Below are 137551 nucleotides of genomic sequence, written 5' to 3' on the forward strand. Positions count from 1 at the left end.
GCCCGAAACCAGATCAGTGGTTGCCAGGGGTTAGGGGTGGAGGGTTGATGACACACAGGGCGCTGGCAAGAGTATTGTTCTGTCTCTTGATTTTGGTGGTGGTTATATAACTCTTGGCAAAACTCACAGAACTGTACACAAAAAAGTGCAATTGGCTGTCTGTAAAATTTTAAATGCATTAAAATATAATATGTGTTCTTAACAATGTTTCCTGTTAGTCAATCTCTCAACATCCTTAAACCCCAATCTCTCTCTCCTACATGTTGTGTTATCATCAGCAAATATTCTATTTCTACTTTGTTCATTTATCCCTACAGATTAGTTATTTATTATTTTGAGATTTGCTTAGTTTTACCCCAATGTTTACCAGTTAATTCACTCACCGTTTCTTCTTGCATTTCCTCATTCCCGTGGAACACATTTCCTGTGTATTTTCCTTGCATTTCCTTAGCCCGTGTGTCTCCACTGTGATGTCCTCATCACTGTGTCCATCTCACATGGGCATCTGTCTCATTCCTGATCTGGGACTGTTATGAACACTGCCTCGACGGCCATTCACGAACTCAGGTGGCGTGATGCATGTTTACGTGAATCACCCAGGCCCTTGTACTCAGGAGTGGAATTGCTAGATGGCCACAAGAAACATGTAAGTTCACTTTTCCCAGATAACGTCGAACTGGTTCTCAGGTGTCATACTAGTTTCCGTGGGAACAGCACAGCAGGAGGGCTCTGATCTGCATCCCCGACAAAGCTCGGTTCAGTCAGGCATCTAAATGCTTCCCTCTCTGGGATGCTGTAAGGGCAAGTCAGTGTGATTTTCTAACACAACTTTATCGAGGTATAATCCACATACCATACAATGTGCACTTCAGTGGTGCTTAATATGTTGACAGAGTTGGGTGACTGTCATGGCTAGGTACGTCCAGAATGTTGTCATCCCCCAAATCCCTTAGCTGTGACCCCCGTACCCCATCCTGCAGCCCCTGCCAACCACTAATTTTGGACGCTATACATTGACCTATTCTGGACATTTCACATAAATGGAATCACACAAGACAAAGTCCTTGGTGACTGGTTCCTTTCACTGAGCGTGATGTTTCCAAGGTACATCCATGTTGTTGTGTGTGGCAGTACTTAGTTATTTTGGTTACCATTGTCGGGATACGACACGTCTTGTTTATACATTCATCAGTTGGTGGACACTTAGGTTGTTTTCACCCTGTGGTTATTATGAGTTACACCTGCTATGAACACTCGTGTGCACTTTTTGTATGTGGACGCACATTTTCATGTCTTGGGAATAGACCTAGGAGTAGAATTACTGGGTCATAAGGTCATTCTATGCTTAACCTTTTGAGGAATATTCCCACCAGCAGCCCACGAAGATCCCAATTTCTTCACAGCCTCGCTAACACTTGTTATTGTCTGACTTTTTGATTCTAGGCATCCCGTAGGTGTGATGTCATGTCTCCCTGTGGTTTTGGTTTGTGTTTGCCTGATGGCGATGGGGTTGAGCATCTTTTCATGTGCTTGTTGACCATGTGTATGTCTTTTCTGGAGAACTGTCTACCCATCCCTGCAGTTTTAATTTTCATTCCTTGGTTATATACGAGGTAGAATATCTTTTTCATGCGTTTACTGGCCATTTGAATGTCCACGCTGGTGAAACGGCTGTTTAAATATTTTGCCAATTTTTCTATTGCATCGTCTGTTTTATTTTCTCAGTGATTTGCAGGCATGGATCATTTATTCTGTATACAACACCTTTGTATTTTATATGTCTTCCAAACGTATTGTCCCAGTTTGTGACTTTTCTTGAACTTTTTATGGTGTCTTTTGATGAACAGAACTTAGAGAGTTAACTATTGAACACATTTAAATGTAGTCAAATATGTTGATTCTATTTTCCTTTCAGATATGGTTTAAGACGTCTTTTCCTACCTTAGGTCATGAGAATATTCTCCTAGTGTTTCTTCTAAATGTCTTAGGATTGGTCCACATAACTAACGTTGTGTGTTTCTTTTCATCCACACGGGTGCCCTGTTGCTCCAGCATCGAATTCTAAGGGACTGTCCTTTGGTGCCAGTATTGCCACGTGCCAGTGGTCCAGACCCATCCGGATTGCTCCCTGGGGTTTGCATTCCATTCTATTCTTACTAGTTATCACTTAGCACACGTGTGAATACCATCCTCTCTCAATTGTTACAGTTCTGTGCTGCCCTGATCGCTGGTTGGGGAGCTCTCCTGACTTCTTATTCTTCCAGAGTGTCTTACTCTTCTTGGCCCTTTGCATTTTTGTCACAGATGTTAGTGTCAGTTTATCAATTTCCACAAAACACCAGTGAGAATTTTGATCAAGATTGCATTTAATCTGTAGACCATTTGGGGGATGATGGACATCTTTAGAATATTAAGGATGTAAAACAAATAGAGGTACCTTCATTCAATCATTCATTTATTATTGTGAAATATGCAGAAGAATGCATAAAGCACACATGTACAGTTTAATAAATTACTGTAAAGCAAACATCCACGTAACCCCTATGCAGGTCAAGAAACAGAATATTATTCCCTCTCCAGAGAGCTCTCACGTGTCCCTACTCAATCATAATCTCTCCTGCTCACCTAGGAACCACTAGCTATTGATGTGTATCAGTTTTGATGTCATTCCAACACTGTATTTGCCAAAATCTTGGTAAACATCCAAGTATCCCTCAGTAGTAAAATGGATAAATAAATGTGGATATTCGTACGATGAATACAACATGGCAATGAAAATGAATGGATTACAGATGCAGACAGCATTATGGAGGATGTAAACAGGCATACGTGGGCGCAGGGTGTGTGATTTGTGTAGATGATATATGTACATGCACACACGTATGCATATGTGCGCACATGACGTGTGCACGTGCATGCACACGGTTATCTATTCATTGTAACATGGATCCAGATGTTCATGTGCACATATAGGCATTCATGTATTTTGTATGCATGCATGTGCATGTACACACGGGTGTATGTGTGTATACCTGTGCATGCAGAGGTACATGTGTCTTGTGTGCCTGCACGCACATGTATGAATGTGTGCGTGTACACATGTGCATCCATGTGTGTACATGTGTGTATGGATATGTGTGTATGTGTGCATGTGCACTGCATTGTGTGTGTATCTCGATTGATAGACATGTATGTTTGTGTGAATGTACATGCATGTATACATGTATGTATGCATTTGTGTGCCTAATGTATATCTATGCATGCATAGTGTATAGGTAGTGTATGCATGTGTGTATGTGTAGTATACATGTATGTACACACACATAAATGCACGTATATATGAAATAATCAATATTTGACAAAACCTGATGTAGACAGATGGTAATTTTTTTAAAAAAATTATTTGCCCTCAGCCTCCACCTTCTGCGATTCCAATTACACATATTTTTTTAAAAAATATTTATTTATTTATTTTGGCTGCTCCGGCTCTTAGTTTTGGCATGTGGGATCTAGTTCCCCGACCAGGGATCGAAGTTGGGCCCCCTGCATTGGGAGCGTGGAGTCTTACCCAATGGACCGCCAGGGAAGTCCCCCCACAGATGGTAATTTAACAATGCCACCCAGCTTTCCCAAGTGGATGCACAAATTAACACACTTCCAGCCACGTGTGAGCATTTCTGAGGTTCCACATCCTTCCCAACACGTGGCATTTTCAGACTTAAGTGATTGCCAATCTGATGAGTGTGTAATAATTTATTACTGTAGTTGACATTTGCGTTTCCCCCACTGTCAATGAGCACCTTTTCATGTGTTTTTTGGGAATCTGGATGTGCTATTTTGTGAAGTACCTGTCCCGGGTTTATGCCAATTTCCAGTAGAATTTTCTGCCACTTCCTCGTTGATTTTCAACAGTCTTTTTCAGTTACACGTGTGGAAAATATCTTCCCCACCTCCATGCATTCTTTTTTCAGTGTTTATGGGAAATTATTGTATCAACTTTATTGAGATAGAATTAAAGACAATAAAATGAACACATTTTAAGTGTACAGTACAATTAGTTTTAGAAATGTATACACTCGTTGAGCTCTGACTGCATTAGGACATAAAACATTCCCATTTCTCTGTAAAATTCTTCATCTGTTCATCTGTTGATGGACACCAAGGTTGCTTCTACGTCTTGGCTATTGTGCTTAATGCTGCTGTCAACATGGGGTGCAGACGGCTTTCTGATATCCCATTTTCATTTCCTTTGGATATATACTCAGAAGCGGACTTGCTAGGTCATATGGCAGTTCTATTTTTAATTTTTGGAGGAACATCCATACTGTTTTTCCTAGTGGCTGCATCAATTTACATTCCCATATAAATTGGGAATGTATAAAGCTCTTATGTTCCTTTCTTTTAAATATTTTATCTTCCATTTTACTATTTCTCTTTTAAGCTGTGCCTAATGTATATTGCATCCATCTAACGACCACTGAGGTCTTTGTATTTCTAATTCTAGAATTTCCATTCCATGCTTTTTTGCAATTTTTCTGCCAAATTCCTCTACCTGGTTGTTTAATTTCTTAAAAATCATAATCAAGTTTCTATTAAAGAGATGCCTGACAATTCCAGCATCTGAATCTTCTGTTGGTCTGTCCCTCTTGTTTATTTTTCTCCCTGTTTTGGTTCTCATGTTTTTCTATGCTTGCTTGTTTCTGATTTAGGACCAGACCTGTTATATAAAAATCCCAGGAGATGATCAGAAGCTCTGGACGATGTTATCACCCTCCAGAGAGGGTTTCCTTCATAATCTATCAGGTGATGGGGGTAAGAGGATGGTTGTAATTCACTCTAGAATAGAGTTGACCCAAAGTGGGTTTCAGTCTTTACGAGGCAGGTGGCTTTCGGCTCCCCTTTCCCCATGAGTGTGGCGCTCCGGGGGTCCCAGCTCGGACCCTCGTGGTGCACTCAATCCCTCCAGCCCTGGGAGACACAAAACTCCCCTCAGTTCCTCCAACTTTCAGCTGCTGAAATTGCTTTAGGAACGTGCAATCTCCCGAAGATTCTGCCCCCAGCACTCTTATCTTCTCTCTGAATCTTAGACAAATAAATCCCCGAAGCCCTGTTAAACCCCCATTGTCTTCAAAAACTCTTTTTTGTTCTTTTGATGTTTCCTCTGGTTGTTCTGATCAGGAGAGGTCAAACAGTTTAATCTGTCATTCCCAGAAGCCGGATTCCTCCTCCCTTTTTTATTATCTGGGAACTACCATTATTTTCTAGAAAGCTCAGCACACTGTTTTAAAGGCTCATTGTTGAGCACGTCTGGCTGCTTTTATGGGGGAGATAGTGAAGCTTTCCATTCTCCATGTTGCTGTAAATTAGGTCCCCGCTTACTTTCTTAATTGCTTCCTGGAAGAATGTAGAAAAGATGTTTACACAGTGCCAGATCCTTTCAGGAAAAGAGCAATCACGGAGACGTGCTGTCTTGAGGGGTGTGGGTCTGTCTCGGGGAAGGACGGCATGTGTGCCAGGTGCCCCTGGGGCCACTAAAGTTCTCCCTTTTCACGTTCACCAGACTGAGTCTGAACACAGCCCCGCCCTCTGCATTGGGTCTCCGAGGACACGTGTCCCCCACCTGGGGACCTTCTCCAGCCTGGAGACTGGGGGACACGAGCCCGCCGGCTGTGAGTGGCACCAGAGTAGGAGGGGCAGGGGTCCTGCTTGCGGAGTGAGGAGTCCTCACAGCTGAGCCCAGGGTCCTGCAGACCCTGTGATGCTGAAGGGTCAGCTAAGTGCAAACACACGACGTGGAGCTCGTGGGAAGCATCAGTGGGGACTCACAAGGCAGGTTCCCGGGACTGAGGAGCGAGGCCGTGCTGTGCTGCCTGCAGCCCAGAGCCACGTGCCTTCGGAGCAACAGCTCCTGCACGTCCCTGGGCCCCGCCTGCCATTCCTGCCCACGACGAGCTCAGTTCTGTGCATAGTAACTTGGAGATGGTGCTCCGAGACCAAGCCCAAGCAAGACCAAGGTGCACACATACGGTACGTGACCAGCTAGTCCGGAACCCCGAGTCCCTGGCCACAGGGGGGTACTGTGGCTGGGGACTCCCCCAGCCACGCCTATGGCCACAGGAGGGTCCCTTGGGACCAGGTGAGGGGAAGGAAGAAGCCTGCGCTTAGTGGCCCGACAGGCTGCCCCACACGCAGGTGCGAGGCAAGAAGGACGGTGGCTGTATTGCGCCCAGTCTCAGGTGGCCTTGAAAGATGCTGGAGAAGGAAAGTCACCCTGATGGGTGGGGCTGAGAGCCACGCACCTGACTGCCCACCTGTGTGGAAGGGGAAGTGGCCCAAGCTGAGAAAATACTGACTTCCGGGCAGGGGCCGGTGGCGGGGCTCTCTGGTCGGGGGCCTGAGGGAAAAGCGCTGAAGGTGGGAGACGGGGAGTGTCATGTGGCAGAGCATCCAGCCGGGGACCCCCCGGGGAGGATGCGGGGCAGGGCCCGTGAGCACGGGGTCCCCTGGTCGTGTCACACACCACGCCACGTGCAGCACGGGGATGGTCCTCTAGCGGCATCACGGGAGCACCACTTGGAGACAACGTGACGGAGGAAAGGGGTGACATCCTTCGGCATTAATTACGTGTCCCCAGTCCGTCTCTACACTGCTCCCCCTGAAGAAGGACGCTTGGGTCCAGGAGAAAGGGTGGGAGTGTGGCTTAGTCAGGGGCCTCTAGAGAAACAGAGTCAATCGGTTATAGGGAGACCCGAGGCGATTTATTATAGGCATCGACTCAGGCCACCGTGGAGACCCACGTGCAGGCTGGGGAGCTAGGGGAGCTGGTGCTGTCGTTCGGTCCACGTCCGAAGGCCTGAGAAGGAGGGGGGCCAGTGTCCCAGGGCAGAAGAAGACGGATGCTCCCACTTAAGCAAGGAGCACGTTCCCTTGTCCTGTTCAGGCTCTCCGTGGGTTGGATGATGCCCTCCTGCATCGAGAAGGGCGTGTACTTTCCTGAGGCCCCCCGTCAAACGCTAATCCCTTCCGGGAACACCCTCACAGACACCCGGAAACCGTGTGTCACCAGCCATCTGGGCCTCCCTTGGCCAGTCGAGCTGACATGTGAAGTTGACTGTCACCGAGCAGGGGTAGCCACTGGCCATCGCTCCCCAGGACACCCTGGGGGACCGTGTGCTTCCTGGCCCCACTGCCCTGGGCTCAGCACAGACGGAGGTTCTGGGGACCTTTGGGGAAAGGAGGCACACTCTTTCCCGGACACATCATTTGACCTTGGTGTATGACCTTCCTGTGATGCCTGCCACGCCCAGCCCCGCCTCCCACCCTCTGCAGCTGATGTGGTAAGGTGACTGAGTTCTGGCCAGTGGTTGCAAGCCCGTGTCCAGCAGCTTCTGGAACCTTCCCTGAGAGACAGCAGTTGTTTGGCTTTTGCCCTCTTCTTCATTCCTCCATTCACCTGATGCTCCCTTCATCTGGAGCATGACAACGGGCATCCTTGCCCACGATGTGAGGGCCACGGGCTGGGCACGATGGAGTGGTGAGCTGGGCGGATGCTGCCGTGTCTTAAGGAGAAACTCGCTCCTAGTGCCAGCGGAGAGCCGCCCACCCGCACCTGACCCTAACCTGTATCTGTGCCCTGGACTCAGATGGGTGCCAGAGCCTGCCAGAGGCCCAGTGACAGCAGCCAATGGAGCCCGTATCCTGCCTAAATGCTTTCACGCGTGCGTTAGTGAACTCAGGTGGCCAGAACAAAGTCCCACAGCCTGAAGCTTTAACCACATTCATTGTCACCCAGTCCTGGAGCAAAACTTCCTCTTCTTACAAGGACCCCAGTCACACTAGGTTAGGACCCCACCCTAGTGACCTCATTTTACCTTAATAACCTCTTTAAAGGCCCGGCTCCAAATAGTCACATTCTGGGATGCTGGGGGTCAGGACTGCAGCGTATGACTATGGGGGACACAGATCAGCCCATCACGTGACTGCACAGCACACATGCAGGGGCTGCAGAGGTGAGGGATTCCGGCGTCCTCTACGACCCAGGGCACATGCAGAAGGACGCAGTGGGAAAGCTCGGCCAGGCCGGCCTACCGGAGGGCTGCAGACGGCAGGAGGACGTCAGGGAGTGGTCCGGGTCTAAGCCTCGGGGCAGCCCCCCCCGCCCCTGTCCACCCCCCGGCACTGGCCCGGCTGCAGGAAGAGGAGACCACAAAGCAAAAAAGGTGCTGGTGTTGAGTGCTGAGTGGACCCAGGGAGGCGTGGAGGTGGCCCCCGGGTGGCAACCATGCGAGGTGGCCAGGGGAGCCTCTGGGCGCCTGCACTAGCCCCCCTGCCCCAGCTTCTGGGGACAGAGACCTCCTTTCCCTGCAAGAAACAACCCCTCCTCCTCCGCTGGAGTCATCTCGGTGGGCCTGCGAAGCTCCCCTTACACGGGTCTTGAAGGAAGGATGGCAGGAAGGCCCCGGAGGGAGTGTCCACTTGTCCCCCAGCCAGGAATCCGGGTCCCCCGTCCAGCCTGGGCCTGGTCCTTTGGCTCCTTCTTGGGTTCTGCCCGCTGCCCCTCCTCCTCCCCTGAAGACTCCTTTCCTTTTTTTCGGCCCGCGGTGGCTGGGGACCGTCTGTTATTTGTTACTGGAGAACCTCACCCGATGCCCGGGTCCTGCGATGATTACGCTGGAATTTCCTGAGGGCAGTGGGGCAGGGAGGCGCTGACGCCTGGGGCTGCGGGCCAGTGGCCAGGCTGGGAGGCGTGGGTGCAGGTGGCCTGGGCCTCAGCGAGCCCTGTCACCTCCTGGCCGGCCAGCGCTCGGGGCAGCCCAGGACAGCCTTCCTCGTCGTGGGCGGTGCGGTGCCGGGTCCCAGGAGAGAGGTCCAAACCCCACCGCGTGCGCTGCCTTCGCCGGGAAGGGCCCTGCAGTCCGCAGCAGGGTCTGCATCCGCGAGCGGATCCGGAGTGTGTGCTATCCGGGCGCACTGAGGACCCGGGGCCTTGCAGAGGCTGCCCGAGCCGTGAGCGCGTTACTCCGTTATCCCTGACCTTTGTGTCACGCGGGCTTCGTCCCCCTGGGTGGGGATCGGCCGCTGATCTCCGGGTCCGGGCACTGAAAGGGAGCAGCCGCAGAGCCGCGTGGGTGCTTCCAGGACAGAGCCGCCCAGATGGGAGCTTCAGGTGGCAGCGGAGGACACCCCCAAACTGCCCGGACACGTACAAGGTGGTGTGTGTTAGCCCACGCTCGACGCACTCCCCGTGGGAGCAGGAAACTGGAGGTGCCCCACGGGTCCCCAAGTGGGGTCTGGTGGGACAAACCCTGGGGTGGCCGCTGGATGGTACGGGGCCCTGCGCAGGGGAGGAGGGGGCCCACAGGGCGAGGCTGGTCCCCAGGGCCGGAGTCGGGGGAAATGCGGGGGCAGACGGGGTGAGGACCGGGGGTCGATTTTTTCAGAAAGGGTCTGGACGTGAGTAAAGACATTTTAAACAGGTGGGAGAGTAAATCAAAGCTAACAAAAAAGATAAGCCAAGGGCACAGAGGAGACCGCCCTGCAGAGCCTCCCGTGCGCTACAGCTGGGACTTCAAAATCACAGAAATGAGCAATGGAGTGTGAAACCCAGTGGGGTCAAAATGAAGAAACCAGCCCCAAAGGGGAGAAGATGAAACAGAACTGGCTGCACGCGGAGTCGGTGACTTAACCACTCGGAAGGACTTTATTTCAATCCACTTTAAAGCACAGTAATTTGAAGACAACTGTCAAGTGTGGTGGATTGTGTGTGTGTGTGTTTACATTTATATGCTGTGTGTGTGTGTGTGTATGTGTGTAATTGTGTAAAATGCCATTAGGAAACAAATTTTCAAGTTGGCAGATATAAATATACAATTGAAGGAGTCAAGAAAAAGACTTGAAATTCTGCACTGGAATTGGAAATATCGGTCAGGATATTCTTTATTTTTTAAAATTCCCATTTCCTAAGTCAGACACAGAAGGACAAATCCTGCACAGTTTCACTTGAATAAGGTTCCTAGTGTAGTTCAATCCATAGAGACAGACAGTAACAGACAGTAGGATGGTGGGGCCTGGAGCTGGGGAGGGGGATGGGGGTGAGTGTTTAATGGGGGACAGAGTGTCAGTTTGGGAAATGGAAAGTTCTGGAAGTGGATGGTGTGATGGTTGCACAACAGTGGGAATGTACTTAATGCCACTGAACTGCATACTTAAGGATGGCTAAGACTCTGAATTTTCTATGTATTTTATTACAATAAAAATAATTGAAAACATATGAATGTCCTAATTCTGTCCACTGAAAAGGCCTGGAGGCAATGACCACACCAGCCGCAATGAGCACCCCAGAACCCAAAGTGGGTCCCTGAATACCCACTAAAGTCCCTCCAGGAAGGAGCCCAGGGTTCCTGGAGAAAAGGCTGGCACGGGGGCTTATATAAGGTGAATGGAGAACCTCGGGTCCTGCCTGAATGCATGGAAACTATCAAATCCTGCCGCATCATTGCAAAATGACACACTGGCGAACTTGGTCCAAGATTTGACCACTTGGTCACTGGTCGGGATGATTAAATACGATGAGGTGAAATGCATCTCAGCCCCCCCACCTGGTATGACCCCCATAAGTCCCGCCGTGACACAACCAACTCCCTCCCCTCCATGTGGGTGGGGGTCTGTGACTAGCTTCTGACCTGCAGGCGAGGGCAAAGGTGCAGGGTTTTCAGAGGTGAAGGTCCTTTGAGTTAGTCAAGGGACGCTCCTCCTGGTGGGCCTGACCTGATCAGGAAGGCCCTTTCTAAGAAGGTTGGGGCCTTCCCTGGAGTTAGAGGCTCAAGGACGCAGACGTGGGAGTGAACCCTGCCACGACCTGAGAGGGGCCTTCTCCAGCCTAGCCTCTGGATGAGAGCACCGCCCAGCATGCACCTTGGCCCGGTGAGGCCCCGGGCAGAGGACCTGGCCCAGTCACGAGTTACGCCAGGACTGCTGACCCACCGAAATGCGAGATCATGACGGTGTGTGATTTTAAACCTTTAAGCTTGTGGTGATCGTCACTCAGCAATAAAAACTGCTACATGCATGAAATATATTTAAATATGTTCAAATTCATGAGTTCGTAAGATATATATGCATGTATGTATATATATATATGTGTATGTATATATATAATAATCAGTATCTCTGGACCTTTTCTGCCTTCCTTGTTTCAAATATGTGATGTGGGGAAATGTGTCTTTATAGAAGAATTCTTACAAATAAATGCTGAAGAAACGCTAGGTTTAGAAAACTGCCATTTTGCAGCCCCTGATGAAATAATGGATCCAGGCCTTTGATACTCAGGCTGGGGTGATTTTATCCCTCAGAGCACAGTTGGCAGTGCCTGGAGACATTTTTGATCGAGATGGAGGGGGTACCACTGGCATTTGGGGGGGCGGGAGTACTGATGGACGTCAAGGGAACAGCAATGATACGTCTGTGGTGGGCTGACCCTTCCTGCCCCTGCCCCCTGTTGTTCATGCCTTCATGCAACCCCACCGCCTCACCTGAAGGGGACCCGTGCTGCCTTCTTACAGAGAGTGGCTAAGGGGCGGGGTGTTACTCCTGGGACCGGGCCTCACCACTGAAGATGCTGGGGTCACTCCCTCCTGCTGGCCTTGCAGAAGCACCATGTGGGAACAGCCTGTGGGGGGGCCCATGTGACGGGGACCCTGGGTGCCCAGAGGAGGTGAGGACCTCCTTCTGGAACCACGGAGACGTGAACTCTGCTCGCCTGAGCGAGCTTGGAAGTGGACCCTCCCCAGTCGAATCTTCAGATGAGAGTGCGGAACCCACAGCCAGGTCGAGCTGAACCACAGCACGCATGAGAGAATAACAACTGCGTGTTCTTTTAAGTCTGGGGTGATTTGTTTCAGCACAGAAAATGCACACACTGGCCCCAAATGCCAATACTGCCAAGGCTGAGTGACTGATCTCAGGCAATTATTTTTTTCTGTAAAGGGCCAGGTAGTAAATATTTTTGGCTTTTCTATCATCACACAACAAATGACTACGGACTTAGCAGCCGAAACAATACCCATCGACCAGCTCGCGGTTCTGAAGGACTGAGGTCCGGTTGGGTTCTGCCAGGTTCTCTGCTTAGGGCCTCATAGGCTGAGATCAAGGAGGGCTCCTTCCTGCGGGCTGTGGGGGCGAATCCACCTCAGGGCCCATCCCAGTGGTTGGCAGAGTTGTTCCTTATGGCTGCAGGACTGAGGTCCCGTTTTCTGACCGAGTGTCAGCCAGGGGCCCTTTCAGCTCCTTCCACGGGGCCCGCTCTGTCTCAGCCGTGGAGAAACCTCCTTCCTATCAACCTCTTGCTTTGACTTTCTCCGAATTCCCCTCTGATACCAGCTGACACACACGGGATTAAATTAGGCCCACCTGGGTCATCTCTCTATTTTAAAGTCAAATGATAAGCACCCTTAATTACATCCTCAAAAATCCTTTTTGCTAGTAACATGACACAAGCACAAGAGGGATCTCTTATGTTATTCGCAGTTCCGGGAACTAGGGCAGAAAATCCGGCCAGGAGTGGGATTTCTTAGAATCTAGCCCACCATAGCCAGCGTAACGTGAAAGAAGCCGTGGATAATCTGTGAACAAAGGGTCGCGGCTGTGTTTCAGTAAAACTTTATTTACAAAAACAGATGGCAGATTGGATTTCACCTGTGGCTACTGTTGTTTGCCAACCCTAGTCTAGCAAAGGTCACCAGTGGCTGCTAAGACCATGGGAACAGCTGATGGGGAGCTTGACGGAGCTCTGGCTGACCACACGCCGCCCACCGATCAGTTTCACAGAGGAGACACGCCGGCCGCCGCACGCCTCCAGCCCCGGTGCAACAGGATGTGTCATTTCTACTTTCGAAGTGGCCTTGCCCGAAGATCTGACCTCAAACGGATCAGGGCTAACAAGAAATACAGAGCATGGAAAAACACTACGGCGTGATCCATGAAATCCAGGATATTGGAAATTCCCTAAAACAAGTGGCCTTGCTCCTTCGCAAATAACTGCCAGAATTAAGGAGGGGATACTTCTGGATAAAAGGGGGGCTTTGGAGACATGGCAATAATGCCTGTGTGAGTTCTGTGTGGATTTTGACTTGAAGAAATCACCTGTAAAATCCATTTATGAGACTATTGGGAAAATTTGGACTTGTCCACAGATTTGATGATATGAAAGAGTTATTGATGTATTTTTTTTTTTTTTTAAAGTTTTTACTTGATTTTATTTATTTATTTATTTTATTTTTGGCTGTGTTGGGTCTTCGGTTCGTGCGAGGGCTTTCTCCAGTTGCGGCAAGCGGGGGCCACTCTTCATCGCGGTGCGGGGACCGCTCTTCATCGCGGTGCGCGGGCCTTTCTCTATCGCGGCCCCTCCCGTCGCGGGGCACAGGCTCCAGACGCGCAGGCTCAGCAATTGTGGCTCACGGGCCCAGCTGCTCCGTGGCATGTGGGATCTTCCCAGACCAGGGCTCGAACCCGTGTCCCCTGCATTAGCAGGCAGATTCTCAACCACTGCGCCACCAGGGAAGCCCTATTGATGTATTTTTAAGTGTGATGATGGTATGGGGCCTTTTTAAAAAAAGAGTTCTTACCTTTCAGAGACATGAGAAGGGATAGGGGCCCACAGACATTGAAGAATGAAGTGTTTATGGATAAAATAATATGGTGTCTGAGGTTTGCTTAAAAGTGTCTGGAGAGTGAGGTAGGTGGGCGTCAAAGACACAAGACTAGCCGTTGGTGGTCATTGTCAGATCCGGGTAAGAGTTATAATGTTCTCTGTGCTTTCGTACGTGTGTGGAATTCTCCCAACAAAGGCTTCTGATTGCAGCACAAGGTTTCCTGAAGGACAGGCTGGTGGGTGGTGGGGAGCTCCTCGGAACTGTGGGGGAGCTGGGACCCCTCTTGTCGAGGGACCCCAGGGGAAGGGGCCTTGCTGCGGGGGTCAAGGGACCCCAAGGACTTGCTGCGGGGGCCAGGAGCCAGGCGGCGGCCAGAGCTCCCCAGACACTTGCGGTGTGGCTGAATGTTTATGAGTGTTCGTGAGCTTGTGTCTCGGGACCGTCGGTAGCCGTGAGATCCTTCCCCTCCGTGTGACCCCGAGGGGCACTGTCCATGTTCCCAGAGGCCCAGTGGGCCCTGAAGCTTGCCAGTTACCCCGGGACACGGGGGCTCAGAGCAGGGGTGAGAGCGAGACCCATGCCTACACCAGGGGCAGCTCGAGGGAATAAGAGCAGACCGGGCAAGCCAGGACAAGAATTGGTGACCAGTGCTTACCATGCGGGCCTGTGGTCAGTGTCTACCTCCCTCACTGGCCTCCACCCGAGTACCATGTAGCAGGAGCTGCCTCTGCTTCCTGGTGGGGTCAGAGGCGGGGTCGCCCACCGACCACATCCCGCGTTGCAGGTGGCTCTGGCATCCTCCGCTCTCCCAGGGGCTTGCCCGGACACTCAGAGATCTTGTCACCTCCCAGCTGTGTCCCCTCTGGTGCAGAGCCCTCGCCCAGCTCAGGTTGAGAGCCTGGACTGTGGGCAGAGCTGCCGTGGCCCGTAGATGCCAAGCCCCACGTCCCCTGTCTCATGCTGTCCCCTCCAGGGATGGGGGCTTGGTATTTCCTCTACCTTGTCCCTTGCTGAGCAGGCCAGGGTCTCAGGCTGGTCAGTGGTGCTCCCAAACCTCCTGGCTGGACCCCCATCCTGCATTCCCAGCCCTCCACACTCTCTGGAGACTCTGCCTGCTCCAGCCTCAGTCCTCTAGAGGGTCTTGGTGAGTCCTGCAGCTGGCTAGGCTGACCTCCGTGTGTCCCCAGTGTTGGACACCTTCAGCTGATGAGGCCCAGATATCTTTACCCAACAAAGTTGTGAGGGATCTGGGGCTTGAGGGGCCCCATTCCAGGTGTTGGAAGGCTTCTGGGAGAATTGCTTGTCAATGGTTACTTACATGTGGACACCTCCGCCCCAGACCATCAGAATCCTTGTGCACAAGCTCCCATGCCCCACCCCCAGATGGACTCAGCAAGAAGGAAGGAGGGAGGGAAGGAGGAAAGGAGGAAAGGAGGAAAGGAGGAAAGGGAAGAATGGCAAAATGGATGGATGGATGGAGGATGGATGGATGGATGGGTGATGGATAGAGGATGGATGGATGGAGGATGGATGGATGGAGGATGGATGGATGGATGGATGGATGGAGGATGGATGGATGATGGATGGATGGATGGAGGATGGATGGAGGATGGATAGAGGATGGATGGATGGATGGATGGATGATGGATGGAGGATGGATGGAGGATGGATGGATGGATGGATGATGGATGGAGGATGGATGGATGGATGGATGGATGTGTGGATGATGGATGGATGGAGGAATGGGTGAATGCATGGATGGATGGGTGAATGGCGGGATGGGTCAGTGGATGGATGAATAGATAGATGGGAAGGTGGGTAGGTGGGTGGGTGGGTGGATGGATGGAAGATGGATGGAGGGATAGATACACACATGCATACAGAGAGTGTGGGGTGGGTGACTGATTGTTAAGGGCCGACAGAGGATGGAGGAGATGACAGACATGAATGCACAGGCAGACACAGCCCAGGGGTGTGGTGAATACGCACCGGTAGGAAGAGCCACTAAAGCTCCCACCACCATTCTCAGTTCTTCCCACGTGGTGACTTGTTTAATTCCCAGCAGCCCTCAGGGAGGGGGGGCCACTGCTATTCTTCCCAGTTACAGAGGAGGAAAGCGGGATGTGGAATGGCTACCCAGCTGGCTCAGGGTCACAGGCTACGGGGTGAGGAACCCGTACCAAGTGTTTCCAGGCACCGAGCTGAGACCCACGGAAACACAGGGGTTACGCAGGCCCCCAGAGGTCAGATGGAGCCCCAGACACGGGGATGAGGTCAGCCTGGGAGAGACCCACAGTACACAGAAGTAGCCCAACACACATGGGAGCAGTGGGGAGCCCAGGAGCCTGGCAGACCCACAGAGGGGCCCTCAAAGTCAGGGCCCCCGGTGGGGGGCCCACACACGCAGACCATAGACCCCAGGTAGGTCTGTTCCCAGGATCCCAGGGCAGTGACTGAGCGGGTCTGCAGAGGTGCTTAGTGGGGAACCTTTCCGGCCCCACGCCCCTTGCCGTCTAGCTCTGCCCACACCTAGGCCAGTGGGAGGTGGCCGAGAATGACCAGGGCTTCCGGCCCCCAAGAGCCGACTGAGCTGACCAGCAGCAGGTAACAAGTCTCACCTGAAGAAACCTCTGAAGCTAGCAGCCCCCAGCCCCCACTCCCACCCTCCCAGGTCTGGGAGCCACAGACCTGGGCCCCTGCAGGGCAGGCGGGGTCTGAGGTCGGCCCCAACCCCTCTCCAAGGGCCGGGCCTGAGCCCTCGGGGTGGGGGGTGGTGCGCCTGTGTTCCTGTATTTAGAGACCCTGTTGCCCAAACCTGCAGCCTCACCAGGAAGCAGCCCTGCTTTAGCTAATGCTACACCACTCCGTCCGGGGGCCACAGCCCTGCTGGATTTGCACTTCCTGCCTCTGTGCGGAGCCTGTGAGGGTCCTTCTGCCAGGAATGCACACCCGCCTCCCTACGATGCGCACCGACTCCACCCCCAACTCCTTCCCCCCAGCACAGGGTAGGCCTTTCCTCCCTCCCGTGGGCAGTCGGCACCCCCAGCCCAGCGCCCCGACCCCACCTCTGTCTGCAACCCCAGGAGAGGCCAGGCTGCCCTGTGGGGTGGGCCTGCTTAGATCCTGGGAGGCCCTTTCCCCAAGGTCAGGGTCAGCGTGGAGGCCCTTTTCCCTGTCTGGGTCCAGCCCAGGAGAGGGCCGCGAGGAGGGAGAGCCCCAAGGGGTGGGCATGGAAGGCTGCCCTGGAGGGGGCAGCACCCCTCCCCAGGCCGGGGGCGCTCCAGGCCCTCAGCCCTCAGTGCAGTGGGCACAGGCCCTGTGGTCAGAGGCAGAGAGCTGGGCCGCTGGGCCGGGTGGGGCTGGGCAGAGGGTGCCTGGAGGAACGTGCCCAGCCTCTCCCCCGGGCGGCTGGACAAGGCTGGCTCCGGACCACGTGCTGGCCGCGTCGGACCCCGTGTGCTCTGCTTGGGGCCCAGGGCCGTGGCCCAGTGGTCGGTTAAGAGCAGAGAGGGAGGCAGCCAGCCCCCAGCCCCCAGCCCCCAGCCTGAGCCCTGCAGGAAAATGCTGGGCAGCCCGGCCAGCGTCCACTCCACTCGTGCCCAGGGCTGGGGCAGCGCCTGCAGAGGACCCTGTGTGTGACTGCCCAGCAGGGCAGCGAGCGTGCTTGGGAGCTGGCGGCCACCGTGGAACCAAGGCTCCCTCCTCCCCTGGCAGGCGTGGCTGAGGCAGTGCGGGGGCAGAGGGACTCGCTGCCCCGGGAGTGCGGGACCCCCGGGGGTGCTGACGTGGCCTCCTGAGAGTCAGCTCCCGCCGAGAGGGAGCACACATGTGTGTGCATGCGCGTGTCACGTGCGTGCGCGTGTACGTGTGTACATGCATGTGTGTGTGCGCCGGCGCGTGCGCTCGCCCACGCCCGCAGGTGCGGGAGTCACCCGCACAGCCTGGGAGGAAGCCGCAGGCTCCGAGGCCCCCCGGTCGGGTGCGTGGCAGCAGCTTCGTGACCGGGGGAAGGGGGGCCGTTCGCCCCCTCCAGGCCCGGTCCACAGGCGGCCCAAGGCCCACACTCCCCTCCCAGCCGGCCCCCCAGTTGCCCACGCGCCCACCTCTCTGCCTTCGCCCCCACCCTGCACCTTTGTCCTCGCAGCTCCTCCAGCCCCACCCATTGCTCCAGCTGGGCCCCAGCCCCAGCCCCGCGTCCCCAGGGCTGTGGGCTGATGGCCTTTGTACCCCGTTGGATGGTCCTGGATGGTCCCCAGTCTGTCCTTGGGTCCAGGTGCTGGGGGATGTCCCTGTGCATCCCTGGGTCCCTTCTCCTCTGTCCCAGCCACACAGTGACTCCACTGGTGGCCTTTGATGCCTTGGTGTGACCCTCTGAGTGAGCGTCTGGGGGACGATCTGAGATCAGGGAGCTAAAGCTCTTTCCCAGGTGATTGTGGGTCTCCCGGGGTCCCGGGAAGCCCTGGCCAGAGCTTGTCTGGGGAGGCGGGTGTCCCAGGGTGGAGGGCTGCTCACAACGGGCCTCAGTTCGGGGGCTTCTGCGCAGACCAGGCCCCCAGGGTGGGGGGCCTTTTATCCAGGAAGAGGGTCGCATCCCGGCGATTCTGTGGGGAGGGGCCCAGGATGGAGAGCCTTGAACAGTCGGGGTCCCAGGGCTGGCCTCTGGGAGAAGGGGGGTCAGACCTTGGGCCGCACGTGGAGGGGGCCCAACACGAGGCCTGTGTACGGAAGGGGGCGCCCAAACGCCTGTCAGGGCGGCTGGCAAGGGCCGGGCAGGAGGGAGGCGGGTGGAGCCAGGCCGGCCGGCGGGAGGGAGCCCGGGGTCGGTGGGAGCAGGAGGTCAGGCCTCCTCCAGGAGCGGCCAGCGGACGGCAGGGGGAGCTTGGAACCCGGCTGATCTTGGCTCTGCCCGGACCACCCGGCCACCTCGGCCCGGGCCTGCCACTCTGGCCTCCCAGGCAAAGTCGCTGATGGGCTGTTCAGTCCTCTCGGGCCACTCGTGGCCCCGGGGGTGACCGCCTAGAAGGCCGAGAAAGGGCCACGAGAGGGCACCTGCAGGAACGGATCATAGGCGGTCCAGTGCTTAACTCAGTCACCTGTAGACAGAGCAGGGGGCCTGGTCAGGGCCCTGCAGAGACCAGCTGCCCTTGGGAAGAGAGGCCAGGGACCTCACAGCAGCCTCACGGGCCCCGCAAACCCAAGTGGGGACGGGAGGGACGTGCGGCAGGCTTCCGGGTGGCCATGAGCCCCCAGACCCGGATCGGATGCCCTCTCTGGAGCTGTGGGGGGACTGGGATGGGAGCAGGGGACCGGTGGGCGGCCCAGCTGTGCCCTAATTCTCTCTTGTGAGTCATCATGACGTAGTGGGGTCCCCACAAACAGAGAGATGTCCAGTCACCGCAGGCTCGGGGGCCCCTAGCCGCTGTGCCCATGTGGCAGGTGTATCCCAGCAGCCCAGGGACCCGAGAGGTGACCAAGAAGAGGGCCACCGGCTACAGAGCTGTCCCTGGAAGTGACGCACCCGCACACCCTCCTGGGCCCCATCTGCACTCACAGACCACGGCCCGGGCCCTGGTGTCTGGGCCTGTGGTGCCCACCAGGCTGGGTTCAGTGTGGCCCACCCGCCAGCCAACATGCAGGAAAGCCTCGGATGCCCCCACCAACCCCCCAGGCCTGCTTGAAAGGGGCTCCCGTGCATCTTGCCAGAAAGCCCGGCGGGCCCCCGGCAGCCCTGGGGAGCCTGGGAAGGGGCGGGGCTGGAGGGCCAGCAGCCGGTCCCTGAGCTGCGACTGAGGAGCCCCAGGGAGAGCAGGACTGGCCTGGACGGCAGTGGCCGGGGCAGCCAGGGGCCCTTCGACCCGGGGGGACAGCCGGACCTCTGGATCCTGAGAGAGGGGACCCTGCCCGGCAGGCCCGCCCAGAGACTACACCAGCCCCCCACCTGGAGAGCCCAGACAGCCCCCCTCACAGGCGGAGAGCCTGCACAGCCCTTCATCCCACCCTCGAGAGCCTGGACTGGGCCCCTCACACGGGGCCCTAGAGGGTGAGGCTCAGGTCCTGGCACCCACAGGGACTTCTGGGAAGCTGGGACGCTCCCTGACCCCCAGGAACCCCCTGGGCAAGAAGTGGTCACGTTCGCACACCCTCACATCCTGATACGAGGTGGGGGACAGTGGAGCCAGCCCCAAGCAGAGTCTGATGGGGAAGGGGCGCCGGAGCCAGGGGCCCTTCCCCCGGGGGCTTTCATGGAACCGAGGTGGGGCGGTAGCCAGCCAGCCCCTGGCCAGGGTCATGGCCGGGGGGTCTGCAGCCACCAGAGGCGGCATTCCCCTCCGCCCGCCTCTGCTCCCCACCCTGGCCTGGGACCCTGGGACCCTGCCCCGAGCCGATGTGGACTGTCTCGCAGCCAGGATGCCCCCAGCCTTCCTGGCCAGGCAGCCGGCGGGTGGGCTGCAGGGCAGCCCTGGCAGCATCCGTCAGGCGCGGCGGAGGGGTCTGGAATGCGCACTCAGCTGCTGGCAGCCCGTCCAGGACACGCACCGTGGAGGGAAGGCTTTGATCGCCTGCTCCCAAACCGAGGGTCCCCAGGCTCCCCTCTGCATCTGCGACCCCGCCCGGGTCACCCCCCGGCCCTGCCCCCACTCGCCGCTAGTGCCAGCAACCCCGGGGTTTGCGTTGGCTTTCAGCCAAATCCCGGAATGTGCCTGCTGGCTGCACGGCAGCTGTTCCTGGAACTGGGGTGACAAAGCACAGACTGTCTTGGAGACGTGGGCGGACAGGGTTCAGGCTGCCCAGAGCCACGCATGAATAGGGCACAGAGACGCCGGGCCAAGGATGAATGGGCTCACAGAGGCCCAGACACCCGTGAATGGGCACCCGGCGTCCAAAGACGCAGTGGAACTTGGAACTGGCCACGGGGGGCGCGAGACCTGGGACGTGGGCCTACGTGAGGTGTGGGATGTAAACCACTAAGGGTCCCTACCGCTAAAATCCCTAATGAATGGAGAACAGAGTACCCCAAAACTCAGACTCAAGGGCACACGTGACTCAGGCACTCAGGAGTGGGGTGCAGGCTGCAGGGCCCAGAAAACCAGGTGAGCACTGGACATTCACAGTCAAAGGGCATCCCGGGGACTTGGAAGCGGGGGGTAGGTGGCATCGGCTATTCATCGTCACAGGGTGTGCAAGGACCCAGAGCCTTCCATGAACGGGGTTCACACCCCTCAGATGCTCCATGGATCGTGGAGACTTCAGACCCCCAAGGAAGGGGTACAGGACCCTTGGACGCTTGGATGGCAAGGAGCAGCCTGCCTGGAGTCACACATGAGCCCAGTGGAGACGCCGAGGCGAGGATGGATAGACTCACAGAGGCCCAGACACCCATGAATGGGCACCGGGCGTCCAAAGATGCAGTGGAACTTGGAACCAGCCACCAGGGGCCCGAGACCTGGGATGTGGGCCTGCGTGAGAGGCAGGCGGTGGGGTTTAGGCTGCTCAGGACCCTGATGAATGGGATTCAGGCAACTAGAGAAGAGAATGCGGGGACTGGAGGGTGCCCATTGCCCAACGCTCTGAAGGGTGGGGTACGCCGACACCTGGAGGATGGGGGGTGGACCGCACAGAGGCCCTGGAAACTGGGGGGCAGGGTACCCGTCAGGTTCACAGCTGGAGTCCTTGTTACCGTGGTGATCAGAGGAGTGGGGTACAGGCTGCCCAGATACTCAGAAAACCGTGGGCCAGGACCTTACAATGGAGCCATGGGTTCCTGGGGCCCGAGGCTTCACGGGGAAAGGGTACAGACTGCAGCTAGACCCAGAGGGTGGGGGGCGAGCGGCCTGGACTCAGAACAGAGGAAAGCGGGGAATCCAGAACTGAGGGTGATGGGTGCCTGGCCCCATCTATTCAGATGAATGAGGTTAGATTCGTCGGCCTCAGGTGAGCTGGGTGCAGAGACAGGGAGTTACCAGACCCCCTGAGGATTTGCATACACAGAATTGGGGGGTGGGGTGTGAGCGGCACCAGCTGAGATTCCGAGACTGGGCACCCAGCCCCTCAGGTGGAGGAGTGGGAGTCAGCTCGTCTCACGGGGCTGGGCTGTCTCGGCCAGAGTTCCGGTGCCTGGGACCCCTGGCACCCCTGGCACCCAGAAACTCAGATGCTGTGTCCACGTTGCCCTGATGCCCAGACAAGTGGGGGGCCAGGTCCCCAGTTTCTCAGTCAGATGGGCATAGATCATCAGGGTGACAGAAGGCAGAGAAGACTGGATGACGAGGAAGCCACCCTCATTCTCCAGGGAATGGGGTACACGCCCCAGGGCCCCACGAACAGAGCCTGCAAGGACTCAGTCACTGAGGTGCCCCTAGGCATCTTAAGGGGATGTGGACTGGGCAGTTCAGCTCCCGAGCAGAGTGGGGTACAGGGCCTCAGACACTCCAAATATTGGGGTCCAGGATCCAGACACTCCAACTATTGGGGTACTGGACCCAGGCACTTAGACTAATGGGGGTACAGGACACAGACAGTCCAATTATTGGGGTATAGGACCCAGACACTTAGACTAATGGGGGGTATAGGACCTAGACACACTAATGGGTACAGGAACCAGACACTCCAATTAATGGGGTACAGGGCTCAGACACTCCAATTATTGGGGTACAGGACCCAGACACTCAAACTACTGGGGTACAGGATCCAGACATTCCGACTACTGGGGTACGGGATCCAGACACTCTGACTATTGGGGTACGGGACCCAGACACTCCAACTATTGGGGTACAGGAACCAGACACTCAAACTACTGGGGTACAGGATCCAGACATTCCGACTACTGGGGTACGGGATCCAGACCCTCCGACTATTGGGGTATAGGACCCAGACACTCACACTAACGGGTACAGGGCCCAGATACTCCAACAATTGGGGTACGGGACCCAGACACTCCAACTATTGGGGTACAGGATCCAGGCACTCCGACTATTGGGGTATAGGACCCAGACACTCCACTAGTGGAGTACAGGACCCACACACCCAGACTCATGGGGTAGGACCCAGACATGTCTTGGGTAGGGGTCCAGCTCTTGGGAAGCATAGGTACAGCCCCAGACACCTGGCCGTAGGGCAGGCAGGTACCCAGCTTGGGAATGAATAGCACATAGAGCCAGAGACAAGGATGAATGGGACACACAACGGGGGGGTGGGGGGCGGGGAGGGGTGGATGGGGCACAGGACATCCAAAATCACAGGAGCGAGGCTGCGGGCCCTGATCTGGCACTCAGGCCTATGTGAGACGTGTCAGGGGGCATTCAGCACCCAGGGGCCCCACAAATGTGTACAGACTCTCCAGGAACCAGGTGACCACAGAACAGAGTCCTGGTGTCCTGACTAGTGGGGAGCATGCCCCCGGCACCTTGGGTACGAGGCGAGAGGCTGCCGGAAGTTCAGATGGTCAGGTGTGCCTCCAGGCGTCCGCAGGAGTGGGGAAAGGATGCTCTGACAGCAGGGGTGCCCCGATGAACAGATACCCCAAGAGAAGGTGAATGGGGTCCCAAAGATGCAGAGGAACCAGGTCCCGGCCGGTGGGGTCCCAGAGGCCCTTGGGAGACGCAGTCAGTGCGGGGAGGGTGCAAGCGGCCCCAGGAGGGAGGGACCCTGATGCCTGGGTCACAGAGAACCCCAGGTCTCTGACGTGAGTGCTGGTGAGTGGATTACACACTACACGTGCAGTCAGACGATGGGGTATTGTTCCCTCAATCTCCAGGCGAATGGGGTATAATTCACGCAGATACTCCAAGAAGCGGGATTTGCATCCCATGGAGATCCAGACTCACAGCCACCAGGCAGACCTTTGGAAGATGGAGAGAAGCTCAAGGAGCCAGCAGCACGATGCCGACACTCGGTGGGGGCGGGGGGGGGGGGGGGTGCTCGCTCGGGTGACAGGGCGCAGGCCCCTCGGAAGCTCACATGACGTGTACAGGTCCCCTAACACTCCAGTGGCGGGGCGCAGGCACTCGGATGAAGAGGGCGCGGTTAGCCTGAATCAAGGATGACTGGGGCACAAACAGGCTGGGACCCAGTGAATGGGCGTGGGGTACCCCAATCCTCGGAGACTGTGGCGAGCCGAGCGCCCGCTCCCATCCTCAGCCCGGGCCCCGCTACGTAGGGCGCCCCAGCTGAGCGGGATGTGGCGGCCGGGTCAGCGCGGGCAGGGTGCATGCGTGCCGTCCCAGCACGTCTCACGGTGCCTTGCCAGCAGCTCCCGGCTCCCCCAAGCCGGTGACTGCCATGAGTTCCAACCTCAAACATTCCCCACGCAACCTCAAAGGAAGCATCCCCGTCCAGGAGCCCCGCCAGGGTCTCCATGTGGCTCTTGGCTGCCAAGCCGCCGTCTCGGGGGCCGCAGGGCTGGCCTGGGGCTGCCAGCTCTGTTTGGTTTTCCCCTTCCTGCCCTGGAACCTCAGACGCCCGTCTCGCCACGGAGGCGCCCAGATCCGGGGAAAGGCACAAAGGCCCTACACAGTCAGGCTGGGGAGAGTCGCATGCAGGTCAAATGCGCTGCGGGCTGGATCCCGCCGCCCGTGCGCCCCCATCACGCCCACCCACGCACCTCGTTCCCGCAGCACGGGAGCCTGCATGCCCGCTGCCCTGCAACAGGCCTCCTCTGCGCCCCAGAACTGTTTAGCTGCCTCTTCTAAAGCCCCATCTCTGGGTGGGATGAGCAGAGGGGCCCAGGCCTTTTTTAGGGGAACACGTGCCCCAAGAGACATGCACGCCCCCACATGCCACGTGCCCCTAGAGCCATGCGTGACCAGCAGGGGCACCCATGTGTGCATGCATGCGCACACGTCCCACCTGTCATGTCCCCAGAGCAGCCTCAACCTGGGCTGAGTCTCCCGGAAGTCCTGCCCGGAGAGTCCTGCGGGCTGGCTAAGCACTAACCCACTCCACGTCTGGCCGCCCGTTGATCACGGGTTTGGAGAGACACCCTGACCGGGTGGGCCACTCAGAGCGGGGCCCAGGGGAGAGACCAGACCTGGAGTGACTGGACCAGATAAACTGGCCAGAGCAGAACAGAGCTCAGATTACAGGCCCTGCTGGGCCTGCTGAAGCAAGACGTGCTGAGGGTGGGCCAGAGCAGGACTTCCACCCACTGGCTCCACCGGCTGGGGGGCAAAGACGTGGGCAGAGTGACGTCCAGAAGGCTCTCTGGGCTCCAGGAGTCTGCGGCAGCAGGCCACGCAGGCCTGGGGAGCTGCCCAGCGAGAGCGAGCGCCCAGCCCCGCACGCCACAGCTCTCCCTCCCGAGGGCCAGTCCTCCTTGGGCTTGGCTCCAGGGGCCCCAGAAAGCTGCTCCCCTCCAAACCCAGACGTCCCTGTGACTCGGAACACCCCCCTTGGGGTGTAGAACCTTCACCAACCGAGTCCAGCCCGACCTCCCTCCCGCTGCTTCACCCAAAGGTCAGCTCAGATGGGCCAGCACCTCCTCTGCTAAGGCCTCTAGGAGGGCTCGAGGTGCCCCAGTCCCAGGGGACCCCTGCAGGGAGGCCCCGGGCCGAGACGCCGGGTGCCTCGGTCTCGGGAGGGGCCCTCCTCCCAAGGGAGATCCCCAACTCCTGAGGGCCAGCAGTTCCGGCCCTGGGGTGGGGCTCCCCGAAGCCCTGCCCCCCCCACCCCCCACCAAGGAGAGTTTCCCTGGTCACTAGAGACCAAGCAAAGCCACAGGCTCCGAGCACGGGATCCAGCACCCAGGGTCCGAGAGGAAGGCCTGGAGGCTGGGGCGGGGGCACAGGAATTGCAGGCATCAGGTGAGAGTGTGTGACACCTGTGGGGGGGGGGCTGCCACCCCCAACACTTGAGGGAATCTTGCTCTTTCAGAGGGAGGCCCGCAGAAACTTGGTCCCATCAAAGCATAAAAAATTCCAGTTAGACCAAAGGGGGAAGGGGTCAGTCAGCACAGCTTTGATAGGTGCCCAGCTGACAGGGAAGGCCCTCCCCCTGGGAGAGCTGGCATTCCTGACTCGGGGAGGGTGCAGGGTGGAATCCAGCATAACTCCGGCAGGTCCGAGGGCCAGGGCCGGGAGTGACCAGGGAGGGCTTCCTGGAGAGGTGGAGCTCACTCAGGTCTCCAAGGCCAAGTAGGATGGGCAGGGGGAGGGGGTGGGCAGGTCCTGGAGCAGCCGGAGCGAAGCCTGGCAGCTGGGGTGGGAGTTGGGTGAGGAGGAGGCCGCCCGGCCCGGAAGCAGAGAGCAGAGCAGCTGGGAGGGAGCCCCGGCGGAGGTGGCTGGGGGCTGGGACTCCATTTAGGAAGGATGCCTGTTCCCCCTTTCCTGGGAAAAGCAGCCTTAGCACCTGGAGGTTTTCCCCCAGCTGGACCACAGAAAGCAGACCCCAGGAGGGACTTCCTGCCTTCTGAGGGGTGGGCACAGGAGGTCCCGCCCAGGGGTGGCCCAGGCCAGGAGGGCTTCCAGAGGCATGGCACGGGGACAGGGAGAACCGGGCCGCGCTCACAGGACCCGGAGGGCTGCCCCTGGGGCACCTGCCTGCCGGAGGGGGGGGCTCCTGCAAGTTTCCCCCAGGAGCCGGGGCCTGGAGGCTGGACAGTGGCGTAGCTGGGGCCAGTGGAGCAGACGGCGCCACCTGGTGGCTCTGCGCCAGCCGGACCCCTCACCACCACGGGGACCGGGCAGTCCTGAGGGACCCCCCACCTCCCCAGGCTTCAGGGCCCCCCATTGCTTGTGGCTGGTGTGCCCGGGGATCCAGGGTCCTCTCGGGTCAGCTCCCAGGCACCCCCTGTGTTTCTGGGGCTCAACCTTCACCAGGCTGGCCTGGGAATCCTGCCAAGCCAGCAGCACCAAATTCCTGTGACTCGATGCCCACCGCACCCCAGCCAAGCCAAGAACAGGACACTAACCGAGCAGGGGTGCGGGGAGAGGCACACACATGCCCACACACGTACACACACACACACACACATGCAGAGGCGTGCACACGCAGCCACACGCAGGTACAGGTGTGCACACGTGCATGCGCGCACAGATGGAAATTCTGTGACGACAAATGACAACTGACCCCCACATTCTCAACCGTAAGGATCTCGATTGAAGCTATTTTAATTCCAGAGCACACCTTGACTCTGACATTTCAACAAATGAAGATGGGCTTTAAATCCCACAAGGGCAGCCGGGCCTCTCTGCCTTGACCACTGGGCTGCTCCAGGGACCCCTGCGGACCGGCGGCTCTCAGGCCAGCCCACGCCACCAGCCGCCACCAGGGGCGCTCTACCAGCTGAGCTGGGAGTGTCCTTGGGAGGAGGGCGGGCAGTGGCCAGAGGGGCGGCCGAGACCTGTGAGTCCCCTGAGTGCACCCCACTGCACCACAGGGGCCTCGCCCGGTGGCCCCCCAGCCACAACCCGCTCCATAATTTGTGGGGCCCAGGCAGGAAACGTACAGCCTCTAGTTCCAAAGGGTTAGAACTTTAAGTCGGCTGCAGCAGGCAGTAAAGCAAGCCGGGCCCTCCTTCTGAGTCGGGGCGGGTACACAGGCCGCCTCGACATCCCTTCCTTGCGTGTGTGGACCCCCCCGGCCTGGCCTCTGCCCTGCTGCGAGCCTCAGATGGCTTATCCTCCAAAGACCTCACGGGGACAAGACACGCGCGTTTGCGGGGGAAGCGGAGGCCGAGCTGGGGCCTGGGCACCCCGCTTTGAGCTGTGGCCCCTCCTGCAAACAGGATGGCTTGGTGCTGGCAGTGGGGCATTTATGCCGTGTGCATGGGGGGTGGGGGGGTCTCTGAGATCACGGTGGGGCTGCTTCGGTCCCTCCCCAGGCTGGCACGCGGCTGGGCAGGGAGCGCGGAGGGGCAGGGATCCGGCTCTGATGCCTGGTTATTCCTGGAGTGGGGCCTGGGCTTGGTCCTGGGGACTTGGCTGCCACTGGCCCTGGGAGGAAGGGCAGCCGGGAGAGGCTGAGCCAGAGAGACTAGCCGTGGGCCTGGGGTCCCAGCGTGCAGGCTGAGCCGGTCCTTGCCAGGCGCGCTCCTTCTCGGGCCCCAGGCGCCCAACCGAGCCGGGCCCACCCTCCTTCCCACCCCTGAGCAAGCAGGCGGAGCTCTGAAGGGCAGCAGGGCAGGTAGTAGGCAGGAATGTTCTGGCTGCTCCCAGCTACACTCGCCCCTGCCTGCCCCCACCTCACCCTCCTCCCCAGGTGCCAGGAATGCACCTTCAGCCCAGACTTGCTCACACGGAGCTCCCGCAGGCAGCCGACCCCCACTCCTCGCCCCTCCCGTCCCCCATGACCCTAGCAGAGCCCCTACCCCTCAGGGCCTCCATCCCCAGGCTCCCAGTTGCTCCAGGGCCGGGGACCCACACGTAAACGCTCTCCACCTATGTCAGTGGCAAACCACGGTGGGCCCGAGGTCGGGGGTGGGGGCCAGGATGGGACCCCAGCAGCGACCACCAGGAGGGCCCAGGGCCCAGGGAGAGAGGTCAGGTGGGAGGGGGCTTCCTGGAGGGAGAGGCCCTGCGGTGAGGAGAGGGAGGGCTCCTCGGCGAGGACCAGTGAGGCCAGGGCCCGGGCTGCGCAGGCCTGGCCCTCTTGGCTGGGCTGGGGGCTGGGGGAGGTGGTAGGAGGCCAGGCCTGTGGCAGCTAAGCCCACACCTCGGCCAAGGCCCAGCGCCCCGCTCCTGTCAGTGCCATTCGGAACCCTCGCCCCGGCCGCCCTGGGCTGCCTCCTTGCCCAGGCAGACGGAGCTGGCTGCTGCTGGGCAGATGGGACGGTAGGCAGGGCCCCAAGGGGCCACCCTCACAAGTGACCTGGCTTCCCCGGCCGTTTGCTCCAGGCCAGCAGGGTGGGGAGGTGGGGCGCCCCCCGGGCCCCGGCGGGCTCCACGGCTGTACCCGGGCCCATTCCGGACCTGGTCGCCCGGATCCCCTGTGAGTTTCGGGACCTCTGGGAGGGGCGTGGGGATGGCCCGGCCGGGCGGGTGGCAGCCGCTGTCCGTGGATGCATCTCAGGCCCATCTCTGTGTCCCCCCCGCCCCGCCGCCAGGGCTCCGCTGGGCGCTCACAGCCACTGCGGTCGTGGCTGGCGTCCTCGTTGTTTCCTGCCTGCTCTGTGCCATCTGCGGCCGCGGCCGCCACAGGAAAAAGCCCAGAGACGAGCAGGCCGTGGGCCTGGGCAGCGCCTGCAGCACCACCAACACCCACCTGGTGAGAAGCGGGCACCCGGCTGGGTCAGTGCCGGGAGGCAGCTCAGGGTCCAGGCTCGGGGACGAGCTCAGCCCCCAGCATGGTCTGGTCTGCCCGGAGCGGAGGCGGGGGGGCCGCCTGGCCGGCGAGGCGATGAACACGGTGAGCGAGGGCGTGGCCGCAGGAGCCGCAGTTCTGGAGGAGGGCAGTGGCTGAGAGGTGGACTTGGGGCAGTTACGGCCGGTCCCGCGGAGCTGAGCTGGGGTGTGAGCCCTTCTGGTGGCCTGGCCTGGAGGTTTGACCCATCATGGACCCGCTGCCTGGAACGCCGGGGCTCTGATGGGGGCACGGTCCCAGCAGCACCTGTCGCCAGCCCCTGTGATACCACCCAGGTGCAGCCAGGTGTGGATAACGTGGAGCCTGGCCCTGGGGGGCCCCAGCAGTGGGAGCGCCTGCAGCCGTCCGTGGAGTACGACGTTGGAAGCCAGGCGGTGCGGGGCCCCAGGGACATGCAGGATTTTGGAGGGACGATGGGGGAAGGGTGGGCACTGGGTGCTGGGTGGTGAAGGGCTGACCAGGAAGGGGGCCCTGGCTGAAACACCCCCTGGCTCCTAGATCAAGGTGGGCCTCAAGCAGGCTGCACGGCGGACCCCTACGCCCGCGTCAGCCTCTCCCCTGAGGCCGGGTGCAGGCACGAGATGAAGGTGCACCGTGGTACCCTCTGCCCCACGTTTGAGGAGACCCGCTCCTTCCACGTGAGTCGGGGCTGGATGGCCAGGGGCCTGGGCCGGGCGGCGGGGGACGCTCACACCCCTCCCCACAGGTCCCCCCCGTGGAGCTGCCCCGGACCACCCCGCGGGTGCAGGTGCCCCTCCCAGCACGAGCCTCTGGGCGTGCTCAGCCTGCCGCTGGGCACCGTGGATCTGCAGCCCACGAGTCCTGGAGCTCTGGCACCCTCTGGGCCCCCCCAGCGCTGCCGAGGTGTGCCTGCTGACCACTGGGCTCCAGTCCCGCCCTGCCCGGTGTGCCCGGCGGGGAAGCTGAGGCCCTTCTTGCTGCCCGCAGCCTGAGCAGTTGGGGGAGGTGTGCTTCTTGCTCTAGTATGTGCCCGGCTCGGGCTGGCTGACCGTGGTCGTGCTGGAGGCCCAAGGCCTGAGCCCGGTTCTGGCAGGTGAGAGCCGGACCTGCCCCGCCACGTGGACGGAGGGAGCCCTGTGCTCAGCCCTCAGACCTGGGACGCCCTATGATCCCTTTCACTTGCCCAGAGCCCTACGTGAAGGTCCAGCTTGTGCTGAACCAGAGGAAGTGGAAGAAGAGAAAGACATCTGCCAGGAAGGGCACGGCCACCCCTTACATCAACGAGGCCTTCACCTTCCTTGTGCCTTTCAGCCAGATCCAGGTGGGCTGCCTGGAGGAGGGGGCTGATGGAACCTCGCTCAGGGCCAAACTGACAGCTGTCTTTCTTCCCCTCCCACCGCACCTCGGCCTGTCTCTACCCAGAGTGTGGCTCTGGTGCTGGCCGTCTGGGCCCGGGGTCCACAGTTCCGGGCCAAGCCCGTGAGCAAGGTTCTGCTGGGCGCCCGGGCCTCTGGTCAACCCCTACAGCACTGGGCAGACATGCTGGCCCATGCCCGGCGGCCCATTGCCCAGTGGCACCGCCTGCAGCCGGCCAGGGAGGTGGACAGGGCCCTGGCCTTGCAGCCCCGCCTGCGCCTGCCCTTGCCTGGCTCCTGAAAGCAGCCCCAGCCCTCGGTCTCCCTGGGCTGGGCCACGGGCCCCGTGCAGGCTGCCCTGGGGACCCACCATAATAAACGCCTTCTCCCCCATGGCTGTGCATCCTTCCTGAGCCCCATGGACACAGCAGGGCCAGGGGCTCCACCGACATCGCCATGGCCCCCTCCCAAGGACAAGGAGAGGGTCTCCTCTCTGGGCTCAGCCAGCCCTGAGGGCTCTGACCCATGCCTGACCCCTGAGTGAGGATGAAGGGGCCCTTCCAGGCCCAAGGGGGATGATACTGGGAGATGGGAAGCCCTCCCTGTCGGTAGCAGTTGGAGAGTCAGGGATGGGCCCCTGGGGACACAGTGGGCAAGTGGGAGATATTTGGGGGATGGTGACAGTGGACAGAGGGGAACCCAATCCCAGGGACCGCCCCAGCCCCCGAGGGGCCCCCAAACCCTCCGGATGGTGACTGCAGGGTGTCCCCTTCACGAGCAGCAGGGGGCAGTAGATGCCTTCGGAAGCCGCCCCGGGCCTTTGGGGGCTCAGCCTGGCCCGGAAAGCAGCTCTAATCCCCGCACATCTGGACGGCTTTAGCTCTCCCTGACCCTCCCCATGGCCCGAGAAGCCGGCAGGGCTGGGGCCATGCACCCCCAGCTCAGAGGGTGCCAAGTCATGGTTATCCGGATGCCTCTGCTGGGTGGGGGCCCGGGCGGGGGGCGCAGGCCTGGACCGGGGTGAGAAGGGCAGTGCCGGGCCTGCCTGGGGCAGCCAGGCGGGCCCCAGGTCCCCTCGGGTCAGGGAGAGGTTCCCAGGTGGGTGGCGCCGAAATCCTGGGTTTGAAGGATGTGTTCCGAGCTGTGCAGGGAGCCGGCCCGCGGGCAGGGCGGTCCAGGCAAGGCTGCATGTCCGTCCAGGCGCCCCCCCCATCCTGCTCCCGGGTGGGAAGCTGGGATCACGCCCGTGGAGGGCAGCCCTGCCCCAGAGACCCTGGCTACTGCCGCAGGCCCCAGAGGCCGTGTTTGGGGGTCCGGCCTTGCCCCAGGCCAGCTTGGGGACGGGAGGACATGGCCAGCTCATGCCCGAGACGCCCGCTGGGTTGGAGGGGGCAATAAGAAGCAGAGTGCGAGGCAGCTGCTGTTCCCCAGGGGGCCTGGAGCCCTGGGGAAGCCGAGGAAAGCAGTGTGGACCCTGACTCAGAACAAGTGGGGTCGGGTCGGAGTGACCCCTTGGCTGACCCCTAAGCTGTGCGCCACGGCTGCCGAGGCCGTCGTCCTGTCCTCAGGCTCCTTGTAAGATACAAGGGAGGCATCTTAAGTCGTCACTGAGCCCTAAATAGACCAACCCAACCTCAGCACCACCACCCCCCCCCCCCCCACAACCAAGACTTCTTGGCCTGGATGGCAGCACGAGGCTGGGCCGGGCCAGGCAGCCTGGGCAGGTGGGGAGGTCCCTGTGCCCCCATTGGTCTGAGGAGGGCTCCATGCCCTTTCTGAGCAGGGGCCCAGCCTGGGGGAGGCCATTTATACCCCTCCCCCTGGGCCCACCAGCCCAACTCGCCGCTGCCGGCCTGACCCCGCTTCCCAGCGCTGCTGCCCAGACGTGAGGTGAGGCCGGCCCGGAGGCCGGGACAGGCCCTGCTCGAGCTCGCTTGCAGGAAGACTTCCCGGGGCGGGGGCCTGGGGGCCAGGGCCACCGCCAGCAGCCTCTCTGGGGGTCTTCCATGGGGCAGGGGGCGAGAGGGGGATGCATCCGGAGGCAGGCTGGGGTGGCGAAGGGGCCCCGAGCGGCACCCCGACGGCCAGGCCTCACCACTGGGACACAGGAAGGGGGTTTTACGGATTGAGGGACCCCAGGCCCAACTGGCGGGCCGTTTCTTATATGCACTTGGGGCAGAAGCTCAAAGAGCAGAGCTAAAAATAACTGGTCGCTCCGGCGGCACCTGCGATGGCCGGACCCCCCCCCCCTCCCTCGGGGACAGCTGCAGCGACTCCAGGCCCGCCTGGGACATTTTGGGAACACTTTCTCCTCTTACTCCTCCCCTCCCCTGGGGAATTCCAAGAAGTGTCCCCCAAGGAGGTGGGGGGTTGGGTGGGGCTGCGGGAGGTTAGTGTGTGAGGTGAGGTGCTGCACCGCCAGAGCTGGGGTCCTGGGCCGTGGCCCTAACACCCCTCCCCTTTCCCTCCCACAGGCTCTAAGGCCAGGACTTCAAGATGGGCGAGTAAGTGTAGCCCCGCAAGCCCGGTGTCCCTACTGCCCACCCCACTCCCCACTGGGCGAGGGTCTCCCCATCTCCCAGCCAGGCCACCTCCCGCCCGCCCCATCACACAGCCCCGTGGCAGGGCCCTAACCTCTCTTCTCTCTCCCCACCCCCGCCACCTGCCCCCCTGGGACAGTAAGGAGGTGAGTACCTGCTTGGGGGTGAAACACGGAGGGGGTGGGACCCCCAACTCAGGAGAGGTCAGAGGTCGGAGTTCCAAGGCCCAGGGAGGCCGCCCAGCCCTCCCCCCTCTGTGAAAATGCCTCACTCGCACCCCCCCCCCACCCCCAGCCCACGGAGACACTGACAAACAGAGGAAGTGGCTGCCGGGTGCCCCAGTGCTCCCGAGCAGGGGAAGTGCGGCTGCGGCCTGCTCACTGGGGACCCGCTTCTTCTTTCTGATGGCTGCATCCCCTCCCCCGCCTCCTGGGCCCCGCCAGCATCCCCCTGCCTCAGAAGCACAGCCCCTTCCCCCGACCCCAGTCCTCCCAACCTGAAGGGCCACCCGGGCAGAGGGTCACCGTGCAGTGCCGTGTCCTGGGCCCAGCCTCCCCCACCAGGCCCAGGCCCAGCCGCCCCTCGGGCAGGACCCCCTGGCTGGGCGGGCGAGCCCCGCCGACCCTGACTCTCCCTCCTGCATCTTCTCCCTGCCCTGCAGAAGCACGACAGGGCCATCACGGCCCGCAGACAGCACCTGAAGGTAGGTGCGGGCCTGGGGAGGGCCGCCCGGGTGTCTGCAGGCTGGCGTGCTGCAGCCCCTCACCACCGCCTACCCCTCGCCCCCCCCCAACCCCCCAGAGCATCATGCTTCAGATCGCAGCCACGGAGCTGCAGAAGGAGGAGAGCCGCCGGGAGACGGAGAAGGAGAGCTACCTGGCCGAGCACTGCCCGCCGCTGCACATTCCCAGCTCCATGGCTGAGGTGCAGGTACCCAGGCCCGCCCGCCCGCCCACGCAGCCCCTGCCCACCGCCCCGTCTCCCCCTCGGCCCAGAGGGCAAGCAGGGTGGTCAGGGCGGGTGGAGGCCGAGTGTGGGGATGGCCACCCACCCATGGCCCCCGCCCCCAGGAGCTCTGCCAACAGCTGCACACCAAGATCAACGCGGCCGAGGAGGAGAAGTACGACATGGAGGTGAAGGTCCAGAAGAGCTCCAAGGAGGTGAGGGGAGGGGGAGGGGGAGGGGGACACGGTGGGGGGGGGTGCCCCGACCGTGAGGCCCTGGCCCCCGCCACCTCCTGCCCAGCCTTGCTGCCCACCCCGCAGCTGGAAGACCTGAGCCAGAAGCTGTTTGACCTGAGAGGCAAGTTCAAGAGGCCCCCACTGAGAAGGGTGCGCATGTCGGCCGATGCCATGCTCAAGGCGCTGCTGGGCTCCAAGCACAAGGTGTGCATGGACCTGAGGAGCAACCTCAAGCAGGTCAAGAAGGAGGACACCGAGAAGGTAGGGTCCCCACCTCTCGCACCCCTCCTGCCGGGCCGGCTCAGACGCCGGACTGGTCTGCCGGGATGGGATTTGGAGGGGAAGTGAGGCTGGAGGTGGTGGGCCTGAGCCCTCTCCCGGCCCGCCCGCAGGAGCGGGACCTGCGCGACGTGGGTGACTGGAGGAAGAACATCGAGGAGAAGTCGGGCATGGAGGGCCGCAAGAAGATGTTCGAGTCCGAGTCCTAGGCCGCCCGCCGCCCGTTCCCGCCCGAGGCCCTCCAAGTCCTGCTCAGCTCCCGTCAATAAAGGATTCCAATCCCCACGACTGCTCTGCTCTGCCCTGGTCCGGCCCTGCCCCAGCCTGTCTGCCCACAGGCCGCCGTGAGAAGGCCTCTGAGACCGGGGACCCTAGGCTGGGGGTGGAGGAGTCACACAGGGGCTTCGGGGGACTTCGGCTGGGCTGGGACCCCACCCACCCGCCTGCCGCCTGGGGCTGCTTGGTGATGTTGGTGTCAGACCCTGTAGGCTTGGACACAGGTGCCCGGGCCGTGTCAGAGCCACTTCCCTAGATGACCATTGGTCCATTGTCACTGTCACCATGAAGGTCCCCACAGGGCCCAGAGACCCTGTCCCTGTGGCACAAGTCCAGGCAGGGGCCTCGTGGGCCTGTGTCCCGTGCCCTGTGGGCAGCCCCTTCCTCCCAGGCTGCTCCTCCCCAGACCACCCCCCACCACCACCACCAGGGGGCACGCGGGGCAGTCCTGGATCAGCTGGCCCTCCGGGGAGTCTTGAGCGCGTGGGGCAGGGGCACGCCGGGCTGGGGTCCGTGCTCCCACTGGAGGCTGATGACAGGCCCAGCGGGCCTGACACCGGGCCCGGTGAGAGGGCTAGCTTCTCCCTTCTGCACAGCCCCTGGCCCTGGCCCATGCCACACATCAAGGGACGATGTCCCCGACAGGCCCCGACACAAATGTCACGGCAAGGCCGCTGCCAGCCTCCTCTGTGAGGGGTGACGCCGCGGTCCGCCAAGGTCCTGCGCTCAGATCTTTGGCGGGGAGCCCGGGGAGGCCAGGCTGCCGTCCCTGGTGCCCTGATGGAGCGGCTGTCCGCCCTGCCCTTGCCCCCCGGAGGCCCCTGCGATTGATGTGCTGGGGCCGGAGCCTTGAGCCTCAAGGGACAGACGTCAGCCCGCCCCGCCGGCCTTGGCCAGTACTGCTCCCCGCCCCCGCGGCAGCCCAGGGATCGGCTCCCTCCTGCGAGCAGCTCCCCACAGGCCCTGGCTGGTCTTGTCAGGCCCTCGGGCCCGGGCCTGGTGCCTGGGCTGCCTTTCCTGCTCACGGATGCAGGGTAGAGGGACCCCTCGACGTCCCTGGCTGAGGCTCAGCCCGTGCGGAGTCCAGAGCAGGCAGGGCAGGCAGTGAATTCAAGGAGTGAGTGGGTTTTGGCAGTGAGAGCTGCCAGTGATAGAGGCAGTACCTGCCTCGGACCCGGCAAAGTGAACCGGGCAGCTGTGCAGGGGCCGTGCCCGCCGGCAAAGGGAGCGCGAACCTATGCCCAGGGCCACGGCGGGTGCAGGGACCCCAGGGATGTGGTTCCCATAGGCAGGACCCAACTCTGTCAGATGTGGAAAATGGTCTTCTTTTCAAAAGGCAAGGAAATGTCAAACACAGAATTCCAGGCAGTGATTCCCCGGGGTGGGGGACCAAGCCGGGGACAGGTGGGGTGGAAACACGGAAGCAGAAGCAGGTTTGGGGGGTGATGACGTAATTCTTGGGCAGAACAGTGGATTTATGGGTGCTTGTTACATTTTCCAATGAATGAGTGAATTGAAAGAGAACCATGCAAACCGAACCAAGCCAGCAAACATCTGGCCAGCGCCACCCGGCCTGGCTCCACGCCCCTCTGCGACCCTCTGCCACTGCCCTTGCTGGGTGACCTCAGTGTTCCTGCAGCCGTGTGGACGTGGGGCTGAATGGGGCAATTCTGGGGAAGTGCATAGTCCAGCACCTTCTAGAAAGATCTCTGCAGGGTGGAGAACGGTGGAGGCTGGAGGTGGGAGAGGGGAGAGGGGCCACTGTCACCTCCTGGGGTGGAGGGCGGTGGTGGATGGAGAGAGATTCAAGAGGCGGGGCCCCCAGGACTTGGTGGATGAGGGAGAAAGGGCACCCAGGCCTGTGCTGAGGGGGAGAGGGCGGAGGGGTGTTCTCCAGGGCAGGAGCCTGGGGCAGGTGAGGGGCTGGCTTTGGGCTGATATTTGGGGGGCTGGGGAACGTGGCAGTTCCCAGGCACAGACAGCTGGGTGCAGTGGTCCGGGCTGGAGATGGGGTCTGGGCGTCCTCAGACGTGAGCACTGGGCGATGTCCCTGACAATGGACGGAGCGAGACAGCAACCCCTGGAGGGCCCGAGCTGGACGCAGGGCAGCAGGAGGAGGGCAGCAAAGGTGCAGGGGACATGGCCCACTCCGTGGGTGATGCTGGAGGTCAGGGAGGGAACGCAGCCACAGGAAGCCCTGGGGGACATGGCTCGGCTGGACTGCGGTGGCAGGCGAGGCTGGCGGGCACGCTCCTGCGCGGTGCAGGGCGTATGCGGGATTGTGCCCGCAGCTCTCTCCCCAGCCTGCCCCTGCGAGTGCGCCCGGGCCCCCGGGCCTTGGTCCCTACCCTGTCCTCCAGGAAGGGACCAGGGCTCCGGGAGGAATGGCTGACCACAGGGACAGCCAGTGCACAGAGAGCCTGGACCCTCTCGGTGAGCCAGAAGGGAAGTGGGTAGAACAAACAAAAAACAAAGTCACCGAGGGGAGCCGGTCACAAGGACACAGACTGGCCGGTGAGATGACTGTGGTGTTTCACGCCCGCTAGACCGAGGTTGGTGTCTGCACTGTGGTCAGGGGAGAGGGCAGCTCCAGTTTTAGGAAACAGGCCATGAGGGCCTTAGGAGTAGAGGAGGGGAGAGACAGAGAGGCAGCGACAGCAGGTGACGGAGTTAAAGATGCTCTTTGTGTTAATCTTGAAACTTTTCTGTCAGTTTGAAATCATTTACCCCAATTAAACTTTCCTTTAAATGTCAAAACAAGAACACTCTTTTTTTTTAAATTAATTAATTAATTAATTAATTTTTGGCTGCATTGGGTCTTCATTGCTGCGCACGGGCTTTCTCCAGTTGTGGCAAGCGGGGGCTACTCTTCATTGCGGTGCGCGGGCTTCTCATTGTGGTGGCTTCTCGTGTTGCAGAGCATGGGCTCTAGGCGCACGGGCTTCAGTAGTTGTGGCGCAGGGGCTCAGTAGTTGTGGCTCGCGGGCTCTAGAGCGCAGGCTCAGTAGTTGTGGCACACGGGCTTAGTTGCTCTGCGGCATGTGGGATCTTCCTAGACCAGGGCTCGCACCCGTGTCCCCTGCATTGGCAGGCGGATTCTTAACCACTGCGCCACCAGGGAAGCCCCTAAACAAGAACACTCTTAAGCAACCACAAAACAGATGAAGCAAAATCAACAAAGATGAATCGCCCAGACTTCTGAAGATGGAGATGTGGGCAGAAGAGCCCAGAGCGCTCGGGAGACAGGGCGGGAGACGGGGCGGGGCCAGCAGGCTGTTGACAGGGCGGCGGGCTTGATGGAGGTGGGGCACCCAGACAGGGGTCTCGGGAGGGCTCCAGATGCGTCCTTCTTCAGCGGGTTGGGTGAGTGCGGTGGGCCAGAGAGACGGGGCAGGGCGGCCGGTGCCAGCCTCGGGGGATGGGGCGGAGCCGGGGCTCCACTTGGAAGTGGGCGGAGCCGTGAGGACTAGTATGGGTTGCCGTCCCCCTGGGTTCCCTGCACCTGTGGGACAGGCCTCCCCTCCCCCTCCACCTGTACCCCCACCTAGCCAGGGGGAAGCCAGCGTGGCCCGGAGGGCACAGAGCTTCTCCGTGAGCCTCCACCTGCAGGGCTTCACGGTGCCTCACCCTCTCTCCAGCTTCGCCCATGACCACCTGCCCACACCTGTCCCCTCTGGTCCCCAAGCACCAGCTCCATCCAGGCCCAGACCTGCTCCCCCTGCCCCTTAACCAACAAGCCACAGGCCTCCCTGTCACCCTCCTCCTCACAGTGGCTGGACCTCGGTTTACCCGACTACAAAATGGGTGTGCAGGTGAGTATACCCGGCTCACAGGATGGACAGGTGAGGAGGGAGCTCTGGCCCCTCTGGGAGTCCTCCAGCTCCCCCCAACCTCTCTTCCATGCCACACCCGCCTCAGCGCCAGGTCTGGAAGCGTCCCCTGGGCTCTTCCTCGGCTGCCCCCTCCCCACCTCCTCAAAGAAGCCTTCTGTGAGCCCTCAGCCCCGAGAGCCTGGCACATGGTCCAGGCCACGGTAACCCTGTGTAGAGGGCAGGAGTTTGCGTGCCCACTGTCCACGTTGGGCCCCCAGGGCTCCTCTCACATCTGACTCCACCTCCTGACCACCCCCATCACCAAAGTCCTTGCTGGACTTCCAGCTTTCATCTTCTGTCGTCCTTGAGGGGGGTGGTGCCCGTAGGAAGACCCTCTGGACAGCTTCTCCCTGCTGTGCCCACGGGGGTCATCGTGGACCCTCCACCTGGGCCCCCTCCTCATGGCTTCTGCTGCTTCCGGAGCCCACTCCCTGACTCCCTGGGGAATTTCTGGCAACTCCAGGCTCACTACAGCTGCCCCCTTCCAGGGAGACCTGGCCCGTGTGGAGGGTGTCAGCTGCACCCCTCTGCCTGACCCCCAGACCCCATCAGGGGACACGTGTGTGCACAGACACCCTTATCTGCTCCCCTGTCCCTTCCGCTGTCCCCTGTCCCCCGGTGGCTCCTCTGACCCACCTGCTGCCCCGGACTGTCACCTTACCTTGTCTCTCAGTGAATCTGCTCAGCATGGCCACGCCCTGTCTGCCTGTCATCGCCCTCCCTGGCCTCCCTCCGACCTGTCCGTCCCCCGCCCACCCCGCAGACTCCCTGCCCTGCCCCTGTCTGTCCCCAGGCACCTCCGGCTCCGGGACCCAGCTTGCCTGATGGGCAGCGTGGAGGGAGCTACACCAGCAAACCCTGCAGTTCCCCCCAGGGCAAAGCTGGCCGGCATGTGTGCACACCGGCACCGGCGGAGTGATCGGCCTGGGAGGCCTGAGCTCAGGAATGAGGCTCAAGCCCCAGCGGGAGACCCTGGGCATCCCTCCAGCCTGCTGACCCGCTCACCATCTCCCTCCCCGCGTCTCTGCTCTCTGCCCACATCCACACAAACAGCCCTGGCCGCCTCTGCTTGGGTTTCCACAGCACCTCAGCCCCGGGCGTCCACGTCCAGATCCTCTCGTGCCCCTGACCTTCTTCTGCTTCGTACCTGTGCTTGCTGACGGCACCCCTGGACCCCTAGCACACCTGGGCACCCCATCTTCTCGCTCCCTGGCCTCTGTACCTCGTGGTGGCAGGAGCTGGCTGCCTGCCCACCACACTGCCCACCTTTTCCTACTGGGCACACACCTTGAGGACAGGTGAGGCCATAGACCCACCCCCCCAGCCTCCCCCATGGTCTCCCCGCCCCTCCCCTGACAGCTGGGACTCTGAGGTCCTCGGAGGGAGGAGCCTGGGGTCCCAGAACGAATGTGGACCCCCTTCCCGCCCACCTTGGCCTGGACTGGGCTGAGAATGAAGCTTTCTTGGTGCTAAGCCCCCGAGGTGTAGGGTTGTTTGTTATAGCAGCTTCTTCCTTCCCTGACTAGTACATCCCTGTATCAGTGCCCGGGGCACCCATAAAAAAGCACCACAGCCGGGGCGGCTCAAACAGCAGCATTTACTGTCCCCAGTCCTGGAGGCTGGAATCCCAGACCCAGGTGTGGGCAGGGCTGGTTCCTCCTGAGGCCTCTCTCCTTGGCGTGTAGACGGCCGTCTTCTCCCTGTGTCCTCACAGGGTCGTCCCTCTGTGTGTGTCCGTGTCCTGACCTCCTCTTCTTTTAAGGACCCCAGTCCTATGGGATTAGGGCCCCACCCTGGTGACCTCGTGTAACCTGATCATCTGCAAATACCTTATTTTGTAATAAGCTCACAGGTCCTGGGGGTCAGGACCGGAACGTGTGAAATTTTAGGGGCCACAATTCAGTTCATAGACCTCCCAGGCCCCCCTCTCTCTCCAGCCACACACCGCCCCCCAACCCCGTTGTCTTCAGAGCCTCAACATTTCTCTCCTGGATCGAGACGCCCTCCTCCTCATCCATCCTGCTTCTCCCACTGGCCCCCCTCTAACCCACGGAGCCCCCAGTGGGCTCCTAAATTGCGCTCCTGTGGCCTCTGCCACCCCTCGGCCCTGGAAGGCCGCTTTCCGACCCTCGGCGACCTGCCCTCCCCACACTGGCAGCCGGCCTCAGACCCGTGCTGGTCGACTCGTGCCCTCAGCGCTCCAGATAGACCAGACAGGCATCACTCTCTTCTGCCTTGACCTGCCCCTGTGCTGACCACTTCCCCGTTCTTGACCCCTCCTCCTTGCTCACTCCGCCCGCTCTCTCCCCTCCCCTCCCCAGCATCTAGTCACCCGGTGTCACTTTGTCACTTGAGCTTGTGGTCCTGACAGTGGTCTCCCTGGGGACTCGTCCCACCTGGGCCTTGGAGGCCACCTGGTCCATGGACCCAGCCGCCCCTGGACGTTCCTCCTCGATGCCCCACAGGCAGGGCGGAGTCAGTGCGTCGCGTGTCTCTCTGCCCCCGTCTGCCTCGCCCAGACCTCCTCGGGGCCTGCACCCTTGGCTCAGCGTCTCCGGGGCCAGAAGCCTGCCTGGCACCCACCCCGCCCTCCTGCAGAGCCTGTTGCATCCGGGCTTCGGACTCGCTCGTTGTTTGCCTCGGTCACTCACTGTGTCGCTGGACACTGCACCGGGTTTGGGAGTGAGAGGGGGGACGAGAAGTGGTCTCTGCCCTCCCAACAGCCCCTCTAGTTTGAGTGAACGATGCCAGTTGAACAGATGATGGCGTGTCTGCTTCTTGGGTGGACTCTTAGTTCTTCCGAGGAAGTCCGGCTCTGCTTAACCTGCCAGCAGGGCACAAAGGCCCTCAAACCTGGACACTGGGTCCCCAGGGATGCCTTTCACTGGCCTTGGAAGGAGGTGTGAGAAGGGCAGGTCCAGGGCGCTTTTGTTTGAAGATGTGAGAGCTTCTAGCACACACACACACACACACACAGATGGGATCAGTGGGGGAGCAGAGGCTGGAGGGAAGGGAAGAGGCCCTGGGGTCTGGGGACAAGCTGAGTGCTGGGGAGAGCAGGGTCGCAGAGCAGGAGCTGGAGCTGGAGAGGGGAGGGGGACGGGGGCCAGATGGCAAGATAGGAGATGAGGACCCGGAGGGGAGGCCTGGGGTGACCATGGAGGGCGCTGCATCTGGGCCCACAGCACCCTGTGGGCCCCCAGATCCCCGGAGCATTCCCGGGCACGGCCGCCATGCGCTCCCACCTCCCACGCGTGGAGAACGGGGCGTCTCCCGCTCTTCGGCCCCAGGAAGTGTCAGATGGGGCGGTTCCAACGTCTCCCAGTCTTGGAGGCCAGAAGTCCGAGGCCCAGGTATCACGGGGGCTCCTCCTGGGCTCTGAGGAAGAACCTGTTCTGGGCCCCTCCCCCAGCCTCTGGTGGTTTCCTGGGGACCTTTGGTTTGTAGACGCACCACCCCCATCTCGCTTTCGTCTTCACATGGCGTCTCCTGGCGGGCAAGTCTGCCTCCAAATTTCCCCTTTTTATAAGGACGCCAGTCATGCTGGATGAGGACCCACCCTAATGATCTCATCTTAACTGATTATATCTGCAATGACCCTATTTCCAAATAAAGTCCCATTCTGAGGTGCTGGCCATTAGGACTCCAACCTATGAATTCGGGGAACACAGTTCAGCCCTTAACAGGAGGGATCAGTCGTTTCTGGGCCTTTGAGGGTGGGGATGGGCAGAGGGGAGAGAGGGCATGCTTTGGAGGGCCCCGGGGTCTGGTGAACGCTTGGCGGGTGAGGGCCAGTTCTGAGCCCCCTGAGCACAGGAGGTGGCAGAGTCCAGGGGCAGCAGAGAGACTGGGGACCCCAATAGTTCAGGAAAGTAAAGAAAACTGTAAGGGAAGACGTGGGGCCTGCAGACAGGGCAGCTCGTGCCGGGCCCCAGAAATCGCCTGGAGAGCACAGACCAGTGAGGGGTGAGCCAGGCGATGGCCCGAGGCTCGGGGATTAGACTGTCCGAGCTCTGGGCACGCATCCAGAACATCTCCCTCCAGAGAGGTCACCATGCTTAACGTGGAGGCTCAGGGACCAGGACGGCGCCCTGTGCTCGGGGACACCAGCCACGCACAGGTGGGCTTCGAGGCCAGGGCTGCAGGGGCCCCAGGGGGAGCATGGGCGGCTCACGGGTGTCCCAGCCCCTGCACCCACCTCTGCCTCCACACGGTCCCTCTCTGCCCTCCAGGCCCCTGCAACTTGCTTAACGTTTCCTGATGGCTGTTTTTTTTTTTTTTTCTCTCTCCTCTTGCAGCAACAGATTAAAAAACAACACCCCAACCCAAGCCCCGATATGTTCCAAACCTCAACCTGCTGCCGGAAGGGGGAAGTGAAACCCGGCTGGGGGTGAGGGGAGGCTCGGGGCAGCCGCCCCAGGAAGCGCTGAGAGCTGCAGCACACACACACAGCAGGGACCAGCCCGATGGCGGCAGCTCCCAGCCACCCCGGCTCTGAGGAGCACCAGGAACCGCTGGTGGAAGAAGGCACAGGGTAAGGCCCGGGGCCGGGCCGCGCGAGCGCTGTGGTCCCAAGAAACCTCTGCATTGACACGTTGTCGGTGGGGGGGACGCTCAACTCGGAGGTCGGTGGCACCCTTGGGGCTCAGGGGAGGCACACAGCCTGCAGGGCACCTTCCTGGGACCCCGTCTCACCCCGGGCAGGTAGACGCCTCTTCCGTCTGCCTCTGCAGCTGGGCCTCACTGGGAGAGTCCGGGTTCCCCACCAGCTAGCGGGATGCTGACCCAGCACCGGGAAGCCTGGACGCCGGGTACGGGTCCAGGATGCGGCCTGGACACCTGGGGAAGAAGCCAGGCCTTGGGCAGGCAGTGCCGAAGCTGTGAGGGCAGGAGGTGGGGAGGGCCCCAGGCCAGGAAGCCTGGCCAAGAGGGGATGTTCTGCCTCGGGGTCCTCAAAGCCTGTGCTTGAGGCCTGGCCGGGCCCCCTCCCCCAGGCCGCCCCCTCCCGGTGCTGATGGAGGCTGAGGTTGCCGCAGCTTCTGAGTGCCAGGCAGGCGCTGTTGGTTGGCGGTGGGATGTGAGGGGGCACAAGCCGAGGCTGTGAGGCTTGCCGGCGAAAAGGACCAGCCGTGTGGCCACAGCCAGAGCTGGGCAGAGAAACTGTGTGACCCAGGCTTCCTCAGGAGGCAGCTGTTCTCCATGGGGCGCTCCCCGCGCTGCCCCGAACCCCCGCCCCCGCCCCCGGCCTGTGCAGGGGCAGAGGAGGGGGGTCCCTGGCTGGGGGAGGGCTGCCGAGGGCAGGCATCTAAGCTGAACCACACCGTAGGGGTCCGACTGCCCCAGGGTGCAGGTGCCAGAGAGATGGGAGTGGTCAGGGCTTGGGGAGGGACACGTGTTCTGACAGTCAGGGGTGGGAGCTGTGTGGAGAGAGACCACCAGCCCAGGAGGAAGACAGCAGGGGCTGCCGGCTTCTGCCCAGGCGAGCGGAAGGGAAGGAGCAGGGGCTCCAGACTGGGGGAGGCGAGATGCTTGCAGCCACAGGGCTGGGATGGAGCTGCCCAGGGCTGACTCCCACTTGCCCCAGAGCTGCTGCTGGGGGAGGGGGTGAAGGGAGAGGAGGGGAGGGGAAGGGGGCCCACTAGGACCCCCGCTGAGCCCCCGAAGGCAGGGCTCCCCACAGCCTCAGGGTTGACTCGCAAAGTGGATTCCAACCCCAGCTCTTCTGCTGGAGGCTGGTGGCAGCGGTACCTGATTCTGTGATGATGCTTCTATTGATAATGAGAGGAGGACAGAAATGTCTGCAGGGCATGTGCGTGTGTGCGTGCGTGTGTGCGTGCGTGTGCGAGTGTGTGGTGTGTGTGCGTGTGTGCGTGCGTGTGTGCATGAGTGTGCGAGTGTGTGGTGTGGGTGTGTGCATGCACGCGCGTGTGCGTGTGCGTGTGTGTATGTGTGTGAGGGAGGAGGAAGGTCGTCTTCTCCATGCCGAATCCCACGGGGACCTGGTGCGGGGGCTTCGGGGGGCCGAGCCCTGGGGGAGTGGGGAGGCTGGGCAGCTGGGATCCGGCCGGGGGCTGTTGTTGTGGGCGAAGGGCGTGCTGGATGGGACCCGTTGCTCGCTCGCCGCCAAGGAGGGGAGGGGGGCACGGCCCAGGCTCTGTGCCCTGAAGAGACAGCCCCGTCCTTCCAGGGAGGCAGGTCGCTCCACACACAGCAGGTGACTGGGGAACAGCTGTGTCCCCGCTCAGAAAGGGCTCCTCACGTCAGCGCTGTCCGGCCCTGGGCTCCTCCGGCCACCTCATGCCCATAGAAGGGCACGGCTTGAGTGGCCTGGCAGGGCCTGCCCGCTCCTTGGCCCCCTCCTTGACCCCCTTCCCAGCTGTCGTGCATGCCGAGGAGACGGAGGAGGCGGTGGAGGGCATGGCCGCCAGCCCAGGTCCAGGCGGCTCGCTGGTGCCTGTCCCCGGGCCTCGGGCTGCACCTGTGCGGGGTCCGTCGGGGGCTCGGTTGAAGAACCGGCTGGATGCACCCCCGGCCCCTGGAGCCTGGGCGCCCGGCGACGTCACCCCCACGGGGGGTATGTGACGCTGACATTTCAGAGTGAAACTGAGACCCAGGGTGGGTGGGGTTCTCGTTTCACAAGGTGACTAAGGGAAGCGGGGATTTTCCTGTCCAGGGTGAGGGAGAAAGTCCCTGACGCCTAGGCAGGGGACTGAGGCTAGGAAGCCCCGCCCAGGGGCCCCCAGGACAGCCAGGGTCTGCTGGGGTCAGCGCCGAGCAGGTGAGACCTGCCCCCCTGCCCCCGCTGCCCCCCATGTGCTGCCCAGGGGCGCTTTCAGGTCTGTGGATCCAGGGCAGGCCGTGCCCCTCCAACTAGCCAAGTTGGGCCATCCCCTCGGACTGCCCCAGACCCCTCGGAGGCCCCATGTGCACCCCAACCCTCCCCGAGGCCGGACGGAACCACGCTGGGCCCTTCCCCTGTCTGCACCCATGCAGGACTCCTGCTGCCATCTGGAGATAGGCTTGCCGGCCCCCTGGGCCTCCCGCTGCTGCAGCCCAGCCCCTCCCTGGTTGGCCAGGATGACAGGGTGGTCTCCAAACCCCTGCCCCTGCCACGTGCTCTTTCTCTGAAAAGCCATCAGGCCACGTCTTCCCATGCGTGGAAGCATTCACCATGGAGCGGTGAAAATCCATGCCCCAGGGCGGCCACTGCAGCCTGCCCTGGCCACCCTGACCTCACTTCCCCCCGCCATCTGGCCTTCCCAGCTCTTCCCAGTTCTGGAAGGTGCCGGAATCATCGCAGACTTTGCACAGGCCCTTCCTCAACCTACCTGGCCGCCCCACCCCCTCTGCAGGCTTCCCTCCCCTCCCCCGGGGCGGTCGCTACCCCAGGCTCCCTTGGCATCTGCCACTGCCCGTGGTGGGGGCCGGCATGGAGCGTGGTCTGTCCTCTCCAGCACCCGCCCCGGGTGGGCTGGGCTGCTCTGGCCCTGGATGACCCTGACTCGGGGGAGGGGGGATGGGGTGAGCAGGTGTCTCCCTGCCCCCCCAGGCCTCTGATCACCACTGCCCACCAGGCAGGGCGTGGCCCCTGTGCGCAGGGGACGCTGCCTCAATCACTCCTCCGTGTGCTGAGCTAAGGGGGCAGGCAGGGTGGGGACAACTTGCAGGGCCACCCTGGGCAGGATCCCTTTCCCAGCCATCAGTCCCTGCAGACCCTCTCGGCCTTGCCCTCTGGGCTGCAGGGTCTTCAGGAGAGAGGCCGCAGGTCCCCACGGGGCTGCGGGCAGCTGGCAGCTGGAGGGAGGGGCTGAGCCAGCCGGGAGGCCTTGGACGCCTCCGTCCCCCTGAGGGAGCCTGTGGCATGTGAGGGGCGGAAACCCACCGGTGGGAACCGCCCACTCAGCCAGGTACCTGGTGGCCCTCCCACCTGCTTGCCCTCTCAGCAGGACCGGCACCGCCTGGTACAGCGGGGCACACGGCCCTGGAGCAGCGGGCAGTGCCAAAGGCCACTCAGGAGGACGGGTGGAGCCGGGCGGCATGAGACCCCGGCCCCGGCAGCGGGCTGATGGGGTGGAGGGATTGGGGGCCGCACGCTAGGGCTCCTTCCCCAGACCTGCCCGGGGTCCAGACCCAGAGGCAGCAGTCAGAGCTGGGTCAGGCCTTGGGACCCCCAGGTGGACCTTGTCTCCTCCTCCCCACGTCAGGGGTCTCGGGCGCCTGGAAATTTCCCAGGGGAGGGGGGAGGTCTAGCTCAGCCCAGATGATGGATGCCTTCCTCCTGTGCCTCCTCCCGCCTCCATCTGGACACTTCCCATTCCCTCCTCGGGTGGGGAAGAGGGAGAGGACCTTGACACGCACTTGGGGAAGTCGCTGCACGGCCCACCCTGCTGATTTGGGAAGCCGGAAACCCTTCCCTGCATGCCCGCCCCCTTCCTGGTCCCCATTTGTCTCCTCATAAACAACCCTGGAGCCACCGGGGCAGAGCCAGGAGGGTCTCCGGGCCAGAACGGGCGGGCCCCCCAGGGTGGCACTGTGGGTTTGTGCGGTGCTGCCCTCCCCCCACGACCCCCCCCCCCCCGCCTGCCTCTGCCTCAGCATCCCTCAGAGGGTGCCAGAGCGATGGGCCAGCCCTCAGTGGGGAAGAGGAAGGTCCTGGCAGCAGCAAGAGGCCCCTGGAGCTGGCAGGGGTGGGGCCGTGAGTGTTGCCTTTGCTCTCCTGGGCTCTGAGTTCCAGGTGCAGGGGGGAGGAGGCGGGTGGGCACAGAGCCCCAGGGCACACGGCACCGGCTGCTGCACCTGGCCTAGTACTTTCTGGAGCGACTGAGCCTTGCCCCTGAGGCCTCAGTTTCCCCATGTACACAGTCAGAGTTGTAGGTACTCAGCACTCACTCAGCCACGCCAGCCTCGCCAAGCTCTGCAAGCCAAGGTTCTCACTGTACAGCCAGTGAGGCAGGCGCTAGGGCCTCCCTTTCCAGGGGCAGAAGCTGAGGCTTAAGGGCTGAACCTGCTGCTAGAATGTGTTTCCTAACGCTGCTTCCCTGCAGGGGCTCTTTGGGGAGCCCAGGCCCCCTGCGACCCAGCTAGGACTCAGGGTGACCCAGGGGTGGGATTTGGGGAAGAGATGGGATTTGGGGAAGGGGTGGGATTTGGGGAAGCCCCTCGCAGGCGCTCAATAACCCCACCACTGCTGCTCCCAAGGTTCCCATGAAGACGAGGGCCACCCCGAATAGGGCACAGCTCAGAAGACACCCCTAGGGACCTCCTCCAAAGCAGAAATGGGACTTGGCATGGCCATAATGAGCTGGTCCTCTCCAGAGCCACCTGGAAAGGAGCCCTCAGCTTCTCTCTCAGGCCCCAGCCCCCAGCCCTTTGCATCTGGGGATCCTCTTTCTAGGAGGGCCCTGGGCCATAAGACAACCAGTGAGGGGAGTTCCCAAAGCTCCCCAAACCCTGAGTGCGGCCGAGGCAGACAGTCAGACCCTCTCTGCTGATGATGAATTGAGACTTAGAGGGGAAAGCACAGGCTGGGGGTGCAGGGCCAGGGGATGCTTGGCCAAATGGGAATCCAGGCCCATGGTTGGGAAGCCAGCCCAGCCCCTGCCCCTTCCCCCATACCCATGAGCCTGAAGGGAGGGGGTTGGGGCCTGTGCGGGTGTGGAGTTTATAGGAGATAAGAGGATTGAGGAAATCAGGCCTCCTAACACTGCCCAGCCAGCACAGCCCTGCAGTGCCAGACACAGACAGATAAGAGGTGTGGGGGGTGGGGGGGGGCGGTGTTGGTGGCGGGAGAGGAAAGCCCCGGCCCTTTCCTGGGGTCAGGCCAGCCTGTCCAAACTCCGTCAGCTAACTGCCTCCAAGCTGGGAAGGTGGGAGTTGGTGGGTTCGCGGGGGGAGCATTGTCTGGTCTCACTGGCTGGCAGGGAGGGGCTGTCTGGGAACCTAGGAACTGAGTCCACCTCACCCCGTAGCAGTGGGAGGGCCTCGGGGCTCTGGCCTCAGAGCCTGGAGCAGGGCCAGCTCTGGGGGTGGGCGTTTGCAGAGGTCAGCAGGGACAGCCGGCAGAGGGTGGGGGTGACAGTAACTGGGGGGTAGTAGCGGTGGGTACAGCCTCGGCTTCCCCACTATCCCATGAGCTGTTGGTGAGGACCGGCAGAGGGTCACTGCCCTGCTCTATGCCTGGCAGGTGGGATCTCAGAAGCTGCTCCTTCTTGCTCCCAGGGAAAAACACAAGCCCCTCACTCTGAAGGTGTCTGTACCCCTTCCTCCCTGGGGAGAGGAAACTGCTTTGTTGATGGTTTCCCTTCTGAGGTCCCAAGGCTGCCAGCTCACCCTCTCCTCCTCTCTCAGTTGCCTCCCTTCGAAAGATAAATGGGACTTGGGACAGATGCAGCTAGCTAGTTGATTCTAGAGGAATCTGGAAAGAAGCCTTCAGCCTTTCTCCTGGTCCCAGCCCTTCCCCAAATCCCAGCTTCATCTCTATACCCACCACTGCACCACCCTGGCTCCTCTCCCTTTGCTGGACCCAGGCACATATAAGACAGATGAGTACTCGGAAACACTGCTCTACTTGGAGTCACCCAGGAGCCACTGAAACCAACAGCCCTGACCTCTCTTCTGCACCCCACTCCCCATGAGCTCTCACTGCTTAATGCACCTTTCGTTGGGATACAGCTCTATAAGCGTGGACTCGTGTGTGTGTGTGTGTTGAGAACATCTGAACAAGAGGGCAGATCCCTCCCTCTCCAGCCCCTATTTAAGTTCTATTGTGGTACTCAGCCTACTGCGGAGAGGGTATGCTCTCTTATGTTCTTCAGCCACAAGCTTATGAACCATGTCTTAGTCACAGAAGAAAGAAAAAAGGAAAACAAAAGTCTCAACAAGAGAGAAAAGTGTGAATGAAAGGAAAGGTAGATGAAGAAAGGTAGGAAGCAGGAACAACTGGATGATGGATGGAGGGATGAATGGATGGATAATAGGTGGATGGAGGGATGGATGGATGGGGGGATGGATGAGTGAGTAGATGGATGGATGATGGGTAGAGGGACAGATGGGTGGATGAATGGGTGGACGGATGGATGGGTGGATGGATGAGTGGGTGGATGGATGAGTGAATGGATGGATAGATGGAAGAGTGAATAGATGCATGGAAGGATGAAGGGTAGAGGGATAGGTGGATGGACAGAGAGGTGGATGTGTGGATGAATGGATGAGTGGATGGATGGAAGGATGAAGGGTGGATGAATGGGTGGATGGATAGGTAGATGGATGGATGGAGGGATTGATGGATGAGTGAATGGATGAATGAGTGAATGGATGGAGGGATGGATGGGTGAGTGAATGGGTGAGTGAATGGATGGGTAGATGGATGGATGAATGACTGGTGGGAAGATGGATGCATGGGTGGGTGGGTGGATGGGTGAATGGATGGGTGGATGGATGGATAGGTGGATGGATGAGTAGATGGATGGATGGAAGGATAGATAGATGAGTGAATGGATGGTTGGATTGAGGGATGGATGGATGGATGAATGGTGGGCAAATGGATGAATAGATGGGTGGATAGATGAGTGGATGGATGGATAGGTGGATGGATGAGTGGATGGATGGACAGAGGGATGAGTGAATGGATGGATGGATGGGTGATTGGACAGATGAGTGGTGGGTAGAGGGATGGGTGGATGAATGGATATAGGTTGGTGGAGAGATGGATGGATGATGGACGGATGGATAGGTAGATGGGTGGATGGATGAGTGTTCATGGATGGAAGGATGAAGGGTGGATGAATAGATGGATGATGGGTAGATGGTTGGATGAATGAATGGATGGATGGAAGGATGGACAGATGGACGGATGGATGGATGGATGAGTGAATGAACGGGTGAATGGATGGGTGGGTGGATGAGTGGATAGATGAATGTTGGGTAGAATAATGGGTACAGAATGAAGGGATGGGTGGATGGATAGATGATGGGTGGATGGATGGGTAGATAGGTGAATGGATGGATGAATGAATGGGTGGATGGATAGATGAGTGGATGAATAGATGTATGGATGGGTGGATGGTTGGGTGAATGGATGAGTGGATGAATGGATGAATGGTGGGTAGATGAATGGGTACAGAATGGTGGGATGGTTGGATGGATGGGTGGGTGAATGGATAGATGGAGGGATGAGTGAATAGATGGATTGATGAATGATGGGTGGATGAATGGGTGGATGGATGAGTGGATGGATGACTGTATGGGTGGGTGGATGGATGAATGAGTGAATAAAGGAATGAATGGATGGTTGGATGGGTGGATGAATGGATGAGTGAATGGTTGGAGGGATGGATGGGTGGATGGATGGGTGGATGGATAGGTGGATGGATGGGTGGATGGATGGATGTGAGGATGGATGGGTGGATGGATGGATGTGTGGATGGATGGGTGGATGGTTGGGTGGATGGACGGGTGATTGAATGGATGAATTTTGGGTAAATGGATGGGTGGATGGATAGGTGAATGGATGGATGGATGTATAATGGGCAGATGGATGGATAGATGGATGGGTGATGTATGTGTGTATGTATGTATGGATGAGTGAATGAAAGGATTGATAAATGTATGAATGGAGAGATGTTTGGATGGATAATGTGTGAATTGATTGGTGGATGAGTGGATGGATGGATGGATGGATAATGGGTGGATGGATGGGTAGATGGATGGATGAATGTGTAATGGATGGATGGATGGATGGACGGATGGGTGGATGAATGAATGGATGGAGAATGGGTGGATGGAGAATTATGGGTGGATGGATGGGTGGATGAGTGGATAGATGGATGGACGAGTGAATGGTTGGATGTGTGGATGGATGGATAGATGGAGGGATGAGTGAATAGATGGACTGATGAATGATGGGTGGATGAATGGGTGGATGGATGAGTGGATGGATGACTGTATGAGTGGGTGGATGGATGAATGAGTGAATAAAAGAATGAATGGATGGATGGATGGATTATGGATGAATGGATGTGTGGATGGGTGGGTGAATATATGGATGATGGATGGATGGATGGATGGCTGATGGGTGGATGAGTGGATAGATGGATGGACGAGTGAATGGTTGGATGTGTGGATGGATGAATAGATGGAGGGATGAGTGAATAGATGGACTGATGAATGATGGGTGGATGAATGGGTGGATGGATGAGTGGATGGATGACTGTATGGGTGGGTGGATGGATGAATGAGTGAATAAAGGAATGAATGGATGGTTGGATGGGTGGATGAATGGATGAGTGAATGGTTGGAGGGATGGATGGGTGGATGGATGGGTGGATGGATAGGTGGATGGATGGGTGGATGGATGGATGTGAGGATGGATGGGTGGATGGATGGATGTGTGGATGGGTGGGTGGATGGTTGGGTGGATGGACGGGTGATTGGATAGATGAATTTTGGGTAAATGGATGGGTGGATGGATAGGTGAATGGATGGATGGATGTATAATGGGCAGATGGATGGATAGATGGATGGGTGATGTATGTGTGTATGTATGTATGGATGAGTGAATGAAAGGATTGATAAATGTATGAATGGAGAGATGTTTGGATGGATAATGTGTGAATTGATTGGTGGATGAGTGGATGGATGGATGGATGGATAATGGGTGGATGGATGGGTAGATGGATGGATGAATGTGTAATGGATGGATGGATGGATGGACGGATGGGTGGATGAATGAATGGATGGAGAATGGGTGGATGGAGAATTATGGGTGGATGGATGGGTGGATGAGTGGATAGATGGATGGACGAGTGAATGGTTGGATGTGTGGATGGATGAATAGATGGAGGGATGAGTGAATAGATGGACTGATGAATGATGGGTGGATGAATGGGTGGATCGATGAGTGGATGGATGACTGTATGGGTAGGTGGATGGATGAATGAGTGAATGAAGGAATGAATGGATGGATGGATGGATGGATGAATGGATGTGTGGATGGATGGGTGAATATATGGATGATGGATGGATGAGTGGATGGCTGCATGGGTGGATTGATGGATGTGTGGATGGGTGGATGGATGGTTGGGTGGATGGATGGGTGATTGGATAGATGAACTTTGGGTAAATGGGTGGGTGGATGGATAGGTGAATGGATGGATGGATGGATAATGGGCAGATGGATGGATAGATAGATGGGTGATGTATGTGTGTACGTATGTATGGATGAGTGAATGAATGGATTGATAAATGTATGAATGGAGAGATGTTTGGATGGATAATGTGTGAATTGATTGGTGGATAGGTGGATGGATGGATGATGGATTAGTGGTTGGATGGATGGATGGATGAGTGAATGGATGGATGGATGGATGGCTAATGGGTGGATAGATGGGTAGATATGTAATGGGTGGATGGATGGATGGGTGGATGGATGGATGAATGAATAGTTGGATAGATGGAGGTTGAGTGAATGAACAGGTGGATGATGGGTGGATAAATGGGTAGATATATGGGTAGATGAGTGAATGGATGGATAGATGGATGGATAGATGAATGATGGGTGGATGAATGGGTGGATTGATGCGTGAATGAATGAACAGGTAGATGGATAGATGGATGATGGATGGATGGATGAATTGGTGTATGGACACACGGAGTGGAATTATGAATTGGTGGATGGGTAGATAAATGGAATGTTATAGATAAACGACTGGACAGATGAATATAGATGTAATTGGGTAATGGGTAGAGTTTTAGATGAACAGATGGGCAAATATAGAAAGAGACAGAAGAATAGGAAGACAGATACTGAGTAAATAGATGTATGGCTTGGTGCTGGATGAACTATTGAAGAGATAAATTGGTGAAGAGTCAGACCTAAATCAGGGATTTTTCACTCACTGTTCTCTTTTCCTAGAACACTTTCTTCCATCGATGTATGGAGCTATTGTACTCAAGTCTCTTTACAAATAAGGAAAGGCTTATTCCTCCCCATGAGGTTTTCTTTGACTCTCATATATAAAATATCAACCCCTTCCATAACTCCATATCCTCTTACCCTGAATTCCATCTTCTATAGCATTTACCATCATCTGATATATTGCAATATATACTTCCTTGTTTATTTTTTTTATTCCCACTAAATGTCATTTTGTGAGAACAGGAACTTTGCTAATTCTAAACTCCAGCACCTAAAAAGTGAATACAGTCAGCATTCAATAAGTTTGTGAAAAATATATGGATAAGTGGAAAAATATATAAAGATAAATTTAGAGATGAATGACTAGGTGGTTGTTTGGATGAGATATGGATGAATGAATAGATGAATGAAAATAACAGTAACTAACATTTATTGACAATTTACTGTTCCAACAACTGTTTTAAGTATTAACTCATTTGGATGGCCTTATGGGCAAAATAATGGACAACTATGTATATGGCAGGACAAACATATATGTATTCATGCACAATTGGATGTCTGACTAGCTAGGTGGGAAGATGGTTAGACATATGGATGGATGAATAGGCAGATATATGAATGGATCTATGAATGGGAAGGATAAATAGTAAAATATTTAGATGAATGTGAGGACAGTAGAATATTTGGAGAGATAGAAGAATGTATTATAGAATGAACAAATAGTTCACCAGTTGTACATATGGGCAAATAGATATACAAATTGATGAATACATAGATAATAGTGATTAACATATTGAGTAGATATTATGCTCAGGATAGGTGGATGACTAGCTAAATGCTTCTTTTAAGTGTTTTACATGTATTAAGGCATTTAAATAAATGGATGGATGGATGGGTATGTACATGGATGGATGAATGGAGGGATAGAGGAGTGGGTGGGTGGGTGGACACTTGCTCAATGAAGAAATGTAAAGAGATAGGGATGGACATGGGTATATACGTATTGAATGGATTGAATGAATTGACGGAAGAATATATTGTTTACATGGACAATTGAATGGATAGATAGATTGAGAAATTGATGGATTCATAGATGATACATGGAAAAACAGATAGCTGTATAGAGAGGACAGATGGAGTGCATGGATGGATGGAGGGTGGATGGATGGATGGAGGATGGATGGACTGATGGAGGATGGATTGATGATGGATGGAGGATGGATGGAGGATGGATGGATGGGTGGATGGATGGATGGATGGATGGACTTACGGAGTATGGATGGATGGATGATGGATGGATGGATAGAGGATGGATCGATAGATGATGGGTGGAGGATGGGTGGATGGAGGATGGATGGAGGATGGGTGGATGGTGGATAAATGGATGGATGGATGGACAAATAATGGTACAGTTGACATCAAATACTCTGCCCTATTGTTCCTGTTGGGACATGCCCTAATTGCAAAACTGAATCCTGACCACTGCATTTAAAGATCTATTCTTGCTACCTCCCACCCATCAGTCTGATAAGTAATCGTGCAACTCTATTTAAGTTCTAGTGACAGGAAACTCCTGCCACCCCAAGGCAGCCCTCTACCCCGTGGAAATATTTTTCCTTCTTTTGAACCAGAATATACTTTGGCACATTTCGTGCCTGGCTGGCTGTGACTGGGATTCCGGAACCAAGAGCAGCAGGCAAGGAGGAGATGGGCAGGTTGAGATGGAAATGAAACACAAGCTTACTTTCCCTGGGCGATCTGGCTCAGCTTGAGGCCTGGCCCCGTCGCCCTCCCTCCTCCCTCCTCCTCCTCCCACCAGAATCCTGAGGTCTCCGCAGCTCTGGCTGGAGGCTGGGGACGGGCAGTGGGCACAGCTGTTCTCGGCGGCACCCCCCACATTCTCTGGCTCCTCTGGGTTGTGCGGGGGGAGGGGCAGGCTGTGGGCCACGGGACACAGCCTGTTACGTGGGGGGGCGTCTGAGCCGGACGTCCCGACCCCCGCAAAGTCTTCACCAGCCAGCCACCACCTGAGCCACTGGGACCTCTGGGCCACGTGGAATTTTTCTGACGCTGCTGCCCCCTCCAGCACACAGGGATTCACCCACGTGTCCACCTGCTTGCTGGTCTGAGCCTAACCTGACCCTCTGTCCACTCACACATCCGCAGGTGCTCACTGGCCCTGACTGCCTGGCACAGCCAGCGGTCGGACTAGCTGGGGAAGCAAGAGGGCCATTCCTCTGCGGCCGTGGGATGGAGGGAGGTGGCCGGGCCAGTGCTGTGGTGGCCAGCTGTTGGCAGCTGGGCTTGGTCCCGGCTGTGCTGGGCCCCTGCTCTCCGACCTCGGGTACTAGTCTGAGCCTCGGTTTCCCCGTCTGGGACACAGGTACGGTGGCGTCTGCCTCTCAGGGTGGTTGTGGGCGTTGGCGAGCCCCGTGAGCTCCTGGACGTGAGAAAGCTCGCTCGGCAAGGAGCTGGCCCTCGGCGAGTGTCAGCGAGCGAGCCCGAGTCTGGTCCCTCCCTGGTCCGGCCACTCGCCTCGCGTGTTCTCCAGTGAGTCACGGCGACTCAGCCCAACCGGAGAAACAGTGGGCTGGGCTGCTCCTCCTGGGGCCTTGGCCAGAGCCCGGGGGCAAGGGGGGCCGCTGGCCAGGCCACCGCACCGACCTCGTGCCACTGGCCACTTCTGGGGAGCATGGCTCTCCCATCCCGACGGGAGAGGCTGTGTTGGCCTCTGCCTTGCGGGGCGTCGCTGCTCCGACCTTCCAGTGCCGTCTGGCAGGGGACGGGGGAGGGCAGCAGCCTCCCCACTGGGGAGCAGACAGGATTCCTGGGGTGCCCTGGCCTCCCCCGTGAGGTGATAACAGGAGCAGAGGGCTGGAAAGAAACAAAGGGAAAATGGAGAACGGGAGGGAGGGGAGAGGAGGGAGGGGGAGGAGGGAGAAGAGGAAGGGAGGGGAGAGGAAGGGAGGGGGAGGGAAGGAGGGAGACAGAGATAGAGACAGAGAGACACCAGAGGGGAAAAGAGAGGAGAGAGGGGCCGAGTGTGGGACCAGGGAGGCCGAGGGGCAACGGAGGAAGGAGCAAGGGCCCCGGGCCGGGCTGGGCAGGGCAGGGGAGAGGGCCAGAGAGCAGCTGGGCCAGGGCTGGGCAAGGGGAGAGGCGGGCAGGGATGGGGACGCAGATGTGGGGGACCAGGCACCAGTGAGCGGATGGAGATGGGATGCAGGAGGGAGGAGCGTGTAAGGCAGGGAGCGGCCGCCAAGGTGGCCAGGGCAGGGGAGGGGGGAGGCGGCAGAGGAGGAGGGAGGGAGGCTGCCGCCTGCCCATCACAGGCCTCTGAGGTCCTGCTAAGCCCCCAGGCTGCTGGGCTGCGAGGGTTTTCTCTCTGACATTTTTACTAGTCTCAGAAGGAGGGGGAGGTGGAGGTGGAGGAGACCGAGGGGGGCGGAGAAGGGGGCTGGGGGGAACCAACGGGAAGCAGCTGCTAGGCGTCCTGGAGCAGGAGAGGGGCTGAGAGACCCAGAGTCCGCGAGGCCGCAGAGGCAGGGACAGAGGGGCACTCGGACAGCCCAGGGGCAGCCAGTGGGGAGCTGGCCCAGGAGACCCCCAGGGGCCAGAGGGGCCAGGACAGACAGACGGAGGGTCACAGACCAGCAGACAGAGAGAGGAGACAGGGGAGGGGGTATCAGAGCCAGAGACCAGCCAGCCAGACAGAGGGAGAGACAGAGCAAGAAGGAGGGAAAGGGGGAAGGAGAGGAAGAGGAGGGGAGAGGGTCCCAGTGGCAGGAGGAGCGGAGGGAACAGGGCAGCCGCTGAGGGCCGCAGGCGGGAGCCTTTGAAGAAGCAGCAGCAGCGTCCAGTCCCCAGGGCTGGGGTCAGGCCAGGTCGCCGGCCAGGCGGGCGGCCGCCAGCGTCATGAGCAGCTCTGCGCTCCTGAGAAGGAATTCTAGCAAACAGGGCCTGGAGAGCCTCCTGAGGTAGGTCCCTCCGCCCAGGCTGGGGCGCGGAGGGCAGGGCAGGGTGCCCGCGCTGCTGCCACCCACGGAGGACTGGCACCGCGGAGCCTGGGCTGCCTGGGCGTGGGCCTCCCCAGCCTCCCCCAGGAGCCTGGCCCCAGCCCGGCAGCTCTGCGGCCCCCGTGCCGCGGGCAGGGTGTGGGGCGCACCAGGCTGTGGGCCTGGCGTGTGCACGTGCGTGTGGGCGCGTGCACGAGGGCCCGTCCCTTCCTCTGCGCCCCCAAGATCGCGTCCTCCTCTCCCACCTGCACCGCCGGGCCTCAGGCAGTGGCCACTCTCTGCTCGAAGACCCTTCCCCGGGCCCTGGGTCTCTGCCCAGGCTCAGCGCTCCCGGGATGAAGAGCGTGGCCCCACCACGGCGTCCGAGGCCTCCTCTGGTCCAGCAGGCCCTCGGGGACTGTCCAGTCACCCCATACTTTACAGATGATGAAACTGGACTTAGTACCACATTCACCACCCCGGCCCTGAGGGCACCAGCCCAGCGTGGAAGGGGCCGCGGGCCACGTGAGTGCTTGGGCCTCAGAGCCGGATCTTCCCGAGCTGGAATCCTGGCTCCTGCATCCTTGGGCCACGGGCCAGTGCCCGGTGCTCTCTGGGCCTGTTCCCTCCTCTGTAAAGTCGGGGTGTGGTGGCACCTGCCTCACAGAGTCCTGGAAAGAGAGCAGAAGCAAAGTGCCACAGGCGGGCTCAGAGCCGCTGCGCACTGTGGGCGTCTCCCCGCCTCCCTCTGAGCCGCCTGCAATGCCCTTCCTCCTCCTCCGCCCTTCCAGGCATCTAAGGCCCAGCGGAAACGCTGCCTCCTGCATGCAGCCCACCTCGGCTTCTCCTGAGCTTGGAGGACTGCCCTCTTCTGCCAGGCCTGCGGGCCTGCTCCCTGCCCCCTTGGACGGCATGGCACGTGCTGGGCAGACTGCCAGCTCCTGGAGGGGGACGGGCGTCCCTCAGCATCCCCACTCCACCCTAGCTCTGACTCTGGGGGGAGGGGGGGCAAGGTGTGCAGGTGGGCTTAGCAGCCTCTGAGGGGAGCTGAGAGCAGCCCAGGGCCCCTTCAGCAGGGTCTCTGCAGTCACCGAGGGACGGCTCTCTCCCTGCCCCACCCTGGCCTGGCCTTAGGGCTGCGACCCCACGGTGGTGACCAGAGAGAGGGTTTGAGGGGGCCCTGCTCTGCCCGTGGAGAAGGCAGACCCCTCTGGGTCTCCTGGGCTTCACACCTGCCCAATCCACGTGTCTCAGGTGGGACCTCTCGTTCCTGTCAGTTGGGATGTGCCTTCCCAGGAGTCACCGCTGTCCCCCCGTCCCCAGCCTGTGGTCCAGGAACAGAGGAATGCCTGCTGGGTCAGTCCCCGGGGCTCCCCAGCGCCACGTAACAAATGGGGAAACTGAAGCCATGGGGGCGCGTTGCCCAGCCCACTGCGGGGTGGTGCAGGGAGAGCCCCAGGGCCTGGCTGTGCGCACAAGCATCCGTTGTCACAAGCATCCGTCCAGTTATGGCTTTGGCTCAGTTCCCAGACCTGGTGCCAGGTTGCTGACTTGGGTGAGCCGGGGGCGAGCTGGAGGCGTCAGCGGGGCTCAGAGGGTGCAGCTGGACTGAGGGTGGGGGCAGGCTCGGGCGCGAGCCCCGAGGACCTGGACAGGGGCAGGAGGGCCTGCAGGTGGCCGGCCGGGGCAGGGACAGGAGGCAGCCGCCCTCTGAACTCCCTGGGAACTCCCGCTGTGGAGGGCGGGGCAGGGCGGGGCGAGGCGCACGTGAGGGTCCCTCGTGAAGAGTCGCGGAGCGCGTCGGGCCGTCCGGCCACGCTGAGCAAAGCCCCCTGCACGTGCTGATGCTTCCGACGACGCGCACGGACCCACACGCGCTCCAGGCCCCTGACCCAGCGGCCGGCGGGGCTACACGCTCACGTACCACACACAGACGCGACTTCCTGCCACCCTCTCTCCCGAATCTAATGGGTCTGCCGGCCGACGGGCCCCTTGTCCCCGGTTGGCAACAGAAAACAAGACTCAGAGAGGCTATGAGTCGCCCCAGGTCCCCTTGGGCTTGGGGAACCCGCCCCCCCCCGCCCCCTGCCTCACCCCAGTCCCTCACCTCGGACGCCTGGGCGCAGGGGAAGGGGGCCGGCAGAGGGGGCGCCGTCCCCTCCGTGACAAGCGCCGCAAGGGTTTGCTGGCACCAGCAGTGGCTGGGGTGTAGACTGAATCCAGTTTAAGCAGATTAAAAGCGACCCTATGGGCCAGTAGGGAACTCGTCCTCCCGCCCCGCCCGTATCCCTCATCTAAGTCTGGCTCGCTCTGGGCTGCGGCCGTGCGGCCACCTGGATGCCCAGCAGGAGGCGTTAGGCTGGCAGGGCCGGACCCCAGGGCTGACCGCCTCCCCAGCCACCGTGCCCGCATGCCAACCTCTGACCCTTCCCAGGTGGCTGGGCGTTACTCCCGGACCCCTCCAGCCACCCTGGGGGATTCAAGCCTCTCCCCAGGCCCCCCTTGGGCCCGGCCAGTGTTAGGGGCCGTCGGAGGGCAGCGAGGGGACCCTGGGTCCATTCACTTCCAGAGGGCACTGGACTCGGGGCCACCTGCCAGGGTCACACAGTCCTCAAGGGCCTGGCTTTGTAAGGTAGGGGCTGAGCTGGCACAGTGCAAGGGGCTCCCGGTCCCCCAGGGGAAGCTCTGGGGGCCAGAGGAGCCCCCCGCCCCCTGCTCCCAGCACACATCCACCTCGGACACATTGGTGATCTCCATGCCTGGCTCTCCCACCCTGGCCAGCCTGTCCCAGGAGGCCTCTAGGGAGCCCGGAGTGGCAAGAGGGCAAGGGATGGGGCCGGCTGTGTGCTGGGCTGGCCCAAGGGGACTGGGGGAAGCCAGGCCTGAAACTACAGTGTCGGAGGGGCGTGGCTGCTTTGGGCCCACCCAAGGGCCCGCATCCGGGGGTGGGGTGGCCCCCGCCCTGGCAAGGCTGGGCGCCTGGTGGGCGGTGCTGCCACGGGTCCGGGTGGTCTGTCGTTCAGAGCGGGTACTGCCCTGGGAGCCCGGGCGAGCCAGCAGCAGGGGGTACAGGGACCAAGTGGCCCAGCCCCTTGGGCAGGGTGTCAGGGCCGGAGCCCAGAGCGCTGAGGTTCAGGCCAGGCTCCAGCCCCGGCCCGCAAACCAGAGTGGGACAGAGCAGCAAGCGAGCGGCGGCCAGCGTGCACCGGGCACCTGGGGATTGGCGCCCCTGTCCCCGCCAGAGCCTCGAGAGGGTGCCCCATGGCTCCTGGACCCTGAGGGATGGCTGGACAGGGTGTGGGCCCCAGGAACACCTCATTGGGCTCAGAGCGGCTCAGCACAGGTTGGTGGCCAGGGGCTGACCCACTGCAGATGGGCGCTGGGTGGCACCAGACCCCGGCCCACCCCGGAAGGCAAGGGTGCTGGGTCCGTGAGGGACGGTTGCTGCCCATGACGGGCAGGGAGGTCCTAAGGCTTGTGGAGGTGAGGCTGCGGCTGGGGTGTGCCCTGTGGACCCTGAGGCTCTCCCGCCGGGCTGTGTCCTTCCCGGTGGTGGGTGGAGGAAGTGGGGGGAAGACAGGGTGGAGAGGGCAAGGGGCAGTGGGGCCCCTGTGAAGACAGAAAGGGGACGTGTGGGGACAGGACGGGATGAGGGCAGGGGACAGGACAGTGGTCCAAAGGAGGGAGAGGCAGCAAAGGAGGGGCTGGACGAGGCAGGAGGTGGGGATGCTCAAGGGGTCCTGGGAACCCCAGGCTGCAGATGAAGGAAGGGGCCCCCGGGGGCCACGTGGAGTGGGCACCGAGTACGGGGGGTGAGGGCAGCACTGGCGACCGCCTGCGGCGATCCTCCCGGGAAGGTGCAGGAGGGCAGGCAGGTAAGAGAAGGGAGGGAAGAAGGGGAGAAAAGGGAAGAGAAGGAGAGGAAAACCCAGTGAGGAGAGGGAAGGAGGCAGGGGGACCCCGAGGCGGCATCCCATTCCTGGGCTGGGCCCTCCTGCATGGTGACCCAGGGGCTGCGGGGTTGGGACCCTGGCTGTGCCTCCTTGGGGTGGGGGGCCCCCAATGAGACGCTGTGTCTCTGAGCCTCAGTTTCCTTGCCTGTGGAGGGGTCACTTTGTCCCTTTAATGGGGTTGTTCCGGCCGAGCCCCTAGCTCTTGACCAAGACTTTGGGGACAGAGGACCAGGGTCTGGTGGGACATCCAGAAGCATAGTGCCCCACAGAACCGCTGAGGCTGACTCCATGCCCCCATCTGTGTGGGCAGGGAGGCTGAGACTCGGGGAGGGTGGGGTGTTGCCCCCGCCCTGGGGGACAGGCAACAGGGTCTGCAGAATCAGAAGACACACAGCCAGGGGTGGCATGACAAAGAGTGAATTAGGGCCGGTCCAACGGCAAAGCCCCTGCACCCCCAGAATGATCAATCCCAAGGGGTCAGGGATGAAGGAGCACCTCAAAGGGGGGGCTGGGGGCTGGGTGTTGGGGGCTCCGGTGGCAGAAACGGTGTGGAGGCCTCAGGGGGAGGGTCCCGCTGCTCCGTGCACCTGGGGGCCCAGGGATCTCTGGGAGGGCGGAGCCACGAGCAGACGGACAGGTGGTCAGGTGCCAGGCTACACCTCCTGCCCAGGTGGGCAGACAGGTCTGGACGATGTGCAGACCCCGGGACTCGGCTGAGGAGGAGACCCCCTTGGGTGCCGACCGTGGGGAGAGCCTTGTGTGGGGCCTTGGGGAGTGGGAGGTGGACCTGGGGCTCCGCACAGGAGGAGGGGGCGGGGGTGGCAGAGGCTCCAGCCGGTGCCAGCCACCGGTCGCGTGTCCTGGAGCGTGCCAGGGCCTGGCCTCGTGAGCGCTCCGAGGGCTGTGCCAGGCAGTCCCAGCTGGGCTCGGCAGCGTCCGGCTCTCCTGCAGGGCCGTCCGGCGCCAGGAGGAGACTGGGCCGGGCCCGGGGATGCGGCTGGAGCTGGTGCTGTGCGGTCAGCCCCCGGGTCCCGTCCCCCGGAGGTCGGCCCGGGTGATGCAGTGTGTAGGCGTAGGGGTGGGCAGGGCGACTCACTGATGTGAAGGATGGGGCGGGGGCGCCTAGGGAGGTCTCCTGGGCTGCCGCGGCATTTGGCCCAGGCCCCTGCGGCGCTGCGGTCAGTGACTCGGAGGGGAAAGGAAAGACCCGTGTGCGCGGGGCACAGGGCAGAGGGAGGAGCGGCGAGGGCAGGGCCAGCGCTGGCCACAGGCCTGCGGCCACCCCAAGCCCAGATGGGCAGGCTGGTCTGAGCAAATGGGGGCAGAGATGTAGAAGAGCCAAGGCAAGGAGGCCGACCACGGAGCCCATCACAAGAGGTAGGCCATCCAGCCAGAGGGAGGTGACAGGCCGGGCAGCGGGACATTCAGCTCCGCTCTGGACCCCACTCTGGGGACCCAGCCTTGAGGACCCAGGGGAAGCCTGAGGTAGAGGGGTTCAGGGGCCACGTGCCCACTTCCCCGGCTCGGCGGGGTCTTCGGGGCCCAAGGCGTGAGGCTCTGTAGGGCCGAGCAGTGAGAGGGGGTAAAGCCCCACGAAGAGGGTCACAGACTCCTTAGGCAGGGCCGTTTGCCAGTGCGTGGGCGCCTGGGTGGCAGTGAACTCCGGCTGGGCACCTTTCCCGTCTGGCTGTTTGGGGGGGTGCGGGGGGGTCCACCCGACCAGCCTGGATGGCTTTGGGGCCAGTGGTGTGACGGGCAGGCCTGCCCTGCTGTCGCCCCCACCAGCATCAGAGTCTGGTCCCCCGGGGGCTGCGTGGGTCCCGAGGCGGCCGCTGCGTCCCAGGTCTGGGGAGAAGGACGCAGCAAGAACCCAAGGGTCAGGCACTGCACGGTGGGCAGCAGCTACTGAAGGAGGGATGGGGTCCCATCCAGAGGGCAGGGTGGGGTCTTGCACGGGGTGTGCAGCGGGCGGGCAGCACCGGGGAATGGGGAAGCCGCTCCAGATGAGGGAGTTGGAACAGGTCTGGGACTGGGCAGGTCTGGAGCAGGATGTGGGGCCGGAATCCATGGGAACAGAGGCCCCTCCCACACCACTCTCTCCTGCAGGTGGGGAGGCAGGAGACGGGTGCACCTGTCTGGGAGGTACCGGGACGGTGGGTCACACAGTAGAGGGTGGGCTTCACCTCTGGACCCCGGGGGGAGGATGGGGAGAGAGAGGCGGGGCTGTGGTGGGGGTCCCGGCTCTGTCTGCTGTGCCCCGTCCGTCTCCGCCTCCCTTGGCCACGATCCCCTTCATCGTGTCTTCTAGTGGCCACCTTCCTCTCTCCGAGGACCTCCTCCCACCGTGGCCCCTTGTCCCTCCAGGCTGGGTGCAGGCACAGGCGCCCCTCACCTGAGAGGACCTCTTGCCAGTGACTCCCCCCAAAATAAAGCTTGGAATAGGGGTCCTCTTCTGGGGCCCTCGAGCCACACTGTGGGGTCAGCACTGGTTTTCCTGGCAGCCTCTAAGATCTGTAAGGGCAGAGGAAATGTCACCCATCTCTGGGTCCCTAGCACCTGGCAAAACAAAGTGCTGGCAAAGAAAGGGAGGGGGAGGGAAGGGGGGGAGAGGGAAGGGCATGGGGAGCCAGAGGCCCTGGGGATGGAGGAACGGGAGGACAGAGGTCATCCCAGGCAGGCTGAGGGGAGCTGGCTGCGCTGGCTGGGGGGCTGTGGAGCAGGTGGCAGATGTCGGGGTGTCGTCCGGGGTAGCCCGGCCCGGGGAGGGAGGCCGGAGCGGTGACGGGGTGGCTGTGGTCCCCCGTCTGCCCTTCCCAGGGGAGACCCCAGGCCCTGCAGCATCACCCCCCGCCTTCTCGTCAGCTCTAAAGTGGGGTGCTGAGCCGGCCGAGAACCGGGCCGTGGAACCGCCCCAGCTGAGCGGGGTCTGGAGCCGGCAGACGTGGCCCCCAGGGGCCAGTGGGGTGAAGGCCCAGAGGAGACGGGGATGGGGACTTGGCCCGAGGGTCCCTGGTGGCTGGAGGGCTGAGTCAGAGGCAGCCTCCCCAGTTTGCCCCGGGGCTGGCTGGAAAGTCGTGCAGGAGGGAGTCGTTGCCTTTGGGGGCTCTGGGCAGGGCAGCTAGGGGTTCCCCCGAACGAGAGGCCCCCCAAGAACTGCCCCACTGGGAGAAGACGAAGGGGTGTTGGGCACGGAGGCCAGGGGCAGGAGGCAGTGCCGGCGGGCTGGGGTCTGGGCTGACGCACTCTTGATGAACAGGCCCCACCCACAGGCTGCTCTGGCCTCGGCCCTGGGCCGCCTGCCGGCCCAGGTCCCAGAGCCCTCCCCTCCCTCGGGGCTGGGGAGCAGCTGCGGTCCTGGCGCGGGCGGGGATGCTCTGCCCTTCATCTCTGGGCCGCCCTAGGGTGCTGCAGCCTCGGGGCGCACGAACCCCTGCAGGGCTGGCCTCTCCCCTGCTCGCTTCGGGCTCCCAGAGGCTGCGGCTTCGCCCCCTCCCCCCGGCTCCGGGCCCGGTGCCCTGGAGACACAGCCGCCCTGGCCCGCGCCCTCTGGGGTGCCGTCCTCTCTGTGGCTGTGGGGAAAGCCAGCTTTGCAGGTAGCTGTCCCCTCGTGCAGGGAGGCTTCCCGCATGTGACCTGCTCACAGGGCCAAGAGGGACACGGGGCGGGGTGTGGGCCGGGCCTGCCCCTGCTGGGACTGCGGCCTCCTCCTTGGGGACACAGGTCTGCGGGCAGTGCCAGTCGTGGGGAAGCGGGAGCTGGGCCCGCCTCGGGGGTCGTCTCAGTTCTCACCCTGCCCAGTGGGTCAGCACCCCTTTTAATGGCTGGGGAGCTTGAGGGGGGGCCTCAGGTCTCACTCTGGGGAGGAGGGTCAGGGAGACAGGGCAGAGCCACAGCCTGGCACGCCTGGCCTCTCCTCCCTGGAGTGCCTGGACTGCTTCCCAGGCCCAGCAGCTGCCCCTCCCCGGGCAGCCTGGGCCCTCCCTCCTGCCGGGGTGACTGACAGCCGTCCCTCCCGCCCCTCCACGCCCGGTCCCTGCGGGCCTCATCGGCTCACCCCGAGGATGGCAACGGGCTCCCCACCTCTGGTCCCCTCCAATCACCCTCCTCCTCCCTGCTCGGAACCTTCGGTCTCCCCCAGACCCGCAGCTTAGCCTCTGCACCCAATCTTCCCGGGTCCTTCTCTGCCCCTGAGTCCTGCCCCACGGTGCTGGGGGTGACAGCTGGGGGAAGGGCTGGGAAGAGCTGGCACTCCCGCACCCCCAGCAGAGGGGGACCCCGAGGCCCCCAGTGGAGGCTGACCGTGCAGCCTGGGCCTCAGCCATAAACCCTGTGCCCCCTCCCCTGGACGGCAGTCCCTGGAGGCGCCCTGCAGGGCGGGGAGGAGCCGGAGGGAGGGAAACCGGCCTAGTCTCTGGCCTAGAGCCCCTGGGGGCTTGGTGCCCCCCAGCCTTTCCCTCTCGGGGTCCCCATGGCTCCCTTAGAGGTTATTCATCCCCAGGTGAGCCGGGGCCCCTCCCCACCTGCCATTCCTTCCTACTGACTATCTCCCCGAGGTCCCCACGCACCCCGCACGTCCAAGCTCAACTCAGTGACCCCCCCCACCACACCCCCCAGGCTGACCCCTCCCAGGTTCCCACCTCTCCGCTCCTGGGGAGTTCTGGAGGCCTGTCCCTTTGCCCCTGCAGCACCCAGGCTGCAGCTTCCCCCTCCTAACTGCCCCCCCACCCAGCTGGCATCTCCCCCTTCTCCGTGTCCCAGCTGGGCCTCCTTCCCAAATGCTGATCTGACAGCACCTGTGCTGGCATGGGCTCGCCCGGGGACACCCCACAGGGGAGGCGGGGCACCACCCCAGAGCCACCGCTCCCTGGCCCCGGCCACTCAGAGCTCTCCCGCCCCCTGGCCCCGCCTCTGCTCTTGCCCGCAGCCTCTGGGGTCTGACCCACAGACCCCTGCTCATCTTTCAGACTCAAGTTCAAGTTCGATTCCTGAGCTTCCCTGGACAGTGGGGTGGGGCTTGCCCTGTGGGGTGTCTCCCTGGCATAGGACACCCAGTGGGGTACAGACACACCCAGGAAGGCACTGCTGAAGGGGGGTGGGCCGGGAGGGGGGCTGGACCAGTGCCAGGGCAGTCGGGAGGGCAGGGGGGTGGTGGCCAGGTTCCCAGCAGCTGCGGCTCCCGTGCCCACACCCTCTGCCACCCCACCCACCTCCCACCTGCTCGCTCGGGGCTATCTCTGTGCCTGGCTCGCCCCTCACAGCTGCCTCACTGCACGGATGAGTGAGAGCCAGCATCCTGGTGCCCGCCGTGGACCCTCCCCCGGGCTGCCTGGGCGGGACCCACGTTGCACACCAGTGAGGGGCACCCCTTGAGTTGTGGGGTGCGGGTGCTGCCCAGGCACCGCTGCCCTCTCCTGAGCTCCCGGCGGGGCCCAGTCTCTGCGCTCGGGGGCTGCTCTAAGACGAGGTGGCTGCGGGTGCGTGCTGTCCCCCAGCCCCGGAAGCCAGGCCGAGTGGCCTCTCTGGGGCTCGGGTCCCCCCACACTCTGTCCCTTCACTCGCGGGCTCTGCGGTCACTTGAGGCGCCGGTTGCTCTGCAGATGTCCACCTTGGCGTACGAGACCCCAGGGCGTGGGGCACGGGAGGGGACTGGACACCTTGATGGTAACAGGGAGACAGGGGCCCCCTGCTCCGGCTGGGTGATCGGCCCAGCTCCCCAGGCCTCCCAGCCAGCTCCTGCCCGTGGTGTCCAGGGGACAATGGCCAGGAGGCTGCCCTGCAGGTCTAAAGGGGAAGTTCCCCACTTCTGGCCTGGCCCGGCCTGGCCGTCCTCCCTTGGGCCCCGGCCCCTCAGCTGAGCCCCGAAGCTCTTTCCAGAACTCTGAAAAGCTTTAGGCGCCGAGAAGCAGGTGGGGCGGCCGTGAGCTGCCTGCAGGGGGCAGAGTTGAGACGGGACCGAGGCTTGCTGCCCCCTCTGGAGCCGCCGCAGGGCAGGGGAGGAAGGAGGTTGGGAGAGCGGGGAGGGCCGGACCAGGCCCAGGACTGGTACCACGGAAGCCGTGGCGGAGGCCGGGGGGCTGCGGAGGAAGGAGGGGAGGGGCCCGGTAGGCGGTGGACGTGGCCAGCAGCGGTAGCCCCTGAACTTGGGGAGCCCCACTGAGGACAGGGAGCCATAGCCGGCCCGCTGGGGTCTGCGCACACGCGTGTACCTGGTGGGGCGAGGCGCCACGCTGGAGCGTGACACGGGGGGCGGGTGTGCAGAGCCCTTTCAGCAGCCCCTGGGGCTGAACCCTGGGCGCGCCCGGAGCCAGAGCAGACGCAGGAAAGAGATAATTGCATTTGTGCAGGAACACCAAATCCCTCGCAGCTGCGCACGGGCTGAGCCAGGGCCACGGGCGGGCCGGCCAGCCGACGCCAGCATCCTGACAGCTCCGCCGAGCGTGCCAAGGGGTCTGGGCCGCCGGCCGGGGGCGCCTTTCCCAGGCCAGAGGCCCCCACCCCACCCCAGGAGAGCCGCCCCCCTCTCAGTTCCCAGAACGAAACCCAGCTGTGGAACAGTGAGGGGGTGAGGTCATGGGAGGGGCCAGGAGGGGCCGCATTACTCACATCCTGGGGCAGGCGGGCGGGAAGGGAGGAGGCCCGGAGGAAAGGGGCTGAGCCGGCTCCGTCCTTGGGCCGCTGGGTCAGGGGCTGGGGGCCAGCGCGGCCTCTCCCAGTGTGGGGCTTTGGCGAGACCGCTGGGGACCCCTACCCTGCTACCCGGCTCTGCCCCCCCCCCGAGCTCCCTGCCCCTGAAGGCTCGGGGGTCACATGCAGATGGCAGGGAGCAGGGGTGACCCTTGGAGGGGCCAGCTCCTCAGGAGTAATGTTCTCAGAAAACATGCCTTGGCCTCTGGCCAGGCGCGTTGTCGGGACGACCGCAGGAAAACACTAAACAGTGTACTGGGGCCCCCTGGACGGGCCTGGGGGCCTGGGCCTGCCACCTTGCCCTCACCTTGTTCCCTTGCCCGAGTCTGTCAGCACATGGACGTCCGTGTGCACACGTGTGTGCACGAGTGTGCCTGGTGGGGGGCGCTGGGACCCATGCGTGGAGTGTGGGTGTGTGCGCCCACGTGGGCCTGAGTGTTGGGCTCAGGAGAAAGTGTGTACGTACACGTGTGCATTCCTGCCACGTGTGCGTGTGTGTGTGTGTTGGTGTGTGTGTGTGTGTGTGTGTGTGTGTGTGTGCCAGGGAGGCCCGCTGTGCATTGCGCGGTTGAGTGCAGGCCTGCGTGGGGCTTTGCTGGCCGGGACACATCGCCCTACCGGTGGGCTGACCAGACCCTGTGGCCTCTGCACTCAGCTGTGCCAATGAAGGGTCCCCGGGGCTTGGGGGAGGGGTCTGGGGAGCAGGAGCTATCGTCCTGAGAGAGGCCCCACCTGGCCCACCCACACATCCCACCGGGGCCCATGCACACACACCCAGCACCACACATTGGCCAAAAAATCCCAAACGCCCAACACACCCATAGGCGTGTGCAGCTCGGACGTGGCAGTGAAGGAGATGCAGTGCCGGTCTCACCCCTCCGAGGAATCCCCCCAGGCGCCCCCAGGCTGCCCCAGGAGAGGGCTGTGGGCACCTTCTCTCCCCCCACTGCCCTGCTAGGCTTCTGCCCTCCATCTGAAGGGGCTGTTGGTGCTCATGGCGGGGAGGAGCCCCGGACCCTAGGTCCCCAACATCCCCGAGATCACCCCAGGCTCTTCCTCCCCAGACAGGACGTGGCCCCCAGCCCCCAGCCGAGGGCCTGGAGCAGGAGGCTGATGGGAGCCAGGTGTGGGGGATTAAGTGGCTCCCTGGGGCCCGGGTGGGGAGGGGGTGGGAGTCAAAGTCGCTTCTGAGGAGCGGCACGGGGGTGGGGGGCGGACTGGGGGTGCCGAGGGCTGAGCAGGCGGCTTGGTTTGCGTGGCTGGGGTCCCGTGTGGCTGCCGCGGGGGGAGCGGGCCTCGAGCTGGGGCTACGGAGGGGCCTGGCTTTTGTCTGGGAGGCTCCGAGGAGACCTAGGAGAGATTAGATCATGTGCTGGCACGGCTGCCGAGACCACAGAGCCGGCCCACCCTGGCCAGGGGACGGGGGCCCTGAAGGAGCGGGCTGTGGGGTCAGGCGGGGGACACGGCAGGAAGGGGCTGAGACCCCGGCTCGGAACAGTGAGCGCTGTAGAACGGAGACCCAGGACCCCTCTCTCGGGCTCTGGGGGAGCTGGGGCAGGCAGGCCGTGCCAGCTGGCCGAGGCCTGCGGTGCCCACCGGATGCCAACAGCCTGAGATCTGCTGGACCAGGGCCAGGGTGGTCCGGCCCCGGACCTCCCGGTCTCAGGCCGACCTTGCGTAGACCTGAGGGAGGAACCCCAGGAAGTGTGGGAGTGAGCTCCCCCGCACCCGGCTCTGCGTGGGCCTCAGTTTCCCCATTGACGGCACAGCCCGGAGAGACTCCGCACGGGGGCCGGGGGCGGGCGTGGTGTTGGGTGAGCTGAGAGGTCAGGTCGCGGCTGAAGGCGGGCCCTTTTCGGGTCCTCTAGCGGGGCCGCAGTCTGCTCCTATGGGGCAGGAAGGGTCGCGCCTGCTGGGATGGTCGCGTTAGGGGCGCGGCTGCCTAGCTGGGCCGCCTCTGGCCTGACCTCAGCCCAGGCCACCAGCGCCCGAGCGGCCGAGGCTACAGTCACTTGACTCAGGTAGAATGAACGAGTGAGCCCAGCTGCCCGGCGGCCGCAGCTGGCTCTCCGCACCTCAGCCGGCTATTCCCGTACCCTCCGGGCCCTGCCTGGGGCCAAAGCTACCCTAGCCAGTGTCCTGGCTCCCAGGAGGTCCAGGGATCCAGCCTGCCGGAAGAGGATGGAGGGTCTGGTCCCATCCTTGGGGTTTCCCCAAGCCTGTCTGACACTGGGGCCCCCACATCACCAGGAGGCACGTGGACGTCCAGAGACCAACAGAGCCCTGGGTCCTCCTCCAACCCGAGGACACCTTCCCGACCACCTCTCAAGATCTCTGCTGTAAAGATGGGGAAACTGAGGCCTAGAGAGGCCTTGCTGGGGCCTGCTTGGACGGGGGAAGCGGGGTACAGGCCCCGGTGTTGACTCTTTCTCCGTGTCCCTCAGGCTCGCCACTCAGTGGAGCGTGGAAGAGGAGGAGGATGGCGCCCGGGGGCGGCGCAGGCAGGAGAGGGGCTGGCAGCTTCCGGCCCAGGACGAGGGCGAAGGAGGCCAGTCCCCGGTGCAGCTGGAGCAGGAGAAGCTGTGAGCCGACGCTGCCAGCTCGCTTGTCCTGCACCCCGGGGCAGAGGGGTCCTCTGGGGGTCAGGCCCTGGGCTGGAGGCCCCAGAGCAGATGAGACGAGGAGGGAGGGGCCCAGCCCTGGAACCCGGGCGGGGTGGGGTGGGGGTGTCCTTAGGGTGAGGGTCGTCGCAGCCCCAGGTGCCAGCGGAGTCTGCCGGACACCTGGCTGGAGACGTGTGGAGCTACCCCCTACCGGCCAGCCTCCCGGGGTCCTGCCTCAGGCCCTGGTCACCCTGCACGGTCCCCCTTGCTTGGACTGACTCTGAGCGCAGCTGTGGGGCCCTGGCCCCCGAGCCCCTTGCCCTAGTCCTTGCTGTCTGTGACTCACTGAGGCCACATCCAACTTGGCGGGCCGAGGGCCGGCTTGTTCCCTGCCGGGGCCCAGGAGGCCGCTGTAGCTGGGCTGGGCTGTTTTTCCAATAATGCTTCCCCTCCTCCCGGCCCTGTTTTGTTCCATTTTCTCCGAGTCAGCAGCTCTGGGTGGAGTGGGGTGCTGCAGCGGTCAAGGCCCCTCGGGCCAGGTCCCTAGCCTAGCAGGCAGGGGCTGGGGGCAGGCAGGGACCACTGGACCACAGGCCTGCCGTGGGGGACAGGGTTCAGGGCTCAGCCGGGAGGGCAGAGGGAAACTCGGCACCCACCCGCGGGGACTGTAGGTAGCGGGGGAGAGACATAGCCCAGCATTGGGGGAGCCCCAGGCTGAGCGGGGAGACGTAGCCCTGTTCTTGGGGAGCCCTGGCTTAATAGGGTGTGGCCCAATCTTGGCCTCAGGTAGCTCCAGTCTGTGGGGGAGACACAATCCTGCCCTCAGGGATTCTCTGACAATGGGGGGGGCCTCGGCCCAGCCGTGGGGTGCTGCCCCTGGGGCAGATGGGGTCTCCCGCACTTGGAACCCAGGGTCTGAGAGAGGGAGGCGGCGTGGACGGGGATGTCGGCCCCCTGCCCCGCATCTGGCCCAGTCCTAAGAACATGCCTGCTCTTTCAGCCTCAGCCCGAAGCCCTCGGAGGCCCCTGAACTGGACGAGGATGAGGGTTTCGGCGACTGGTCCCAGAAGCCAGAGCAGCGGCGGCAGCATTGGGGGGCTGGGGAGACCACGGACGGTGGGGCCCCCCCTCGGGGTGCGAGCCCGGAGGGGGAGCAGGAGGAGGACAGGCAAGTGGGGGTCAAAGTGTGGCGGTGGGGGGCTCTGTCCAAGCCCCCTAACCTGTGTCCGAGCCACTCCCTCTGCTCCCGCCCCCCCAGCAGCCCCCCAAAATGCCCCCGTGGTCGTAGCGGGAGAAGGAGGAAGAGAACGAGACAGGAGGGCGGCGGCGGGGGTGCTGGTGCTGCGGGTGGGACAGGAGGAATCTCGTTCCTGGGCTCCCCAGGGCCCCCGGGCCCCATCCAGACCAGCTGCGGCCGGCCGGGCTGTTGCTCCATCAGCACATCTGCAGCCCACTGACGTCAGGGAGGCCCTGCGCCCCCGCCGCCGCCCCTTCCTCCCCCGGGGCAGCGAGCTCCATTCCCACGGAGGGGAGCAGGTATTTCCAGATGTGCGGCCGCCAGTCGGCCTGGGGGGACAAGCTTTCCAGATGTGCAGCCGCTCTGAACCAGGGCCGGCAGGGGGAGGGGCCCCGGGCTGGGGTCTGCTCCGGACCCTCACCCGCCCCCACCCCAGGGGTCTGAGCCGCTCTCAGCACCCCACAGGCCGGGGGCAGGGGCCCAGCTCTGCTCGGGAGCTCCAGGCTCGGGGCCCTGTGGCCTCGAGGGTCGCCGGAGCCCCTCTGGGCCACCTCCCGTCCCCTCCAAGGCCCCTGAAGCAGCCCCGAGCTCTCCCTGAGACCCCTCCCGTCACTCCACCACCCCTTCCCATCCACGCCCAGAGCCAGCTGCCCGGCCGGGGCCCTGCTCCTGGCGTGGCCCTCTGCCCACGGCCGCCCTCCAGGCCTCGGTTTCCCTCATCTGTCTCTGGGGGTCAGAGCACACTCTGCGTTTCTGAGCTGGGGGCGGGGGCAGCAGGGTGGCCCGTCCACCGGTGCTGGGGCGGCTGCAGCCCTGCCGGCCCTGTTCGCTTTGTCCCCGACTGGCCGCCCAACAGCAGGGGGCACTATAGCTCTTCTGTGGACCCGCCTGCTCTCGCCAGGCCGCCCTGCCCCCCGCACCTGCCTGGCCTCCTGTAGCCCAGCTGAATGGGCCCTCTGTGAGCCTGCCGCTGGCTCGGACCCCGGCCCACCTTGGGTGGTGGTCTGGGTCTTGGCTGGCACGAACACCAAGGGGCCTGAAATCATGGAAAATGCGAGAATTTCCCATCTTCTTCTCCAGGTTCAGTCCCGCTCCAATACAGAGTCGCGCAGGCTGCCAGCGGCTGGCCTCCCCGCCGCCCCCCACAGCCAGCCTGGTCAGCCCTGCTTCTCAGGGCTGCGGTCCTCGCTGTGACCCCAGCCCTTGCCTCGTCCCTCAGTTGACCAGCCCCCAAACAACCCTCAGACCCCACCTAGCTCCCACCTGCCGCCCAGGCCCGCTCGCCCCAACACGGAGCAGGGCAGGAGCAGGGGGCCCAGGCAGCCCCAGCCCCAGGAGGCCAGCCCGCAGGCTGGACACCAACAAGCAAGACACGGGCCGGGGCTGGTCCTGAGGGCCTGGAGCCCGGGGCTAGCTTCAGTGTGCAGGGATGGGGCAGTGGGCACTGGTCACATGGCCCCGGGGACAGAGGGCAGGCTCTGAGGTCCTTGGGCTTACTTCTCCAAAGAGGCTGGGGTCTAGAGATTCCTGGGCGCTTAACTGGTCTGACTGCCCATCTTACAGATGGGGAAACTGAGGCTTGGAAACGGGAAGGGACTCGAAGTGATCAAAAGACCTTCGATCTATTGGATTGCCTCCTCCTCCCCTCCACAGGCCCCTCCAGTACACCTTTGGGAGCCAGGGTGGCGACGAGCTGACCCCAGCTGGGGTCTGTCTGGAGGAGCTGCATCTGAGCCCCGACTCAGATCCCCAGGAGGGGCCGGGAACAGAGGACACAGAGCCCAAAGGCCCCGAGGGACCCGTCCAGGGCAGCCCAGGGCTGGCAGAGACCAAGGAGGCAGATGAACAGGTGCCGGCGTCTCCCCAGAGGGTCTGGGCACACCCCGGCCCCCAGGCTGCGTCTGTCTCTGCTACCTGCACGCTCTGCGGGCCTTGTGGGACGGGCCCAGAGGGAGCCAGCACCCACCCCCGCAGTCTCAGAGGGTGGTGGGGTTGGTCACCCTGCCTGATGGAACAACGCTTTCCCGGACTCACCAGCTCCTGCTGTAGAGAATTCCAGAACCAGGGAATGGCAGGGTGGGAAACGACCTGAGGCCCAGGGAGGGGAAAGTGTTTCCTTCAACCAGTCCCGGGTGGGGCAGGAGGGGTGCAAAGGGGGCGATCATTCAGACCCCGTAACCTCAGACGTTCTGTTCCCAGCACCAGAGATGCCAGCAACGCAGGGCACCCAGCCCCTTGGTCTTGGAGGAGACAGAACCGGGCTCGCCTCCCCTGAGCCCGAGCACCAAAGTAGGTTAAGCCCCAAAGCCTAGCCCTCTGTCCCGGACTCATGACCAATGACAGTCCCAGAGAGGCGGCCACAGGGCAGCTCCAGGACAGGAGCACAGCCTTCTCTGCAGGGCTGGCTCTCAGCAGAGCCTTGTGAAACGCATACACTGGGCAATGGGACTGGTGGGTGGAAGCAGCTGCGGTGGGGGGGGGGGGGGGCTGGGGGCCTTGCTCTGGCTTCAGAGGCTCAGTCTCCGCCCGCCCTCCGCAGCTCAGCGACAGAACTGAGTCCCTGAACCGCTCCATTCAGAAGAGGTATGTCTGGTTGCTTCCCAGGCAGGACTCGGGGTTCTCCAAGGGAGGGTTGAAGAGGGGACCCAGTAGGTGGAGATGTGGGGGCCCGAGAAAGCTCTGGTAGGAGCTCAGGGTGGGCGTAGAAGCTGAGTGAGGGGGCCTGGGCCATGACCCTTCTCCTCTCCTCCAGTAACAGTGTGAAGAAGTCCCAGCCAGCCCTGCCCGTCTCCACGATTGACGAGCGGCTGGAGCAGTACACCCAGGCCATCGAGGTGTGTACGGGTCCCCTCCACTTCTGCAGGGTCCCTCCTCCATTCATGCACCCATTCCTCTATCCAACCAATGTCTCTCCATCCAACCAACTCCTGTCCTTTCACCTACACTCTTCCATCCAACCAACACCCCTTTATCAACCAACCCACTCCATCCAACCAAGGTCCCTCCATTGATCCTACACACACCCCCATCCAACTAACTAACACCCTTTTATTCAACTAACACTCTTCCATCCAATCTACACCCCTCCATCCAATCAACGCTACTCCATCCAACCAACACCTTTCCATCCAACCCACATCCCTCTATCCAACCAACACCCCTCCATCCTATCAATGTCTTTCCATTCAGCCAATGTCCTTTCATCCAACCGATATTTTTTGTTTGACCAATGTTCCTCTACACAACCAACACCACTCCCTCCAACCAACACCCCTCCATCCAACCAATGCCCTTTCATCCCATTAACTCCCCTCCATCCAACCATCATTCCATCCAACCAACACTCTTCCATTCAACCCCTCCTCCTCCAAGCCTGTGCCAGGAGCAGCACGAGGACAGCCCCACATTTGTCTCGTATCTCACCCATCACCTGTGCTCTGCAGAGCAAGGGGGGTGTTTCACAAGTACACCGAGGGGAGGAAGGCACATTTTTCCAGAGTGCCTTCTTCCAGCCCTGCGTTGGAAAAGCAGTCCTGGGGGAATGCAACCACACAGGACGTCAGCTGTGTGCTGAAGCGGCTCACACAGGCCTCTCTGATGTGTTCCACGTGGCTGTCCAGTAAAGCGGTCCTGGGCTCTGTGTCCCCTGCAGACCTCTGGCCGGACCCCGAAGCTAGCCCGCCAGCCATCCATCGAGCTGCCCAGCATGGCCGTGGCAAGCACCAAGAGCCGCTGGGAGACGGGAGAGGTGCAGGCTCAATCCTCCGCCAAGTCCCCCTCCTGCAAGGTGGGCTCCCATCCTGGGGCCCGGCTGGGCTCCCTCTGGAAGGCTAGCGTGAGACAGTCCAGGCTGAAGTGTGGGCGGGGGGCACTGTGGTGCATGGGGGACGGGGTCGCCAGGCTGGCCCCTGTGGAGGGCTGGGCGGGAAGGCTGCTGGGCCAGGTGAGGATGGACGGTGTCACCTTCCCTTCCCGGCCTCTTCCCCTGGGCTCTCACCCGAGGAGGCAGGTGTGCGGGCCCCGGGGCCCTGGCCCTGCGAGGCCAGGCAGGAGAAATGACCAGGGCTCCAAGCCCCCAAGTCAGGGCTCTGCCCCTGAGACGTGGCCGCCTTCTGTCCCCAGGATATTGTAGCTGGAGACATGAGTAAGAGGAGCCTCTGGGAGCAGAAGGGAGGCCCCAAGGCTTCGGCGGCGCTTAAGGTAGAGTCGGAATGTGATTGATGCGGGGGGGGGGGGGGGTGGTGGGGCGGGTCCAGTGGGTGAGAGGGAAGGGGAGCTGCCCTCAGCGCACCTGGGGGGCTTCCAGGAGGCGGCGCCATCTCCCTCTGCGTCTCTCACCTTTGGTCTCCACCTCCTTCCCCGACAGAGCACCCCGTCTGCGAAGAGGTACAAGTTTGTGGCCACTGGACACGGGAAGTACGAGAAAGTGCTCGTGGACGAGGGCTCGGCGCCCTAGGCCGTCCTTCTTGGTGAGTCGGGGGCAGCGGCCAGAGCGTGATGTGTCGTGGGTGAAATTTGCCGCTCTGGGTGTGTGGTGGCAGGGACTGCAAGGTGACGTGTGAGGGCCGAATGCCCAGCCTCAGAGCTGGCCAGAGCCCGCCTCTGTGGGTCCTCAGCCCACAGACGTGAGCCCCCTCCCAGCCCCGCCCTTCCCCGGTTCCTGCCCTGCTCCTGTTCCCCACAGGGCAGCTCAGGCTCCCTCCCGGGAGGAGGCCGGATGCCCCAGCTGGGCTCCTCGGGCAGGTGAGCCCGTCCCGGCCACCGCGGGGCGAGCGTGGCAGGAGGGGGATGACCGGAGCCCCGGGAGTGCGGGTCCCCGCCCGGCACTGGGCCGAGGGTTTCCAAGGAGCCAGAACCTTGCCCTTGCCCTCGCCCTCCTGCCGCAGTGGGGAGTTGCTCCCGTTTCCCCCACCCACCCCGTCACCTGGTGAAGAGTCAGAAGGGTGACCCGCTGCCATGGTCACGCACACTTTTATTAGTGGCCTGGGTCCCAGGATCCATTTACAGCATCCATCACGTCCCCCTACTGACGGCTTCCTCCGCTTCTGAGTCCTGCTCCCAGGGCTGCGGCTGGAGCTTCCCCCCAGCACCTCCGTGTTCCTCCCGCATCACGGCTGCCCTGTCTGAGCCCCAGTGCTTGTCCCGAGTCAGACCCCAGCTGAGTGCAGACTGGGGGTCCCCAAAGCTGCCTGAGGCCTGGGGTCCCTGTCGCTGCCCCCTCCGGGCCACAGCCCCCCCTCACCCACTTGGCCAGGCTGACTTCCGACCTCTCTCCTTATCCAGCATCTAGGCTGAGACCCCACCCCTCTGTCCCCCATCAGCGAGTCCCCCTCGAGCTCTGCACCCAGGCGGGGGAAGCAGAGGTGGCAGTGAAGGGGCAGGGGTGTGGGGCCAGCCCCTACCCGGGCCTGCACCAGGGTCCCAGCACCTGTCAGGCCTCCGTCCTTGGGAGGCATGGCTGTCAAGCCACCGATGCAGCTCTCGGAGCCCACAGTGCCCGCGACTGAGTCATCCCGACCGCTCCCACTCCGCACGGCAACATAACTCATCCCCCCAACCTTTCTCGGCAGAAGGGCGGGGGCCCCAGAACCCTGCTTACCCCGTCAAGCATCAGGGCTCGTCACCCAGAGCATCTGGGGCTCAGCTGGGCCCTGATCCCCGCCTGCAGCTTCCCTGGACCCAGGCAGGCCCTCCCAGGTCTCGCTGGTGACCACCTCCTGCACGCCCTGCCCCAAGCTCCGTGCGGACACTCAGGCTGGCCCTGCCCCGCAGGGTCACGCATGCAGCCCCAGCCTCAGAGCAGACTCGTATACGGTCTGTCTCCCCAAAAGCTCACCCCAGAAGTCCCCACACTCTACCCCGATGCAGACCCCTCCCTGCCCCTCTGCACCATCCAAACCCACCACCTCCTTAATCCCAGCCGCTCCCGGCCGCGTCCCACCTCCCACCACGGTCCTTTGTGCTCCCGTCCACCCCACCTCCCCTCCTGACCCCCCAGCCCCTCCACGCTCCCCTCTTCAGTGGCTGCGGCTTCCCAGCTGGACCCTCAGCCCCTCTTCTGTCCACCCCACGGTCCTGGGGTCCCCCCAGCCATTCACTGGAGCCTCCAGCCAGCTGCCGAACGATTGAAGTTCTTGGGCTGGGGGCTCAGGACCAGGACGGGGTGGCTCACGGGAGGGGGCCGGGCGGCCACCTCCTGCAGCTTCCGGGCGTTGAAGCGAGGCCAGCAAAGGAAGGGCAGGCGGCTGAGGCCGGGCAGGGTGTGCACCCCATCCCGGGGCCCCATCTGGCCGCCACGGGCCTCGGCCACTGACATGCGGTGCAGCACTGCGTCCCACATCCTGGAGGACCGGGAAGCGGGGGCCGGCCGGGGCGCCGAGACAGTGGGGGCTGTCCCTCCCCGCTCCGCGTGCCCCGGGCTCGGCTCTGGCCCCGGGAAGGGGGCCTCTTCCAGCAGCTGCTTCTTGAGGCGCGTCCAGCCGCTGAGCCGGGGCTTGGGTGCGACTTTGGGGACATGGCAGGGGTGGGGGCCTGACGGTGGTGCAGGGAATGAGGCCTCGCGGGGGCTGGAGACCTGCTGAGGCTCAGCGGCAGGGCCGGCCGGGGGGGGCTCCTCCCGGTGCCCAGCTTTGGGGGCCACAGAGGCCAACGTGTAAGGCGAGGGTCCCGGTGAACGGTAGGTGGGGGCAATGGACACCACCACCCGGCCTCTGGCCTCTCTGGGCACCGAGGCGCTTAACGCCGAGGGCTCGTCGTGCTGAGGGCCGGCAGCCCGGGCCCTGGCGGGCAGTGAGTGGGTGTGGACCGCAGGGATCAGGGGCTGAGCCCCGGGAGGGCACATGGCTGTGTCCTGGTCCTGGTCGCCAGGCCCACCATCCGGGGCCGTCGGGGAGGGCTCAGGGGTCCCGGCCTGCGGGGATGGTGCCCGCCGGAAGTGCACCTGGCTGATGGGGGTGCCCATCACTGTGGGGCCCGAGACCTGGGCAAGGCCGCAGGGGGACTGGACAGGTTCTGGGGCTGGGGCTGCGAGCCGGGGCCCCGTGGGCTTGAAGTGTGAAGCCAGGCTCCTGTGCTGGGTGAGGCTGAAGGAGAACGTGGACCTCTGCAGGGGGGATGCCCCGTGGTGGGTGACGCGGGTGTGGGGGGAGTAGGGCAGGGTGGCCACCGCCCGTGGCGCCTCCGCGGGGCTCGGGGCCAGGGTCTCCTGGTCGTGGCTGGCCTCGCTCACGGGGGATAAGGAGGTGCGGAAAGCCCCGGGCGGGGCAGGCGGCCCGCCGCTGCTCGTCCTCTTCCGGGCTGCCTGCCTCAGGAGCTTCTGCAGACGCACGTTGTCCTTCCCGGGCTTGGGCAGCAGTGGTGGTGGGGATCCCGGGGGCCCCGGGGGGCACCGGCCAGCCGGCTCAGGGGCCAGGGAGGCGGCCGAGGTGAGCATCGCTGCACCCTAGGGCGGGCGGGAGGGACAGCCGTGAGGCCAGCGCTCCTCCGCACAGGCCGCCGCCCTGGGGGAGGGCCCACGGCCCCCAGTCACGCAGCAGGACCCAGGCCCAGAGGGCCCGCAGCCTGACCATCAGAAGCTGTGCTCCCTGAGCGCGTGGCCCCCGCCCGCCCAGGCGCGCTCTCGGCATGAACGTTTGCATCGGGTGACTCTATGGGGCGGCCCCACCATCATCCCGGTTTAGAAACGAGCCCACGGAGGCCCGAGGTGCACCGTGGGTGATGGAGGAGGGGTGGGACCTGGCTCCGGGTGCCGCCCGTGTGCACAGCGGGGGCCGGGAGACCCACAGGCGGGCGCCAAGCCGGAGGCACGTGCTGGGCCGGCCGCCTGCGAGGGCGGGAAGAGTGCCCGCCCGCAAGCGTGAGGGCCGCCTTGCTGTCGCCGGCCTGACCACAGGCGCGTCCGCTGCGAGCCAGCGGAGAGGTGGCGGCCAGAGGCTCGGGAAAGCTGCGGCCGCGTCATCAGAGGTAGACGGGGTGGGAGGTGGGAGCAGTTTTCGCTGAGCTACGCTAAATGGGATGTTCCCGCAGACGTCCCGGCGGGGTGGTCCCGGCCAAGCCGCCCGCCCTGGTTTCTGGGCACCACGTGCTCCCGAGGACGTTGACAAATGGCGGCTGGGCCGAGCCAGGGCCGCCGGCCTGGGGGAGGAGGGAGGCCTGGGGGCTGCTGCCACGAGGCCGGCTCTGTCAGGCAGGAGTGCGTCGTCTGCTGGGGAGGGGCCCGAGGGGTCTGCTGGGGCTCGCTCTGGGCTGCTGCCCGCCTCGGTGAGGGGGGGCCGGGACCCCAGGTTTAGCCTGGGGGGCTGTCAGGCCAGCTGGCAGAAAGGCAGTAGGCAGCATCCCTCCACCCTGAATCCCGAGCAGGGCCCAGGGCACCAGAGCGCAGTGTCAGGAAGCAAGCTTCCAGGCCGGAGGTGGACGCAGGGTTTCGGGGGCTGCCGCAGGGAGGCTGCTCCTGGGGTGGGGGGAGCGGGGTGGGATGGCCGGGGACAGGCCGGGGGCCACCCGAGAGAGGCTGCAGGCCTGGACAGGCAGAGCCACGGCCCCTCCTCGGGCTGCAGCCTGATGCTTCCCCGACCTGTGTTTCAGCTTTCCCAAGACTGCAGCACCCGCCGGCGGCACCTCCTGGCTCCCGACCCACGTGCCCGGGGGAGAGGCCGGCCAGATGAACGCCCCCCCGCCCCCCACTGGCCCTGCCGAAGAAGCTGCTTCTCATGGTCTGCCTGGCCCGCATGCACCCCCGACATCCGCCACCTCTTGCTCCTGGACCCTCCAGCCTCTCCCTCTGACCCCCAGCTCTGCCCCTCACAGTTCCGGGAGGAAAGGAACTCTGGCTGTTGGTTGGCAAAAGCACCACCTCCAGAGAAGCTGCAAGCTCCCAGGGAAGGCGCAGCCGGTGCAGAGAAAGGCCACGTGCCGGGGCCTCCGTGTCAAGAGCCACCAACACCCGCAACGGCACTGGCTCCCCCCAACTCCCCACCCCCCCCCCCGCCCCACTTGCAGCCCTCCACTTTGTGCAGTAAACTCCCTCTGGTGTCTCCACGTGCTGGCTCTCTGGGGCTCACTGACGGGGGAGGGGCAGGGAGCAGGGCCCGTCGGAAAGGCCATCCGCCCTGCACAGTGGCAGGGCCCAGCCTCTGGCCTTCAGATTTGGACACTCTGTCCTGTCCAGTGGCCTTCTGTGTGTTAGGCTCTGGGGTCTCTGAGGGTAGTCAGGGTGAATGTGATGGGTGGGGGCTCAGTCGTCCTCTTCCACTGTGGTACTTGCCCCTTGACTGGCCCCTTATAAACTCTACAGCCCCTGAAACAGTGTGCACTTCTGGTCTGTGCCCCTAGACTGTGCACCCTTTGAGTACAAGATCCACCTTGGGGTCATCCCATCCCAGCACCCAGGAGGTGCTCAGTGAAGATTTGGTGGATGGATGGATGAGTGGATGATGGATGATGGATGGATGCAGGGATGGAGGGAAGGATGGATAGGTAGGTGATTGGATGGATGGATGGATGGGTGGATGGTTAGGTGGTTGGATGGATGGATGGAAAGATGGATGGATGAATGGATGGAGGGTTGGATGGATGGATGGATGGATGGATGGGTGGATGGTTAGGTGGTTGGATGGATGGATGGAAAGATGGATGGATGGATGGGTGGATGGGTGGATGGAGGGATGGGTGGAAGGATGGATTGGTGTATAAATAGAAAGAGAGGTGTTGAATCCTTGGGTGATGGGTGGATAGAGAAAGAACAGGTGGATGGGTGGGTCTGCGGAAGGGATGAGAGGTCAATGGGCAGAAAAGTAGTTGTGCAGAGAGTAGACAGGAGAAGAGATGGAGAGGCAATCAGATCAATGCCTGCTTCACGGAATGGTGGGTGGATGGCTGGTGGGTGGGTGGACACATGGGTGGGTGGATGGATGGGCGATGGAAGGGGGGAAGGCAGGAGGGAAGGAGGGAGGGAGGGAAACAGACAGTGATGGTGAGGATGTACCTGTGAAAATGGATGTGCAGTGGGCGGATGGACACGCGTGTGGAGGCAGGGAGAGGGTGGGGCTGTCCTCCCGAGCCCACCCCCCACCCCCGGCCTGTGCACACGTCTAACATGAGGCCCTGCTGCCCTCGGAGTCAGAGGAGCCCCTTCGAAGAGCAGGCCCCCTGGACCTTTGACATTCGAGGCCTGGGTCTGCTCAGAACCTGTTTTCCAAAGTCTTCGTGGTCAAAATCTTGCTGCCTCCCAAGGGGAGCGTGAACACGGGCAGCTCGGAGGTGCTAGAAATCAGCTATGTCACACCTTTGTCGCCCGTGGCCCACTTCTGAGGGTGCATCAGGGCTGTGCTCTGCCAGCTGGGGAGCTTCTCCCAGGGGACGCGCCACTCCTGTCCACCTGGGCGGGACGTTAGCCGAGGGCAGCAGGCAGAGGCAGCCGCACGGCCCACTGGACGGCCAGAGGGGACCAGAGTGGACGGCGCTGAGGGGCGAGTGGCGGGTAGGGTGGGCAGTGCCAGGAAAGCAGCCAGCCACTCAGCCCTGATCCAGCCCAGCCCCTCTCGGGCTCCTTAGCACTTGGCCCGGCCTCGGGGACAAGGACCCAGGGTCTGTCTCCTCTGCTGTGGTGACAACCAGCCCCTGCCTTGCAGAACCTGGGGGTCAGGGCCTGCCCACCGCAGAGGTGGAGAGGCTCAGAGGAGCCATTGCCTGGGTGCTGGCCCTCTGCCATCCGTTCTGACTGCCTGAGAGGCCCCACCCGTCACCCTCCTGCTCCCCTGCTCCGGGCACTGAATGCCAGCCCCGCACAGAGCAAACCTATTACAGATCCCGCAGAAGCCCCCAGGGCGTGTGGGGCGGCAGCTACGCAAGTTGCGAAAGGCTCATCCCCGGAGTGCTGTGTCAGCAGCCTCTATCTGGGGCATGGCAGAGCCCGAGCCCGTGGGCTGGGCTGACCGGGAGCTCGGCTGGCACTGGCGCGGGCACCCAGGGCAGCTCAGGGCTACCAGGCGAGGTTCGAGGTTCAAGGTCCCTGGGCCTCGCCACCCTCAACCGTGCACACCGAGGGCCAGGACCAAGATTGAGGGACCCCTGCCCTTCCCCACCGCCCTGAGGGTCACCCCTGCAGAAACCTAGAGCCAAATCTTTGGGGGGACTGGGCCCCCACGGCCTCCTCACTGCTCCCTGGCTCAGCTCAGCTTTGCAGACTTGAGAAGCCCACCCCTGCTCCTATTGTCCCCGGGTGGAGGCCCTGCCCCATCAGCCCTCAAGTTCTTCCTGGGGTTGAGATCAGTCCCCCACCCAACCCGGGCTGGGCCACCCCGTCCCGTGCCTCCACCCCAGGTCTCCAGCCCCCCTCCAGCCCCCAGGGGGGGCGCTGCCCTGCCCTGCCCCCCTCTCCTCCCACCCCAGCCCGGCCTGGCCAGGTGGACCAGGGTGTGGATTACCTGTCTCAGGCCCTCGGCGGCCGGCAGCCCGTCCAGCGGTGTCTGCTCAATGCCGTCCTGCTGCACCGCGGGCCTGGCACCCCGAGGGGCAGGCTGCCGATACCCAAAATAAAACCTGCCCCATCCCACTGACCTCAGCGCCCTCTCTCTGGCTCAGCCCGCTCACGGGAGAGCACCTGCCAGAGCCCGAGGCTCCTGGGCAGGCAGCCACCTTCCTCTGCTGGCCGAGCGGGGCCACTGCAGGCTCGTGGAGCGCCCACCTGTGGGTGCAGCCCCCAAGAACAGCCCGGGCCTGTGCGAGGTGTGGCCGGCCGTTCCCAGGAGCAAGACACCCACAGTCGGTGGGGCTGGGTGCACACGGGGCTTCCCGGACTCAGGGCTCCCTGCTGTGCTTTCCCCACGTGTGCACCTGCGAATGCGGGGGCGGGGGGTGGTGTGGGCCTCTAAGCAGAGTGAGAGGACCCAGCCTGAGAAGGGCTGTCAGCTCCCACCGCGAGGAGCAGCTGGGCCAGGGCGGCCCCAGCAGTCGCTCAGGGGCCTTTTTCGGAAGTGGCTCTACAGCTGACCCCACTGGACAGAAAGTTGGTCAGAGTTATCCAAGGGTCGGGCACGCGCGTGGCCCGTCAAACACTCTCCCATCCGAGGACCTGGACGGGAGGAGGAATTCAGAGTTCTGACAAGGGAGGCGGGAACGGCCCCAGCAGCTCTGGCCTTGGGGGGCTTCCCGCCCCTAGGAGCTCTGGGGAGGGGCTCTGTCCTGCCCACTGCGGGCCCAGGGCTCTGGCTCCCCTTGCTGTGGACGGTGGGCCCACCCTGCCTATCTCGGGTCCCCGTAGCCTTGTCTCCAACGTGTAGAAATTGGATCAGGTGCTGAGAGAAACCTTCCAGAAGGCTCTGGGGACCCAGAGTGGGGCGCAGAGCCAGGGGAAGCCAGGCCTGGGATGTGTGAGCCAGTCGTCCTGACGCCCCTAAGGCTCCAGAGGGCAGGGGCTTCATCTGAGTCTCCTTGGGACCAACCCCTGTCCTGCGCTCCAGCCCAAGAGCCATTGCTCTGGATCCGGCCAGCATCCATGGAGAACCCATGGAGGATCCTCGGCCCCCGCCATCTGTGATCGACCAGCCCCTCGCCTGGAGCCTTCCACGTCTGGAGGGAGGCCTGGGGCTGCTCTTTCCTACTCTGTGTCTCGGTTTCCCCGATTCGAGGGGCGGGGCCGTAGGAGCTCGTGGCCTCACTGGCCGGCGTGGGGACCACGGAAAGCCCTGGGCGAGGTGTCTGCCGGTTGGATGGTACCACCTGGAGTCCCGAGCAAAGAAAGACGGGGCTCCACGGGCGAACGGTGGGGCCCGCTGTGGACAGCACACTGAGCCTGGCCCGTGGCGCGAGAGAGGCCTGCGGGGTCAGGACCCCCAGGCGGGGAGCTCCCGGGCAGACCTCAGAGGTGTGGCCCCTGGCGTTGGGAGGCACCAGCCACTGGGGAGATGCCGGACCCCCCAGTTAGACTTTGGGTAGTATTTCTCTTGCCCGTTTATGCTGTATGTCCTAACGCCATCACGCAGAGAACCACTCAGTGGGGCTCGGACCTGCTGAGGGCCTGGCCGAAGACTCACAGGGTCTTCCATTCCTTGGGGGTCACAGGGACCTCGGGCCGCTGCCTCTGATGGGGAGGCGGGGCGGCCCTGGGGGCCTGCGTAATGCAGCCTGGCCGGGCAGACCCCTTTCCTGGGCAGACACCTCGGAGGGAGGGACAGCTCCCCCGGGGAAGATGGGGCCCCAGCTCTGGGGACCCCATACCAGCCTGGCCCAAGGAGAGCCCTCAGCTTCCTCCCTAGGGCCACCCAATGCCCTCCTTCACCCTCCTCCGCCCATGAAGAATGTGCCCACTGTCAGGAGAGTAAAAATAGAAGCTGACACTTCCTGGGGGAGGAGGGCGGCCCTCGTCTTCTTTCCCCCCATCCTCGCCTCCTTGGGCGCCCCGCTCTGTTCTTCCTATACTTGGTAAGGGGCCTCAAGGCACAGCCCCTTCCCGCCCGTCCCACGCACCCGGCCACCCAGCCCCTGGCCAATGGGCTGCCGGGAAAGATCGAATGTCACTATAACATGAGAGCGTGTGGCCGAACGGGCAGTGCCTGAGCTGGTCCTGTCCACAGGGAGCTCCTGCCCATCTCTCCAGACCCAGCCGCAGGTCAGTACATCTGAGAGCAGCCCCGGGACCGGGCCGGCCTGCTGTGTGCTGGCGGGCCTGGGTGCGTCCTGGGGTCCCGGGTGCAGGAGGCTGTGCCTCCCAGCCTTTTGCCACTTTAAGCATGGCGTCCTGGAGACCCAGGAAGCCACCGCAGGATCCCAACGGTCTGGGGTGCCGGCATCGCGGGGTGACGTTCTCTGAACATCAGATGCAGAGGAAGCCCTTCCAGACCAGAGTACAGGGGCAGGGGAGGCCCAAGAAGGAGGAAGGAGGGGGTTCCCTGGAAGGTCCAGGGGTGAGCGGGGTGGTCCCAAGGCAGACGGCTAGAGAACGGTGACGATCTGAGGTGAAGAAGCCGGGAAGGGGCGCTGCCCAGGGCTTCGAGGCTACCTGCTGCGGTGCGGCCGCCCTCCCCCCCGGCCTTTCCACGGGGCTCGGCTAAGCTGAGGGGCGCCTCGGCCAGCTTCTCCCAGGAGGCTGGGGCCCTCGGCCCAGCGGCCACCGCCTCTAACGCTGCCGTTTGTAAAGATGACAACTACGAGGTGGCTGGTGGGATTCACCGCAGGAGTGGGTCTGTGGGGAGGGGTGGCGGGGACCCCAGCAGCCCGGGGGCAGTGTCCAGAGGCCAAGGCCTGGAGTGGACAGGGCCTGGGCTGGAGCAGGGCAGAGGGAGGAGTGGGGAGCTGGGCGTCTGTCCTGTCTGCCCAAGGAAGACGTGTCCCACCTCAGCCTGGACGGGAGGAGCACGAGCTCCCAGGAGGCCCCGCCTGAGCTCCTGGCCCCCACGCCCCTCCTGCCCTTCCTGTGCCCCCTCGAACCAGGGCTCAGCTGACCCTCCTGACGTCACGGGACGGGGCGCCTTCACCGGGCAGCAACCTCCCTGGTGCCCTCAATCATTCTGGGAGGAGACGGGCGAGGAGCAACTGCCAGATGGGACGGTGGGGGCCCGAGGGTCAGGGAACAGGGTCAGGGCCCACAGCAAGTGAGCGGCAGGGCCTCCTGCCTCCCCGCCCCCATCTTGTCACTTGGGAAGGAAGGAAGGAGAGGGTGTCCCCAAGGAGCGGTGACCTCAGAGGCTGTTTTCACAATGGCCCCTCTGAGGGCAGGACATTAAATGGACAACTGGTTTCCTTCTCAGCTGTCGAAATGCCACCCTGCCCCCAAGCACACCCCACCCTGGGCCCCTCTCAGGGGGAGGGCGGGTGGGACAGAGCAGCCCGTGGTATCACCCCCAGGGCTTTGCTGGGAAGAGGAACAGGAGCCCAGAGGGGCCTCAGTTTCCCTCTTTAGAGGGTATGGTACCCTGCCTGGGTATGTGGGAGCCCGCCTGCCTGCCCCCTGGGACTCTGGCCCAGAAGACAAGAGGGCCGACCCCGGAGCCCGGCTGGGGGTCAGTGGGGGAGGGGATGCAGGCCAAGACCTGAGCCGGGGCTGCCTTCCCAGCCCCCCTCCCATCGTCTTGGGTTTCTGGGCAGAGGTGTCTTGGTTAATTTGGGTGCCTATTTCTGGACGTCTCAGCTGCCACTGGCTCCTTAAAAATAACCCACCCCTGGACTCAGGCCATGACCACCCCTTTTCAAGGCGGCTGACAGGTGTCTGGCCCTGCCAGGGGGAGAGGTGGGCACAGCACGGCGAGGGCAGTGGCCTGGGTGGGGCGGGGGCCCGACACCCAGGGGCAGGGCCCACCAGGAGGGTTTGGGCCAAGGGACCGTGAGACCCCAGCTATAGACAAAGCAGGAGGCTGTAACTTGAGGGGGCAGCAGAGCCCCGGGAAGAGACTTCAGGATGCGAAAAAGCTGCTCAGCTTCCTGGAGGGGTTAGCAGAGACCCATCCGTTGGTTAATTTTGCATGGAGCTTAAATTGCTCTGGGAAAATTAACATTCTTGACAGAGGCTTTGGAAAACTGTTCCCACCTTAGCAATGCGATGTAAACGCATTTTTAGATGATGAACTTGTGTTTTTCTTATACAAACCTCCCGGGGCGGGGGGCCATAACTATTGTCTTCAAGTAAGCTGTAGCAAGTTGTCATGAACTCTGTTTTTCGAAACCCGGGGCCAACATTCTGATGCAGCTGCTCTGAGCGTTCCCAGGCCCGGCTGCCTCAGGTCTGTGCGGTGGCCAGCTCACGGATCGACGGTCCCCGCGTGCGCTGGCCCGGTGCCGGCCACACCTGGACACATGCAGCCAGGCCCGGGTGCAGGCTTCCCCGCAGACGTTGACACATTCAAGGGCATCCACAGGGCCTGGGAAAGCAGGCTGAGGGAGGGACGGGGCCGTCCACTCAGTTCTTGGAGGACATGTGCGCCTGGCATGGGCACCAGGCTGGGGGGCCCACACAGAGAAACAGCCCAGACCCCGTCCTCACGAGCCGGGGTTCAGTCTGCTGTCTGCTGGGGCAAGGCGGAGACGGGGGGGTGAGGGGGAACAGAATGTCTCGTGCACTCTTGTGATTCTGGAAGAGGGCTCTGCAGAGGGCCATGGGAGAGACCAGGGGACCCCTGGGCACCCCCATAAGAGGACACGGGATCCTCACGGGAAACCATCAGTCAGAGAAGGGAGTCTGGGCTCACACCTGAGGAGGGGGCCTCGTGGGGATGGCGGGCGGAAAGGCCAGGGAAGGTCCAAGGTTCCCATCTGGAGGTACCAAGCTCTGTAATTTGGGGGCTCCCTGGGAGCCCCCCCCATCTGGGCCCAAGAGCAGAGACCACCAAGAGGGAGGTTTTGAGGCAAAATCAGCAGCACCTCTCCGCGGTCCAGAGCAGCCTGCATGCCCCCACCCCCCGCCCCCCGCCGGCCTGGACGAGCCGCGTGCATTCTGGATGACCCTCCTCGGGGAATGCTATAGAGAGGATGTCTGCCCTGCCACGACCTTCCAGCATCCCGTCCAGCTCCCGGAGTCCAAGCTCCAGGCTGGAGCCAGGGCAGGAAGGGGGGCGGAATGGGATCAGATCAGGGGCGAAGAGGGCTGGGGGGCCTGGAGCCTTGGAGGAAGCAAGGCGGCCTGCTGAGGAGGCCCCAAGCGCAGGAGCCGGCCCGCCCAAGGCCGGAGAGTTGGCCCAAGACCCCTGTTGATGGACGTCCCCCTGCAGCCCCACTCCAAGGGCCCATCCCCCAGCCATTCCAGCCCCTCTAGGTCAAGGCAATTCCTAACCCTCGCCCTGGCCTCCCTCCACCCCTGCAGAAACCACCCACCCACCATGTCGGACGAGGAAGTGTGAGTACCCGCCCTGCCTCGGGACCCCTGGACCTTGGCTGTGCTCAGAGGCCAGAGGACGCCCCGCCGAGAGCTCCCACGCCCCTCACCCCCCTCCCCCTCTCTCCCCCACAGTGAACACGTCGTCGAGGGTAAGTGTGGAAGCCAGGCTGTGTCTGCATCGGCCTCTAGACAGAAAGTCCAGGCGGGGAGGGCCTCGCCAGCCGCTGCCAGCGCCTCTCCCGGGGAGCCCCCACTGGAAGCCGCATCCGATTGCCCCCTCTGTGAACGGGCTCCCACTCCTGCCCCTGGGCCCTGGGCCCAGTCCCTGAGCCACCCGGCCTGCGCTGCAGGGTCGTCTGGGCAGCGGGGCCACCCCCCGCCCCGGGATAGGACCCGGGCCTCTGCGGCCCAGACCCCTCCCTGAGGGCGGCAGTCACCGCCAGCACCTCTTCCTCCTCCCAGTCCCCTCTGTGGCCAGCGGGAGCGGCGTGACAGTGGGCGATGGGGCAGGCGGGCGCCGCCCTCCTCCCCTCCCAGGCTGGCCCCCAGCGCGCCCTCTAGCTGGCCCCTCTCCTTTGTTGTACCCCTGGCAGAGGAGTAGAGAGGGAAGGTAACCGAGGCAGCGCCGGAAGTGCCCTCGCCGCCCCCGCCCCGGCATCCCCCCTGCTCCTGCTCCACATGCCCACTCTCATCCCCAGGGGGCCTCCAGCCCCCCCCACAGACTCACCAAGTAACCGTCCACCTTCCTCATCCTTAATCCCCACTTGCCATCACCCCTAACTGCCCACCTCTTTACTCGATTAATAGAAAGCACTCATTGATCGCTCATTAATACTTTTTGCATTATTATGTATTATTTATACATAACCTCATCCACGGTGTCCATGGTGTGTGGAGTTACCTGGGATTTGGTTGTGAAGACACTCACCTCATTAATAGCAAGTCTGGGTGTGTGGGCCCTGCCTGTCTCTCCACAGCTCTGTCTCTGTCTGTCTCTGTCTGTCTCTCTGTCTCTGTGTCTCTCTGTCTCTCTGTCTCTGTGTCTCCATCTGTCTCTCTGTCTCTGTGTCTCTCTGTCTCTCCCGGCATCCTCCCCCTCCCCCTCCCTCTGGGAGCAGGAACCTCCGGGCAGATCTGGAGACCCCTCCCTAGCCCGAGTCTGTGGGAGCCTCCCGGTGGGCCGTGCCCAGGCAGGCGTGGGAGCGGAGCCATGGCCCCTGGGAAGGGTGCGCACGGGTGGTTCTCAGGCCCGACGGGCGCTCGTGCGCGGCCGCTGGCATCCGCTCAACCGCGGGGAGGCTTTCCCGAACTCCACCAGGCAGGCTTCTCCTGTGGGGCGTTCTGGGCGCTAGGTTTTGAAAATATTTTGAAAACACTTGACTACCCTAACAACATGAGCAAAACATTTCTTTTTCTGCTGAAAAGGTAGAAAGACTCCTTTCTGAGAGGGAACCACGGTCCCGGGAGCCACCCTTCCCCAGGGAAGGCGACGGGCCGGGGGGACAGGTCCCCCGAGCTGGGTCCTCTAAGACCTGCCTTGGCTGCCCGCCTTCTGGCCCACGTCTCCTGGGCTTGTCCCATAACACCTGTCTCACCTCCGGCACCTTCAGAGTCAGACTTCGCGAGACCCTCCGGTGCATAGGCCCCGCAGTCCAGAGCAGGCTGGAGACCCGCGGATGGGGAAGGGGCTCGGAGACCCCCAGGGCCGGGAGGAGGTCCCGCTGCAGAGGCGAGGCCGAGGCCCGAGCTCTCTGAGGTCCTGCAGGCCCTCGAAGCAGGACCAGCCTCCCCTGGTCCCTGGAGCGCCTGCGGCCCACCACCCTCCCCCGCACCCGGGACTGCCTCCCTTCCCTGCCTGCCCCACGTGGCCCTTAACAGCTGTCCTGTTCCCTCTCTCCTTCCTGTGCCCTCTGGCTCCCTCCTCAGAAGAGGCCCAGGAGGAAGGTAAGTGGGGTCCAGGACCCCAGCCCCCCGACCGCCCTCCAGCCCTCTGCCCCCCGACCTCAGTGACCCTGCGTGGCCCCACCCCTCTGACGACGTGCAGTGTGCTCCTGGCCTAACCTCTCCTCTCTCCTCCTGTCACCGCACACCCAGCGCCCCCCCCGCCTGCAGAAGTCCATGAGGTCCACGAGGAAGGTATGAGGACACAGGACTTCTGGCCCCATGTGGCGCCCGGGGCTGGCTGGGGCACGCAGCGGGGCCGGGGGGCAGCCAGGCGCCAGCCAGCCAAGGGGCCCCCACATGTGGTCCCCAGCGTAACCCACTAACCACGGCCAGTGCTTGACCAGATAGGGGGCCCCGAGGGCCCGCACCCTCTAACGTGGGCAGGGTGGCAGACGGGATCCTCCATCCCCCGGCCCAGGGAGGGCTGGTCAGTGGGGGGACTGCTGGACCAGATGTAGACCTAGCCGCCCCGGAGACAGCCCTGAAGCCAGCCTTCCACCCCAGGGTGGGTACCTCAGAGCCCCGCAGCGCCCGACCCCTCGGCAGGGCCAGGGTCCCAGGCTGGACCTCGGTGCGCACAGGGCGATGGCGGAACAGGCCCCGGGGTCAGTGCCCTGAGCCGGGCCCGTCAGCCCCCCGCCGGAGCCCTTGTCACTCCCCAGCCCCCCTCCAGCCCGCCCCAGTGGGCTCCCTCCTCGGGGTCAGGTCGGGGTGGAGGATGGAAGGGAGGGGAATCCCGTGCTTGGATCCTTGGTCAGAGCAGCTGAGGGCTGGCCCCTGCTGTCCCAGCGCCCTGGCAGGCTCAGAAAGAAAAGGCAGCGTGTCCCCCACTCTCGGGCTGGTAGGAAGCTTCCTGGGCTACAGGCCCCCAGCCCCTGGTGCCGTCCCGCCAGGTCACAGCCCTGCCCCCTGCATGGAAGTCCTTCTGGGGGGCCTGCAGAAGGCGAGAAGAGGGCAGGCGGCAGAGGCAGGCAGGACCCCGACAGCCCCGTGACCAGCAGCGAAGTCACGACAGGAGCAAGAGCCGGGCTGGAAACTCCGAGGGGCAGGGACAGGAGCTGGGGGGACGCTGCCCTGGGCCAACACTGACCTTGTCTTGCTCACTCCCCGCACCCTCCCCACCCCTCGGCCTCCTCCACTGACCCTCCCGTGGCGACCGGCTGTTTCCATTAACCTTGGATCCTTTCTCCTTTGACCTCTGACCCACGCATTGCCTCTTGTTCCATGGCCCTCCTTAGTCCATGAAGTTCATGAACCAGGTATGTGCCGTGACTTCAGTCCCGTGTGGGCGCATGTGCACACGTGGCCGTGTGTGGGCGCGAGCTGCCTCCTGGCCGCGAAGGAACAAGAGGGGCCGCGTAACCCACTTACTGTGTGTTTCTGCTCGTCCGCTGCTGCCCTCCCCGCAGCCTCTGCCCCAAGATTCACGGCTGGTTCTCTCTCTTCCCCCCCTTTCCCCCCACGGTGCCACTTTTGCAGAGGAAGTGCAAGAAGGTAGGCTCGTCCCCCACCCCAGTCCCCATCCCTGGACCTGAGCCCCCACCACTTCTTCCTCCTTCCCTGAATGACTCTTGCCGCCATGCCTGCGGGCTGGGGACAGGGTGGGGACAGTTAGGCCTGGGGCTCTGGCTCAGGCGGGACTGGCTTACGGGAAGCAGGCAGAGGGCATTCAGGGCTGGGGGGACAAGGCCATTCCCGGGTCACCAGCAGGCAGATGGAGGCGGTCAGCCTCGAGGTCAAGAGCAGAGCCGAGTGTAGGGCCTGAGAAGGGTGTGGGCCTTGGGAGGATTGTGCTGGGGTCCACTGGGACCCTCGGGATCCACCAGGGTTGGGTGGGGGAGAGCAGAGGAGGAGAGGCAGGGCAGGTGGCCTCCGCCCTACCCCAGATAGCAAGGCAGAGAGGGGAAGTAAGGCGGGGGCTAAAGGAAGGGTGGAGAGGCAAGTGGGGTGAAACAGAAAGTCAGGCTGAGGCTGAGGTGGGGATGTCGGGGACCCGGAACAGCTGGGGGCCTTGCGTGCAAACGAGCAATCAGTCAGGTCCCGGCATCCCACCCATCGCCTGGGCCGGAGCCAGACACACCCAGGCGCGAGGAGGCCCCCTGGGTGGGCCTGCCCTACCCGCAGCGGGGCTGGAGGCGACGGAGGTGCAGGCTCAAGCCAGGGCCCTAGTCGGGGAGCCCCTGCCTTCACACAATGTCTCGAGGGGCCACAGGGGGCCTCCCGGTTGGGCCAGAACCCAGAGCACAGCCCCCAAAGCGAGGCCACCTGTAAGAGAAAGGGACGTGCCGGCCCTGAGGGTCGGGCAGTGAATGCTGAGCCTTGCAGGAACCAGGGTCCAGGCAAGGGCTGTGGTGGTCACAAGGTCACCAGGTCACCCTGGCACCAGCCCTGAGGCCAACAGACAGACAGGCAGGGGTGGGAATGCCAGGCCGCTGCCCGCTTGCCTGCTGCCTGGGGAGCTTTGCTGCATGGCACTTGGCCTCCCCCCATACCCTCCCCTGGCATCTGCTTCCAAAGCGCGTCTCCCTCAGTCTCCCCACGCTCACAGCCCCCCACCAGGTGCGGGGGGGCAGTGACGTCAGGCCCACCTGAAAACAGTAGTGCCAGAGGGCTGGGGGCGCTATCTGTGGGAGTGGGGTTGGTTGCTAAGGAACCAAGTGATCTGTGAGCTGAGGGGGATGTGAGGGGAGACCCTGCCAAGAGCCCGCCCACCTCCAACAGGCCTGGGGCCAGGCCAAGTGCAGGGGGGCATTGGTGGTTCAGACAGGCTGACGGCCAGGCGTCATTGCCACCAAAGGACCCAGAGCAGGGACTGAAGGATGGGGCTAGGGTGCTGCCAGGCCCCCTGCAGATCCCGGGCTGCATCCAGGCCGGCCAGGACCTCCCCAGGGCCCGGGGAGGCAGAGAGGATCAAATGAAGCAGCCCCCCACGTGAGGGCGGCTGGGTTATCCCAGGCAGGTGGGGTCTCAGGTCTGAAGGCTGCAGCCTGGACAGGCCACCTGTCATAAGGCCAGTCCTGTGAGATGGCCCAGCCAGGCTCCGGAAGAGAAGCCGCTTAAGGGGCTGGGACAGGCTCCCTTGGGAGTCAGGAGCCCCCACCTTGGGGCTGAGCTGACCCCGGGCCCCTCGGGGCTCTGCCTGAGCTCCCTTGTCCCCTTGGGCTGGGACTGGAATCAGCCAGGCTTCTGCAGGTCTGAGGCCCCAAGAAGCTTTATTAACCGAGGTGTTCCAGACCCCCTCAGGTTTCAGTCCAACAAAACCCAGGTGTTCGGTCCCCAGAACCTCTCACCCCCAGTGGACAGACTCAAAGAAGCCAGCAGCCAGCACCCACAGGCCCTCAGTGGCCTCTCCAGCCACGGCCAGCCTCCCGGGGTTGGGGCCGGGTCTCTCCCTGGGCATCCTGGCCGCACATCTCCTCCAGCCCCTCCCCAGACGCAAGTCCTCTGGCCTTCAGCTGGGGTCACAAACGGGGTCCAGGCCAACGCACACCCAGGGGAAGAGGGATCGAGGTGTGCCCCCTGGCTGGCGTCTGCCCTGGGCCCTCACCCGTGCCCCTGCTCGCACCCCGACTCACCCCCTGCAGCCCTGCCGCTTTCTCTTGCACGTGCGCTTTCCTGAAGATGCCAAGGAGGAGGAGTGGGAGGGCGAGGCAGGTAACGGCCAGCCCCTGGCCGCATGCAGCTCGTCTGCACAGACCCGCAGACGCGCCTGTGCGCCTGTCTGTCCTCTTCTCCCGGCACCGGGGCCTCCAAGGGCCAGGCCTTGCTGCTTCGCTCCGCGTCCGCCTCGGGACTCAGCACTGCCTGACGCCATGATGGGGCGGTCAGTGGGGAACGGCCAGCAGACCGGAGCTTGGTCAGGGGGATGCTCCCCCAGCCCCCGGTCTTTGCCCGCCCCCCCCCCTGCCCCCGCCATCTCTGGTCTTTCTCTCCTGCCTCTGCCCCCTGAGGATGTTCTATGTCTCGGCTCTGCTTTCCCTTCTCCCTCCCTCCCTTCTCCCGCCAGTGTCCTGGGCCCCGCACCCGAGCTCCCCTCCTCAGACCCCACAGGGACCTCCGTGGGCCCAGAGTGGGGGCAAGACCCCCTTGCCCCTGGTGGGTGGGGAGGGCGGGGGGGTAGGCTCAGCTGGAGGGGCAGGCGGCCCCCAGCCTGAGACCCCCAGGGACCCGTTGGCCGGAGTGCGTCGTCCATCTCACTTGGTCTCTCTCCCCTTTCCCCTCTCCCCACGCTGGTGCCCTGCTGACCAGAGGAGAAGCCAAGACTCAAGTGAGTGTGGGGTGGGCAGGGATGGACGCCGGGCGGGCGGGGCGGGCGGGGTGAGGCCTGGAGCCCATGCTTGGAGGAGAAGCCCGGGTGGGCAGGCTGGACGGGGCCCGAGGCCACCTGGGGAACCAGGTGCCCCAGGGCTGAGCTCCGGGCCCCCTGAGGAAGGCAGCAAAGTGCATTAGGCTCTGGAGACCCAAACCCCTGAGAACAGCAGCCGTTTCTTTGCTCCTTGGTTTGGTGTTGAAGGTTCCAGGTTTCTGATGAGACGTATCATGGGAATGGGGTCACTGGGGACAGCCCTCGCCCCGACAGGTGGGGGTCAGACCTCCCAGAGACGGGCAGAGACGGACTCTGGAAGTCCAGTCGGGCGTGGTTCCGCCCCGGATCACCCAGTGTTGGCAAGGAGGGCTTCCTGCAGGAGGAGACAATGGGCGGAGGGAGGAAAGGGTGCAGGAAGTTGGGGAAGACAGGGCAGAGAGAGGGAGGCCCCACGCAGCTCCCTGTGCCCTCTCCGGCCCCCCTGTACCGGCCTGCTGCCCCCCATCTCCCAGGGCCCTAGAAGTGAAATAGGCGTGAAAGTGGGGCGGTGGGAAGGAGGGTCTCACCCCTGAAACCCACTTGGGAACAAAACCTTGACCGGAGACACGATCCCTCCCTTCACGGCGGCCTCAACCCTCTCTGGGGAACCATCTTCCTTGTTCGAAGGGACTTTCTTTCCCTCGTTTTGCCCACATGTCAGTGAGCGGTTCAGAGATGTTTTGTTTTAATCCGACTTTCCTGACTTTTCTGTTTCTGATAAGTACGTACAAGCCCACGGCACTTTGCACATGCTTCATCCCCCTTATCCTTCAGAGGATTCATGCCTGCCTTTGCTCTGCACGGGGTGGAATGTCAGCGCGTATGAGCACATGCCAAGTGTTCGCTCCCACTTAGGGGAGCCTTATGGACTCTCCAAAGAAGACTGGAAATATGCGAACGTATAGCCAGCACAGTTCCGTCCGTTACACTTTATTTTTCAGCAGTTTTAAAGAAAGCTGCCGGGTCACAAGATATTTTCTAGTTTAAAAAAAATGTTTGTGTTTTCATTATGAAAATAAAACACCTCATTAAAGAAAATTTGGAAAATACGTAAAAGTCCAATGAAAAAAAATCATCTATAACTCTCCCATCCCGCCTGCCAGACTGTGGAAAAGAGTAGAAAGGAATAAAAAGGCTTATTTCTTCCTACTCTTTTTCCATGCATAGGGCTCGGAAAAAAAGACTGAAACTCTGAGCTGTTTTTCAAACATCGTCCTGTCTATACAGCCTTGAATTCTGCTTTTTTAAAAATGCAGCGCTGTTTCTAAGTATTTTTCCATGTTTTTACATAGTCTTCTTAAATATTTTGAATGGCCACATAATATTCCATCAATTGAACAAACCATAATTTTCCTAACCATTCCTCTATTGCAGGATATTAAGGCTTTCCCCAATATTTTACTATCATAAATAACGCTGGGTGGAAAGCATTTTCTGTCTTTTGGGTTATTTCCCTAGGCCTCATTCCCAGAATGGAATTACTGGGTCAAAGAGTAGGAACGTTCTTAAGGCTTTTGATATCGTCTGCCAAACGGCTTCCACGAGGGCCGCCAGCGCGGTCTCCACGCCGCATGCCCGGGGACCGCGACGTGCCTGCACACGGAGCCTCTGACGGATGGATGAGAAACGGCCTCTCTGGGTTGTTTTCCTTCGCATTCCTTTGATGGCCTTTCCCTCGTGTGTTGACTGGTGGTCTTTCTTCTTGGGGAGCTGCTAGCTTACGCTCTCTGCCCATTTATCTAACGGCGGGGGTGTCTCTGTGTTTTCTTAATCATCAGTTTGCATAAGGATATAAGTCTTCTCTGTATTTGCTGAAAAGATTTTTCTAGTCTGGTTTTTCTTTCCCCCCTTTTGCGTTGTGCCTTTTTCCATGTCCATAAGTTTTTCATTTGCATGGAGTTCCTGAGCAGGACCTTCCGAGCTTAGAAAATCCTTTCCTGCGCCAGCATCCTGGTCCATATTCAGTTCCACTTTCTTCTTTTTTGAAGAAATTGTTGTTGTTGTTGTTGATTTAACTCTTTGCTCCATCTGAAACGTATTCAGGGGAGGGTGGAGACCATGGCTCTTACAGCCGGCCGGATTCAGGGAGAGGTCTCATTTCTTCTTCGCACTGTTTTCTGCCCAGCCCCCCTTCCTCTGGGTCCCCAGAAAGAAAGATCAAAGAGGGGCCAGAGAAAAGCAAAGGGTCATCCGAGACAGCCGTTCCTGACCACAGAGGCCAAAAGCCCTGGGAGGGTGTGCAGTGACCACCCTGCCTTCTGGTCTGACCTCGCCACATTTGTTTATTTGTTTGAGAAAGAAAGCAAGGCTACCCTTCCTGGACTGAGGGGGGTGAAACAGCTCTTGCAAGGTCCAGAAGTTGGCAAAACAGAGGGATGCTTGAAACCTCCTCGAAGGGTCAAGCCATTCTGGGGACAGTGGGTTATACATCTGATAAGAGCAAAGGTCAGGCAGTGTGCCCTCAGCCAGGTGCCAGGGCGAAGGGCAGAGGGCCAGGCCAGGTTGGGTCAGGCCAGCTGTCCTGGTGGGGGTCCCCACTCGTCCCCACTCATGAGCCTCTCTCTCTTCTTCAGACTCACTGCTCCTAAGATCCCGGAAGGGGAGAAAGTAGACTTCGATGTAAGTTTCCGGGACCCAGATCAACACACTCTCCCCCCAGCCCCCAGACTTCAGGCTCCAGGCTAAGCCTGAGGAGGTCACCTCCTCTAGAGCAGCCAGAGCTAAGGCTTCCTGGTTCCATGAGATTCTGCTTTAATTCATTCTTGGACCAGAAGAAACTCCTCCAGTAATGGACACTTTTCTTCCCTCCTCCCCCACCCATCCATCCATCTGTGCATCCATCCATCTGTCCTTTCCTCCATCCATCTGTATCCTTCATCCCTCCATTCATCAATCCATCCATCCATTCACTCATCCATCCATTTATGCACCCATCATCCATCCACTCATGCAGATACTCACCCACTGATCTACACATCCATGCTTTCCTCCACCCACCCACCCGCCCACCTATCCATCCATCCATCCATCCTCCACCCACCCAACCATCTATCCATCCATCCATCCGTCTGTGCATCCACCCATCTGTCCTTTCCTCCATCCGTCTATATCCTTCATCCATCCATTCATCTATCCATCCATCCATTTATCTACCCATCATCCATCCACTCATCTACCCACTCATCCAGGTACCCACCCACCCACCCATCCATTCACCCACCCATCCATCTGTGTATCCAACAGACTACCTCACTCCCCAATTTCCTCTCTGCCCGATCCACGCAGGGCACCTCTGGGCACGACAACGGGGCCACGTCAGGGCCAGTCCATCCCAGGGGGGCTGACTGACCTCAGGGCCGCGCCCGGCCTGGACTCACCCGCGGGGAGGGCACCGCTCCTACCCTGTGGCTAAGGGAGCAGGCAGCCGCCGGCCCCCAGGAGGGCCAGGGAGCCTGAAGTTCCAGAGGAGGGGTGGGGGTGACGGGCCTGTCCCCCACAGGACATCCAGAAGAAGCGCCAGAACAAAGACCTCATGGAGCTGCAGGCCCTCATCGACAACCACTTCGAGGCTCGGAAGAAAGAGGAAGAGGAGTTGGTCGCGCTCAAGGAGAGGATCGTGAGTCCCGGCAGCTGCGGGAGGAGGTGGGGCTGGTGGACGTGGTGGCGGGGCCGGAGGGGGGGCGGCCAGGCCGGAGTGACCCGCCCCTCCTCCGGCTGCAGGAGAAGCGCCGTGCGGAGAGAGCCGAGCAGCAGAGGACCCGGGCCGAGAGGGAGAGAGAGCGCCAGAACAGACTGGCGGTGAGGCGCCCCTGCCACCCCAGCCCCCGGCCCGAGAAATGCCAGGCTCCCAGACCTCCCTTCTCCTGACGTTTCCCTTGACCTTGGCCAAGGACCTGGGCTGGTGGCTAAGGTCCCCACGCCCTGCAGGACCCCCACGAGAGGGCAGACCCGACCAGGACCTGGACCTTCCAGAAGGTTCCAAGCCCAGGCAGTCCTCAATGCCTGCCCTGAGGTCTTGGGGTGGGGTCTCCGCAGGAGGAGAAAGCCCGGCGGGAGGAGGAGGAGGCCAAGAGGAAGGCCGAGGAAGACTTGAAGAAGAAGAAAGTTCTGTCCTCCATTGGTGTCAACTACAGCAGCTACCTGACCAAGGTGGGCACGGGGCCTGGGGCCCGGGGGTCCCCGCCACGCCCTCGGGCCGGCGGTGCCACGTCCCTGCTGCCGTGTCCCCTCAGGCTGACCAGAAGAGAGGCAAGAAGCAGACGGCGCGGGAGATGAAGAAGAAAGTCCTGGCTGAGCGGCAGAAGCCCCTCAATATTGACCACCTCAGCCAGGAGAAGCTCATGTGAGGACGCCCCTCGGGGTGGGGGGTACCCGGCCCCAGCCGCCCGGGGCTGATCTGCCAACCCTCCCTCTCTGCTGCTCCCTCCCCAGGGACAAGGCCAAGGAGCTCTGGGAAACCCTGCACCAGCTGGAGACCAGCAAGTTTGAGTACACGGAGAAGCTGAAGCACCAGAAATACGATGTGAGTGAAGCACCTCCGCCCTCACCTGCCAGCAGGCGCCCCGAGCACTCCAGAGCCCCCTCGGACCCCGACTGAGGCCCCTGTCCTGCTGGGGACCCTGCCTGGGTGTCCTCCAGGCCAGCCTCCCCGCATCACTCTGGCTCCCAGGGCTGGCGGGAGAGAGCGTTGGGGCAGAGTGCCCTCGGGGGGCGGGGGGGAGACCGTGGAAAGCCAGCGGTGTCCCAAGCCCACCAGGTTGGCACTGAGCTCCTCTGTGGTGGGGGTCCTCCCCAGCCCCCTCCCAGGCCCCCAAGCTCAGAGCTGGGGAGGGGGCTGGGACAGTGCTCCTCCCCTGGGGGTTGGGAGTTGCCTGAGAGGGGCTCACGACTCAGGACGGCAGCCCTGGGTGGGCACCGTCCCTCGGAGTCTGGGCCTGGGGGTGGGGCTGGGGGCACCAGTCCTGGGGAAGGACCCGCTGCGTGAAGCACAGACCCTTCTGGCCTCCAGGGTCCCGGGGGAGGACCTTCCACTCTCAGGGCACCTCTCCCAGCTTCCCCTACTGGCCCCTGAGACAGAGGGTGTGGGAGACCAGTACTGACAGACAGGCGAGTCCTGGCTCCTTCTCAGGATCCCGGTGCCCTTGGGCGAGTTGCCTGGTCCTCCTGCGCCTCGATTTCCCCACCTCTAACTGGAGCAGAACCACGCCCCTCCCAGGCCGCCCCCAGGGGCATGTGTGTCGCTGCTGGCCGGCAGGCAGGGCCAGGCGCCGGGGACATCACTGCTCCCTCCTGATGCTCCCCTGGGAGGGCCGGCCTTGGAAATGGGCTTCAGAGAGAGCCCAGACTGGCCCTACTCATGTCCAGGGGGCTGAGCCAGGGGCGAACTGCTTCCTGACAGACTGTGCATGGCCCACGGTGGGTTCCCGGGGGCTAAAAGAACCACAAGAGCCCTGGCCCAGAATAGCCCAGCGCACAGTGGGTGCTGAAGCCTCAACTACCCACCCAGCCCCCTAACCGTCTCGGTCTTTCTAGATCGTGAACGTCCGGGCCAGAGTGGAGATGCTGGCCAAGTTGTAAGTAGCCGGAGTCCACGCTGGACCAGGCTCGTAGTGTTCATGCACGGTGGGCCTCTTGCATGGCGAAAACCTGGGTCGTTGCAGGTGTCGGCGGCAGGGGGCACGGAGGCCCCGGGGGCCTTCCTCTTATCCTCCCGCCTTCCTCCTCTCCACTGCCGGCCACCTGGGGGCTGCCGAGGCTGCCCTGCTGTCTTGATGGCAGCGGGGGCCGGGCCTTGCCTTCCTCCAGCCTCCCCCGGGCAGTCGGCAGGAGAGAGCAGCTGGGCCGAGGAGCGAGAGGCCGCAGGGCTCTGAGCTCGGGCCCACCAGGTAGGGGCTCTGTTTGCAAGCCTCACCTCCGCCCTGTGTCCCCTGCCCCACATCCCACAGAGGCTGGAAGGTAAGTGGCCAGCTCCTGGGCTGCTGCGTGTTATAGCCCAGGTCTCCAGCTCAGGCCACCAAGAGTAAGTCAGAGGCACAAGCCCAAAGGTCCTCCAACCAAAGGAGCCGGGACACAGTAAGAGTGCCAAGACCTGCCAGGGCCGCCAAGGGGCCCGCAGGGCAGGAGGTCACTACCCGGCCTGGCCCTGCTTGGACACGGCAGGTAAGTCACCTGTGTTGTTTGCAGATCACCAACCTCAGGAGCCGCATTGACCAGGCCCAGAAGCAGTGAGTAGCTCTGCCTGTCCCTTGCTCTGCACGGGGCACATGGCCCCACGGGTCAGCTGCCACTGCCGAGCCAGGGGCCTGGCGATTTTAGCCTGTGTCGGTGGCAGCCGGCCTTCAGCAGAGTAGTAACAGGACTAACCAGCCGGCCACTTGGGCCAGCGTGTCAGGACCCGGCACCCCTGGACCTGCAGCCTCCTCTCACCCCTACCCCCAGAGCCCAGAAGGATGGCAGGTTGGGGGAGGGCCGGCAGGAGCCCCCTGGGCAGCTTCAGAGTGGCCTGGTGAAGCCAGACTGGGGTCCTGGATGTGCAAGCAGCGTGTCACTTCAAAGGTGACCTGGGACCAGGAATCAGGGGGCCTGGGTTTTGTCACCAGCTCCTCCGTGGCCCTGGGTGAAATCACTGGTTCCTCAGGATGGTGAACCCTCGGGGTCCATGGGACCCTTTACAATAACTGCCGGGTAAGGCCCAGAGAGGGATTTTGTCCCGGAGCCTGGCGGCTGAGATGGGGCATGCCCCAAGGTGGGCAGCGGGGCTGGTGAAGGAGACACGCCCTCCTCCCTGCCTTTGTGCAGGGCAGGGGTTTTTGCAGGTCCCTTCGAGAGGGGGCCATTTGGCCAGGTGTGTGCATGAGCACGTGTGTGTGTGTGTGTGCATGTGCATGGCTGGGAGGGTTCTCAGGCTGTGGGCACAGCCCCAGCACCAGGCCTTCTCCTGAAGCCTCGGGAGCTGCAGGGCCCATTCCAGCCCGAGGTTGTCCAAAAAAGAGCTCTGATCACCAGCCAGTCCTAACTCGGCACCCAGCTCGCTCCTGGCTCACTGGCGTGCAGAGGGCTCAGACAGGTGGGGCGGGCTCCTGAGGACCACCATCCGTGGGGTGGGACCTCCCGACCCCAGGGTCCGGTTCTAACTAGTGGCTGAGGGGCCGAGACTCTGGACCAAGACAGAGCCCTCCCTGCTGCCACGTCCATCAGGCTGGGACTGCTGGCCTGGAGCGAAGGGCCGGAAGAGCCCGCTGCCCCAGGAGGCTGTGACTCAGGGGCAGAGACTCTTTTCAGGACAAAGTAACTGGGAAGGTGGCAGCTTCCCGTGCGGGCTTGGGTCTGCTTGACGTAGGGCCCCAGAGTCTCCCTGCCCCCTGTGCCTCGAGCCCCTCGGATGGGGAAGGGAGGGAGGGGAGGGGGACCAGGCTCTCGCCAGCCCCCACTTAGCCTCCCTGACTTCCCTCTGCACAAAGCCGCCCAAGCCTGGCTGGAGCAGGTACAGGTGAGTCACTGCTGCTGGACTGGAGCTGGGGGATGCGCTGGGGCCTCCAGAGCCTGTCCAGGCAGAGCTGCCAGGGCCTGGGGTCTGCCAGGGGCCAGGGAAGGGGTTGGCCAGGGTCCCGGATACCCTCATGCTCAAGACCACCTTGCTTCCCATTTGTAGCAAGAAGACTGGGACCCCGGCCAAGGGCAAAGTCGGCGGGCGCTGGAAGTAAAGCAGCCGAAGAGGTTCCCCGAGGCAGAGACCCTCAGCCTGTGGGGTCCACATGGAGGCATCCGGCTCCCAGGCACCTCCTGTGTCTCTGTCCTCGCTGCCTCCAACCTCTGGGGTCTATAAATAAAGCTAGCAGACTCCCCTCCGACAGGTGTGCCCTGGCTCATGGATGGGGCCCTGGTGGGGGGGGCGGGGTGGCCATTCTGCAGCTAGGGGGCCCGCAGGACCCTGGGCGCTCATCTTAGGGGTCAGCTCAGCAGACCGTGGGGCCATGGCTCTACTGTGCCGTGAGCGCTATGCCCCGGATGCCCTCTGGCTCTGCCAGTGGCTTCCACTTCTGTCAACGGGCTTTCACCCCCTAGAACCTTCTGTCTCCACTCCGAGAGCCCACACAGTGCTCAGTTCTCCACCTCAGCGCCCAGCCCCCCGGGTCAGCTCTGAAGCTGGTTTGGGGCAGTAGAGCTTGGCCTTTGCAGGGCGTCTGGGAGGCAGGCCCAGGGCACAGTGGGACACTTCGCAAACGTCCCCCAGAGATGGGGCAGAAGGAGAGTCCAGAGCACGAGAGGGGCACACAGCCCCAGGAAAGGAGTGGAAAAGCACATTTCAGGGAGCAGACACAGCAAACACAGACCGTTCTTTCTATATTATCTGAGAATACAGTGCTCACTGTGTAATAAGTCTGAAAGTCCTGACCAAATAGAATTACGGAAAATATAAATCACAAAAATTGGATCAAGACATAGAAGCTTGCACGGCCAAGTATCCACAGAGGAAGCTGCCGGAGTCTGGAACCGCCCCCTGGGAAGGCTCTGCAGAGCGGTGGAAAGTAGGGAGCAACCCCGATGGGTCTGCCACGGGGGTCGGGATCCCGACAACGAGGTCGCCCGCCCGGATGGCACATGCACGCACCCCAGCACACACGTCCATGCCCCCTCATGTACCCTCCCCCGCAATATACAGCCATAAATATGCAAGCACCGTGCCCCTCCCCCCCCCACGACAGGGCTATTTGCAGTCGGTGTAAATACTCTGAGCACAGCCAATGTGCTTTCCTGCAGTGATTCGAAGATGAACACCTTCATGTAGTAAACGGTGGGGTCCATCGACCCCCTAGCACCGTCCCTCCACTCGCACAGAACTAACGGGGCTAAAGCTCCCTGGGGAGAGGCGGTCAGCACACGTGAGAAGCAGAGTCAGCTCACCGAGATTGTACAGGTTCAGAACAATGTGAGCTGAGTCACACATGGTGGAAACCCAGGGAATGAACAAGTCCGGGATCTGAGTGGGAGATTTTCAAGCATATCTCATAGTCACAGAGAGGTCAGGAGGATCTGAGTTGAGGGGGCAGGCATGTCAGGTTCAAACAAAACAATTAGGCTCGACTGATGGACGTTGATGGACCACTGTTCCTCCAATCTAGAGTGGCGTGTGAAACATTTCAGAAGCAGATTATAGAGGAGGATTCAGAACAAGTCTCAAGCTCTAATGGGAATGTCCCAGCCAAGGATCTGCAGCCCAGTCAGAACCAAGGGCAGGTAGCTTATTAGCGGATGCTTAGAAATGCAAAAACACACTGAATAGTTGAGGGATCACAGAGGAAATTGGGATGGGACTTGGGAAGCACCTTGGAGCTGAGCGATAATGCAGGACCAGAGCAGAAATTGGTGCTGCTGACTCCAGACCTACAGGGAAATGTCAGGGCCTGAATGCTTACATTAGAAAAGGTTGGGGTCGGTGGAGGGGGAGACCCATATTTTTAATGTTACACATCAAATTCAAGAAGTTAGAAAATGAACAAAAAACTAAAACTGAGTAAAAGAGAAGCATGGAAATGAGTAAGGAAAAGAGAAGAAGACAGTAAAATGAAGAAACAAAATTGGCAGGGAAGGTCAACAGAGAAAAAAATTGGCTCTTCAAAGGGACTGATAAAACAGTCCAACATCTGGCATGAAAATCAGGTAGGAAGGGGAGAAGGCATAAACCACACTGAAATGAAGAGACAGCATGTGACAAAGATGGCAGAGACTAAATTAGCAGTAAGAGCACAGCATAGACAACTCTATGACAGTATATTTGAAAACTAGATAAAATGGCCAGTTTCCAGGGGAAATAGACTTACTGCATTGAAGCATGAAACTTGAATAGACTGACTTCATTTTAAAGATGTTGAACCAACAATTAAACAACTCCTCACCAAAAAATACTAAGATTTTGAAAATTACATCATGACCAAGGGGGTCCTCTCTAATGCAAAAATAGTTTTATATTAGAAAACTGAGTAATATGATGATTTATGACACATAAACAGTTTAAAGGCTGGGGGAAAAAATTGGATGACACAGAACACAGTTTACGAATTCTTAGTCAATTAGGAATAAAAGGCAATTTCCTCAACCTGAGGAAGACATCTTCCAAAATCCTACAGCAAATCATCTTAATAGTAAAAGGTTAGAAGGTTTTCTTGCCTGCTAGTCCCTTAAAAGAAACTACCATTATTCACAATCAAATAACTGTCTATAAGGAAGCCCAGGAAAATCTGCAATTCTAAGTTTTTAGAATTAAGGAGAGTGAGGACGTGTGCATGTGAGCACAAGAAAGAAAAATTGAAAGGTAGGAGGCAATGTTCAAAGATGCCATTTACAGCAGAAATGTAAAAAACATAGGATAGGGCTTCCCTGGTGGCGCAGTGGTTGGGAGTCTGCCTGCTGATGCAGGGGACACGGGTTCGAGCCCTGGTCTGGGAGGATCCCACATGCCGCGGAGCAGCTGGGCCCGTGAGCCACAATTGCTGAGCCTGCGCGTCTGGAGCCTGTGCCCCGCGACGGGAGGGGCCGTGGTGGGGAAGGGCCCGCGCACCGCGATGAAGAGCGGTCCCCGCACCGCGATGAAGAGTGGCCCCCGCTTGCCGCAACTGGAGAAAGCCCTCGCACGAACCGAAGACCCAACACAGCCAAAAATAAATAAATAAATAAATAAATAAATAAATAAATAAGAAAATCCTTTAAAAAAAAAAAAAAAAAAACATAGGATAAGAATAAATCTAACAAAAGATGTGCAAGATAATTAGAGTGATAATAAAATCCCTTTATTGAAAAGTATTAAAGAAGAGCTGTGTCACTGGAGATGTCACCATGTTCCACAAGATCTTTAAAATGTTTTTTCTCCCTAAATTAATCTGTGAATTCAGGGCAACTCACCCACATTCCAATATGGATTCACATGTAAATTGACACTGATTCTAAAATTCCTGTGGAAAGAAATGGGGTCTGAATATCAGAAGACTGAGGTTGGGGAATCTGTCCTACCGGCCACCCTCCCATGTGAAGCTGGGTTCCTTAAGCCGCTGGAATGTCTGCTCCCAGATGGACACAGAAAACAGAGTGAAGCCCACCACACAGGGGAACTTGACTGGGGAGGGGGGGTGGGGCAGACATGGTGCCAGGAATAACAGGGGAAAGGATGGGATATGTTGACTGAAATAAAAACCCACAATGGGAGAGCTGTGAGTTTCAGTTTCATTTGGGGTCTTACTAAAGACTATAGCCTGGGAAACGTCATCGCAGTAGCTCTGAGGAACTGTTCCAAAGAGGTAGGAGAGGGCTATCAGTATATATGTGATTTTGGCAAAGGGGTACGTGCCATCAAGAGCACATCTTGGTAGAAGGTTGCTGCTGGTCACGAGGAACAGGTATTTCCGTTAATGATTTTAGTGTTTTTCTAAGTATGAGAAGATGCAAGAATCTGGGTTCATAAATTTTCTCCTGAAAATATCTAACTACCTGAGGGCCCATTCTGCCTGTTTTCCCAGAGCACAGAGTGTCTCATTCCTGATCTTTGCCTTGAATTCCTTTCAGGGTGTGTTGTAGGTGGAACTGGGTGGTGGGCAACATTCTTTTACAGCTGAAACAGCTGCATATCCACTGAGAACAAAATAAAATAACAGTGCTGTCCTCCTTCATACCATCCACCAAAAATCCATTCCTGGTCATTGAAAGACCTAAGTCTGAAAAAGAAAACATTCAAAATTTTAGGAAAAAACTATAGGAGAGTAATCAGAAAGCTCTCCTATCAGGGAAAATTTCTTAAATAAGGCATAAACCCCACAAATCATAAAACAAAAGATTGATAAATTCAACAAGAATAAAGTTTAAGAAATAAACTTCTCTGCATCAGAAGACACCACAAGTGAAAACTCAAGGCATCTCTTGGGAGGAGATATTTGTAACACATGTCAGTGATGAAGAATTAGTATTCAATGTATACAGTAGGCCCTCTGCATCCATGGATTCAACCAACCTTGGATTGAAAATGCTCAGAAAGGAAAATTCCAGGAAGTTCTCAAAAGCAAAACTTTCATTTGCCGCATACCAGCAACTATTTATGTAGTATTTACAACTAGTTACATAGCATTTATATTGTATTAGATATTATAGATAATGTAGAGATGGTTTGAAGTACACAGGAGGATGTGCTTAGGTTGCAAACACATCAGTGTTTTATATAAGGGACTTAACCATCCCTGGATTTTTGTATCTGTGGAGTCCTGGAACCAATCCCCCTCAGACACGGAGGATGGATGTATAAGGAACTTTAGGATACCATTAGAAAGGCGAGCAATTGAACAGAAAAATGGGTCAAGTTGGGAGTAATCAGCTCACAGAAAAGAGAACCTGAGTGATCATAGCAAATGGGAAATCAAATGTAAACTACCACTGATGCCAGTTCAGACCAACTAGATGAACAGAACACAGATGTCAGTGAGGGGAAGGAAAGAATGCAGCTAATAAATGCAGAGGGAGGGATAGAACGAGAAAAGCTTCATTAATGTGATGCTTGACTGAGGCAAGGGTCATCACTGACATGACTGGATGAAAAATTAGTGGAGTACAGAATATTCAGTCTCCAAGTAACACCCCTCTGATGACTTATGTTGACAGAAATACTCAAACAGTCTACTATAGGAATAGAAACGAATTTTATTTGAGCCAAACTGAGGTCTATAACCCAGAAGATAGCCTCTCAGATAACACTGAGGGACTGCTCCCAAGAAGCATGGTTTTCAGCACCGTTTTATGTCTTTTTGGAACAAAGAACATCAAACAAGTCATGGGTACATTCCTTCAAGTTTTCGAGAAAAAACTGATCAGCACGTACACAGTGAGTCAGCATGGTCTGGGCTCCTGGGAAGGGAGTCTTATCATCAAAGGAGGGCTAGCATTGGCATCTCAGGAAGGGAGGCATTTATCTTTATTTTTAACGTGGACATTCTTTACTTCTGGTCAATATGCTCCTTTCTTTAATGATTAAAGCAGATGTACAATGCATGTGTGCTAGGCCACAAACAGGCTGTTTCTCTTAGCATAAAATTCAAGTTAAATCATGTATAAGCCAGAATGATTTCCCCAAACCTGAATATGTGAAAATTTCATTATTTCTCCCCTTTGATCATAGTCTCAATAGAAAGCACTGATGATCAACATATTTGTCCCTTGATGCCAGGGTGGTTGCTATCCGCCCTGGGTCCATCATGCCCCTTGGTGTTAGGCCTCCTCTGTTTGTTTATATGTGTATAGAGATTTGCCTAGTTATCCATGTTGGGGGGGAACTAATCAGACATAGTAAACAAGCACAGAAGTACGCTAATGGGGAAACGTTTTATAGGCTATACATTTGATCAATTATGCTGAATGGTCACACAAACATTGTACATGTGCTTTTAGCAGTAGACTTAAAGCAGGCCGTGATACATGTCACAAGTAGGTTGATAGTTAGGACAAGAGTGATAAATACATGTTATGAAAATAATAATCATCTGTAAAGCAGAATGAAAAAATTGCTAATGCCTGAAGAGAGCAACTAAACAGCTCATTTAAAGCATCAGTTTTTCTTACATCTTGTAACCAACTTGCCTTTTGGGAAATTCTTTCTAGACAAGTCTCAACTTCTCCAGAGGTAAACACAACAAGTAGTGTGAGCAATAGCACAAATACCTCCTTGTTTAGCCAGCGGAACATCTAAGGCAACCCTGTTATCTAATACGACTTGGGCTAAGGAGTTTAGGGATGTCTGTTGTGCTTCAGTGATTTTTGCAGTCTCCTCAGCTATTTGACCAACAGTGGCTGATAGATTTCTGATCACCTCTCTGTTTACATACATTCCTGCATTAGGAATTAGGTTTTCTAAGAGAATTTGCCACCAGGTTTCTTGGTATCCTGCTAACATGGATCTGTTGACTCTGTAATGGGGAGAGAAAGGAGGTTCATTTAGTTCCTTGTGTATTGACAATGGGGTAACCTAATGACACAATAAGCATAAATCTATTTGCCAGCTGTTAAGACATTTATATGCCCATCCTTGGGAAGGTGGATCAGTTCCAATATCACACATGAAGACAAAACCTGGGGGAGTGAAAGTGATCCTCCCAGAGAGCTCTCATTGATAGCCTCATTAATTGGAAGTTTTGTTAACATGGTATTAAACCATGGGTCATTTCTCTTGCACTCTTTCCAAAAGCCATCTGTACGGTATTTGACATAAGGGAGTTGCTGGCATAATTTACTTGTGTTTTTCTCTTTACGACATTTGTTAATTAAGTAAGGGACAGAGTGGGGGTGGGGGTGTCCTAGCGTAAGTTGTACTTGGTCTCTAAGGACAGAGGGTAGTACCAGACAAGAGACGGACACATTCATATGTTGAAGAATTTGAACCTGAAAGGTTAGGTTTGGTGTAGGTAAGTGGTTACATTTGGACATCTGAGAAGTCAGTGACAGGTATTCTGAGGTGCCTATATCAGTCTTGTATTGACTGAGGAATTTGATGACAGATCTAACAATTGGTTAGATTGCTGCTGGTAGCTATACCTTTTGTGACAACTTTACCAAAGAATTTTTTTCCATCCTAAACAATGGGGAAAAAGTATAGCCAAAACAGTAACTTTCTATTTTGATAGGGAGACAAACATTTGAATAACAGTTCAATTGAACTAGAAGGATGGGTCTTACAGGCCTGGCCTGGATTCTTGGGTCAGTTGTGTCTCCACAGTTGTAATCATTTTCCTGTTCTGTCTTGATGGTTGTTTTAAGGTGACTTTGAGGTCAGCAGTCTTCTCTATAGACGAGTCTGAGGCAGAGGCCTTTTTTAAGTGGAAATATGAATTCCAGAGTCAATTCCCTTCAGTTTCACTGTTCATGAGCTAGTTAAGAATACCTGATAAGGGTCCTTCCATCTAGGTTGGAGATAGTCCTTTAAATGATGTCTTTTCCAGTCTGCACAATCTCCTGGGTGCAGGTCATGGAGCATCTTATCTTCACCCAAAGATAAAATACTGTGATCAGCTTCAGAAACAAGCTTAGAATATCCTCTTAATAATTCAATTAAACTCTACAATACTGCAACACAGTAACAAGGAGTCATCTAGGAAGTGAGTTTTAGGCAGAAAATACCAAACCTCAAAGACAATAGCACTAGAACTTAATATCCACAAAGGTATATTGTCTGAAACATAATTTTTCTCTCTAAAATTATCCTTATTTGCATCAAATATAGCCAAATTGCAAACAGTCTTGTTTGCAAAAATAAGTCTAGTTTCAATAAATTTGTCCTGATTATTTACATAAGTGTAATTGAACATATAGGCTCTTTTATTTATTTATTTTATTGAGGTGTAGTTGATTTACAATATTATATTAGTTTCAGCTATATAACATAGTGATTCATCATTTTTATAGATTATACTCCATTTACAGTTATTACAAAATAGTGGCTGTATTTCCCTGTGCTGTGCAATATACCCTCGCTGCTCGTCTACTTTATACATAGTAGTTTGTACTTCTTAATCCCGTGCCCCTATCTTGCCCCTCCCCCTTCTTTCTCCCCGCTGGTAACCACTAGTTTGTTCTCTAGCTGTCTAAGTCTGTTTTTGTTTTGTTATATACAGTCATTTGTTTTATTGTTTAGCTTCCACATTATAAATGATAACATAGAATATTTGTCTTTCTCTGCCTGACTTATTTCACTAACCGTAATATTCTCTAGGTTCATCCACATGTTGCCAATGGCAGAATTTCATTTTTTTATGGCTGTAATATAATGGAGTAGTAGTCCATTGTATATATATACACCACATCTTCTTTATCCATTCATCCATTGTTGAACACTTGGGTAGTTCCCATGTTGTGGCTTTTGTAAATAATGCTGCTATGAACGTTGGGGTGCATGTATCTTTTCAAATTAGTGTTTTCGTTTTCTTTGGATAAATACCCAGAAGTGGAACTGCTGGATCATATAGTAGTTCTATTTTTAGTTTTTTGAGGAACCTCCATACTGTTCTCCATAGCGGCTGCACCAATTTACATTCCCACCAACAGTGTAGGAAGGTTCCCTTTTCTCCACATCCTTGCCAACATTTGTTATTTGTGGTCTTTTTGATGGTAACCATTGTGATGGGAGTGAGGTGATATCTCATTGTGGGTTTGATTTGCATTTCTCTGATGATTAACGATGTAGAGCATCTTTTCATGTGCCTGTTGGCCATCAGTATGTCTTCTTCGGAGTTACAGGCTCTTTTAAATTTGGCTGTGTTGTAACTATTCATAAAGAATCTCAAATTGGACTTTTAAAAGTCCTCTCATGGCCAGGAAAGCTATGCCAAGGACTTGCCATCAGATTCTGCCAGCAATGCCCAGAGACTTAGGTGGATTCCTCCCTTCGCAAGGTCCAAAGTATCTTGAGGTTCCTGCACCTGCCAGGAAGTGGCCTTCCTTATTCACCTGGAAAGGCTGCTGGGAACGTAAGAGTTTCCAAATTCTGGGGGGATCAGGTAGAGAGAAAAGATAAATGCTTCGATTCTGTTTACAAAGGTGTAATTTACTAAATTGCTATAAGTCATAATAAGCTTAAGGGGAAAGGTTCCCTTACATCTGAAAAACAAAGATTAAAAGCTGGTAATATGTCAGACAAAAAGTCATAAAAATTAAAATCATACTTATCAGTTCATTCAATGCCATATTATTAATTTTTGTTCTGTTTAAGTCCAGGTTTTCCATTAGTTTTGTTGACCTTGCCTGATGATAGAGGATGTTAGTGACAGTGATAATTCCAAGAAGTTTGTGAGGTTTTTTTGTTAAGACTCATGTGATTTGCCCAGTGAAGTGGGTGCGTTGATTATTGGAGATTGTGGAAGGTATATTCCAAGTGGAAAACACACTTTTTAACCATTTCTTTGTCACCATGAGGGCATAAGCCTTGCAGCAAGGGAAGGCTTTGATCCATCAAATAAAAAATGTGGTTTGCCAGGGAGATGGGAAGAACCAAGTGGCCTTCTCGGGTTTCCCACAGCCCTGACTGTTCATTTAATTTACAGCCATTGTTGACCCTTCTTAATTTCTCTGATTCAGGACCAGACTGTTGCCATGTTACTAGGACATCAGGATGGGAAAAGTCTGACACTGAGGGATTAATTCTGTAGCAGCACAATGGACTTTATCTACCTGTGCCATTAACTTGACAGATTCTGTTGTTGTTCCCTTTGCAGGAAAGGGCATTTCCCTAATACTCGGGCTCAGCCTTTAGCGTGAGGCTCGGTTTTGATGTCAGCTAACACTTTATGTCAGGACATATAAGACTTCCAGGAATTTCATATAATTTCTGGAACACATAATACGTATTTATATAGACATAACATAAAGAAGGCTTAATGTTATCTTTTATTTGATAACGCTTCCCATGTAACTTAATGTACCAGATAAGCCTAATTAGTTTAATATCTCTCTTTAAAATGCTTCACTTCCTTTTCCCGTAACAAAATGTATTTCCATTTTTCATACCTTTTTTTTTTTACTGAAAACATACATCTTATTATTTTCCTTCTTACTTGCATTGTATACTGAAATGTTTCCCTTTTTTAAGTCTCTTTAATTACATATATACTATAATTTTTAACCCTTAAAAAAACCTGAATCTCTAGCAAAAACCGAGAAGCAAGCAACACTGAACTGTTTGTCATACCAGCATTTCCTGATTGGCAAGCTTATGAACATATTCTATAACCTCTAGAAACATACATTTTCTCACAGCATTATTTCCTCCCTCAGTGTGGTACATGTCACCAATAAACCCAAACGTCTTTAGTTTTTCTCTAATAAGAAGACAAAGTAGGTAAACTTAGACTTGCTTAGCGATTAATGTCTTAGTATTTTTACCTTAATTGGAAATGATCTAGATATTCAATGGGTTCCCATCATTTAACTTAATTTAGCAAAAGTAAAGTTTCAAGTTACCAAAATCTGGAGAAACTGTTTTTAAGTAGACATACCATAAAACATAATTATTCTTTTTTTTCAATTTAAAAAATTGGAGTAGAGTTGATTTACAGTGTTGTGCCCATCTCTGCTGTACAGCAAAGTGACTCAGTTATACACATAGAGACATTCTTTTTTTTACATTCTTTTCTATTATGGCTAATGACAGGATACTGAATATAGTTCCCTGTGCTATGCAGTAGGACCTTGTTGTTTATCCATCCTAAATATAATGTATAATCTGCTAATCCCAAATTCCAAGTCCATCCCTCCCTCCCCCACCTCCCCCTTGGCAATCACAAGTCTGTTCTCTATGTCTGTGAGTATTTCTGTTTTATAGATAAGTTCATTTGTGTCATATTTTAGATTCCACATATAAGTGATATCATATGGTATTCATCTTTCTCTTTCTGACTTACTTCACTTAGTATGATCATCTCTAGGCCCATCCATGTTGCTGCAAATGCCATTATTTCACTCTTTTTTATGGCTGAGTAGTATTCCATTGTATATAAAAACATAATTATTCTTGAAGAGTTTGCCTAAAAACATTTATCCCATTGATCTCTATTTCATTACTTATGAAAATATCATCATACCAAGTTAGATTTCTTGTTGACAAATTCTGTAACTGAGATAAAAAAAAATGTGTGCCATGAGCTGATTGGCTTGTAGTAAACCTGGATACAATAAAAGTATTATACTTAGTGTTGATGGCTCTAAAGACATGTCTGTGTTAATCAAACCAACGATTTAAGCTTATTTTCATTTATTAAAGATTAATCCTAGATCACGATTCCTTTTTTAAAAATTAGGTTAGTTTTTTGCTGTATTTAGAAATAGTTGATTTGTAAGCACTTACATGTAAGTCAACTAAATAGAGCTCTTTTACAAATTAATTTTGATAATATTATCCACAGGTAGAGACAGATCATATTTATAAATACACAAAGACGTCCAGATAGACACAGACAGAGATCTCATAGTTTTCCTGCTTGAGTTTTAAAAGTTTCCCCTTTATTTTTTTCAGTTTTAGTTTCTACTAATTGAGCCCAGGCTGTTGTCTCAGGCAATGTGTGTTGTGCTTGCGTTTCAAGGACATGATAAGTGTCATAACATCAAGCGTTCTCCTAGGAGTACTTTTGTTCTCTCAGGGTCTGAATTTTGAAAAGACGTTTTACCAAGCTAGCTTTCTTTAACTGAATGTGCAAAAAATCAGCTTTGGAATGTCAAAAGAGTCCCATCCAGGCCATTTTAGTGCTAGGTACATACTTGCAAGTACTGGATCCATACGAGTTATAGAAGCCAGCCGGGGTTCCAGTGGGTAGCTGCCCATCTGGGAGCTGATAGGCTTTAGAAGCATAATTTCTCACTTTTTAAAATACTTATTTATTTATTTCATTTATTTATTTTTGGCTGCATTGGGTCTCCGTTGCCGTGTGCTGGCTTTCTCTAGTTGCGGCAAGTGGGGGCTACTCTTCCTTGTGGTGCGTGGGCTTCTCGTTGCGGTGGCTTCTCTTGTTACGGGGCAAGGGCTCTAGGTGCGCAGGCTTCAGTAGTTCTGGCGTGCAGGCTCAGTAGTTGTGGCGTGCAGGCTCAGTAGTTGTGGTGCGCGGGCTTAGTTGCTCCGCAGCATGTGGGATCTTCCCAGACCAGGGCTTGAACCAGTGTCCCCTGCATTGGCAGGTGGATTCTTAACCACTATGCCACCAGGGAAGTTCCTCCCATTTTTTAAAAGTTTCATTATACTATAAAGTACAAATCTTTCTAATTTTAAGCCACATTTTAAAAAATGGTCAGTCAGCCCCGTTCACTCCAAAGTCCCTCCTAGGCCTTTCCTGCCTAGAAATTCCCCCCTAGGTCCCTTTGACCTAGGAAATGTACTGGTACCCCCTTAAGACTCCACGTCTTAAGATAACAGCTAAAATAAAAGTTGTGGACAATCACCTAGTACAAGGAGATCCGGATGTGAGGAAGAGCTCACCAGAGCATCTGGGGGGTGCTGGGAAGCTGGGGAGGGGGCTGGGGGGTGGCGTTCAAGGGACCTGTGCTTGGTCCCGAGCACTGGTCCAAAGTAGATTCCAGGTGACCTCAGGTGGGTTTTTCTAATATCCTGCCAACTACACCAAGCAATGAGAACAGAAATAATCAGTAAACAATCTATAACAGGGATAGAGAAGTGTTTTACTTGAGCCAAACTGAGGACTATAGCCCGGAAGCCCGTTTCCCAGATGTTTCTGAGAAACTGCTCCAGAGAAGCAGGGTTTTCAGCACAGGTTTATATCTTGTCAGAACAAAGACCATCAAGCAAGTCAGGGAGACATTCCTTCAAGGTTTCAGGAAAAAAAAAAAAACCAGATCGGCACATACATAGCGAGTCAGTACAGCCTTGGCCCCTGGGAAGGGAGTCTTATCAAAGGAGCACCAGCATTGACCTCCCAGGAAGGGAGGCATTTCATCTTTTATTTTAACATGGACATTCTTGACTTCTGGTCAGTGCACCCTTTTCTTTAATGATTAAAACAGATGTACAATGTATGTCTGATAGGTCATCAACAGTCTGTTTTACTTAGCATAAAATTCAACTTAAATCAGAGTTCCCCACATTTCTTCCACTATTTCCCAAGTTAAAAGGGTACCATGAAAACAGAGAAAACTGGTGGGTCCTACCTTAACCTGGTGATCAATCTTAGTGTCGCCAACAGAGAGACAAACAGGCACTAGGCACCTGGCAGTGAGTAGCACTGAGGACCCAGCACCACTGAAGCCATATTCTGGCCCAAAAGTTCAACCTGGGTCTAATCATCAAGAAACTGTCCAACAAATCTGATTGTGGGAACTTCTTCCAGACAACTGGCCTAGAATCCTTTTTTTAATTTTTTTAAGTCTTTATTGAATTTGTTACAATATTGCTTCTGTTGTATGTTTTGGTTTTTTGGCCACAAGGCATGTGAGATCTTAGCTCCTTGACCAGGGATTGAACCCATACCCCCTGCAATGGAAGGTGAAGCCTTAACCACTGGACTGCCAGGGAAGTCCCTAGCCTAGACTCTTCAAAGCTGTCGCTGACCCTAAAAGCCAAAAAAAAAAAAAGAAAAAAAGTGGTGGCCTGTCCCAGATGAAGAGAGATAAAGGCGCAGGACAACTAAGTAGGATGTATTGCCCGGATCGTGTACCGGACACTCAGAGACCCTGTATCCATGGTGTGATCCTGGGGCGTGGTCCAGGAAGGACACTTGTTCTCAGAGGACTCCTGTGTGCATCTTCTTTGCAAAGCTCTGAGAGGGGGGAATCTGTCTGCAAGGATGGCTCTGAAGCGTGCTCATTTTCTCAGGAGAAGGCACACGGGGTTGGGGCTGGGAGAGCAATTGGGCCACATCTGGGCAGCTTGGAGAGGCCCATCAGTTTCTGCTGAGTGCAGATCCCTGTCGGTAATTGCTGAAAATTAGAGCAGCTCCGAACCTCCACCGAGAAGAGGCACATTGAGGTATATTTGTGTGTGGAATCGACATAGTTAAAACAATGACCTACAGCTACATGCATCCCTTGGCAAAGTTTCCCAGACACAGTGCTGGGAGTGGTGAGAAAGTCGCGAAAGGAAAAGCACAGGTTGATGTGACTTCCATAGCACGGTTCAGTATATGGAAATAAGTTACATACGCCTAGATGTGAGGAGCACACATCTCAGATGGACGGTCCCCTCCAGTGGGGGAGGGGTTCTATTGTGAGGGGGCCCCCAGAGCCCTGGCACCCTTCCTCATGTCGTGTTTCTTAAGCCAAGTGGTGGGTGGGTAGATGCAGGTTCTTCCTATTTTTATTTATGTTTCTGGTGTGTCTTAAATAGTTCATGATTGTTAAACATTGGGGGAAGGACCTTTGCTGAAAGTCAATCCTTATTTCTGAGAACAAAACAAAAGCTCAATAAACTATAGAAAATTATAAATAAGCACTTCCTTTATCTACCCTGGATGGTGGAACACAGAGGCGTTTGCAGCCCAAGACAGGAACCAAAGAAGGATGCCTGCTTTTACCATTACTGTTCAGCCCTGGTCTATAAACTGAAGACAATGCAAAAGATGTTAAACGGAAATAAGATGTACAACTTCTGGAAAGGAGGAGACCAAAATACCACATTCCTAGGAGCCCCAAGAGAGTCAGCGGAAGAGCTTTCAGAATGAATGAGAGAATTCAGGAAAGTAGCCAGATGCAAAATACATATTTTAAATCAATATTTTTATTATTTTCTAGCAACGACCAGTTAGAAAATAAAGTAGAATTTTTAAAGATTTCATTCTCAAACAAAAGGGAAAAAAAAAAACAAAAGAACATAAAAATACTTAGCAAAAACCCTCTTCAGAAATGTTCAGGGTCTGTAGGAAGAAAATGACAAACTTTAATGAGAAATATAAACATGAAATTTGAAAAAGAAAGAAAGAAAAAACACATCATGTTCTTGGGTAGGAAGTTTACAAACATCAGATCTTCCCAAATTCACGTACGGGTTCACCAGATTTTCAACCAAAATTCTGATAGGATTTATTTGGGGGTGAGGGGTGAGTCAGGGGTGGGGAGATAGTTGGCAAGATGAATCTAAAATTCATATACAAGAAAAAATAGGCAGGAATAGCCAAGAAAATTTTGAAAATTAAGAGCAGATTTCAAAAGTGAAGGCAACATATCTGACGCATGCGGAGAGCTCCCTGCAGACTAGCAGTCAGGCAAAGCTGCTTTGCCTTTGTCTCCTGAAATCTTCACAGTGGCCCCAGGAGGTAAATGCTCTCATCCCTTGCATTTTCCAGAGAGCAAATTGAAGTTCAGAGTGGGTTAAGCAGAGTCCCAAGGTCACACAGCTACTAAGAAGTGGACCCAGATATAGACAATAAATCATAGCCCCACATTGTCCACTTTTATAGGTTGTACAAGTTATTTCAATTCTACAGTGTTTATCATCTTGATACCATGAAAATGTAAGAATCTCGGATTAACTCCGTCAAAGGTGGCAGGATATTTAACCAGGAGTTTGAGAAAATCAGAAATGTATAGGGGAGGAGAAAAAGGCAATGAGATTTTCACTCAAAGCAAATACCAAAATACATGCCAGGAGAGTTAGAGAGGTCAGTATGTAAAAAAAAAAAAAAAAAAAAAAAATTGTTTACAATAAAACTAGAGAGAAATGTACGTGCGCATTTATCTGCTTTCATGCTAGGGAACAGTTTCCTAAGCTTACAAACAATTAAAGTATCATGGAAGAAAAGGAAAGGCTCAGTAAACTTCATTACTTAAAATGTTTAAGTTTCTGTGTATCAAAAAATGTTCATCAAAATTAAAAGGCAGACATTTGCTCTGGCCAAGATGCAGAAACCGGGACCAGATTTATCCTCCTGCCTTAAACAACCCCCAAAACAAAACAACAACAACAACCATAAAAGTACATGAAACAATGTATTTTTCAAAACAGTAGACATCAGGCAGTGAACAGCAGCGGTCCCTAGGAGACGAGAAACAATCAGCTTGAGGCTTATAATTGCTCAGCTTGCTTCCTCGAGAGAGGAAGGAGGAATTGAGGGGGAGCCAAACAGAATCCCTGAGCTGATGAGAAAGAGCTGAGGGTCTAGGCAGACCAAAGCAACAAAAGTTCATAGGACAGATTATCAGAAAGCAGAGCATGCACAGGGAGAGAGCCCTGGAGACCTGCAGAGGGGACCACTCACGTATTCAGTCAAGTAAAGATCAGCACATGCCTGGGAGGAAATTATTCAAGGCTCAGAAGAGAAGCATTGGGAAGATTGGAGGGACCAATGCCCACTGCTCATGCAGGGCTAGGAATAGGGTCTGTTCCCACCAACCAGACTAGGAAAATGGACACTTCACGGGGTCTTGGGTACTCAGAAAGGTCCTGCCTCAGTACTGGGAACAGTTCACCCTGAATGGGGCACAGTGCCAGACGCCCTGTTACAAATCAGAAAAACAAGACTAGAAAGGATCAAACCATGACCAGGTAACTTAACTTCACCCCAGAACAAAGCTCCAGAATATTTGTAGAAATACAAAAATAGCCTGCACCAACGAAGGGAAAAACTCACAATGTCTGGCATCTGATCAAAAATTATCAAACAGGCAAAGAAGCAGGAAAAAGTGAGCCATAAGGAGGAGAAAAATCAATCAATCAAAACCAACCATGAAAAGTTAACACTGTAAACTAAAACCCCTAAAGAACACACCAAAAGAACAGCACAGAGTTATAGCTAAAGAGCCACAAAGAAGATAAAATGGAATACATAAAACTCTTGATTAATGCAGAAGAAGACAGAAGAAAAGGAAAAACGGAGAAAAAAAAAAGACGGGACAAATAGAACGTGCGTGAGAGATAATGCACTCACACCTATGGGTGAGCACATTAAGTGTAAATGGTCTAAACACCCCAATAAGAGGCAGATATGGTCAGACTGGGTTAAAAAGGCAGAGTCCTCCTAGGTACTGCCTACAAGAAACACACTTTAAGTATAAAGACACACACAGGTTAAAAGGAATTACAGACCTTTGAAATATACATAAAGCCAAACATGACATAACTGAAAGGAGAAATAGACAAATCCACAATTACTGTCAGAGATTTCAGTATCCCTCTCTCAATAATTAGACAAGTAGGCAGAAAATCAGCAAGAAGGTAGGCAACTTGGGCATTACTGCCAACCAACTTGATTGACATTTATAGAACAAGGCACTCAAATACACATTCTTTCCAAGTGCACATGGAACATTTACCAATATAGACCATGTTCTGGGCCATAAAACAAGACTTAATAAGTTGAGAAGGATTCAAGTTACATAAATTATATTCTTTGACCATAATGGAATTAAATTTTAAATCAATAACACAAAAATCCTTGGGAAATTCTCAAATATTTGGAATTTAAATAACACACTTCCAAATAACCCTTGAGTCAAGGAAAAATCAAAAAGGAAATTAGGAAGCATTCTCAACAGAATGAAAATAAAAACACAACACATGGGAACTTATGCAAAACTGCTACAGCAGGACTCAGGGTGAAATTTCTACCATGAAATGCCTATATTGGACAACAAGAAAGCTCTCAAATCATTGACCTCAGCTCCCATCCTAAGAAAAACAGAAAAAGAAATGCAAATTAAACCTGAAGTAAGCATAAGAGAGGAAACAATAAAGATCAAGTAGAAGTTGATGAAATAGAAAACAGAAGAACAATAGAAAAAACAGGAAAATCAAACCAAAACTTTGTTCTTTGAGAATATCAATAAAAATTGATAACCCACGAACCAATCCGACCAGGAAAGGAGAGAGATAAAGAGATAGAACTGAAATTACCAATGTCAGGAATGAGGGAGGTGACATCACTACAGATTGTACAGCGATTAAAAGAATAATAAAGGAATATTATGAACAACTTTATGACAATAAATTTGACAGGTTAGATGAAGGTGTCTTTAAAAACACAAAATACCAAAGCCCATATCAAACAAAAATAGATAACCTGAATAACCCTATATCTATTAAAGAACTGAAAGTGTAGTTTAAAACCTTCCCACAAAGAAAACTCCAGGCCCAGACAGTTTCACTGGTGGATTTTACCAAACAGTTAAAGAAAAAATAATGGCGATTATATACAAATTCTATTTAAAAATTGACTCGTTCTATGAGGCCAGCATTACCTTGATACCCAAACCAAAGATAACATAAGAAAAGAAAACCACAGACCACTATTCCTCATAAACATAGACACAAAAATCCTATACAAAATTTTGCAGATAGAACTCAACAATGTATAATATTGACAATACATCATGACCAAGTGTGTTTTATCCTGGGAATGTAGGGTTGGTACCACATTTAAAAATCAATCAGAGTAATTCACCATACTAACAAACTAAAAAAGAAGAGCCATATGATCATCTCCATAGGTGCAGAAAAAGCATTTGACAAAATTCAACACTCATTCCTGATTAAAAAAAAAATACAAAACTCTCAGCAAACTTAGGAGTAGAGGGAAACTTCGTCAGCCAACAAGGGGCATCTAAGACTGAATGTTTTCTCACTTAAATCAGGAACAAGACAAGAATGTCTGCTCTGACCACTTCCATCCAACATTGTACTGGAGGTTCTTGCAATTTGCCAGGAAAATGTCATACAGATTGAAGAGAAGGAAGGAAAACTCCTTTATTCATAGACAACCTGGTCATCCAGAGGTGCAGGGGCAATTCAGTGCACAAATGATAGCATTTCCAATAAATCATGCTGGAACAAATCGGATATCCACAAGCAAAAAAAAAAAAAAAAAAAAAAAGAGAGAGAGAGAGAAGGAGAGGAGGAACTTGGATTTATATCTCATACTACATCCAAAAATTAACTCAAAGTGGATCATAGATCTAAATGTAAAACTAGAACTATTAAAAACATAAGGGGAAATCTCTGTGAATTCGGACAAGGCAAAGATTTCCTACATTCAATATGGAAAGCATGGTCCTTAAAAAAACAAACTGGTGAGTTGAAATTCATCAAAACATTTAAAAAATTGCTCTCCAAAGACACTGTAAACAGAATGAAAAGATAAGCCACTGAGAGGGAGAAAACTTTTGCAAAGCATATATTTCATAAAGGGCTGATCCAGAATATATAGAGAACTCTAAAACTCAATAATAGACCCAATTTTTGAAAATGGGTAAAGGATTCTTCATTTCACTAAACAGACACTTCACTAAACAAGATAAATGGATGGCAAATCAGCACGTGAAAAGATGCACCACACCATTAGCTACTGGGGAAATGCAAAATAAAATTGCAGGATAGCACTCTATAAGAATAGCTAAAATTAAAAAGACTAACCATCCCAAAGGGCCATAATGTGGAGAAGCCCCACATCTCTGTTGGAAATGTAAACTGATACAGTTTGGCAGTATCTTTTTTCTTTAAAGTTTAAGCATAGATGTGACCTCATAATCCTACCTCTAGGCATTTCCCCACGAGAAAAGGAAATGTTTGTCCTTACAAAGACTTTCACATGAATGTAAATAGCAGCTTTATTTGTAATTGACAGAAACTGGAAACAACCCAAATGTCCCTCAACAGATGAATGGATAAACAAATTTACTACGGCAATCAGAAGGAATGTTCCACTGATGCACAAAAAGGCATGGACGAATCTCAAAATAGTTATGTGGAGAGAAAGAGGTCAGACAGAAAAGAGTACATACTATATGCTTCCATTCATAGAAAACTCTAGAAAATGCAAACTAACCAATTCATTGGTTGCTTGAGAATTGCGGGGGGGATGTATGGCATGAAGGGATGGGAGGAGGGATCGCAGGGGTCAGAGGACACTTTTAGGGGTGATGGATGTGCTTACCAACTTGATGGTGGTGATAGTTTCATGGGAGTCTACACAGGTCAGAACTTGTCATATTGTGTGCTTAGTGTATTGTGTGTCAAGAGTACATCAATAGAGCTGTTTTTAAAAAATTAAAAGGCAAATGACAAAAGTGGGAAAATATTTTGAGTCAAATATGACAGACAAGGGGGTAACATAATTAATACATTAAATGCACTTGGAAATCCATAAGGAAAACATTAACGCCCTAATTAGTTTGCTAGGTGACCATAACAAAGGCCCACAGCCGGGGCAGCTTAAACAGCAGACATTCACTGTCTCCTGTCCTGGAGGCTGGAATCCCAGATCCAGGTGTGGGCAGGGCTGGTCTTCCTGAGGCCTCTCTCCTCAGCGTGTAGACGGTCATCTTCTCCCTGTGTCCTCACAGGGTCGTCCCTCCATGTGTGTCTGTGTCCTGATCTCCTCTTCTCATAAGGACACCAGTCCTATGGGATTAGGACCCACCCTAGTGACTTCATTTTACCTTAATCACCTCTTTAAAGGCTCAGCTCCAAACACAGCCACATTCTGAGGTGTTGGGGGTTAAGACTTCCACATATGAACGTTTGGAGGGACACAAGTCAGCCCATAACACAGCCTTATAGAAAAAAATGAGCAAAAGGCATAGAAAAGTTACAGAATCAGAAATGCAAATGACCAATAAATACATCAAAAAGGTGTGAAACTAAAGTATCAATGAAAACAAATGAGACGCTGTCTCCACCCCCCTCCACTTCTCCCTGCTCCAGTTTGCAAAGGTCTCCCCCAGTGCTGAGGACCCTTGGTTATTGTGTGCCAGACCCCAGCTAGAGGTGGGTCTCGTGAAGATGCCAAGAACCCCTGGGGAAAGACCTGCAGGGCTCAGGGGACGTCCTCCAGACAGGCCACGGGGGGTGGGGGGGGGCATCCCACAGGGCTAGTTCTGAACATGGACGGCAAACACCTGATGAAAAGAAATTCAAATTCTAAGGCAAGACAAGAAAAATTTCAACATGAAATTTTTTCTCTGCCCTTTGGCCTCTCCCCTCCCCTCTGGTGGGCATTATGCATCTGCATTATGCATTAACCAGACCTCCCCAAGGAAAGAAATACCTGCTCAACCATAAAAATCTATTTTTCTTCTTTTGACGTCAGCCATGTAACTCTTTAGAAGATAACATTCCTTTCTCAGTCCTGTAAGAGGTCACGATGACCCACCACTGGCCTTGTACGTGCAGACATCTTTGGTGGACTTTATGAGAAACAGCAATATATCATTTCCCTTAAAGATAGCAACTGGTACAGAACAGACCGGCCAGATGACCGGGGGAGATACTGGGCCACACCTAATAGAAGTTCTTAGCTTAAATACTTGCTCGTGACCTTATTAATGTCCTTAGCTATATGACGTGTATTCCGCCTATTTTACAAGATGATTGTTTCTTGCATTACCAAGTGTGTGATTGAGCCTCAGATAACATTAATGATGATTAGGAGACTTGAAATGATTGATCAAATATACAGTTGTATAAGATCAATGATTGTAATAGTGTAACTCTAGATGTAGGAAGAAGTACAGAAAGAGGGACCCGTTTCCTGGACCATAACAGACTAGTAGGACAGGGGGTCCAGAGGCTTTGGGTGACTGTTAATAGGGCCTGGTCCAGCAACAGCACCTTGGGTGACCCGTCACGGAAATCCTTGTCTGACTCGGGAATGAGCATTCCTAGCGCCGTGGAACAAACTGGTCACGAAATGCCTCCCGAACCTTGGTTGAAATTAAGACGGAAAGGGAGGGATTGTAAAATAAAGAATGTTGCCCACCATCCAGTTCTACAAGAATGAAGTCATCAGCCACCACAGTCGCTGACCTACAACACACCCTGAAAGAGGCTCAGGACAAAGGAGCAGGATGAGGCACTCTGGGAAAACTGGCAGAACTGGCCCTCAGATAGTTTTTCAGGAGAAAATGTTATGAACCCAGTTTCCTGCATCTTCCCATTCTTAGAAAAGCACTAAAACCATTAAAAACATCTTCTACAAGACGTGTGCTTGATTGCACGTACCCCTTTATCAGAATCACGTATTTACTGGTCTCCCCCCCTTCCCTCTTTGGAATTGTCCTCAGAGCTTTCTGAAACATTTGGAGTCTCCCAAGTTACAAAAACAGGCTGTGATACAGAGATTTATAAGAAATATAGGTCTGGTCTTTGTCCCCACTCCCTGGCTGCCAGCTTCCTCCCAAGACCCTTGGAATTTCCTGAGCAGTAAGACCAATGGGAGCATCATTTATTATAATATTTGGAGTTTTGTCCTCAGTTCCTTAAACCGCTGAGAGCCATGAAGGTGAAATGGGTGTCTTGTTATTCATATTCATAGCAAGTCCCTTTGCAGCGCTACTGGGTTTCTGTTCATGAGGAGGCTTTGGGAAAAGACCTAAGGGAGGGGGCTGAGGTCAGGAGAGCCAACCCTGAGCAGAGGACTAGAGACGGGCTGGAGGTTGAATCCATGATCAGCGGCCAATGATTTAGTCAATTGTATTCTATAATGAAGCCTCCCCAAACCCAGAAAGATGGGGTTTGGACGGCTCCTGGGTCTGTGAACCCGGGGAGATCTCAGGGCCTGGTGCTTAGAGAGCATGGGTGCTCCCAGCCCCCTCCCCACACCTCACCCTCCCCATCCCTCCCATCTGGCTGGGGGCCTTTGCGCATGCCGTCTGCGTGCCCTGGAAATGCTGTCTCCTCTGTGGGGCCTCTCTGACAGCCTCATTAAAGCCCCCTCCAACCTCTGTTACCCTTCCCCACCCCCTCACATTTCCAAGGGAGCCCAGTGTATCTCACTCTTTTATTTTATTCAGGTGCCCTCATCCTCAGCTGCAGCCCCGAGGTGCTTCCCAGCTCATCTCATCCCTCCCTTGGAGCACTACAGTGAAGCCCACTGCTCTCTGAAGGAAGCCCCAGCTCCCCAGGGTGACTTGCAAAGTGCAGCGGGGAAGCTGCCCTCCCAGGAAGACTCCTGCTGACCCCCCCCCCCACCTGCCCATGGGGGGTCCTCCTCCCCTGGGCCACTTCTGGGCCTCCCCAGCACCAAGGCGTGGTGGGGCCCCAGGTGGGGATGTCAGATCTAGCAAATGAAAATGTATGTTAAAAAATAAAAGAATTATATCCCTACACGCCTGTTAGGCCCACATCCAAAACACTGACACCAACAAATGCGGGTGAGAATGTGGAACAACAGAATCCGCATTGTTGCTGGTGGGGATGCAAGATGGCTCAGCCACTTTGGAAGACAAGCCTGGTGGTTTCTTACAGAGCTACACACACTCTCACCATACGATCCGGGCGTCATGCTTCTTGGTACTTACCCAAAGGAGCTGAAAACTTACGTCCATGCAGAAACCTGCACCTGGAGGTTTACAGCAGCTGATTCATAATTGCCAAAATGTGGAAGCAACCAAGATGCCCTTCGGTGGTTGAGTGGATCCATTTCTGTGGTACCTCAGACAATGGAATATTATTCAGTGCTAAAGAGAAAGGAGCTATCAAGCCATGAAAAGACACAGAGGAAACATAAATGCCTATGACCAAGAGAAAGAAGCCAATCTGAAAAGGCTACATACTGTATGATCCTAACCACAGGACATTCTGGAAAAGGCAAAACCATGGGGACAGTAAAATGACCTATGGTTGCCAGGGGTTAGGAGGAGGGATGAAAATAAGGAGCACAGATGGTTTTTCAGGCAGTGAAGCTACTCTGTAGGATACTGTAACAGTGGACACAGGTCGTTATACATCTGTCAAAACGTGTAAAATGTACAACACCAAGAGTGAACCTTAACGTGAACTAAGGACTTCAGCTAATATTAAAGTATCGGCATTGGTCCATCAATTGTAACAACTGTATCACATCAGTGCAAGTGTTAATAATTCAGGAGAATGGGGGGGCAGGAGAGACAGAGTATAGGGAATTCTTTGTACTTTCTGAGCAATTTTTCTGTACACATAAAATCATTCTTAAAAGAGTCTAGTAAAAAACAAATAACAAGGGGGCTTCCCTGGTGGCGCAGTGGTTGAGAATCTGCCTGCCAATGCAGGGCACAAGGGTTCGAGCCCTGGTCTGGGAGGATCCCACATGCCGCGGAGCAACTGGGCCCGTGAGCCACAATTACTGAGCCTGCGCGTCTGGAGCCTGTGCTCCGCAACAAGAGAGGCCGCAATAATGAGAGGCCCGCGCACCGCGATGAAGAGTGGCCCCCGCTTGCCACAACTAGAGAAAGCCCTCGCACAGAAACGAAGACCCAACACAGCCATAAATAATTAAATAAATAAATAAAAATTGTATAACTTAAAAAAAAAATTAAAAAAAAAACAAATAACAAAAAATGTTGTTTATCTGAGCTTCAGATTTAACTGGGCCTCCTTCTCTGCCCTCCCCTGGTCCTCCCCAGCAGGCCATTGTCCCTCCCCCCCCCCCCCCAGTCACAGCTGACCCCTCCCCAGCACCCGCTCCCCAATGTCAGTTTCTTCATCCTAGACGAATCCACGTGGTGAGGTCTCCACCAGCAAACACTCCAGTAAGCAGGGCACTCCAGCCCCCTCCCCAGCACCCAGCCCCTCCCAGGAGCGCGATGCCTGCCCCTCCTCAGCCTCCTTCTGTTCTTGCCTCCTTGCCGTTCCATCCCCACGCTGGAGGCCTGGCAGGGACCTTCCCCTGCTTCCTGGGGTCCCTTCTCTCCCTGCAGACTGTGGAATGCCCTCCCTGCCCTGAAGAACACTTAGGGTGGGGATGCTGTGGGATGCACAGGGGAACCAGACAGTCTGGTTGGGGGAGGCTGGAAGCAGAGAGCAGAGGGGACCAGGGCCTGGGGACCGGGACCGGGAGGGGGGAGGCTGCGGCCCTCTCCTCCCCACAGGTCTGCCTGCTGTGTGTGTGTCTGCGGGGGGTGGGGGGGGACGGGGGCAGTGGGCCCAGGGTTTGGCCCTATGGAAGGGGTCCCCCGTGAGGGCTGTGCTGTGCAGAGGCTGGAAGTGGGGTGCCCAGCAGAGGCCTGGAGAAGCCAGCAGCCTCACAGGTGGGGCACCTGGTTGGGGGGGTCTCAGGGGATGGGGAGAGTGGCCCAGGGAAGTGGCCCCAGCTGGGCCGGCCAGAAGGACTGGGGTGGGGGCCAGGGAGGGAGGGAGGAAACCACCTCCGCCAGGTGGAGAGAGGGGCCTCCAACACACCCTCCCCTCCCCAACTCCCCCAGCCTCCCACCTTGGCCAGCAGCTGGAAGGGTGGCAGGCTCTGGGCGGGATGACCTGCAGTTATCCTGGGCACGGGCGGGTGTGTGGGGGGCATGCGTGGTGGTCCACTGGTGTGCTGGGCCCAGGGTGGAGGGGGGACATGTGGGACTGGGGTGTGCTGCCGGGTATGAGCGGGGCGTGAGGGGTGGGGAGTGGGTACTGGGTGTGCGGAGCTTCGGGAGTCAGGTGGGGCCCAGGTGCGCAGGGCGATGGAGGTCAGGTGGGGTCAGGCGGGGCTCAGGTGCGCGGGGCGGTGGGGCTGGGGCAGGGCGGGCCGCCAGGTGCGGCCCAGGTGCGCGGGCTGCGCGAGTCCTCCCGGGCGCCAGGGGGCGCTGCGGCGGTGCGGGTCCGGGCCGGGCGCGCCCCTCCTTCCGCCCGCGGCCCCGGAAGCCGGTGATGGCGCGGAATGTGCTGTGAGTGGGGGTCCCGGGGTGCGGGGTCGGGGGCGTGGCCGCGCCCGGGACTTTGCTGCGGGGGCCGTGCCGGGCCGCGGGGACGCGACTCAGAGCCCGCGCGGAACGTGCGGCGTCGAGGCGCCGGTGGGGGCGGGGCGGGGTGGGGCGGGGCGGGCTCGGGGCGGGGGTGGTCGTTCCGGAGCCGGAGGGGCCCGGGCCACCCCTTGGGGGTCGGGCCTGACGCTTGGCGAGGGCGGGTGGGACAGAAGGTTCGCGGGTCTGGACCCCGCCGACCTCGGGCTTCGGCCCCCTCCGGCCGACCGCGCCCCCCACCCCCGCAGCTCCCCAGGGGCCCCAGACTGCGCCCCTTGCAGTGCTCGCCGCTGGTCACCAGGGGGAAGGTGTGAGCCTGGGTGGCCGCCCGCCGGCCTGGACCCCCACGAGGGCAGAGCGAGGCTCGGTCCTGGGCGAGCAGCCCTGCGCTTCCAGAACCTGCCCCTCCCGCCTCTCCGGCACAGCGGACAAGGCTGTGCCACCAGCTTCTAATGGGGCGGCTGCCACGTGGGACTGGGTCGCCAGGAGACCCCGGGAGGCATTACCTAGCACGCAGCTCAGCACTCGTTCTTCGGCGGGTGTCCCGGCCTGTGCCAGGGTGCCTGAGCCCTGCCCGCTCGGGATGCCACACCCGGGACCTCGGCTCCTGAGCCCCTCACGCTTCCCAGACTTGTGAGGCCCAGAGGCAGCGTGAGATTTGGCTTCACTGAGCCCCCTTCCCTGGTGCTGGGTGCTCCCCAAGATCAGGGGCCACGTGCTGTGCTGCAAATTGGTCACCAGGGACCCTAGATGGCATCCTCAGCCCCTGCGCCCACCCTCCACCAAGACCCGTCCCCTGGGCTCCCAGTAGACCCCTGGCCCCCTTGCCCCTGTGGACCTTGGGCCCCCTCCTCACCCCAGCCCCGAGGCCCAGTTGGCAGCGTGGCCCTCCTGGCCCACCAAACCCCACCGGGGGCATGGGTCCAGCTGGCAGGGGCAGTTGGGTGGGAGCCGCAGGTGGTGGCCGCCTGCACCTTCTAGATGACTCTGCTCACTTTGGGGGTTTTGGGGGTGGGGCAGGCGGGCGGTCAGCTTGTAGCTGGTGATCTGCACACACCACCTCTCCCGAGCCTCTTATCTGTTGATCTTCACGCTTGTCAAGGATGAACTGGCGTTCCCAGCGCAGGGGGCGTGGAGGTGGCCCCATCCCTTTCCCCACCGGGGGGGTGGGCCAGTGCAGAATAAGCTGGTTCTGACCGATCCCCCCTCACCTGAGCTGAAGGGAGCTAGAGGGCGCGCCCTGTGTGGGGCCCATTCCTGGAGGGCGACAGCCATGCGGGGGCCGCGTGCCTTTGGGACCGGCACTTTGAACAAACACATGACTCTGAGCCTGTTTACGGGGTGGGGTGGGCATGTCCTCTGGCCTCTGTTCATGAATCATTCACCGGTCCTTTCCAAAGGCTGACCTTGGGGGTCAACAGGCCACACTGCCCCGGGGACTGGGAACTGGCCGCCCACGCCGGGTGAGCAGAGGGGGTGGCCTGTGGGTGACTGCCCCCTTGGCTCCCCGGCCCCATGGGCGTGGTGACCTGTGGACCCTGCTGGGGTGTCCTGGGAGCCTCGTGTTCTGAACGTTTGACACGACCCCTCTCCCCCCTTGTAGGTACCCTCTGTACCAGCTGGGCAACCCCCAGCTCCGGGTCTTCCGCACCAACTTCTTCATCCAGCTGGTGCGGCCCGGCATGGCCCAGCCCGAGGACACTGTGCAGTTCCGGATCCCCATGGAGTAAGCCCCCCCCCCTGCCCCCAGAGGAATTCAGGCTGGGGAGTGCCCCGAGGGGCCCACAGCCCCAGAGGTGCCGCCGAACCCCACTCACAAGCAAGGTTCTTCCTGCCGTGAAAATTATGCAGGCAGCTCCGCACTGTCCGAGGTCTGGTGTGTGCAGGGCCTCGGGGTGTTCTGCTCCCCGCCGTCCCCGGGAAGCCTGGCCTGAGACCTGACTTCTCTTCTTGCCTCGGTCCTGGCTGCTCTTTCCAGGAGGCTGGGCTGTGACTCCTGCACCCGCTCACCGTGGCTTCCAAAGCCTTCGTCCTCAAGTGGGGCCTTCACGGGGGCCCCAGTTACCGAAGGGACACAGCCTCCCTGTGTCCCATGCTGAAGTCTTAGGGGTTCCGGGGTTGGCTTGAGCTTCCGTGTGAGGCCCATGTAGGGTGAAGAGGGCACGGGACCTAGCCCACCATCCCCTTGACCGTCATTTCTGGGAAGCGCCTGCCGGGAGGGTGCTGCGGGCAGGGCGGCAGCTGCAGGGCGGGCGGCCGGGCACTGCGGGCAGCTCCTGGCAGCCAGGGGGCACTCGCAGACCGTCCCGCCCCTCCCCTTGAAAGCTGGGCCCCCAGGGAGTGTGACCAGTGGAAGGGAGAACAGAGCTGAGTCCTGGGGGCTGGTCCCCCGTCACCCCCTCACTGCTGCGTCCGGATGCGAGTGTGCTGGGTGGGGACCAGGGGCTGCATCTCTGGAGTCAGCGGGGCCCAGCCTCAGCCCTGGCCTCCCCCGAGCCCGCTCCCACCCGGGGCCTGCGGTCGGCAGCTCACCCCGTCAGGCGGGCCGCCTTGTACCCCGGCCCTGTTCAGACTCTCTTTCTTCCTCCTTTGCCCCAGGATGACCAGAGTGGACCTCAGGAGTTACCTCGAGCGCATTTACAACGTGCCCGTGGCTGCCGTGCGGACGGGGGTGCAGCACGGTGGGTGCCCAGGGCGGGGGCTGCCCCTCCGCGGAGCTCCCGTGGCCCAGGCTGCCCCCCTCGCAGCCACTCTGGCACGTGGTCCTTTGCGCATGAGGAAACTGAGGCACGCACAGGGTGGAGGTGGCCTCCCAGGGCTGGAACTTGGGTGGCCTGGCCCTGCCGGCTGCTCAGAGCAGGGCCCCACGCTCAACCCACCCACCCGCTCCCCCGCCTGCCCCCGGGCCGGTCAGCAAAGCGCTGTTTTTATTCCCCTGGGCCTTTCTCGTTCCTTCCTGTTGACCCCTGCCCCCCAGCCCCCGGTTGCCCAGTTGTAAATATGACGACCCTCCGTCGAGGGGAGGTCAGACAGCAAGCGCCTCTGTGCTGACAGGGCAGAAAGCCGTTTCTTGAGTTATTTTAGACACGTTTGGGTTTCCACCGCGCGGAGGTTGGCGGTGGTGGCGCCTGCCCGCGCGAGCCTGGCCTAGTGGCCCAGGGCGTGCCGCCTGCAGTCTGTAGCCCGACGGTGCCTGCGTGTTTGCCTGTTTCTAGAAAGTGGGTTCCTGGATTAGTGGGGCTGGAAACGTCATGCTGGGAGTGAAGGTTTTTGTCTCCCCCCCTTCCGACAGGTTCCAGCAGGAGGAGGGATTACAGGAACGTCAGGATAAAGAAACCAGACTCCAAGGTGGCCTACGTGCAGCTGGTGAGTGCTCACCCCGGCCGTGACCTGGGGCGGGGGGCGGGCAGGATCCTGGGGCCCCCGGCTGGCACCTAGTTCTCACCCACGTGGAGCCCCGGGGGGAGCTGGGGTTCAAAGCACAGCTCAGAGGTGGGAGGGGACGGGTGCTGGGGGACTTCTCGGGGGCCAGCCCTGGACGTGCGGTGGGCGGATGTGGGCCCGCTGGGCTTGGGGTGGGTTCAGGCAGAAACCAGGGCTGGCAAGCGTCAAAGCAAGGAAGCAGTTAATGCCATGCGGGTGGAGGTTCCCGCTGGGGCCTCGGTGTCAAGCCAGACCACTTGGGGCGTGCTGGGGTCCTGGCTGACCCCCTCTCCTCTGGGCCTGACTGCGGGGTGCGGCACACTCCCCCAGGTTCTCTTCACTGTGCCCCCTGCCTGGCGAGGGGCCCTGGAAAGAGCGTCCAGCACCCCATCTGAGCCTTTGCTGACCGAAACCCAGACCTGGCTAGAGGAAGGCACGCGTTTTCCAAGCCCCTTTCCGGTCTCTTCCTTTCCAGCCTGAGCTGCCCCCAGACATGCTTTCCCAGATATGCTCTTGACTCAGAATGGACAGCCTTGGCCCCCCAGCACCAAGGCCCCGTGGGCTCCGGGCAGGATTCCACTGCCGGGGCAGGTGACCTTGGACCTGCCCACAGAGTCTGTTAGCTGCCCTGCGTTTGAAACCCTGGGCGGCGGGGGAGGGGGTGGGGGTCTTCCAGTCTCTTTACTTTCCTCGTAAACAGCCTGGGTCAGAGCGGGGAGCCCGCGGGCCCCGGTGCCGCTAGATGGCAGTAGCGCTATTATGAAAACACCCACCGGCCCCAGGGCCTATTTTGGGCCTTAGGAGGCAGTTTGTTGAAAGACCAAGTTAGCATGGCAGCTTTTCTGAAAAACAGTCACAGTTGTTCTAAACAGGGGCCCCCGTAATTATTTGGCCTAATATTTGCTGTGCATAAAATCAGCCAGTCCAGGCAGGGAGAGTGGCCGTTGGCCTTATAAAGACGCCTGTGTCCTCTGTGTTAAATCGGGCCATCTGTCTTTGTCACGGCACGCCGGTTGACACCCCATATGTCGGCATTCGCCACGAGGCCCTTCAGCGAGAGCTATAGTTACAAGTGGCTTTTGAGTCATCCGAGCCCTTGCGTTTCCCGGGCCCCACCTTGCTCTGGAAGCTGAGCTGCGCGGCCTGGGATCTGGTATCTGCAGCTGCCACCCGGCCGCCTTTCTTCCCCTGTGAAATCAGGGCCGCACAAGTGGGGGCACAGGGCGTCCCCGCCAGGCACGCTTCCCTCCGCTGCAAAATTCAATTTGTAACGGATCCCCCCCCCCCCGCCTCCACCCCGCCCGACTCCGGCAGATCTCTGCCTGGAAACGGGCCGGGGAGTTGGACCCTCGCCCCCCGAAGGGGTCCCCTCTCTGTCCTCCGTCTGCGGAGACGTTCTCCCCGTGTGTCCCTTGGGGCCTCGTTTCTGGGCTTCTCATCACCGAGCTGATCGCAGAGCACACAGAGGTCCATCAGGAAGACAAGTGAAATTCCCGGATTTGTTCGGAGTTGGCTGCCTCGGGAAAGCTGGTCCCCAGTAGTGGGGGTCCCGGGTTTCCTCCCACAAGCTGATAACCGTCTCTTTGGCCCAGAGTCGGGGAGCTAGCGAGCCTGGGTCACCCCACAGCAAGGAGCCTCGGCCCCCAGGCTGAAGCTGAAGCCTGCTGGTGACAGAGAGCCTGCCCCGCCCCTCCACCCTGCCCGCCCCTCACCGTCCCGGGCCGGCGTCTTCGCTTTTCACTGCGACACTTTCCTCCCCTCCTGTTCTTTTCCGCTGGTCAGCTTTGGAAGGATGGAGGGTTTTATTTCTGAAAGTACAAGGTGAATTTCTCTAGGAAGGGAACCCCCGGGAGCCGCATTCGGCACCCACACCCGGCGCTTGTCTCGGTGAGAAACGAGGAATTTCTCCCAGCGGCGCCCTCCGTTTTTTCCCAAGCTATTGCGGATTGCCATCTTTGTATTTATATTTTAAAATGTCATTTTGGGTTTCCCCCACCTCAGAAAACTAGCAGAATCACCTCGGTATATTAAACATAAATCCCCCATTCTGGGCAATCAGCCCTGCATGTAAACTATTGCCCTTTGGTATTTTAAAGAAGAAGAAAGAAAGTTTTGAAGTGTGTAAGCGACTCCTCCTGCAGGCTGGCTACCGAGCACACGGTTGCTGCCTTTCATCACTCGGGCCTGCACTCCGCGCCGTGTGAGCGGGATTTATAAACCTCCCGTTCTCAGGGCCGAGTACGTGGGCTGTTTCAGATCACGCTTGGCCGCCTGCCCGAATCCAAATGTCTTCACAAAACAAGGGTCTCCAAGAACCAAGCGCACTTCACTGATTTTACTTATTAAAATTTTCCAGATCCGCTCCTTCCCTGCCCGGCTGGAGGTGGACGGCGCAGCCCTGGGAGTGTTGGCCCGGGTCGTCCCCCCCCCCCCACCGCCCCCATCCTTGGAACTGCTTTGCGATGTGTAGCACGTGGAGGTGGCCCCGCACCTCACGTTGTTTGGGGTCCCCTCCTCCCTCCAGCCCACTGACGGGCCGGGCTGGTACCCCAACCATGTGCTGGGGGTCCGGGCTGGGACTTGGCCGGCACTCACGTGTTCTGAACTTTTAGTGGAAGATGTAAAACCAGTTAATTTGCAAAGCCGGTCTTGATTTATAGACTGCTCGCATGTACGTTTCTTTGTACGTTACATGCGTTTTATTTGCCAAGCTCTGAGCCGGGAGGAGGGTTAGTCTTTAATGTGGGCAAAGGCCTGTAGGTATTTTGGGTGGAAGACGTTCCAGGGAGACAGCAGACACGATCTGTGCCTTGTTTCCTCGCCCCTGCCCCCAGTATGGCCGGGCGACTCCTGCCGGGAGTGGGTGCTCTGCTGGGCTCCCCCGGATGAGGGCACGCTGCCTGAAGAGCTGGCCTCGATGAGGGGCCTTGTCACAGCAGTGGTTTCCACCGCAGAGGGCTGGGGCCCGGCCTGCGTCTGTCCTGCAGGCGATGGGCGGGCAGGTTCCATCTGGCCACGGACCTTCCCACGGGGCTCCCGGCCTGTCCCGCCCGCGCTGCAGGCTGAGCCCGTGTCTTTCCTCCCCAGGCGCACGGACAGACCTTCACGTTCCCAGATCTGTTTCCTGAGAAAAAGAGGCTTGAAGGCAGTTCTGCGGATGAGGACCTGCGGGACCAGGTCCTGGAAGACCAGCGGCGGAGGCAGAGCTGCGACCCCCGGCGCGGGGGCGTCCCCGGCTGGTTCGGCCTGTGACGGGCGGCTGACAGCTCAACTCAAATAAAAGTGCTGCTTGTGGAGACCGGCCCAGCCCCCCGCCATGCTCTGTGCTCTGGGCCCTGCCCCCACCTTGAGAGCAGGGGCCCGGCCGCGGGTGGCCCGCGTGTCTCGTCAGGGTCCCATGGGCGCAAGGCGAGCCAGGCAGGCCCAGAACCCTGTCCAGCTTGGGGGGAGACCCACTTCTAGAGCACCCAGGAAGTCATCCTGAGCTGCTCTGTTGAAGAGCTTGCTTCGGGCGGTTTGTGGGGGAGATCAGAGTGAGTGCTGAGGGCAGGGGTCGGGGTGGCCGCTGGGAGAGAGCCCGTCTGGGCTGGGGGTCCAGGGTGGCACAGTCCAGTGTGGTCTTGAGCAGGGAGGGCGGGGGATCCAGAGAGAGGGGGGTTTAGGGGACTAGTACAGAGCAAGGCCGCGTCTGGAAAGATTGCCGGGCCGAAGGCTTGCAGGTGGGAAGCAGAGCGCGGTCAGGGACGACCAGCACCCGGGCACCCGCGGGATGGGGATAGAGGTGGCGCTGGTCCCGGGGGGTCCGGGAGCCTGGTTCCCTGCATCTCCGGTTCCTGAGATGCACCCGCAGCTTGATTTCTCTCTGAATCACACTCTGCAGCTAAAAGCCTAACCCTGAGCGCCCCCGGGAGCCAGCGCCCCGCGGCCGCCCCCGGGCAGGGGGAGCGGTGAGGCCACACCCAGTTGGCTGGGCCCGTCTCTGAGTGTCCGCGGGCCTGGAGATCTGGGGAACAAGCAAGAAGGCATTGTGGGTGCGCTCGGGGAATCAGTCCACGTTGCCCCTGGGGTGGGACACGGATGCCAGATGCCACGAGGGCTCAGGGACCACCCTCCTCTGCGGCCTCCCGGCTCCCGGTTCTGGAGCTTGGCTCTTCCCTCCGCGGGGGAGACAGTGGGGAGCCGGCTTGGCCGGCCCCCTCCACCCCGAGGGACACGGGGGGCGTCACGTGGGCCTTTGAAGCTCCCCTCCGGCTGGAGGGTGAAGGTCCGGGCAAACTCCACCCTTCAGCGTTGATTTAAAGTGATGGGGAAGGTCGGGAAGGAGGCTGGAGAACGGAGTCAATGGTATTTTCCTGAGAGAAATAATTCATGGGGCCCCAAGGACCCCGACTCAGGGCCAGGGGAGGAATCCCATCCTTCATCTGCTGCACTTCCAGAGCTGGCCGCCCGCACGCCCCCGGACGCAGCCCCCAGACCCTTCCCACACGGCGGCCCTCTGCTGTCCTCGCTGTGCCCTCCACATCCCCCAGGGCCTGGCATCTGCCGGTCACGGCCGCGGAGGCGGGCTGAGGCGTCCTCGGTCCTCAGCGCCCCCAGGGCTGGTGGGTGGCGTGGCCACAGCAGCGCCGGGTGGGGGTGGGACACGGGGTGTCCGGCACAGAGCCGAGTGTGCGGGGCAGGGGTGGGGTTGCCTTGCAGGGCGCTGAGCAACAGGAAACGGGCCTTCAGCTGGGGGGCTACTTGCCCCCACCCCAGGCACGGAGCCTCGAGAAGGCGCTGTTTGACACCCCTGCCCCTCCCTGGCTGGAGGCTGGAGGCTGGAGGCTTGGCAGGGAGACAGCCGGTGCCTCCTCGGGAGGTCTCTCTGCCCCAGGTCGGTGGGCCCCGTGATCGTCTTCTCCGAGCCTCCGTCTCCCCCTTCCTTGCGCGGCTGGGAGATGGTGATCAAGACTTCTGGGCCCAGCATCCTCTTCCCCTCTGCTCCTCCACACGTGGGGACCAGAGGAGGGTCTCCCGGGGGCCCCCTAGGCTGGGTGTCATCCTGCCCGCTCAGGCCTTTGCTGGACAGCCTCACGTGGGGCTGGGAACAGCGAGGGCCCGACCCAGTGGACTTGGGGGCTCCCTTTCCCGTGGGGACAGTCCTGCCGGGAGCGCCCCGGGCCAGCGCCTGGGGGAAAGTATATGGACAAAGGAAGAGGGCTTGAGCCCACAACACCGCCCCCTGTGCCTCCCTTCTTTAGGGCCATTCGTCACCTTGTGGGGGCTGTGAGACCCAGGATACGGCAGGCAGAGCCCGCGAGGGGCGGCGCTGGGGGCTGGGCCAGCCGCCTTCTCAGTCCCCTGTGGCTGCCACGGGCCCTGCTTGGAGCCAGCAGGCCTGTGCTGATGAGTTATAGTTGCAGCAGGCCCGGCCTGTGGCCCACGGGACGCATCCCAGACCCCCCAGCAGCTCCAGGTGAGGCCCGGCCGCCAGGGCTGCCAGGATGGAGCGGAAGCCCATCTGGCCGCAGCCCCTCCGCCAGCGTCTGGTTTTCCTCTTCAAGGGCCAGAGTCTCCCCGGGGCTGCATCATGCTGTCATCCCAGCTCCACGTGCATCGTTTAAGTAACCGACTGCAGGTGACCCACCGCCTGGCTGGGCCCCTCGGCCGGGGTGGGGAGGGCCCACTCACTTCTGCAGCTGGGACCCCCAGTTGAGTCGGGGGCTCCATCCTCTGGCCTCTGGGCGGCCTCAGCAGGGGACCCGGGCCCAGGGACACAGCCGGTCGTCTGGGCTGCCCCTCCCACCCCCCAGGCCTTGAAACACAAAGGAAACTAAAGAAGTCGGTCCCCTGGAGGGTGACTCCGAGGGGGTCCCCTCCCGCCTCCCGACTTTCATTTAATTCTGAACTCCATCCATGAATGAACGAATGCGTGAGTGTGCGTGAATCACTGGTGAACACCCCAGTTCAGCACATCAGCTTGGCCGCACGGGAGAGCCCCGCCCTGTCTGCGGGTTTGAGAATCGGGCAGGGCCTGGGGCGGGGTCCAGGTGGGCCCCCAGCCACTGTTTTCACTGAAGCTGGCGGTCGTGGCTGCCGCCTGCTTCCTGGCT

At 58.9% G+C, this 137551-nt stretch overlaps 6 protein-coding genes and 1 long non-coding RNA gene across 16 annotated transcripts; 6 read left to right on the forward strand and 1 right to left on the reverse strand.

The window, feature by feature from the left end:
- Positions 1-28450: 28450 nt before the first annotated feature.
- SYT8 (synaptotagmin 8) lies at positions 28451-30560 on the forward strand (the record flags this gene model as incomplete). The annotated part of the gene is given in 11 exon segments (XM_007171282.3): positions 28451-28571; positions 28687-28847; positions 29219-29317; positions 29442-29463; positions 29466-29581; positions 29650-29693; positions 29695-29755; positions 29757-29807; positions 29892-29997; positions 30092-30225; positions 30327-30560. Coding segments are annotated over 11 exon segments (1149 nt in total), but the record flags the coding sequence as incomplete, so codon positions are not given.
- A 1373-nt stretch (positions 30561-31933) lies between these two features.
- LOC130708785 (uncharacterized) lies at positions 31934-33070 on the forward strand. The gene is made up of 3 exons (XR_009009148.1): positions 31934-32149; positions 32734-32763; positions 32939-33070. It is a non-coding gene; the product is annotated as an uncharacterized LOC130708785 (long non-coding RNA).
- A 378-nt stretch (positions 33071-33448) lies between these two features.
- On the forward strand, positions 33449-34544 carry TNNI2 (troponin I2, fast skeletal type; the record flags this gene model as incomplete). The annotated part of the gene is made up of 5 exons (XM_057552432.1): positions 33449-33502; positions 33601-33729; positions 33870-33959; positions 34065-34241; positions 34373-34544. Coding segments are annotated over 5 exons (546 nt in total), but the record flags the coding sequence as incomplete, so codon positions are not given.
- An 8299-nt stretch (positions 34545-42843) lies between these two features.
- LSP1 (lymphocyte specific protein 1) lies at positions 42844-80829 on the forward strand. 6 transcript variants are annotated; one of them, XM_057553002.1, is made up of 11 exons: positions 42844-42941; positions 70398-70535; positions 71557-71724; positions 73447-73642; positions 73993-74082; positions 74333-74376; positions 74546-74627; positions 75446-75580; positions 75916-75993; positions 76160-76262; positions 80377-80829. In XM_057553002.1, exons 1-10 carry the CDS (start codon positions 42874-42876, stop codon positions 76247-76249), a joined length of 1089 nt encoding a protein of 362 aa, XP_057408985.1. In that variant the 5' UTR covers positions 42844-42873; the 3' UTR covers positions 76250-76262; positions 80377-80829. The 6 variants fall into 6 exon arrangements, with proteins under 6 accessions (XP_057408985.1, XP_057408986.1, XP_057408987.1 ...); XM_057553003.1 differs by lacking the exon at positions 42844-42941 and adding an exon at positions 56785-57298; XM_057553004.1 differs by lacking the exon at positions 42844-42941 and adding an exon at positions 62134-62313.
- PRR33 (proline rich 33) lies at positions 77888-83293 on the reverse strand. The gene is made up of 2 exons (XM_007171166.2): positions 83217-83293; positions 77888-79234 (listed from the first exon to the last, which is right to left on the reverse strand). Exon 2 carries the CDS (start codon positions 79223-79225, stop codon positions 77888-77890), a length of 1338 nt encoding a protein of 445 aa, XP_007171228.2. The 5' UTR covers positions 79226-79234; positions 83217-83293.
- A 1978-nt stretch (positions 83294-85271) lies between these two features.
- On the forward strand, positions 85272-102736 carry TNNT3 (troponin T3, fast skeletal type). 4 transcript variants are annotated; one of them, XM_057553470.1, is made up of 16 exons: positions 85272-85399; positions 88583-88615; positions 88730-88746; positions 90524-90541; positions 90692-90733; positions 91780-91800; positions 92021-92035; positions 94790-94808; positions 97460-97505; positions 98386-98502; positions 98607-98684; positions 98922-99035; positions 99119-99228; positions 99318-99408; positions 101070-101110; positions 102538-102736. In XM_057553470.1, the coding sequence occupies exons 2-16, from the start codon at positions 88599-88601 to the stop codon at positions 102587-102589; spliced, it is 798 nt and encodes a 265-aa protein (XP_057409453.1). In that variant the 5' UTR covers positions 85272-85399; positions 88583-88598; the 3' UTR covers positions 102590-102736. The 4 variants fall into 4 exon arrangements, with proteins under 4 accessions (XP_057409453.1, XP_057409455.1, XP_057409451.1 ...); XM_057553468.1 differs by lacking the exon at positions 101070-101110 and adding an exon at positions 100419-100459 and having other exon boundaries at positions 85282-85399; XM_057553472.1 differs by lacking the exon at positions 92021-92035.
- Positions 102737-127894: 25158 nt separating this feature from the next.
- MRPL23 (mitochondrial ribosomal protein L23) lies at positions 127895-134755 on the forward strand. Of its 2 annotated transcripts, XM_057552024.1 has the most exons (5): positions 127895-127961; positions 129640-129762; positions 130635-130717; positions 131329-131402; positions 134547-134755. In XM_057552024.1, the coding sequence occupies exons 1-5, from the start codon at positions 127945-127947 to the stop codon at positions 134709-134711; spliced, it is 462 nt and encodes a 153-aa protein (XP_057408007.1). In that variant the 5' UTR covers positions 127895-127944; the 3' UTR covers positions 134712-134755. The 2 variants fall into 2 exon arrangements, with proteins under 2 accessions (XP_057408007.1, XP_057408008.1); XM_057552025.1 differs by lacking the exons at positions 127895-127961; positions 129640-129762 and adding an exon at positions 130376-130467.
- The last annotated feature ends 2796 nt before the right edge of the window (positions 134756-137551 follow it).

Source organism: Balaenoptera acutorostrata, chromosome 9 (genome assembly GCF_949987535.1).
Source record: "Balaenoptera acutorostrata chromosome 9, mBalAcu1.1, whole genome shotgun sequence".
In the NCBI taxonomy this organism is placed as follows: Eukaryota; Metazoa; Chordata; class Mammalia; order Artiodactyla; family Balaenopteridae; genus Balaenoptera; species Balaenoptera acutorostrata.

What these genes read in the sequence shown, in the direction of transcription:
- LSP1 (XM_057552999.1), top strand. Translation starts at nt 68,716, where the DNA reads ATGCACACACACCCAGCACCACACATTGGCCAAAAAATCCCAAACGCC. An exon ending in CAGCTGGAGCAGGAGAAGCT is followed by an intron (nt 70,536 to 71,556) that starts GTGAGCCGACGC and finishes CTGCTCTTTCAG; the next exon opens with CCTCAGCCCGAAGCCCTCGG. An exon ending in GGGGAGCAGGAGGAGGACAG is followed by an intron (nt 71,725 to 73,446) that starts GCAAGTGGGGGT and finishes TCCCCTCCACAG; the next exon opens with GCCCCTCCAGTACACCTTTG.
- PRR33 (XM_007171166.2), bottom strand. Translation starts at nt 79,225, where the DNA reads ATGCTCACCTCGGCCGCCTCCCTGGCCCCTGAGCCGGCTGGCCGGTGC.
- TNNT3 (XM_057553470.1), top strand. An exon ending in GGGAGAAAGTAGACTTCGAT is followed by an intron (nt 97,506 to 98,385) that starts GTAAGTTTCCGG and finishes TGTCCCCCACAG; the next exon opens with GACATCCAGAAGAAGCGCCA. An exon ending in ATTGACCAGGCCCAGAAGCA is followed by an intron (nt 101,111 to 102,537) that starts GTGAGTAGCTCT and finishes TCCCATTTGTAG; the next exon opens with CAAGAAGACTGGGACCCCGG.
- MRPL23 (XM_057552024.1), top strand. An exon ending in CAGTTCCGGATCCCCATGGA is followed by an intron (nt 129,763 to 130,634) that starts GTAAGCCCCCCC and finishes CCTTTGCCCCAG; the next exon opens with GATGACCAGAGTGGACCTCA. An exon ending in AGGTGGCCTACGTGCAGCTG is followed by an intron (nt 131,403 to 134,546) that starts GTGAGTGCTCAC and finishes TTTCCTCCCCAG; the next exon opens with GCGCACGGACAGACCTTCAC.